Raw genomic sequence first — 110,894 nt, forward strand, 5'->3', positions numbered from 1 at the left:
AATTATTGAAGTCAATTCAGATGTCTCGCTTATAATTAACTCCTTGAGTTCAGTAAGCAGTTGAACACGGTTTTCAACAACCTGCAGACACAATGGCAATAATCCAAGCATGCATCAGGCACTGCCTTATGAGACTTATCATTTGAATCATCAAGTCATGATGCAGAATGGAAGAAAAATTGGCAAGAAGCACAGCATCAGCAAGCACAATTGACAAAACAATATGGAAAAACATCCATGATTTTCAGAAAGTTAGTAGAGGAGAAGACAACCACCAAGCTGCTTACTGAGATAAGTATATATCCTTTGGACAAGACCAATAAGTGCTGTTGAGCATATTACCCATTTTTCTATAAGGTTTAGCAACTAATTTTATCAACAACACACAGTAAATAGCCAAATGTGCAAGAAAAATAGCTGAAACAGACAAAAGTAGAATACTGTCAATGCAGGGCACAGCATGTGAACCCATTCACGGCTGCTAGTTGACCCATAGAAAGCTGCTAGTGGAATGCAGAATACACGTCGCTTCATATCCCAGGAGTATCAGCTGATGCTTAATTACTTATCATGTATCCATACAGCACAGGCAACACAAATCCACAATGCGAGTGTACCTTTTTTGACAGTCATTTGACGAAGAAGAGACAAAGTAAATCTTCCAAAAAGAAACAATGTTCAATCATCTGTTCCTGATGTATCGAATTAGCTGGTTTTTAATAATTCTTGTTCTAATCACATTCTAGATTCAAACTCAAAAAATCAGTATTTTCTTATATTGTTACTTGCTGTCCACAATCGTGCAGGCTAACTTGACCTTCTCAAGGATATTATTTTCTGCTATAAAGCGTGTGCAATCTTATCCCTAAGCTCAGAAATCACAACCATAATCTCAACAAACCATGGGATTCTTTTTCATTGTTTTAAAGGAATAACAGACAAAATGTCATTAATTCACCTGAATGCCTCCCTGTCCCCACAAATGAAAATTCTCTAAATCAACTGAAATTTCATTAAATTTCTTAAGCATCTAAGAAATTGAAGCTCAACAGATGAAAAGCTTGAGGTCAAACATAGAATTTAGTGACAATTATTAACCACCTAATAATGCATATATAACCGTAATCTAACACTAATAAACGGGAACTTAGAGAAATCAAACAAGAAATTCAACAAATTTAGTAGCTTAACTTCATTAAAACTTTAATTAGGAGAGAAAACAGAATTTAAATCGGAAGTTCGTAAAAATTGAACGAAACGAAATGCACAAAAGAATAAATTCTAGAGTCGAAATGAAATCTGCAAGACTTATTTTACCGATTCAAAAATCGAAACAGAAAGCTTACATCAGAAGCTTTGATGGCGTCGAGCAAGCTCTGTAGATCTCTGGTTGAGCTCGATTCCTTCATTTTTGTCTCTCTCTCTAGAACAAACACCCGAAACACGCACCAGCTACGTGTATTTTTGGTTTCTCTCTTTGTTTTCCCGCCTTTTAAGAAAAGTAGTAGAGGGAAAATTTTACACTTGAACAAAATTTCATATATGCCCTTGTAATTTGGTTTGCATTGGAAAACCACCCAACTAAATTGTGTCTTCTCTTTTTCTCCTTTTTTTCTTCTTTCTCTATCTCTTTTTTTCCTTTTCTGTTTTCACTTACTTGTCTGTTTTGTTACTTGTTGATGCGGACGAGACCCATGGTGTTCAAATAGACCCTGTAAAGGTGCCCCAAGGGCCAGTGACACGAGCACGATCCAAGAGATTCAATGAGTCGCTTCAAGCCCTGGTTTATGCCATCCAAACCCAAGAGAAACCGCCCATTGAAGGGATTGAGTTTGAAGATCCTGGCGAGACTACCAAAGTATTGCTTACGCTGAGCTGTACGGGGGTAGCCTTAAGTCATGTTTTACATACAGTTTTGGCGATATTATTAACAAACCTTCAGAATTTCGTCTTGCATTAAGGCAAATTCCTTTAACTTGTGAAAGCTAAGTTGAACATCCTAGCGTGGCTCCTAAGTTGTTTATTGACTTATCAATCAAGCGATCACACTTGATTGTGGTGTCCTCCACCGTTGAATTCGTTCTTGAGTGGTCCAAGTTGGATTCAACTCCATCAATTCGCAACGTGTACTCTAAGATCCAATCTTTGCTTCCGCGTCTCACATCACTTGTTGTTAGTGTTTTATGACTCTGGGAAATGGCTTAATGTACTGTTTCTGCTTTATGATGCTCATAAGTGATCGACTATCAAAAGTTAAAGAAATTTCGCATTTTTACAATGAATTTGATGATATACATTCAATTTGATTTGTAGTATCTAGAGTAAGTAGAGTTATAAGATAAACTACAACATCATAATCAATTTGGTATGATGAGTCTTGAAGGAGACTAGAAAGTTGAGCCCTTTATTATCGAGCAAGACCTTGTTACAAAGTAAAATCTTAAGCGGCTTAAAATGTAGCCATGATCAACATGTTAGAGGATTAAGAATTAAAGCATGTCAAACTTGAAGAAATACAATAAGACTTTCTTTAGAACAGCACAAACCACTTCAACTTGTAAAGGCTTTGATGGAAAACATCAAACACTGTAGCTCGCATATACAAATACAATTACTAGAATTGTAAATACGCATGTATGCGCTCGCGCGCGCGCACACATCTATATATTTATATTCATTCTGCATTATCTGCAAAAAGATGATTTTGTACTCCTATTTCAGAATATCTAACGAATTTAGTACATGATGGCATAACGTGATTCTCATGAAAGTGAATTTAAGTCATCCGCAACTTTACTTGTGATGCCTTTGTGCCAAATTAACTTGCCATTACATTTAAAGCATATCTATATGCAATGTGTGATCCCTGTATTTGCTGTCGGATATCTCCTCTGGTTTCATTATTCAAGAGCATCTGGTATGGAAATGTTTATAAAGTCTTGAATCTAGGAGACATGTAGTATTGTCACTTAGTCCTTAGCAATTTCCTCTCTAATCTTCCATATAACGAATTTCGCATGTCCAATTCCGTAGGACACATAAGATAGCAAAATTTTCACTACCTATAAAAACATTGGAATGAAAACAAAGAACTGACCGAGGAGAGTTTGATTCATGAAAAGTTCCTTATGCTTGCCTTCAGGAGGAATTGAATCATTGACGCTAATGTTAGAAGCATGCTTTTCAGAAACATTTTGACTATCATATATTAATCTATGATCGTTTAAAAGAATAAAAGAAACAATTCTCCATGTAAAATATATGCTATTGTGTTTTTTATGTACTAAATTTGTTCTACGAATCAAAATGCCATGCTTCGTTAATCATTGTGTTGAAGTTTCCACTATTAGAACTTCACTTTCTCAAACAAAGTGTTGATCAAGAAATAGCCTTTCTGCTGTAAGATAGTACTGTAGGCGTCGGATGGTAAGGACAGTTCAAAAAGAATAGAACAGAAAACCTGGACTTAAACAAGTTCACTAAATTAGGAAATTCAAGAGGATTACAATGACTTCAAAACAAGCTGAGAAAGACAGCCTATGCAGATTGCATGTTACAAATGACATCCAAGAAACACTAAAACAGTACTTGTTGAACTCAAAGAAAGCCCTAACATTGCAAGATCAGAAGTAAAATAGCAACCTAGACTCATCTCATTTAGGGAATAATTTTACCACCTCCAATGCCACCACCAACTCCGACTCCTCCCACTCCTCCTGCACCGCCTACTCCACCAACACCGCCAACACCACCTGCACCGCCTCCACCACCAACGCCACCTAGGCCACCAACTCCGCCGAGGCCGCCAAGTCCCCCAACACCACCAAGTCCCCCAACCCCACCACCAGCTCCACCAACCCCACCACCAACTCCACCAATGCCACCAAGTGTTGGAATCAAGCCAGCATATCCAACTCCAGCCCATCCCCCAATGCCACCATAGGTGATGAAGTTCTTCTTGTCCTTAACGCCAGCACCACTTGGAGATGGAGCTGCAGCAGTTCTCACATTCAGTGTATTTTCAGTTTGAGTTTCGTTAGGCTTCGCTGTTGTAGCGATAGGAGTACTAGGAATGTTTCTTGCAGCTGCTGCATGCACAAATATTACTGCAGCAAGTACAACCATCACGTACACCATCAACCTAGCCATGACTAGCCCTTTTCCTCCCTCTCTCCCTCACACAAAACCTAACAGAAAAAAGCAGAAAATAAAGGGATGTTATAATCAGGAAGTGGGGTGTTTGTCAATGTGGACAAGAAGGCCTATTTATATTTGGAGAGATTGAGAAACGCAATCCAATTAGCTAAGGTGTAAAAAATAAAAAGAAAACAAAATTAAAGGAATACGGTTAGATAGGGGATATTTAAAGAGAATAATAAATGAGGGTTGCATTAAAATTTGCATGCAGAATCTCGAGAGGAGTAGCGGTATATCTATAAGGGGGCAGAGTTAGGTGAATCGAAAGAAGAGAGCATTTAGTTAGACATGTCAACCCCTCCAGTAAACACTAAAGCCAAACCACAATTGCCTAGTACGCACTACGCAGTAGTAATGTTTATCACGCATTCATCACACACACACACACACACAGATGCTACTACAGCCAGATTTCTTGTGTCTTGGATTTTTCTAGGTCATGTACTGTAGTTTTGGGCATTTAAGGTTAAATGGACATAAAGATAAGATTTTAAATCACTTCTAAAGCTAAAAGTTGTGAATATTATGTAGCTTTAGAAGTAAACGTATGATGTAAACTTTATGTAAAGTTTATGTGAATATTATGTGAAAATATTACTTTATGTAAACGTGAACAATGTCTAGAATCAATATTTCGTATGATGTAAATGTATCTATGTGTACAAATATTCAACATCTGGAGAAAAAAGTTTAATAGCGGTGACGAGTCTAAAACTCATGTTACAAACCCCAAAAAAGAACAGAAATTAAAAAAAATCTTAGATGATATACAAACAGATTTTGAGAGTCATATGTTGTTTCCAGATGTTTGTTTCCTCATTGGTACCTGTGTTCAGATTATAGTACACCTCAATTTGGATGGCCCTTTTCAATTTTTGACTTATACAACATATTAATTGAGCATTGGGAAGTGGGAACCGAAGATGCCTAAGCTCTGTATCATCTATCCTTCATCATTATCAGGTCTATGAATTGACTATGAAGAAGATTGAAGAAGGGAGAAGAAAAGAAAAAAAAACTAAAAGTAGATATGAAGAGTAAAGACTACAAAAGTAGTCTGCAACTGTATACATTGACTCGAAAACTATCGAAGAATTTAAGTCTTGGCCCCTGCATGCTTCACAACTGTATTCTGGGGCAGCTCAAACAATTAACAGATTTATTATGAAGAGTATAACACGCGTAATTGTATATAGATGGGCTTTAATTAATGAAAGGGGAGGTGGTATAGGTTAATCCGCCTTTAGCAAGCCCCTAGAATGTAGGATTGGGCAATACCATCTTGAATTTTGATCATTTGAGTCAATTCCATTTGCCAAGGCTTTGATTTTTGAAAAAGAATACTATATGAGAAATTGCCCTTGCTCCATTAAAAGGACTGAAGGCGTGAACCGAGATAGGAAAGATCGTAACCCATCGGAGGAAGGCGTGGTTAATTATCACCTTTTAAAGTTGGAGAAGACGTGATTGCTGCTGTTTAAAATACCACGACTTTAGAGGCCTAATGAGAGGTCTCAAGAAATTCTACATATGTATTGAAAAAATTTTGCTGTTGAGTTCAATTTCAATGGCAATGGCGTGATTTGGAACGAACCTTCCAAGTCTAAAGGACTGGAGTCTTGAGAGCAAACTTGCAGGCGTGGTAAATGCACAGATAGAGCTTCATCTTTTCGAACTGAAGAAGGCGTGATTGTTGTTGTTTGAATTTGAACTACCGTGATTTTAAGTGGCCTAATGGAGGTCACAAGAAGTTCTACATGCATGGATGTCAAAAATACATGATTCTCAGTATGATATCTGCAAATGACTTTGCTTTTGAATTTAGCTATTCCAATCCTTTGATGGATTTTATTCCTTTACTTCTTTAATTTCCCCCTTATGGCCCTTTTAAGTAAACTCTGTAAATTCTTGAGACTATTAAAGATCATGCTCTGAAAGAAAACTATATAATGTGTATCAAAAGTATACAGCATTTGAGAGAAAGACACGGGAGGATGGATCAAAAAGCTTTCCCACGAAATTCTTGCAATCTGGATTACTTCCACATTTTGCTGCGATCCTCTAAGATTGGCTTGAAGAAATAGCACGGATTTGAAGGTCTCGTATGTTTTTCAGAAGAATAATAATGCTCAGACAGCTTAGCATGATTCAACCAAAGTAGTAATTTCACTGGTGAGGGCTCAAAATAAATGACTATTTTGTTGTCCTTTAAGAAGTTATCAGCAACTTGCAAGAAAGTGTGATGGATCTCAGAAATTAGCAAACTGGTGGAGATTGTCACTTGTAAATGAAGAATTTGAGGGAATGACAGAGAAAAACAAAGGAAACGAAAATTGGTCACTGTATTTTGAGAAAAAGAATTCAAGAATGCTGGAGCAATATTGCAGAGCTACACAGCCAGTCAATCTCTGGAAATGGCCCATTGGTGCTAGTAACACTGAAAAGAAATGCTGCAGAAAACATCCAACTTTATTCACACACTTGATTTCATTTTCCCCTTCTGCAAAAAAAGAAATGTCAATGAAAAAAAAAAAACACAATAGCTAGTAAGTTTACCAAAAGAAATATGAGTATCAGTTCCATTGGCAGCGTTAAACATATGCTAGAAAAGAGGAAAGCATAGACTTTCGCAATGCCCACGAATCAATTTTCTATTAAGCTGATTAATGATGAAAGAACCAAAAACACAGAAATAATTGGAGGTTTATAAATTTAAATAGCTGCTAAGTCATCCACTCAACTCAGAGGGATTTGAGAGAATTTCAAATATCTCGTCAAACCCTTCAATCCAAATGCAGTCAGAAAGAATCAAGTTACTTATTGATAGCAAAATGCAGTGTAAGAATGAAAGCAAGAACAGTGGTGGAACCACGTCAAAATCAAAGGGAAAATTTGAGGGAGACTTGAAAAAAGGAGAAGTTTCTTTGTTAAAAGAATGTAAGGTGCCTGATTGCATAATTGCCCGTTAAGTGAAACAAACGATCAATTTAGCCGTGCTGAATCACCTTATCAAAATGGACGGCACATGGCATACTTTGTAGAAATCCCCTCCTTCTTGACCATCTATAACTCGAACCCTGTTGTTGAATGTGTCTCGCATTCCCTGAATTACAATTTCTTTCAATGTTGAAATAAACTTCAGACCATCAGGAATCATTTTCAACGCCCTGCATTTTCTGATTCTAAGATGAGAAAGGTTCGGCATGGCACCTTCCTCCACCCTCCAATCTTCTAACCTGTGCATAACATCTAGCCCAAGAAACCTCAGTCGAGGAAATCCCAACGAATGACAAGCCATCTCTGTACCGAAGGATACATCAATCAGCCAGAGCTTTTGCAAATTGGGTAGCTTTTCTAGTGTTGCCATTGGGTCTCTTTGGATACTTGAGCGACGAAGCAACAGTTCATTGAGGTTTTTAAAGAAGTGGAGTTTGTAATCAGGCAAGACGCCTCTGCAACCATGAAGAGTCAGATGATGGAGATTGCTTTCAAACAACTTTTCTAAAAGATTTGAGCTTTTTTCTGGGGTGAGAGAACGATGCAGGATAAATATGACGGTTGCCTCCTTCAAGTGCTGTAAACTTGAGATACACTTCATGATTTCTTCACCATCATTCTCGTCATTAACAATTGCTTTTAGCACCTGAAGACTAGTTAATTGTTGCAAGTCTCTAACATCACAATTAGATGCACTAAAGTTCTCCAATATCTCCAGTTTAATCAAACCCGCCAAACGTAACTTCCACTTGCGATTTAGAAACGCCGATTCTGCAGGATTGGGAAGATATAGATGTCTTAGTCGTCTCAACTTCCACAGAACATTGGCAATCCAAAATACGTGAAAACCATGGAGATCAAGGGTTTCCAGGTGGTCCAATTTTCCTATAGATGATTGAAGGATAATAGCATCCGAATTTCTCAGACTTAGGTATCGCAAGTGGATATGGCCCCCTATTGGTAATTTGAAAAAATCAAAAAGCATGCTAGTGACATCCTTGCAGCTATCTACACTATAAGGACGTAGGCGTTCAATATTCAATACTCTTAACTTCCTGAAGTTACTAAACCTTGTCCTTGCCAATCGATGATAGTAAGGATGGTCCCTTATGCAAAATGTAAGTGATCGGACATGCCTGATTGTTTTTTTCTTGTGGGGAACATACTTCGGGATTTCAACACTGCTCAAAGAAATCACAAGCCTATCAGATTTACTTCCAGAAGATGTTTATTCTATTAACTCTAGATTATCATTGTGACGATAATCATTAACCTTCAAAAAATTTTCATCTCTTCCCTTGGCCAAGCATAGATCTCTCATAAGGTCATGAAGGCGACAAGACTTAAATTTTCTGTACCCAGGTTCGTCCTTTAACTTCACTTGGACCATGCACCGTTTCACAAATTCCCCTAAATAACGTTCTGCAACGTCCATCATTGATTCTCCTTCTATTTGATCTTCTTTGGATACCATTCCCTCAGCCATCCATATCTGATACAGACTATCGGTTCTGATGCCATGATCTTCAGGGTATATGCCAAGGTAAAGGAAACAGGGCTTCAATTGGTATGGCAAGTCATAATAGCTCAAAGCTAATATTCTTTGTATTTCTCCTTCTCTTTGCCCAATCCTCTCACCCCTACCAAGATAAAACTTAATATGCTGGTATACAAATTCCCACTCCGAAAAATGGTGCTTTGTTGAAAGAATTCCACCAAGAACAACTACAGCCAGTGGAAGACCGCCACAATGTTTAACCATTTCCATCCCTAACTCTTCTAATTTGACGATATCTTCATGACCTATAAATGAAGCAACAAAATGAGAAAGGTTTGTCCGTTTTATAGACTACTATTACTGCATTCGTCACAGGCACAAAATGTTTGTGCTCTATAAGGCAACTTGCAAGGAGTTTTTCAGTTTGTTTTAATGGAAGAAGTTTCACGAGTAGATTTAATTTCAAAAAATAAATAAATAAAAAGAAGAAAGAATACGTAACAAGGTTCCAGTTACGTCCTAAGTTCCTTTAAGTAGAGAACTGAACATGCATATTTTTGGCATCTAGCATTGTTTGAAAGTGTTCCTCCTTTCTTATGTTCTTCATTTGTTTGTAAGTTTTCCTTGTTCCTCATGTTTTTCTATATCTTGAATTTAATATTAGATTCCCAGATACCAGTTCCCTAAAATCCTCAGGCGGAGTTGTTACATTTCGTTATTGAGATCTTCTCTAACATTCACAGGTTTAAATGGATCTCAAAATGTCATATCTAAGATAAAGAAGCCGCTAGATCAATTTTCGTTCTTCTCTCTTTGGTTTTTAACAGACAATATCAAAGGATAACTACTGAAAAGCATATATTGCATACAAGAGAAAGCATATGCATCTTATGGAATGATAAATGATGAATAAAAGCTATTATACAACTAGATAAAAAGGCATATCAAAATTTGTTTGTAAAATCACGTACCATGATTATATCTTTCTCTTAATGCTTTCTTTCGAAGCAGTTCCCAGCTCTCATCATTGGACAAAAGTCGAGGCTCATGGTGAAAACCATTAGGACCTATGTGTGTCGCCACATTTTGATTACGAGTGGTAACCAATATTTTGCTTCCCTTCTCTCTAGTTGGGAAGGCATTTTTTATGCATTCCCAAGCATCAGTGGACCATATGTCATCAAGAACAATCAGGCATCTTTTATTCTGCTGGATGTTGTAAAGTTGCCTGACCAGTTTGTCATCATTCCAGGATCTCACAATCTCCTCTTTCGTTTCAGGAATAAGTTTAACCAAGATCCCTTGCAAAATCTCTTTTGTTTGCCATTGTTGCGATATGCAAAGCCAGGCAAAGCTATCAAAATGACGCCTCACATTTGGGTGGTTATACACTTTCCTGGCAATAGTTGTCTTCCCCAGACCCCCCATCCCACAAAGAGAAACAACTCTATAGTGGCTTGTCCCATTTTCACTTACCAGGTTCTGAACCAGCATTTTGACATCGCTTTCCAAGCCAACAAAATCGTCCTCCTCAACATGGGAATAAGTCCTCCTGATCGATTGTAGTTGCCTCGAACTTGGACCTTCCTTCTCCATTATTGTTCTTATCCCATAATCTCGAAAACGTTTAGTGAGTTTAGCGACTCGAGTGTTGAGGCCCTGAATATCTACTCCAACTCTGTGCCTCATGTAGCACTCTTTGAAGATGCAAGTGTATCGTTTAAGGACATTTACAACACCACCTCTCCTTCTGGATCCAACTTTGAATGCAAATGTTTCGATCAAGTCTTCTGCTTCATATGCGAGATCTTTGCTTTGTGAAATCCACTCACGAATTACAGCATCATCATGTTGCTTTGCATCAGCATCTTTTAACAGGGCTTGCATCAGCTTCAACTCTGTCTGAAGTTGCTCAGCTTGATCGCTCACTCCACGTAGAAACTTGCCTTCCTCAATCAATAGATTACTGAGCCTTTCTAAGATAAAAGACACGACAGGCTCTGCCAATTCGGCCATTAATTTGGACGGTACAAGTACAACTATTGATGAGATATGTAGTTTATCAATTCAGGTTGCAACTACTAAGTGCTGTGATATGTAGTTTCTTCTATATTCATGTAGATCTTTGTATACGTTGCTTACAGAAGCAGCAAGGCATTTTACTTTCAATGAACTTTTGGCTTTTCCAACTGCTCCTACAATCACTTTATTCTGTTTTTTTTTTCCCGGTCATCAACATTTGGCCATTATGTCCTAGTTAAAGATAATAAGCCTTCAATCTTCTTCTTTTTCTTAGTATCAAGCCAAGAATATCTTCCTAACGTGCTTTAGTGAATTATCAGACCTAGTGTTACATAAGATCCAAGTCCTGGATCTCTTAAAGTACTGAATAGAGTGTTCTGTTTGAAAGCGCTTATATCTTTTTTCATCAATGCCTGAATGAACTTATTCACTCTAAATAAGACTAAGAGTTCTGTTCCTATTGCAATTTCTTTTTTTCTTTTCTTGAAAGGGGCTTTTGCATTTTCTAGATATCCTTTATCTTAGAATCAACTTTAATAGTATAATAATGATGGTTATGTTAACTAAGGAAATCTTTTCTTTGGAAAAAGTAGTTTTTTTTTTTTTTTTTTGGGCTTGGAAGCATAGATGGGCAAAGTCTTAAAAGTTTTTTTTTTTTTTTTATCAAAACTGATTTACCCCAATTTTGTGTTTCTCTTAAGATAACCACTTGGTCTATACATTTCTACTTTCTTCTAAAAATTTAGGGAAAAAAAAAAGACTAAATAAGGAAGGAGAAATTCTTGACTATTGCTCTATTTCCAATTTTCATTCACACTTTTACTTGTGCACCTATTTTATCCCTATTAAGTGAAACCTTATATCAGAAAAATAAAAACATTCTTTTCGTAATTGCACTTTTATTTTTGCACCTATTTGGCAGATTAAAGTGACTTCTTCACCATCAAAAGCTTTCCCATGAGAAATCCTTTCCTTGTGCATCTCCATAATTGCTTCCAATAAATATATATATATATATATATATATATATATATGAGCCCCTTATTTTTCATAGATTACTACATTGCTTCAAGGAAACTCTTCATTGAGGAAATTTCAATAACTTCCACTTTCCTTCTACTGAAGGCCGAGGAGTAAAGAAGAATTAAGGAAAAGTATAAACCTCCCTCAACAGGAAAAAGTGAAAACTGGTGCAATGAAACTGAAGATTTTAGGCCCTTCCTGGGTAGCTCAGCCGGTGACCACATGCGATAGTATCCCGTAGGTCACCGGTTCGAGTCCCGGTAACGAAAATGGGGTAACCCAACAACCCGAATAAGGGTTGGGGCCTGAAGTAGGGCCAGTTTTCACTTTTTTTTGACAAAAAAAAAAAAAAGAAACTGAAGATTTTAGTTTAAGCATATATACCTTGCTTTTTATGTTGTGGAACCATACACTTCCTCTTGGCAGGATGACTTGAAGGTTTAGACCTCTATACAATCCTCTTTCATTTGCTTCCAAATCACATTTTCTTGATCTTGATCCCTTCAATAGATTGAGAATTCATCTGAAAAGATGAGGCCCCATGCATGCATATTGGTCATGATTGAACTGTCCTCCCTTGATCATCTCTAGTTCAACTTTCAGCAGCCACTGTCAGAAGAGATAATTTTGAAACATCAGAGCTTAGAATCAAATCACCTATTGCTATCAAAAGCAGAAAATCAACCAGAGTTGCAATTAGTTGCCACAACCGAGTGGTTTATGCACAAAAAGATCATGGATGCAAATCTTTACAAATTGATCGCTTTGGTTACTTTAAAATTTTGAAAATTCTCACCTTTGATAACTAAATTAAGAATCAATTTCGTTTTTCAGTATAAGAAGTAGATGACTCTACTAGCAATTTTTCCCTCTTGTTTTATTTGAGAAAGAAACCAAAAAAAAAATTGGAAATGGAGCAAGCAAAATGTTAATCATTTCTTTTATCGTTTGAGCGCGGAGCACAGATTTGGGCTAGTAAAGCACCTGTAAATATGGTGGTTGACACATAAACGTGGTTGACACAAAAATTGAATTCTCATACAATTTTTAGTGCTCTCATTCTCAAATTCAGTAATATCCAAACCAAGATTGGCCTAACGTGTATTCTTCTAATCCATCTATCTATGTATTTTTTTAAAAATTAATCAATGTTTTCCTTAATTATACACCTTTAAAATTTCAAGTCAGCCAAAAATTCTGCAGGTTTGCAAAAATTACTCAGCAGATGACGTGTGGCCACTTCTCTTGCTAGATTACATAACCAACAACAAAGATCAAGATCTAGGACAGTTTCATTCCTTGTTTAGAATTAGACTAAGAAACCTTCAATCAATTTTTCTTTTTTTTGTCAAAAAGAAACCTTCAATTAAAAGAGCTGATTTCTGTACAAAAATTGTTAAGGCAAACATGGCAACCTCAAGACTAGCAGCCCAGATGTCGAAATGCGTTTCTTCAAGAGGAATAAAGCCCGGAAGTACGTGGATTCTTAAGGCTTTTATCAGCTCCACAGGGCCTACTGAAAAAGTACGTTCCATAGATTCATTCATATTCTCAGCCTTTTTAAGACAATAGGGATGTGCTAGATATTTAGGTGCTTTTGTTTATTTGGTACTTGTGATGTGTTATTCATGCTGTGTTCTTCTTCCAAGATTTTTTTTCGCAGTCTTAACTGAAAGAGAGTGAAATCCCATCTTTCGGATTTACATTTTGGTTTGATTTGAATGAAGTCAGAAAGAATGAAGGTGCAAATTAGTGGTTTAGCAATTGCCATTTTCTACTTTGGGTGGGGTGGGATATTGGCTACGTGAATGAAGCATAACATAGACATAGTGGCAGTTTGTAGTTGGGAGCTGTTATGGCTATCGTTTGCTTTTTCTTTTTGATTTTACAGAAATCAAATGAATGAACGAATACTTCTTTTTTTTTCTTAATTGAATGAATACTTGCTGTGCTTTTCGTTTATAAAATTCGAATTTTGGTTGAAATTTGTGAACCGAATTAAAGTCTGTATTTGACAATAAAAGACATGGGCCTGTTCTCAATTGATTCAGATTTTTTGTAAACGCTGATGTTAAAAAGCTAAAATCAGAATCCAAAAAATAGGTAATTTAGCCACTTCTCATTTTAATTGAGGTATAGCAATGACAGTGTTCTTGTAATCATTGTTAGCTAGCTGATTTAGGCACACAATGATAGAATTTGAGAATAATATCCTTCTTATATATATATATAGATACGCGCGCACACACACACACAACCCCCTTTGCCTTGTCTCAGTCTCCAAGAAGCTTGTTAAACTTTGTAGTAAAATTAATTGTATGATATTACTGGTTTGACTTTTATTGAGGATTACAGCAATATTTGGATAAAGAGGCGTGCCAAAAGCTAAAGGAAGCAGCAGAAGCCATCACAGAAGGAATCAAAGAAACCAGGCAAACTGGTCAATTTATTAAAGAAACAGTTTCTTCTAATGCTGGAACAGTAAACTCCTTAGCCATTTTGTTCAATTTTCGTCTTATGTTCTATCCCTCTATTCGTTAGTTTACTTTAGTAAAATACTACTAAAATAGTAAGTAGTAAATGCATGGCTTTAGGAACTTGGAATTTTTTTTTTATTTTTTCATGTGTTAACCTTTTTAATGTTGTGGTTGCTTAGGTAATCTCTGAGATGGCCAAAAAGGCACTTGAAAAGGCAGTAGATGCTTCGGAAGATGAGAAGGAAAAAAGCGCATGGGAAAAGGTCAAGGAAGCTGTGAAGGGGAAAAAATAGTTAAAATGACAATTGAAACATTTTGAAATTAAGCCTTCTATAGAGTCCATTGTTTGATTCGTAGCAATCTTTGGTTGTTCTCTTTGAATCCCTTTTGTTGATTTATGGTACTCACACAAAAGGGTTTTCTCCTCAACTTTCATCTTTTGTTTAGTAAGCAGTTTCATCTCATACCATAAGATGGCTTGAAAGTTGAAACTAAGCAATTCTTATTAGTATTTGAGGTTAAAATAACTTCTCTGATGAGTAATTCGAGAATCATTGATTTCTAATTTCTTTGTGTAACTAGTTTTTCTTCATCTTTTGAAAAATAAACACATTAATTTTATCCAAATATCACTTTAAAAGAACTTTATTTGATATTAGATAACTGCGTAAAAAAAAAAAGTTATATTCAGACGCGAGTCAATGAATTGTATATAGCATTAATTACATATATTCTTACTCTTAAAACTTATACAATATGTGGATTTAGAATGAACATGTGTCAATTTAGCTCCCCCACTTTATCCATTGTTACAATATCTTTTCTTCTTTTTCCTTTCTTTGGAAATTGTTACAGTAGCTTTATCAGGGGATGAAAACTATTTAGTATCAAGTTAAAGCAGTCTAGCTGCTGTTAAAGGACACAGCCTTACTAATTCATGCCGAGGTATTGAACTGTCTTCTCAACAACGGACTAAAACATTTCATCATTACGATTCCAAATATGGATCTAAGGCTATTAAAACCTGCAGGGTCTTCATCAAAGTCATGTTCTTTTGAGAAAGAGTTGTCTTATGTAAATAGCAAAAAAGGAAGGAATAAAACTTTGGAAATTGAACTCATACTAGCCAGGAATGAAACTGTTGCATGCTTGATTACCAAATAAGGAAAGAATCAGTAAAAGGCTGAAACATTAAACAGCCTAAATCATATAGGACCACATGCATGTCACAGGCCTCACTTATATGGTCTTGTCTGAAGAACCTCAAGGTGGGCTCTGTACATCATGGATCATGATTCTCCATGTCTTGTATGAAATGGACGAATTGATTTGAAATCTCTGCCTGGAAAATTTTCTGTACATTTCTACAATTTCATGCAAGGTTAAAGAATAAAGCTAGGTTGGCTTTGGAGTGACCATTAGTTTTTCAGTCGAAGAACTTTTGGCAATTGTCTTCTGATTCATAAGGAACAATTTTGAAACAGCAAAAACAGGACCTAGCTAGGAAGTTTTTGAAACAGAAATTCTTAGAGGTGAATCAGGTTTTGATGGGAGTCCACTGGGCCAGGAAAGTAATGGAAATTTGTTGTATGCGTGACTTTTTACACCATTTTCAGAAGTCAAAAACATTTTTTTGTTTCGTCATGGCTATCCAAATTTCCTCATTTTCTTGGACATGTCTTTGGTGAGTCCCACAATATTTGTTTGCACTTTGCAAGCTGTAATTGAACCTTAAAACCTGGGGATAAAAGTTGATAGGTTGACCATTGCATGTAGTTCATCAGTGACAAAAAGCCAAATTTGCAAACGTTGGCTTCTTTCTTCACTCCTGCATACATTTGTAACTGTAATAGCTATCTTCTCCTTCTTTACATCAGACTAAAGAACAAACAAAACCGCAAAAAATAGATAGTAAATAGACAAGCATCTTCAATGCCACCTCTCTAGTTCTAACCACCCATTTATGATCACTACAATCACATTTTGACATTAGAGGATGATGAATATAGTAATGAGGAAGCTGAGAAACTTGTGTTATTGCTTTTGGGAAACAAGTTTCGATTTGCCTGTGCCGAAGAAGAAGTTGCTTGGACATTACTTGGCTTCTTAGTTCCTTGATCACCTGCTGCTGGAGAGCCCTTGATTAGAACATCAACTTTTGCATAGTCCTCTCTTTCATTCTTGATTTCCTTGAGCATTGCTGCCACATCTTTCATTGTAGGCCTTTCTTCAGGGGATGCGTTTACGCATAATAAGGCTATGCCTAATGTTTGTGTCATTTCATCAATCTCTGATTCAGGCCTGGATAGTAAGCTTGGATCATGGATTTCCAAACATCCATTTTTCTGTCTCACCCAATCTGCTATGTGGACTCCATCTGGAATTGTTGGATCAATTGGTTGTTTCCCAGTCAAGACCTCTAACATGACCACACCATAGCTATAAACATCGGTCTTTTCTGTGATCTTCATCATGTAGCCATATTCTACAACAAAATCGCATGAATTAGTTTAGTATGGCCGATGATAATGCAGCCGAAACAGATTTCAGTACATAAGCAATGGAGGTCAAATATTCATTTAGCAGAAAATTCACAGATGTATCTGTATATCAAGTGAATTTACATAAAGTGTATTAAACATGAAATGTGACATACATTTTATTTACTACAACAAGAAAGAAAGAAAATTACCTGGAGCAATATAGCCATAGGAACCTGCAACTGTATTGGATGAGCGAGCAAAATCGCTATCTTCAACAAGCTTTGCAAGGCCAAAATCAGCGATATAAGGCTCAAATTCAAGACCAATGAGAATGTTATTGGCCTTAATGTCTCGATGAACAATTGGAGGGACACAATCATGGTGTAAATAAGCCAGTCCTTCTGCAGCTCCTAAAAGAATTTGATATCTCAGTTCCCATTCCAGAGGACTTCCATTTCTCTCATGAAGAAGGCTGCCTAAGCTCCCATTAGGCATATAATCATACATGAGCAATCTAGTGCTTCGATTCCAACAATAGCCTAGGAATCTTACAATGTTCTTATGCCTGATTGCGCCAAGTGTTTTTATTTCTGCTGAGAAGGAATCACGAACACTACACTTCTCTTCACTGCATCCGTTGGTTGAGCCCATTGAAGATGGCCACAGCTTCTTTACCGCAATAACCTCACCGTTATCCATATCTGCCCTGTAGACAACTCCAGAACAACCTTTTCCAACCACATTTGACTCCACCAGGCATTTTAACACCTGATCAACAGAGAAATTTAGTTTCTGGAATGGAATGAATTGCCAAGGCCATGACTCTCCCATTTCTGAATCATCACCACCTTTCAAACTCCTACGTGCTCGGACAACTGCAAATGTTCCCATGACCACCATTGCAATTGTCAGAGTGACAAGCAATGCAATTGCCACTTTGAGTCTCCTTGACCTCCTCATATTATTCTCATTTTTGGCTACTTCAATGCCAGCCACATTGCCCTGGAAGCAGGAGTCCTGCCCAAAGGAGCACAGGCCTTGATTCCCTGCCAGGTCCGATACAGATAACTGCCGAAAGAACTTGTTGTCAGGAAGATAACCAGACAAATTATTGAATGACACATTCAGAGAGACGAGATTATCCAGCATTGCTAGTGGGGTCAAGTTTCCTTCAAGGTTATTGTGTGAAAGGTCTAGTATGGAAAGCTTGAAAAGTGAAGATATCTGAGCAGGAATTGGCCCAGCGAGCCCATTGCAGCTCAGGTTGAGAGTAATTTCAAGGGATTCAAGTTTGCTCAGCTCCAAAGGGATCGGACCAGAGAGCTTGTTGCTACTAAGATCTAGAAACTGAAGGCTTGAACAGAGGCCTAGTGAAGGAGGTATTGATCCAGAGAACTGATTTTCACTCAAGACTAGCTTGTTTAGAGAAGCAAGACGACCAAAGCTCGCTGGTATAGGACCAGAAAATTGGTTCACTGAAACATCCAAGACTTGAAGCCCAGACAGAGATGACAATGCATTAGTCAGGGGACCTTCGAGCGTATTGTTGCTGAGGTCTACCATCTGTAGCTCTGTGCAACTTCCAATCTCATCAGGTACTGATCCAGAAAGGCGATTACCAGACAACTCAAGAAAGTTCAAGATTTTAAGGCCCCCAATTTCTTTAGGAATTTGACCTGTAATCCTGTTGCTTCCAAGCCTCAACCTTAGCAGAGAACTAGAATTTCCTATTTCGGGAGGTAATGTGCCCGAAATGTCATTAGAAACCAATAGAAGCTTTGTAAGGTTTTGCAATTGGAACAAGCCCGGAGGAATACTACCAGTGAGTGAATTGTGAGATAAATCTAGAGCCTGTAGGCTAGCACAACCAGTCAAACTTGCAGGTATGCTTCCTTCAAGCTGGTTTTCCCAAGCAAAAAACACTATGAGGTTAGATAACTTTCCCAGCTCAGGTGGTATCAAACCTGATATCTGGTTAGTATCAAGCTGCAACTGCATGAGATTTGTCGCATTTGACAGAACCGAAGGAATTGATCCAGACACATTATTGTCACTAATCATAAATTCTTCAAGCTCAACAAGGCCACCAATAGACCATGGTATAGTCCCGGACAAAGAGTTCAAAGATAAATCAATCATTGTCAATTTACTACAATTCCCAATCTCCTGTTGAATAACCCCAACTAGATTATTCTGCCACAACAACAATTTGTCTAGATTTTTGAGCTTGCCAAGCTCTGGTGGAATTGAACCAGAAAGGCTATTTTCATACAAGTACAAGTTGACAAGCTCGGAACAATTCCCTATTTCAGGAGGGATCTCTCCAGAAACCATTGTAGTATAAATAGACAACGTCTTCAATTTGGTAAGCTTACCTAATGAAGCAGGCAGAGAACCGGAAATCCTGGTGTCTGCGAGGCCTAAATTAGTCATGTTACCACAGTTTCCAAGCTCATCAGGGATTTTTCCAGCGATGTCCTTATTGCCACCTGCTCTCAGAATTTCAAGATTTGGTAACAGACCTAATTCAGCAGGTATGCTCCCACCCAGACGGTTGTCAAACAGATAAAGGTTCTTCAGGCTTTGACAATTGCTTAACTCAGCTGGGATTTTCCCTGTCAGCTGATTAGAGTTCAAGAGCAAATCTTGGAGATTCTGAAGCTTGGCAATGCTTGTTGGGATGCTCCCCACAAGGGTATTTGAATTCAAGTCTATAGCTGTAAGTGCAGCACAATCCCCTAGTTCAGAGGGGATAGTTCCAGTAACATTTGCATCAGATATCACAAGCTTTTGGAGGTAAATGAATGAAGAAATATTTGAAGGCAAGGGAAGCTGAAGAGGGATGGATTGTATATTAATTTCAGAAACAAGTCCTTGTGAATTGCATGTTATGAAAGCCCATTTGCATGGATTTGAGTCACGCAAATTCCAGCTTGAAAAGCCCTGAGGTGGTGAAGGAGAGGAATGCAGCCATGAGTACAGAGCTAAACCTTCATGATTGATGGCTAAAGCAGTTGGTGTAAGGAGATTGATCAAAAGGGCTGAAAGAATAGTGAAAGAAAGGAAGAATGGTGATAAACAGGTAGTAAAGAATGAAGGGAAGAAGTTGTTTTGGCTGAGGTTGTAGGAGTAGTAGTGCAGCTGCTGCCTCGAGCTGGGCATCGACATTTGCCTCAATTTCCAAACCTTTCTTCTCGGGTTTGCACCATTTAGGTTTTGCTGTTCCTCTCTCTATCTCTGTGTTGTCTTGCAACAACAACGTCTTTTTCTGGTTTTTGCTTCTTTCAAACTCAAACTCTTAAACAGAAAGTGTGAGGTTTTAACACTTACCTAATTCCTTCACATAAACAAACCACGAAAGTAACCATTAAACAAAAGAGTTTTGTCAAACCCAAGATAATAAAAAAGTTGATTAAAGAAATAAAGGGCTGTAAAGCTAGCTAGCTACTACTATACTAAAGAAAAACAAAGACGAATAATGAAATCAAGAAGCAAGGAATACCTAGAGATTAGCAAGTTTCTGCAGAAGCACCACCACCCCCACTTCAACATGACTGACCATTTCTTTCGGTTTTTTAACTTCACCTAGGATCCCACTCCCTACTAGTGTGTGTTTGTGAGTGTGAACAAGTGTGTGAAAGATTTAGCAATTGTTTTTGTGGTGCTATGCAATATATTAATGCAGAAGGCTGGTCAGATAAGTGATGCATGGATTTGGTCACGCGCAGGTGCTAAGCAACAGCTGTCCCGTGACTTGATTTTTTCTGTTAATGAAATTGTTGATTTCTTGATTGTATAGCAGATTTCTCTATTGAGTTTTGCCTCTAGTATACATGATTCAGCACAGCTGTATAGGCTGAAATGAGTGTAAAAGGGCAGATATATAGCTTCATCCAGTTGAGAATTAATGCAGAGGTTGTCTTCTTTCTCCGTTTCTGTCTTCTCCCCAACTCCTTTTTCAGCCTGTTCATGGCACCATAATCGACCCTGAAACTGATTTTCAATTTTCTTTAGTAGCAGTAACACATGCCGACTCTGAATACACAAAAAATGATGATATGCATACAACGAAAGATACTCATCATGATGGGGTGAAATAGTCTGAATTTTATATGTTTCTGTACTATATCCACATCTCCTAGGAATCAAATCAACAAAAATGGCAAGTTTTATTTTAATTTTTACTCCTAGTGGTAGTGAAATTCGAAAGCAATTTAGAGTTGAATAATGGTAGTGAATCTTTATGGATGGATGCACAATGATGAATTACCATAACTGAGAATAGTCCATTTTCTGTTGGGGGGAAAAAACAAAGTGTAGGCCATTTTCTTTTTTTATGTTTAATATATGTTGGAATTGTCAGGATTGAATCTCTGCAGGAAGATAAGGCTAAAATTCATTTCATCATAATCGTTTTACAATTAATCCATCAAACTTTTCCTCTTCTTCAAAAAAGAAATCCTTTTTATTCCAACAAAAACAAGAGTCAAATGGATCCATGTGATGATGAAAAGCTCTTCTTATCTTAGAATTCAGTTTTGACTTGTCATCTTCATCCTCCCCTCTTAAACAAATGAAAGAACAAAACAAATTAGTAGTGATAGACAATTTAAGAATTTATATATATATATAGGCACACACTTTTATTGGTCTAATTTTCATGGAAAAAAAATGTGATTATCCTACTAATCTACTTTTTTATTTATTTACCATCAAGTGTCAAGGAAGATGATTGAAGATTGCTAATGCCGCAAGCCTGCTAAACCCAAGGGGAAGGCCATGCGTAAAAGCATGATTTGCATGATAATGTAGATTAATTTTGTAAAACAATCATTTTTCTTAGGAAATGTCAAAATTAATTCATTAAATATTTAGTTAATTATTTATGCACTTTAAAGCGCGTCGACTGCACGTGTCATTACTGCTGGTGAAAGGGATGAAACTATCCCTAAACATTTTGAGCTGACAAAACACAACGGAGAGTACATAGGAATTAGCAATGGCCATTAGATCCGATGAAATTTGTGTTTTTTATTATGCATTAGGAGACAATTCTGAATACAATTAATTTAAATCTACTTATTTTAATTTCCGTGGCTCAGAGTAAGTATGACCTTTTTTTTTTTAATGAGCAAGTAAGGAGAGTCACCTTACTCACTATATATTTTTTTTTACATAAAATAGAATAAATCTGCAATGGCATAAAGAGCAAATATCTTGCTTGAATTGCTATTTTTTGAAGTTTTTGTAGAAAAATATACTAAATGAGATAAAAAGGTGATTGGAAAATGTAGAACTTTTTTAGGAAAAAATGGCTTTCCAAATGAGGCCTAACATAGGGGGCTCACAAAAATATAAATATTTATCCAAATCTATGTGTAGTAGCAGAACTGCTTATTAATAATACATTTTTTTAGCAAATTTCAGAGACGTACTTTGAATTACAGTCTCTTCTCTCTCTCTCTCTCTCTCCCTCACACACATAAAAATTTTGTGTCACTGAATGCTAATTCATTAGTAGATATACTAATTAAATGACTTTAAATTTCTTTGTTCAACTCTCAAGCATTTTTCTTTTTCTATTCTCGCTTGTAAGATTTATAGTTTCTCTTGAATTGGAACATGTATCAACACACAAGACTTGATAACCAAAAAAAATGTAAATTTTATATACACTGATAGTATATATATTATCATCGATAATTTTCTGATACGTGTGTTAATGTTGAATTTTAAATTCAAATTTGTATAATTATTATTTATCTAAAATTGACTGACAGTATATATGTTGCGAGTATAAGAAAAATTAATCCAAAAAAATGAAGGAAATGAAAAGTTCAAATTGCCCCTTGAAACAAAATCTTAGAAATAAGAAGCATACAAGAAAATCTGTAGGTCCACACGTGTTGACAATGATGGTAATTGGTAGATTGTAGTCAGGAAGGTCTTGTTGGCGAATCAAAACCCCAAAGGGTGGGACCATACGAAAGTGGGCTCAATCACCATTCTAAAATCCTAAAAAGAAGTACTAAAAGAATTTGGGCCCCAAAAAAACAAAAAAGTTGTCCAAAATTTGGAGTTAAGTGGATTGGGTGGACTGGATACTGATACCTTTTACTTACAACATATTCCAGAGTTTGAGGCCATATCACGTGAATGGAGGAATCAAATCTATATATATATATATAGTTTTGCCCACTAATCGTTGACTAACCCAAATCCCTTTTCAACATCATTATTGATCATGCCATTTGTGAATTTATCCTATCATTCCTTGTCAAAATAATTGCACGAACATGTATAGATTTGGAATAGCAAACCTACTTCAAATGGTTATTACCACCTGCTAAACTCCTACTATCATTCAACATCTTTTATTGACAACATTTACATAACGAGTACCTTTAAGGGAATCAGTTAAATGAGATTACAAGTGTTAAATTTTATGGATTTTTATAATCAGTGTTTTGAAGTATTCGTTGAAGGGCTTTTCTAATTGGTGTCAATCATTAATATACCTAAAATTTACCTAATCTATCGTATATATATACATAGACTAATTATTACCTGCCCTTACATTTATGTGACTTCTCTGTTTAATCTTACCTACTCTCTTTTGTATTTATTTATTTTTTCTAATTAATTTTATATTTTAAAAAATATGACACCTGAATTATATTATAACGAGTGCCCAATGAACATTCGTTAGACATACCCTTCATTAAAATTCTTAAATTGTACTTGTGAATGTTACACAATTATATTTATTAGTGCCTTTTATTTTCTCAAATTGGTCTTGCTCTTATCAAATAATTTACATTTGAATCTATCTGCGGGCACTGGTTAATCAAACCCAATTTCTAGATAAATTTTTTAAATTTTATCATTGGAAGGGATATTGCATAAAAGTATTTGTACGGTGTTTCAAAAAGTAAGTCCTAATAATCTTGATATAACTAAGAAAAATATAGGCACTCGTGGGTTTTATGTGGAAATTTTCCTTTTATTCATGATCTAGGCATAGGTAGCAACCCATCCTATAATTCTTCTCGTTGCCTCTAGTGAGAAAGTTATCCCATTAAAAAAATGAATTGTACAATACAAAATAACATAAAAACACACATATTAAAAAATTTAACCTTTCCTTTCTTCCAATTCTCCCTTTAAGTCTATATGGTGAGAGTTTCGTTACAATATACATATATAATGTATGTATATTTATGTATAATGTATGTATGTATATAGTGCATTATTTGTGTGGTAGAGAACAAAAATATTCTTATAATTGTGGGATTAAAAATGTAGATGGTAAAGTCCCACTGAAAAATGTGGGACTATGGTCTATGGATGATTCTATGGTCCAAAAATATAAAGCTAAACGGCGCAGCTCGCAGCCCCTATATTTAGGGTTATGACCTTGGGAACCTCCCCAATGGATCTAGCCACCTTGTTCTTCTGTCACCACCCTCACCTGCCCAACTAAAACCCTGATTTTATTTTTTCCATTTTTGACAGGACTGAGAAAATACCCTGAAATTTCTTCTTCAGTTGGGCAGTGCAAATTATTTAGTTATAATAGCCATGAACTGCTCATATAAGAGAACTGCAGGTATGATTTCGATTGTTGATTTGGAGGCAAAAAATGTAGGGTAAGAAAATATAAGAAAGATATCTAAATCCTGACTAAACCTAAACTAAGTACGTGAGAATTATCCAAAAGATGGTGCAAGCATTGCTTGAAGTTTGATGCATCATAGTCCATTTCTTGAAAATTAAACTCAAGACTGTTTTTTCTCAGCATCTTCACACAAATCTTCTCGTAACCATTAAACTGACTTTAAGAGCTCTTCCTGATTATTGGATCGACAAGTTTTGCAATAAGCTTCTATTGCCTATATAGTGCCTTCTGTCTCTTTCTTTATATTAGGTCCTTTCTCAATTCTACAAGTATTACAGAAGAATCTGCAGATTTTTCAAAAAGTTGAAAAGTTTTATTGTGTCGTGTAAAGAAACTGCACTAAATTTTCTGAAACAGCTCTAAGATTACATTGAGCCCATAAATAGTTGGGTCAAAACTATCATTGATTGATTCTGCCCAACTCCAAAAAGAAAAAAAACGAGGTACAAGATAATGAAAAAGGGTTAACACTAATAGCAAAAACATGGTTGAAGTTGATTGAGTTACATTTTGCGTTCTATAACAATCTCCATACACTACTTTGCAATGATTTCCTAGTCAAAAAGAAACAGCCTAACATGGTTCATAGGACACCCTAGGTGTGGAAAATGCTTAGGGGAAAATGTGTGACAACTCATAAAGGACCAAATAGGACTAGTTCAACTCCCAAATATGATCACATCCAAACAGGAAAAAATGAAAGAAAATGGAACTCTGTCGTATTATAGTGAACTTGCCATGCATTTTCATGATTACATGTGATTATTAGCTGACTTTATAGGTACTTGAATATGAGAGTTTGTTGTAACTGAGAGGGAGGCAAGAAGGGTCGTAAATTCGTAATGAAGAGAAGCTGCTTGCTAACAAACATGGTAGAATAATTATGAAATTCTCGTACCTAAACTGGTAGCATCTTCAGAAGTTAGCGAAGCAAATAAATTTCAGTCAACAATAACTTCATTGTTGAAGTTAGCAAGATCGAACCTTGTCTTTTTTGCATGATGTCCACACCACTTGGGAGTCCGCTAGTGTTGGAATAGTCAAAAACAAAAAAAAAAACCTAAAAACCAAAAAAAAAAAAAGATAATTTACCATATCAAAGCAATTTGGGCAATCATGTGTGAAGCCAATAATTACGTGCTTTACAAAAATTCTTTGGAGTAAAATATTGACTGTCTTGTCTAGGTGTGTTTAGTTTTTCACTTTTTTCCTTCAAATGGTTTTATTTATGAATCGAGCCTCGGAAATGAAATTGTGGACAGATTGGTATTACCTAGGTCTGCAAACGAGCCGAGCCGAGTCGAGTTTTGAGCTAATCGAGCCGAGTCTCGACTAAATTTTACCAAACTCGAGCTCGAGTTCGAGCTCGACGAGCTGGCAATTTTCGAGCTCGAGCTCGACTCGAATCAAGTCGAGCCGAGCTCGAAAAAAATAAAAAAAAAATATTTTATTTTTAAAAAAATAAATAAAATAATATTTTTTCTGCATAAATAATAAAATATTAAGGATATATACGTAATTTCACTATGAAAATAAAAAATAAAAATATATATATAATATACGTAATTTTATTATTAAATAAAAATAAAAATATATATATATATATATACTCAAGCTCGCGAGCCCGCTCGCGAGCTAACGAGCTTAATATTCTGAGCTCGAGCTCAACTCGAGCTCGATTAATATCGAGCTCAACTCGAGCTCGATTAATATCGAGCTCAACTCGAGCCGCTCGTGAGCGGCTCGATTCGTTTGCAGCCCTAGTATTACCTGCCACGCACATCGTTTGGATTGAAGGAAAGGGACGAAAAAGAAAGGAGAGGATTCCGGTGAAAAGAAAAGGAAAAGAAAGTAGAGGAAAATGAAATCCATCGATCTTGTTTGTATTAAATATAAAAGGAAAATAAATGAAACCTTACTAATTTTTTATTTATTAGTATGAAATACCTATTTCTTCCTTGTTTAAAGTTATATAAAGTATAAATTTGTATTTCTTAAACTCAATTAGGCTCGATTGAGTTCGAATTAAGTTTGATTGAACTTGATTTACACAAGCTCAAACTCAAGTTCAAATAAGGCAAAAAAAAAATCGAGTTCAAACTTGAACTCTGACTTTCAAGAGCTCGAGTTTTAACTCAAATTGAGCTCAAGTAGCGAGTAATGCGTTACTCGAGTTTGACTCGATTCGATTACACCCCTACTCTTTATCCTTTCTGTCCCTCCCCAAAAACCTCCAAACATTAAGAATCTTATCTAGGGCTGCAAATGAGTCGAGTTTTGAGCTAATCGAGTCGAGTCTCGACTAAATTTTACCAAACTCGAGCTCGACGAGCCGGCGAATTTCGAGCTCGAGCTCGACTCGAATCAAGTCGAGCCGAGCTCGAACTCGAGCTCAAGCTCGAAAAAAAATAAAAAATAATTATTTTATTTTAAAAAAAAATAAAATAATATTTTTTTCTTAATAAATAATAAAATATTAAGGATATATACGTAATTTTACTATGAAAATAAAAAATAAAAAATATATATATAATATACGTAATTTTATTATTAAATAAAAATAATATATATATATATACCCAAGCTCGCAAACGAGCTTAATATTTTGAGCTCGACTCGAGCCGGCTCGAGCTCGACTCGAGCTTGACTCGAGCTGCTCGTAAGTAGCTCGATTCGTTTGCAGCCCTAATCTTTTCCCTCCATTTTCTTTCTTTTCCATTACCTCCCATTCCCCCAAACACAAACTAAGCTTAAATGAATGAAATGATAACCCCAGCATCCGTAGAATGACCCAAGCTTAGCCCAAGGGAAGTTTGGGCTGGTTCACTTCAAAATTGTCTGCTTTTGAGACCGTATAAGTAAACTTTGATTGATTCTGGGCTCCCTGGTACGGCCTTCTGTTAGAAAGGCATTCTTACAACGTTGATTTAGATTACCAAACCCATGACCATCGGTCCATCACAACAAAAACCCACCCAAAAAAAAAAAGAGAGAGAGAAAACCGCGGGAAAATGTCTGCAGCGACGGCTGTGGTGAAGGGATTGGTGCTGTCCCGGCCAGTGACTTTTGTCACCGGCAACGCCAAGAAGCTCGAGGAAGTTCGTGCTATTCTGGGCAACTCGATTCCCTTTCAATCGCTCAAACTTGACTGTATGTAATTGTTTTACAACATATATATTAGCACTTAATTCTTTGTTTCGCTATTTGATCTTTCTTTTTCCTTCGGTTTTTTGGGTTTATGGTGGCTGTGCAGTGCCGGAGCTACAAGGTGAGCCGGAGGATATCTCCAAGGAAAAGGCTAAGATTGCTGCCAAAGAGGTATGTGCGTACAACTATCGATGCATAAAGTACTACTCTTGCTCCATGCCGTACAACACTTTTTGCGTTGATGCTCTGTCACTGGTTTGTTCCTATATATCAGCTTGTGTTACTGTTTTGTGTGCTTTATTTGAATTTTTTGTTTGTTAAATCAAATGGAAACCCTTGAGTGCAAGATTCGAAGCATGGGGTGCAAGTATTTCTGCACGGAGTACAGGTTTTAGTCCATGCTTCGTCGGTAATTGTTGTGTTTAAGTTATTGTATTGAAAAGAATATGCTCTGCCATTGATGCTCTGTCTCATAACACTATCTGTGTAGTGTATGCGTCTTTGTTTGTGCGTTGTTTTTATGCTTGGTGTTGAGTTTCATTGTTTTTAAATGGAATTGGAAGGTGAATGGACCGGTGCTGGTGGAAGATACTTGCCTCTGTTTCAATGCCCTCAAGGGTCTGCCAGGTAATTCCCTTAAAAGATGGAATTTTAGGTCTTCTTTTTTCGTTTCTTCTTTTTTAATTTATCAACATGTTGTGAGCAGTGTTTGCTAATTTTATGATTTTTGTTGAAATGATTTTGCAGGGCCTTATATGTAAGTTTTTCTACTTCAAGCTTCCATGAGGTTAAGTTTATTTTTCTGCTTTACTTGCATTTTCTTAGACATACCATTACGTTCTTTAGCTGACTTGTTAATGGCGCAAAAAATCAGGGTTCTTCTTTGTTATCTCTGGTGAAGAAACAGCGGTCGGAAGTGAATGAATTTTGAGCCTGAAGCATGTTGTTAGGCCTTGGATCAAAATTAACACTTCATAAGGTTGAAAAACAAATAGTCCAGTCTAGTTTCTAATGTGAAGAATGATTCGTCTCCAAATTGCTGGATATGTTAAGGGCTTTTTCTTGTTCATAGGGGGTGGCGTTTAGTACTACAACTTGAGTTTCATATAATAATAAGATTTACTGTCTTGTGATTTCGGAAAGAATGTGTAAAGAAAGAGAAAGCTGAAAAACATCTTGCATAAGCTCTGGTTACAGAAAAAGCAACTATGGCTGGACTCTTTGAACTTCACGAGAGGTTTTATCATGTAACTGCTGGAATGCATTTTACCACACCATAAAGTTCTCTCTTTTTACAAGCACATTATGTGCTTCTTTGGTAAATCGATTTATTATAGCTCTTGAAATGTCATTTTGGATTACTCAAGTACTGCTCTTCATTTCAATTATGTGTGCCTGATTTTCTTTTGCTTTTTTATGGCAATCACAAACTAAATCTCTAGCAAGTGGTTTTTGCAGAAGATTGGGCATGAAGGTATATTTTCTCTGTTGTTATGTTTCTTTTGATTCTTTGATATGCAATTATAAGAACTTCTTTTGGTCCTTCCAGTCATTTTCTTGTTTGTTAAGCTTGTTCTGCTATTGTAGGTCTGAACAACTTACTGATGGCATATGAAGATAAATCAGCCTATGCTCTTTGTATATTTTCTCTTGCTCTTGGGCCAAATATGGAGCCAATAACTTTTCTAGGAAAAACTGCGGTATGTCTTATTAACTGAATCAAATCAAGTATTATGTGTTTTTGCTTGTCAGTTTCATAGTCTGTAGCATTCATTTTTGCAAGCATGTATAAAGCTTTTGCTATTGGATAGAAGTCTTCAAGCTTTCCTACATACATTAATCTTTTGATTTTCAAGTTGTGCTGAGTTAGAAAACTGGCTAGAGAATGCTGGCCATCCTTTGTTTCTGAGATACATTACTTCTTTTTTGGGTTACTTATTTGTGATTGTTTTCCATTTTATAAACATGGAAGGAGTTTGAATGAAGTTGGAGAGGCAATAATGGATTTGATAAATACCGTTATCTAATTGGTGCATTGGATGACTTCTCTTCTAAACTAATATTAACAGATTCCTTAATGGAACTAATATTAACAGATTCCTTAATGGATTTGCGTTAGCAATATCTCTCAAGAAAAGTCTTTTCGAAAGGAAAAAATTATTTAACTCCTTGCATACATCTGAAAGTTGTAGTTTCTCCAAAGCTAATTTTGTGCGTCCTCATTCCCTTCTCTCCAAGAAAGTAGTAGGATTTTTTGGAGTAAATGTTTCACTTCATCTTTTTGCACTATTTTTGTTTTATCTTAATGGTAATCTCCCGCACCCGGTCATCTATGAGGGAGGAGGAAGGAGTAACCAATTGACTCTCGAATTTTTTGACATTTCAGGGCAAAATTGTTCCTGCCAAAGGACCCAATGACTTTGGATGGGATCCCGTCTTTCAACCTGATGGATATAATGAGACGTAATACCCATTCTCTACCTTGAGCAGCTCCTTTTTTAGTTTCAGATTTATCATTTTCTTTTACACGAAAGCCTTCCAGATAATTGACATGTTCTTGCTGCAGGTATGCTGAGATGCCGAAGGAAGAAAAGAACAAGATCTCCCACCGCTCCAAAGCTCTTTCCCTGGTGAAATCCCATTTTGCTGAGGCTGGATATACATTTCAAACTGACACGACAATCGCAGAGTAAGCTATGAGGTCTTATTGATCCAAAAGTTTTAGGCAATTGCAAATCACAACCTCTTGAAGACATGAATAGGACTGCAAAGAAACGATTATTATTCTGTTTATGATCGCAGATTAGATCACGGAAATCCGATTTAGTGCTGTCAGCTAAATCTGTATCTTTCACTCATCATACTGCACACACTGGAGTTGACTTGTAAAAGGAGATTATACGACTAAAGTTTCTAAAAAACAACGTGAACTATCCAAAACTTTGCTAGATACACTGCTTTTGGTTGTTCCATCTAGCTGATAGTTCACAGGACGGACAAACTGCATTATTCGGTTTGGATAGAATTTCTGCTCTCATTAACTTTTGTAGCTGAAATACAATGTACTGTTTAACTTGAGAATGGCTGTTCATATGGTGTTAATGTTAGTTTCTTGACGGATCAGAGCTTGATGTATACTAATGAAGAGTAATTATGCAAGAAATTATTTGCTTAACGAAACAAAAAGCCATTCGATTACTCTAAGCTAGCCAATTATCTCTCATCATTAGCGGATCTTGAAAAGATTAAACCCAAATCCAAGTGGAGGCTTACATGCATCAAAAGCAATTTATTGTGCTTGTTCTGTTAAGGAAGATATAGATGTCTTTTCCGCAATCCAGTCCATGAATAGTCATTCTGCCAGTCGTCTTAACACTCAAAAATTGCCAATCGTCTTACGCTGAAGTTATTAAACAAAAAAAAAAAAAAAAAAAAAGAATCTAATTCTTCACTAAGAACGTAAACTTTCACTTCTTGTGATTCTTTTTTCTTTCAACCAAATACCTTTTTGTTTCTTATCCACTTTGAATCTGCAAATATTTTTTCTCGTCTTAAATTACGACTATTATTACGTTTGTGGCCTAAAAGTTTCATTTTATTTTCTGGGCATATGATCATTGCTTGATCGAATTCTTTCTCAAGAAATTATGCACATCCATTGTCAACCCAAGAAATGAATCTTTAACTGCTGTAGGTAGGGTCGGGTCACAATTTGCTGCAAACTACTACACGAAATGAAAATCGAGTTCTCTTTGGATTATTGCTGATACACACAATAATTACATAACTAGTAAAAGAAGCTAGATCCAAAGCCATGGCTAATTCTGCCCAGCTGTCGTATACTATCATCATTATCTAGTTATAATTAACTCCCAAGCACAATTCTTAGGTTAACCAATCAGTAAATCATGTCTGAGATCCACCAGCCATGCATGTCGCCAATAAGAGTAGTAGAATCTGCCCTGTGTGAAATTTGGAATCGGAATCATTGAATCACGAGAGCAGCCTCCTATTCCATTAATTCAAGTGTAAAAGAAAAACATGAAAGGCAACTGAGACATAATAAGACGAGAAGAGACCCTGACGAGTAAAGACCCCATTTACTCTGCTGCTGCGCCTCTGGATATTGATGAGAGGGAGGGATGTAGCAACAATCAAAGGGAAAGTGAATGATAGCGAATATGAATTTTGTTGCAAATTAGGCTTGTTTGGTTTGGAAAGTGACGGGTCTAGTTAGGGTAATGTTTTGCTATGCAACATGCTAATACATGTGCCGTTGGCTGGTGGGCGAACAAGGCCCCAACCCCAAGTGTCCATTTGGGCTGGCTTCACATGCCCCCTTGGACGATGGACCCAACCTCACATGCAGAGCTCTGTGGCTTTAGGCTTCTTGCACGTGGCTTAGATAGAGCATGGGATTCACTTTCCGATTATGAGTCGCGACCGATCTTCTTCTGTCCTACTTTTCTATTATATTGGTATTTTTTTTTATAAATATCGTATTTTAATTTTTTTTAAAAATGTAACCGTTATTAACTGAGTAATATACAAAATTTAACAAATTCAAAAAATTAAAATACACAAAAAATGAGATTTTCTGCTATATTTTTAATTTTCTATTGTATGAGGGAGAAATATCAATACAATAAAAAGTGGAACAGAGAACGGTAAGTAAGTGGGAGAAAAGATTCGTTGCAATTTTTAGCATTAGTAGTCCATTGCTTAGGGGTTCATGCACACCTAAAGCTACCTACATTTTCTAAAATTGACCGGAGAAGAAGTTACTAAATTGGAATTTAGCTTTACTTCAAGTTACAGATTCTATTGATGATGAGTATTTGGTGGAATGGAGATAACCCATTCTAGTAATTTGATTTTAATTTCATTTGCTTATGTTAATCGCGAATGAATTTGTTTTATTTAAAAGAAAAGTTGCATTAATTGAAAGCAAAGAGGGGAGGGACCTAAGTGAATGTTGTTGTGGTATGGTAGGTGTACTGTAAACCATAGAGGACGAAACTCATGAAAGTGAGAACAAACTACTTTAGACTAACAGCAGCACCCAACGTTGAAACAAACTAATATTTATTAGCATGCTGGACCTTAGATGCTTACATGTGAATCGTTCGACAAAGAAAAGGAGGCTACCTTCTCATCAAAGTACATGTGCACTTTTCTTAAATGGTTCTTTTGATTTTAAGATCAATGTATTTAGAAGGTGGGGAGGGAGGGAGGGGAATGCAAAGTCAAGAGCAGAAGCAAATGAGGTGAAATTTCCACTTCGTATTGGTATGGACGAATTCCCATTCTCATGCAGTCAGTCATATACTAATTGTTTAGGTGTTCTGTTGCATTCCATGGCTTTCTACAATTGCATCGATCACTTAATTTTCAACAAGAATGGTGAAATACCCATGAGAAAGTAACTAGTGAAAGTAAAAAGAGTGCTCGATGCCCATGAGCCCATCCATCCTGATCCTGCTAATTGGAAATCATATGGATTTGGAGAATTTACGGTGGTGGACTCTTTGCACAGTGGTGAAACAAGATTCCTCTCAAAGTTGAGACCACTTGGTTTCTTTTGTGTATACAAACATCATCATCATCATCCAGTAAAGTTGGTGCAAGATGTAAATCCGTCAAGATCATAGTCACAACAGGAAAAGTCGATAGTAATGTAACTAATCTCTTAGATGATAGGGGATAATCATTGATCGTTAGTGTATGTAAACACGGCAATCTTCACCCATGTGCACATGGAATAATCATTGCAACCACCGGCAAGTAAAAGTAAGCAAACGGTGGATTAATATGATTGATAGCATAAAGTGGTAGTGATAATAATGAACAATCAAGAGACCAAAAAGACTCTGCTTCCATTGACAAGGCAAAGCAAGAAAAAAAAAAAAAAAGGAATAAAGGTAAAGAACCTTGTTGTTGCTATGCAATCGTCCATTACAAAAGCTTCGCTTTTTTGTTTTTCCCTTTTCCATCACTCAGGGGATTGACATTCACACACTGTGGTATACGACTCCAAAAGGCTAAAAAGAAAAGGCAAGAAAAAAGAAATTACAAAAATCATTTAGTTCCTATAAACCGGACACTTAGTGGATGGATAAAATGATGGTTAGAACAATGGACAGAAGACGACTGAGGAGGAAAAAGAAGATTTAAGAATATGAACAACGCTTCTGCGCCTGCTTCTGGAATGGGCGGTGGTGGTTTCTTTCAATTGAAGCAGGCCGAGGTTGCCAATAACAATGGAGGTTGCCAATAACAATGAGAATATGGATGAGGATGAATGATTGACACGTGCAAAAAATGTACACTTGCCAATTGAAGTAAATGGATGGGTGGATGGATGACTCACAAACAATGGCAGTAATATCGTGGAGAAAGGAAAAAAAAAAAAAAAAAACAGAAAAAGACTCTCTTTCATATTTGTGCAATTGGCACCAGCTGCTAACAAGTGCGGCCCCTGCGGCAATCAAGGACACCAGCACCAGAAGTCATTGATGCGACCATGGAAGACGACTTGGCACCTAAACTTGAAGCTCTGGCATAGCTGGCCGAGGCCCCTGCTCCAGATGGAGTGAAATAGGCACCATTAAGCATCAGGTCGCCCTCTGATCTCCAGTTCCAACCCTTCCACTGGGATTCAGCAGTTTCCACCCTCTTTGTTACCTGTCAAAACCAGTCCATTTACATAAAAGGGGATCAGTTCAATGAGGTCATGGTTAATAAAATGTCATCACCACGTAGATGTTGAATGCTGGTAAAACTGTATATTACCTCCTTTGCAAAAGGGTTGAGCGGGGCGAGGTAACGATTTCCCTGGCTATTAATTGTGGGACTAGCACTTCCACCTATGGCATACATCTCCCAATGAGTGTAGTCATTGTTAACCACATGGAAGTACCCGTGTCTGCACCTGCAATTTTGCAAATTGTCTCTGTTTTAGGTTTCCTAAACAGAATGCTTGAACCCGAAGGCCTTTGAGTGGAAGAATGTTTAAAAGATAATTCAGCTATTGAGTGTTTTGTGTTGCTGGATTTTCATGTTAGATACAATTTGCAATAAAATTACCTTGGCATTCTCTGAATGAGACCCTCTCCAAAGTGGTTGTAGGCAATTGTCACTTGCATTTGCTTGTCTCTCACGTAGGAATCACTGTGACCCAAGAGCATTACCTGTTTCCAAAAACATGAGACTTGATTAATTGGACACCATAAAAACAGAGGCTTAAGTTGGAGCGAGTTTATAAATAGGGATTTCAAATTCCAGACCTCATTGTGGTGGGTAAAATAGTTGTTGGAAATGGTAATAGCAGTCGAGCCCATGACAGCATCAACAAGGCCATCAGCACAGTTAGAGAGGGAATTGTGGTCTACCCAGATATGGCTCGAACCGAAGATGGAGATGGCATCACCATCAGCCATTGTCCTCCAGCCATAATGTGATGGAGAGCTTCTAACCATGGCATTCCCAGTGGGTTTACAATCATGGATGTGCAGTCCATGAATTATGATATTGGTAACAAATTGGATTGTGATGCACGCACGATTAGCAATGTGGACATTCACTCCACGGGCATCAATTGTTTTAAAGCTGTTCATGATTAATTCCTGCTTCAGTGTGATGACCATATCACGCTTAAACACAATCCAAAGGGGCTGATCCTGGATAACAGCATGGCGCAGGGTACCAGGCCGGGGGTTAACAGGGTCATCATCACTAGAGTCAGTCACAACATAATACCGGCCGTCACGGCCGCCAATGGCATTGCGTCCAAAACCAATTCCACAATCAGCAAGGCGCTTGCGGTTCTTTTGCCAATTCGGATCACAGCGCCAGCAGTCATCAATAGGATTACCAGTTCCACATGAGAAAAATCCAAGTTTTCTCCTCTCAGTGCTGTTATTGATGCTCCTGTTAATCCCAAAGAAAAAAAAAAACAAAATTGCTTAGGACTCCAGATTGTAATCATTGAGTAAGAATTAATTTCATCAGACAATAACCATGGGTAAAGCAAGCAACCCAAGGTGTCACATGTCCCTGTCTGATATTTTCTTGTCCCAATTATTACTATTCTCAGTAATTCTAGGGATGCAAGAAAATGTAAGACTTTTTGCCAAATGATGTGTCGGTGGAGGTAACCATGCTCAGTCATTGACCTTTTGAAGTCATCTCTTTCTTTAACAGCCACATCTGGGCTTGTTTTGTTCTACAAAAAGGTGAAGACAGACTGTCACTTGACATTAGGTCCTTCGCTTCAAGTCTAAATTGTGCATCAAATCTACCGTAACTTTTTTCCGTTCATGTGCCACAAATGGATGATACAGGCACGTGAAAAAGATAGGACAGAAAATGGAATGAAAGATTACGTGCACAAGAGGATTCCTTATCTGAACAGGCTTAATCTATCTTACATTACAGGCATGCACCAACCAGTGGATTAGTCATATGTCTCGCGCACCTTTTCCAGCATGCACATGCACTGATGCACATGGAATTCAATAGACATATGTATGTGACAGCAGACAGCAGTCAAATGATTACTTTACAGTTCGTAACTAAACGGATCAACAAGATAATAAAGAAATCTGCTGAATTTGGCACTGCTTTTAATGTAGTATTATCTCATATGGTAGCATAAATTAGCCAATGAAATGAAACAGAATTAATCAATTCAGTTTCCCATAATGCACCATAATCGACATGTACGGGCACTTGTCTATTTGAGATACGTGTCCATATCTGAATCTAACCGAATTAAAAAAAAAAAAAAAGAACAAGATCAGAGAATTAAATAGCGTAAGACACGGATCTAACTAGAGTCCCATGTGCACAAACTGAAGTGCAGATAAGAACATGGGTTCTATGGATCCAAGCAATCTCCATAATGTGAGTCCCGATGGCACATAATCACCAGCAATATACAAGTAACAATAGTGTAGAGCAAGAAGTGTTAGAACTCAAAGGTAGTTGCTAGATTCACCAAGAAACCAGCAAAATAATTGAATCATTAGCTAGAGAAAATTTGTTGCTAGATAAGGAGGACTAAAATGTGGGTTGGGTAGGTCTGCTATGTATCAATGCCATACCAATGAGGAGCACTTTCAATTGAAGGACCACGTGATAAGCCAAACCGCAATAACCAAAACACCATGTTGAGTAAATGCAAGTGAAAACATTTATTACAATGACAGGGACCAAAACAGAGAATAACAGTTAAGGTAGTAACCTACATTGCCACCATTGAAGCAATCTCTTCGGGGTCATCAACTGCGTTCTCAGCCAAAGCAGCCTCGACCTCTTCCAACCTGAAACATCCCAAAATACCCATTACCATTATTATCACATTCTCTACCATTTTTTTGGCCAGTATTTAATTTTCAACTGCAGACATCATACACATCAACCAAATTAATCCAATTTAAAGTCCCTTTTCGTTTAATTGATTAATCTGTGAAATTCATGTCTCCTTTTCAGCACTGAGGTCATTTTGGTAATTTTCACGTGGAATAGATCACCGACATCTACTGCAGGAATTCACGCATCAAAAAGAAAAAAAAAAAGTGGCCGCGAGCGGCACACTGCTGCCAAAGAAAAAGGAACTGCCCCACTACACACACTACACCTTCACTGTGCGCAAAAATTTAAGTGCAAATTTCTGTACATTTTTTTCCTAATGTCAGTTGGGCGGTGGAGGTGGAGGCATCACGCAGACCGTTAAAACCGTCAAAAAGGTTGCCCTGCCCGCCCTATGCCTAGAGAGAGAAAGTAGCAATAGTGGTAACTGAAAACTGCAGTGTAGAGTGTAATGACTATAATACCCATGACGTTGATGATTATGAAAGGTTTGTTGACCGGGGTAGTTGTGGAAAGTGGGAGGAAAAAAAAAAAAAAGGAAAGAAGCGGTTGGAGCCTTGAATGAACCAATGAGGATTTGGTGAATGAGGATTTGGTGAAATAGACAGACTCAGAAAAAGAACAGAGGAATCCAAAGGGAAGGGAATGTTAACGGAATAAACGGTTGAGATTTAAGGTTTAGCGAAGGATCTCAACGGCTGAGATTTGCTCCGGTCGGGTTGAGACGGCGAGGTGGAATTGATAATCTTACGGTGGAAAGTCGTTGAGTTTGATCTTGGAGGGAGAAGTTGACGGTTAAGATTGGACGGAAATGTAAAATTAAAAAAAAAAAACAATACTGAGTCGACTCGGTCATTTTCAGAGAAAAGTAAAAGGAAAAAGCTGAGTTAAATCACTGAATTGGACTGAACAACTGACCTTGCCGCCATTGTCGAGTTGTGTAAGCTCTGCAGCTTCTCCAGTTCAGCATCGCTGCTTATACAAGAAAAGGCAAAAATGTAAAGGCATTTTTTAGAGCTTCTGAACGTCAAAAAAAACGACGCCGTAGTTGACAAATTTCCAACTCCTTTTGTTTCAGACTAAAAATGAAGAGGAAAGGAAAAGGAAGAAACTAAAAGAAAAATAAAACCTCCAATTCTGGAAGAAAAGTAGCGAAAATGTAGACAAAATAAAGAGGAAAAATAATCTCCTACTTCCGAAAAATAAGAAAATGCTGATGAATTTTGCCGAGCAAACCAGAAATTGTACTCCAGAATTCAAGGAAACACATTTGTAGTTAAGTAAAAACGTGCAAATTTTGGAGGAACTACGGTGGTATCTAAGGCGCTCCAATGGCGGAAAACAGAACACGAATTGGAAGGTGAATGTGCGTGTTTTCTCTGCGTGTGTGAGAGAGAAGAGAGAAAGAGAAAGAAAGCTTCAAACCTCAGGTTTGAAGCTTCAAATTTCCGAACAGAAGCTACAACTCCGACGATGATAACAACCGCAAGCAGCATTATGGAGCAAACAGAAACCACCCATTTCTTCGCAGAAGGAGAAGAAGCCATAGTTTGCTTCCTACCTCCAAACCCTTCTCTCTCCAACTCTCGAAAGTTCTTCTTCGCTTTCTCTCGCTATACAATTTAGCTCTCTCTCTCTCTCTCGCACTAGAATTGACCAAAGAAAAGGGCAAAAAGAGAAAAAGCAGGGGAGAGCAGAGAAGAACAGAGAGAAGAGAGCCTGAGAAGAAGAAGAAGAGTGAGAAGGGCACTCAGCACTACCCCCAACATAACGGCCTCCGCTTTTTATAGACTGTCCCCTTCCTAACTTAACGTTCTCCTTTTCACGGCCGTTTATTATTCCCCGCACTTTTACTTATTGTTTTATCCATTACTGTTTTGATTCACCTAGTTAGACAATAGTAATAGTTGTACCTATTCTTGAGTCTAATGTATTTATTTATTAATTAATTACATAAATAAACATATCCTAATATAGTAATATGTACACTCTTGAAGTTTTTTTCTATTCGGATTGATTTAGAAGATTTTTTTGTGTTATTTACCATAATATTTTTGTGATATAGTAGATGCCATAAAAACATTGGAAAATGTGTTATCAAGTAATAGAAAAAAATTTGAGAAATTAAATATCCAAACAGAGTTTTTTACGAGACCTAATTTTACAAAGATTTCAAGTTGAAGTCATTTACTGATATCTTCTTCTTCTTTTATTTCTGCTTCTCAAATAAAACTGTATTCTCCGTTTAGTAGGTGTTGGACGTAAACATTGGAAAATGCGTTATCAAGTAATAGAAAAAATTTTGAGAAATTAGATATCCAAACAAAGGTTTTTTACGAGACCTACAAATAAAACTGTATCTTCAAATAAAACTGATAACACATTTATTGATATCTTCTTCTTCTTTTATTTTTTGCTTTTCAAATAAAATTGTATTTAGCAGGTGTTGGTCGTAAACTATATTGTAATTGAACTTTATATTTTTGAACATATATATATATATATTGTCAATATTGCATATTTAGAAATTTGAAGCTTCAAAAAAATGTATAAAAATAAAACTCTAAAATTGAAACAATTTTACATTGTGTTTTTGGTTTTTAGGATAATAGACAGTAGTAGTAGAAACGAGGATGTCTGTAAACTGTAAAGAGCATATGTATTTTCCTTCGAGAAGGTAGAAAGAGAGAATAAAATTTTCTTTTGCTTGCCCTTAAAATGATTCCTTTTCTGTTAAATGGCATCAGATTTCAGGAGTTAACCATTCCATAACTAACTGCCACTAACCGCCATCACTTTTCTTTGTCTCGCACCGACGCTAACCCACGTGTCACGTGATCCTAGTCTGCCTCTCACGTGCCTTGTACTCTGTCCCTTATGGTATGTCTTTTTTAGCTACTTGGTCTTTTTTTTTTTTTTTTATATCGTTTATATCGTTTTTGTCCAAAAAAAGTATATATATAGGATGTGATACTTTTCAATATCAAATGAGAAAATAAGGATTTCAAGGGGTAAATTTATTGGTACCTTTTTTATGCTAATTTTATTTTCTCAAATTAAATGTTTCGATCTAGTTGTTATTCATTAGTGAAACTAATTATTTGTTTAATCGGTGTAGCTACATTTAAAGCTGGAAAACAGCAATGGAGAGTGTCTTTCCTTTGTTTTTTAAGGGAGAGAGAGCGGAAATCAAATAGAGTGTGAAATTTCTTGATTTTTATCATATAAAGAAAATTGTATTAGCTCCATCATTTGCCCATGTGATCATTCATAGAAGAAATTTGCATAATGGTTAAATTTTAGGAGAGATAAGATTTGTAGTAGTAGCATTTTCCAATTTGGTGTATAATCCTTCTTCATTTATTTTAAAAGGCAGAATTATTGACAGTTAATTGCTAATAGCGCAAGAATTTAACGTAGATTGATTCAAGTTTCAAAATTTATGAAAGAAGAAAAGAAATTTTTGTGAGCAATTTGACCAGCCAATATTTAATTTTTGATTTGTTGGGTGTTGATAGGGTTTGACCAATTTCCTTCCTTTTTTTTTTTTGAGTTGAGTGTTTGGCCTATTTACTAGCTTAACTAGTTATCAGTATTCTAATTAATGTATGTCTCAAATTTTATACATACTCGTGAGTCCAAAACAATATACTATTAGCCATTTTCTTCCAAAAGAAAGTTACAAAAATCTCCCATTTTGGTTGCTATTTTTAGAAATTTTTGTGAAAAAAAAGTACTGCAATAATTTGATGTATATGATGTAAAAAGTTGATTGAAAAATGCATTTACGAAAGTCATAAAATTTTTCTTTAAAAAAAATGCAATCCCAACAAGGCCAGATAATAAACCTAAAAATACTTTTTCGGTTGCTTACTTCCATTAATTTCATTTGATGACAACTTAAGCAGTCGTTCATTTCCAAACCTAAAACCCTATTATAGTACGTACGGTTCATTAACCAGTTAAGTGATACTGACAATTAGTTCCATAATGAAGTATTTAATATTAGTGGTAAGTACTTTTGTTAGTGTGTACTTGTCCAAAAAGCAAATGTAGCATAGTCATTTTCGTCCGAACATTTATTAACGGTTTAACTAACGGTAGTAAATGTTGGGCGAGGCGGGTAATACTCGTGATGTTAACTGCAGCAGGGCCACGTAGGAAAACTCCGTTATATTACGACGTTTGCGGGGCCCCACAAACGTTGTAATGGATATGGCCACATGGGAATGGGGGATGGGAAAGAAGTTACGGTGGCCGTACGAACATTCCATGGGTGGGGTGCCGAAGGAAAGAAAACAGAACAGATTTCACGGGGCATTCTCGCTTTTTAGAAGGCTGATTCCGCGGAATTGAATTTCTCCACCACAAACAATTAAAAAGGAGGAATTCTTGGAATTTGATTTCCTCCATGGATTTAGGAAGTGTAAGCGAGTTTGAAACCTCCCACTTATATCAGAACAAGAAAATTTTTATAAAATTTTCTTTTTTTCTAAACAAAGAAGGGATGAGATTTACAGAAACGGAGACGGGGATAGAAAATTTGTAATTCAGAACTACTTGTCCAAGGCTTTTTCTTCTTTTTTTTTCTTCGAATAAAATTCAAGACAAGTTGATGATTAAATCTCTTTAAAATTATTCTTAAAAATATAGATTAACAGTTTAAACTCTGCACACACACCCAGAAGTTTAAAAATTCCAAACTCTATAATTAAGAAAAATCTAGCCCTTTCTAATTAACTTAATTAGGTTCATTCTTCTTGTTAAGGTAGGATAATATAGGTGTGACCATTTGTTAAGTAAAAAAAATTGTTCCTTTATATCTTTATTTTATTTTATTCTGTTTTTGATGTGTTGGTTGGGTGGAAAATGATTTCCTTTGCCGGGAGTCTCGGCAGAAGTCATTGGGAGTTGGGTCCAGACTGGATTTCAAATTTGGGGGGTGGAAATTGGGAGAAAAAGAAAGAGGGAGGGAAATGGGATGGATGGGAAACTTCATTTTTTTTTTTTTGCTTTTTTGGTTACTTTGTGATGTTCGAAGTGTGTAGTTTAAGAAAGATGCACTGTTTTTAGTTTTGGGGGTTGGGAGTTGAGGAGAGTTGTCTCTTTCGCTTTTTGGGATAACATGCAACTATGTTTTAGGTTGACGTTGGAATTTTGTTTAACTTTTAGGAGTAACTTGTCTCGTCCTACTAATATTTATTGGGTTTACTATTACTCCTTTTTATTCAAATAAAATTGCTATCGTATCTTTTTTTTTTTTTTCGGTAAGTGAGAGGTCTTGAATTCAAGACTCTCTATTTACAATTATTCCACCTTACCATCCGATCCGACACTCTCCAAAATTGCTGATCTTGAATACCTTAAAAAGTGCAAGAATTCGTATTTCACTAATGACTAGCAATCTAACCATCATTATTGCATTTCGATATCAAATCATATTGTTTTAGTATTAAACAAAAAAAATTTGCTATTTGATTACAACATAAACAGTTCAAATTTTGGACCTTTTACAAGTTAATGGCCAATAACATATTTGTTTTCTTGCATTTAAGTGTGAGAGTTCTACTAGGCATGAGTCCTTAAATCACTTACCAAGACAACCCCTTTTTGTTTTCCAAATTATATGCTATAATTGGATACTCTAGGCAGGAACTATCTTTTTGAATTACAAGTGGAAACTTCAGTAGACGAATTCAATGCACACGTATTTAGGAGTATTTACTACTACTTTTCTTGTTTTGGACGAAGTTGCAGCTTTGGTTCAAAGTAATTTCCATTGAGATAAATATGCTTTTTTTAGGTGCTATGTGATTTTCCTTCTTTATATAGTGAATTATAGCAGAAAAAATATGCTTTTCTTTAGGGACTATGTGATCTTCCATTTTTTTTTTATACAGTGAATGATAGCAGAAAAATGTATTCATAGATGTCTTGCTTTTCACTTTGTCATACACTCTAATTAAAGATCTATGGGTGAAAATGTTCCTCATTTTAGCTCAAAATCATGTAGTTAGAAGTATTGAATCATAATTAACCTCTTGCTCCTACTGCCTAAATTACACTTAATCAGATCATACTAACTCAAATTCCATCATTTAAGCATGCAAGCTAATTCTCAAGTAGAAATGTTCAATGAGTACAAGATACTTGCAATTACAAGGATGACTACAACTATTCAAGTTTTAATTAGAACATTTCTACAGACAATTCATAGGGATTTAGTGAAAAGTTCTCCTTCATCTGGTCGAGAAAATTTTCTCTCAGGTCATTTAATTTCACCTTTTCCTTCTTTCTAAACCTCCTTGGCTGATAAGAATATGTTGCCAGTCAAAACACCGAAACAACAATTTTTAATAATTAGAGAATTTAAAGAGAATTATCTCTTTTCATCATTATAATTTTTAGGATTATTTTGCAAGTACAACATTTTTTCCCTTCTTCTTTCTTTTAGGATTGATGCCCTTTATCCATATAGATGCATTATAGTATTTTTTTTTCCGTATAGGTTTTTTCTTAATAACTATTCAATTTTTCTAACAGATGCTTAGTGGGTACTCGTTAGCACATCAAAAATGATGCGTAACATACCATATGAATACACATACTAATAATTATTACTTAACCTTGGATTTGTATGCTCTTCCTATTTAACTTTGTTTTTTTCTAAAATATTAATTTTTAAACTCCATCCTAACGAGTGTCTTGTGGGTACTCTTTAATTGCATAACTATTAATTACTCCCTTTTTTTTTTACAACATCTCGCTCTATAGCTCCGTGCAACTTTGGTTAATATAATTTTCCTTAGGAGTAGTGCGCAAAAACATTAGAATTGAAGAACATGTTTCCTTTCAAATCGCGTTGCTTCAAATTGCTCTTAAGGTGTTAATTAAGTTTTTTGAGCCCTTCCTTATTTACACTTTTTTAAGGGGCCACTATTATGTTTCCGTGCAACAACCAAGTGGCTCCCATCATAAGAAGATTTCACGCCTGTAACAAAAAGCATCTTCCAAAGTTTTACCTCAATTCCCAGCCCATGCCAAACAAGTTCAAAAGGTTAGCTACACAAGTATAATGATAGAGATGTACCCTTGGGGAACCACATAATCAATTGCATGGAGCCCTGGACCAATCCTCTCAGATCTTATAATCCACAGAATAATCAATTTATACTTGTTACATCCTAACAAACATCTGGTAATTATTCATTAACTAACTTGGTCATTTCATCCCTATTGTCTATGATTATTGGTGGTTAATTAGGTTAATACCTTTAAGGTAGTGACATTTCAACAAATATACTCGTTCATGACTTCAACAACTTGTATCACTTCCATTTAGATTGGAAGTTTTAAAGAACCAAATTAAGACTGACAAAGAAAGAAATATTAGGCTAAGTCCCCATAGAAAAAAAGGTCTAGAATTATGTTACCTATGTGGAATATACGCTTTTTTTCACCTAAGAAAGTGTGGGTAAATATTATAAATATGTTAATATAAGTCTAACCACCATATTATTTGAATCAAAACTCGTTGTTATAGTAGAAAAAGAAGTTTTTCCTCCAACATTTTGCATTACAATTTCCATTTCAACCAGTAGAACTTTGCTTTGAGGTTTCTTTAATTTATGGTAACTTTAGTATTACAATATGAGTAAATCATATATATACTCATAGGGTATACACTTTCATCATTTGATCCGTGGCACATATGCAAAAGTTGGAGTTTAAATTCAAAATTTGCATAGTTATTATTCATCCAATGCTGACAATATATACATTATCAGTGTAAGAAAAATTAAGTCTTACAATATTCAAGTCCTTCCTTATTTTCGAGGAGGTGCATGTCCCGCTTCTTTTATACTTATCTCAATTTAAGTACAGGGTGTTTGCCAACCAAAAGAAAAAAAAAATGGTCCTTAAAAAGAGGACCACAAGGTTATAAAGCCTTCATCATTTGCATTCCTTGACCTAGAAGCAAGAAGAAATCATCTGCCTCATAGAGAGAAAGTGTAAAAGAAATTTTTTTTAAGTTTTTATTTTCCTTAGTTGTGGCTGAAGGGAGGTGTTTTATTACATCTTTTACATAATGAAAAGTGAAAGCTAGATTTTGTAGGCCCTGTTTGGCATCGAAATTTGGCGGGTCTTAGCTCATGGACTTTTCCTAGCATTTCTTCCAAAGTGCACTGCAGTGTGTCAGTCAAGATCCTACCTGTCTCATTTGAAGTTTGAACCACAAATTTTGGTAAAGGTGAAAACTTCTTTGAATTTTTACTGACAAGTCGGAATGGCCTTCAAGTTTGCTGATATATAATTTTTTTGTTTCTTCTGTTGTAGTTTTCTTTTTATTGGTGTAATTTTGAAAGAGATCAGAAAAGCTTTTTGACGGGTCTGAATATGAATAATGCCAAGATTATTGCATATTATACCAAATGGTTTCTTTTAGAGTAGTACTATGAGCGCTTTTCAATTGATGAGTATGTAGAAATATAATTATTTTATTTATATCATACACACGTTTTTTAATTATCTTTTTATCTCACATATATCACATTACAAAAACCTTAACTGCTTTATGAGTATAAAACTTAAGATACTCACATTTACTATATATTTCGATTGCACCAAAGCTTCACTTTAAATTCAAATTCACATGTTCAATTTTTTTCCCACGTATTCAACACGAGTACGTTTACAATCTCTTACTTTTGTCTTTAAATTTAGAGTCACTAAACTGTACAGGTATTTAATTTGAGGATTAATCTTTTTTATACTGTCAGTGCAAAAGTTTTTATACATTAACAGGTTTGGATTTATGACACTAATTTTGATTCAATATTCAAATTCTTTTTTTTGGACACGTGACTAAAAAATTCTTTACACTAACAGTGCAAAAAATATTAATCTAGCATTTAACAAATGCTATAAACCTTCAATTACAAGTATCATTTTCGACTATAAAAGGCAACTAGCTAATAGTAATAGTTTGTAATACAATATTATGCTTTTTCGTAATTTTCTTTTTCTTCCCGTTTAGTTGTCTGGTAGATTCCGGTTTGGACGTCCATAGGGCAACGACTATGCATATAGGCTGACCCATTTGGTCAAATTTGCTTTTGGTCAAGATTTGCATATATGCCCGTTTGGATGTCCGTATGCCGCCCAATGACCCGTTAGATGTTTAATTAATCACGTTTTCACCCCTGAAGTCTTTCCTTATTTGTGGAGCCGTTAACAAAATGACAACAAACTGGCAAATCACATCACATGCTAGAAAGGTTTTTTGTACATATTTTTCTGTATTGTCCTTGTAAATAAATGTCAAAATATTACCTAGCTGCATCATCGTTTTTATTAGGACCACACAGAAATTTGTCCAACGAGTCCCTGTAATTGTGGTTTCATTTAACTACTGCTCGCGGTGGTTGGGACTTGGGAAAAGGGAAAGGGAAAGGGTTCAGTGGAACAAAAGCAACATATATTATTGTGTCACAACATTCCAAAATTGGAATGTCTTGATTTAGAATATTATTTTAAAAATGTTCCCATTTGGATTGTGATTTTTCATAAAATAATTTTTATATTTTCTGCGAACACGTTTTTCCAATCACCTTTTTATTTCACATACATCAAATCGCTGCAGCACATTTTTTTTTTACAAAAACTCCTAAAAATAGCATTTCAAATGGTTATGACTTGAGAAAAGTCAGAAATTTAATTGTTGATAATTTAGTAGTTCATTTATGCTACATATGAAAATTCTCCCTACAATTTTTAGGACTTAAACAAAAAGTACTTGGATTAACTAAATATACCCAAGAGATTAAAGAATCTATTATTTTTCACCTTTTATTTTTCTTCCAATTTGAATAGACTGATAGTGTACATGATGATGATAATGGAAAAGAAAAGGAATTCAATTTTCTTAAAAGCAAATGAATTCTTGGATTCAGTTAAGGGTCATCTCATTCGCAGCTGTTCCTAATGCACTGAAAAGGGTTTCGAAAAAGGGTTTAAAAATTGTGACTACTCAGTCTTCATCTTACTACAAAACCAGAGACACGCAAGAACACATGGAAGTTGCTTTCAGAATTCATGGTCGTCAATAGGCCTCAGAAAAGAAACTTTTCGAAATTGTTAAGTGCTGGATGTTCCTGGGATAAAGACATTTATAAATAATGTTATGAACAATGGGGTAGTAAAACCAAATGCATTTATGGAATCAATAACCCCAGATATTATGACAATATGAAGCTAGTTACTATGATTAGTTGGATCTCGTTGAGCAACAATTGATGGAGACCCAAAAAAGTTTGAAAGCTGCATTCCAACTAAATTTAAACTAGATTTTTTCTAATTTTTGTTATTAGGGTCACATTTTCTTTTATGGTATCTAGTCTATTATTGTCTACTGCAAAGCAATTTTTTTTTTCTTTTGAGTGGAAAGTTTTGAATTCAAAATCTGCCACTTAAAAAATAATTCCTCCTACTTTACTGTCCAATCCAACCCAACCTTCTCTCTATTGTCAACTACTGTGCATTAATACTTCATATACGTTAAAAAGACCCCTTAAAATCTTGCCCGTATGTATATGTTGCAAAACTTTGATGCAAATGAAAAATAAAAATGTTAGTGATGAAATTACTATTAGTCAATAATTTGAAGATTGGTATATGTATTGAGATCAAGAACTTGCTTTGCATAAAGTAAATCCACGTATGAATCTGTAAGTTGTTTCCATTTTCAGTGAAACATATGGGGCATCTTGTTTTTGACAAGATTTAGGTATACCTCTGCACGTGCCAGAGCCTCCATGGGACATTCGTTCCGCTAGATCTACAAGTAATCAAATCAAACTATCCTAATTACCAAAAACATTGATATGTTTATGACGTAATGGAGGGGCAACCATGCCTTATGAGCTAGCTAGTTCAAAAAAGCTTAATACCAAGAAAAAGTTGATTCCTGTTTTTGGGTATTTGGCATTTGTTGCTATACTCTAATTTAGTTTACCTGTTGGAACATAATGAGAAGTTTTGATAAACTAGGGCTCTTGCTTTCGAAATTCTCTTTTATAAAAGTTAATTCTTGCATTAGTCAATGACACTAATATGTGCTATATTTTGCCCAACCAAAAAAGAGATTCATAGATAAAAGATGATAAAAGAGAAAGGCTGTCCAAGTCTTTATTTTTCTTTCAAGGTCCAAACTACATTTGCATTGGAGACTTGTCACTAGACCCCATGTCCCCCTACCATACAATTTGTGCACATGGAATTTAATTTGCACCATCCAAATGATGCATCACCCTTCCAACTACAATTTGGTCATCAATGAACAATGCCACATTGTTGGCTATAAATCTAAACCCTAATACAATCCACTTTTGACACGCAATGTATTTGATCCAATCTAAGATCCCGTTTAGCAAGTGAGTTTTTTTGGGTATTTGTTTAAAATTTTACTGTAACTTACTGTAGAAGTTGTAAAAAAAATTTAAATTTTTGAATATTTTGAAGTGTATAGTTTAAAAATTTTGAAAAGTTTTTTGAGATTACTGTAACTAAAATTGTTAAAAAACTTATAGCAGACAAACTTGATCAAAAACTTGCTTGCCAAACAAGGCCTAAAATCCCCCTGCATGCATGAAAAACACAGAGAGATCCACAAGTTTGAGTAATCATGCAAGCATAATCGACCTTGCATAACCACTGGGCCATTGGCTCAGTGGCTACCAGGAAGGGATTTAAGTCCCTCCTTGGATTGTTGGTGAGGGTTCCAACGTCACCAGCAGTGAAAAAAATCTAAGAATTATGCCATATCACTCCCTTAGTTTAGTTGGGTCTGTCTACCCACTAGTCCCTTTCACAGCCTTCTTAGGCTCCCCTCCCCCTAGATTAGGATAGAGTAGGTTATACAAATGTATCGTTGCTGATAAAAAAAAAAAAAAATCGACCTTGCATGTGTATACCATGTGCAAATGTGGTACACAACGGCCACTACAGCCACAGGAATAAGCCATCGATCACGTCAATTTTTTCTAGTTTCTGTTGTCCATCAACTTCATTAGAGAAAAACCCCTTTTCACATATTAATGTTTTCGCCCCCTCATTTATTGTTTGGAGTAAATAGATATACATGCCTGCCCTTCTCAACATGCATGATTTGCTGCTGAAATGTTCTTTTCAATATCTCGCCATATGTTTTTGTCTTATGATTTATTCAAGTGTTTGACAACAACCATTGTCTTCCATTTGCTGGATAAGTGGGGCTTTTTTGTTTTGATTCAGCTTCCTCAGGCTGTCCTTACAATCATCTGGTTTCTGTACGCATAATATCTATGCTTTTATTTTACGAAATCAGAGTAGAAGACAGATGATATCCGTTTATGTTGTGATTTGGTTGGATTATATTGGTACATTCTCACTTGCTACAAGACTTAGATGTGATAATTTGGGGTTAATAGATAATTTAGGTTTTATAAAAGTGACAAAGTGATTATTAATTACTTCTTAGTTTTTTAACGAGAATATTTAGTCCCTTTACCTTTTTTTGTTGTTGGATAAATGATTATTCGGAAAAAAAAATTTGGTCGCGTCATGAATTTGTTTTCTAATAAAATTTTATTATATATACATCACATTATAAAAAGTGATAAAACTTCTGGAGAGTGTGCCGTACTAGAAATAATTAGTTTCAGTCCGTTCCAAATATTAGTACTTTGATTTCAGTCAAAAATAGAAGCCCATAACTGAATACATACTAAATTAAGCGTATAATTAATACATAGACTGGAAAATTAAAACATAAAAATATAAAAAAGAGTAAGTACGTAGAACAACTAATTATTGCTAATATAAAAAAAAAAAAGAACTTATGAAGAAGCGTACACATGCATGAATTGACGGTTTGATTAGCCGTTTAGAGCTTTAATCTTGAACAGATAGGTTCTTTCAACATTTGATTGGCGCCTTGCGCCTGGATTATTCTCTGCCCTTTTCAGTTTTACTCCTTAAAACAAGAAGATTCATTTGTCATTTGTCAATTCAGAATCTGAGGAATAATTCGATTAGCAAATATTTTTTAATCATTGACCCTAATAGTATTATATCCTTATCACTTTCTTGAGGGTTATTTATACATTTATCACTTTCTTGTGGGTTCCAATTCAAGATCCTTTACTTGACCCTTTAACTTACCAGCTATCAACTCCACAGGTCAGAAACAAAGAGACAACCTTCAACCTGGGAACTTCACACATACTATTACCTTTCTTTCTTGAGCTGATGAATTGACATTTCTTAGATGGATATATCATTTCTTTCCTTTTTTACCTTATCCAGTTGAAGATATATATATATTTTTTTTTGAAAAAAGGGTTATCCAATTCAAGAATAGGACTCTTTAGCTAAGCTAGAAAACTTAAATTCATTTCAATAAAAAGTTAAATAATTAACAAAAAAATTAAAAATACAAAAAATTATCAAAATATATATCCATCTTTTGATGCCTAGAGATTTCATACAAAATGGAAAAAGACAAATCAGTTTAATTTTGAGTGAAGCAACTTAAATAATTTTGACAATCTAAATTCAATTACATCTTCTACCGACACAGCATTAATGTATTTGTCGTTACTCTTTTGATGTACTCGCATTGTTCTTTTCTCCTTTTTTTTTTCTTTTTCCTTTTTGTTGTCTTGGAATAGACTAATGTCGAGTTAAGTAACATTTTGATCTTATGAATAATACGTGACTCGCATTATTCTTTCCTCTTTCTCTTTTTTCTTTTCCCTTTTGTTGTCTTATACTCCCTCCGTCCCACTTTGATAGTCTTGTTTTCCTTTTTCGTCTGTCCCAAATTGTAGTCCACTTTCTCATTAAGAAATGTAGTAATCTTTCAAATTATCTAAAATACCCTTATTAAATATCTTGTTATTAATACATTGTTATTAAATACTAATCCACTACATTGAATACATTGAGCTTTTCCAATACTAACCCATTAGCTGTAACTGATATTAATTGGCACTCTTCGTGATTAGCGTAAGGGTATTTTAGGAAATTATTAATCTAAATTTATGTTTCCAACCAAATTAATTACACTTTCTTAATCTGTGTGAAAAAAAAATCAAGACTAACAAAACGGGACGGAGGGAGTAAAAGACTATTGTCGAGTTAAGCAATATTTTAATTTTATGAATAATACATGAATTTTTTTTTTCTTTTCTCCTTTTGGCTTTCTTGTAAAAGACTAATGTCAAGTAACATGTTGATGTCATGGATAAAGTGATGTAGCTACTACAAGTTTATTTCTATAGGAACAAGATGAATTAATTAATATTTGGATTTGGATGGTTTACATCAAGTCAACTCCTCAAGTTGTCAAAAACCAAAATGAGGAGAAGAAAAAAAAATAAATATAAGAAAAAGAAGAGAAAAATGTCAAAGGGGCTAATTTTTACCAATTTACCTATAGTACCATATATTCTACACATTTCTAATTTGAATATCAATAAACTCTTTTGTAGTAGTAGTAGTAGTCGTAGTTCTTTCAACTACTTTATTGAACATTAAATAATTGGTGTAAATAATTGGTGAAGAATAAGGCAATTGGAAATTTAGAGAATACGCCAAAGTGGATGGATTGACCAAAACCGTTTACTCGTTGAGTTGGGTCCTAGCCGTGATCCAAAACCAAAATCGATCAGGCCGGATGGACTTGTGGGCTCCATCCGCCATCACGGTTCGACCACCCAGGCACACGAAACCAGGTCACATGGGCACTCTCCGGTTATCAAGGAACGCCACCTCAACTTCACTTGGCCGACTTTTTAATTTTTTATATTAGTATATAATTCATTTCTCTTCTTCCCCCCTCTCTCTCTCTCTATATGTATATCGTTATTATATATTTTAGGTGTTAAATTTTTAGAAATATAAAATTAATCAAAAAAAATAAATAAATATAAGGGAGAATAAGTAAAATTAAATAGAAAAAGTATATAAATGCAAGAAAAAATAATAATTATTAATATATATATTTATGTATGTGTGTGTATATATATATAATAGGTTAAATAAATATTACGTGTGTTAACGAGTGCCATAAGAGCACCTATTAGAAAAACCCTTTGTGTGTGTATATAAATACTACATGTATTAACGAGTACCATAAGAGCACCTGTTAGAAAAATTCTCTCTGTGTGTGTGTACATATATATATATATATACAAACTTTCTTGTGATAGACGATTATAGTCTTTGCTTACGGAGTGATTGGCGGTATTTTCTCTTTGATATCTCTTGAGCCTCCAACCCCTTGATTTGACTGCTGCTATCAACAGCATGGTTTAGTGCATGAAAAACAGGACAAGAAAAACATGTACGTAACTACTAATTTAGGTATTAGATGAGTAACTAACAAATATTGAGTGTGAAACACACTAACATGAATATTTATATAGCGTATATTAAGGAAAATTTTTAAGAAGAAATGTGTGTTTATCAACATTCGTTTACATGTATTAACAATTTTGTTAGAGCAAATTTCTGATTTTTTTAACCCTCATGATTTGAAGTTTGAGCAAAGAAACTTAAAATTTTCTGATTAATGCATCTTCAAGTTACTACTATTGTTTTGATAAGACATTGGTTTTATCGTCAAATTTTAAACTAAAGAAATTGTGAGCCTGTTTTCACTAGATGTTAGTTTTCATCTTGTTATTATTAGTTTTAATTTTGTTTTGTTGAGTTATCATCCTTATATATTGATCCTGCCATTTAGGTTAACTATAATCACCCCCTCCCCCCCCCCCCCCCCCCCCCCAAAACAAAAACAAAAAAAGTTACTATCGTTGAGAGTAATTAAAATTTTACTACTGTTGCATAACTTTTGGACCTACTAAAAAAATTTCTCATATCTTGAAACAGACCATTATAGATTTTCTTTTTCAAATTGACAATTTAGATAAAGACGTTTCAACATATATTCCACCAATTTTTCTCAATTTTGTCTAACTCAACCAACTAGATTGCCAGAATTCTGTTTGTTGGAGACTTTTCAAGTGAGTAACTACTAACTACTGAAGAACTGTTAGATTTCTCCAAAAATGATAGTGGTGATTGAATATGTTAACAACCCTCTTAAGGGGTCAGTGGATTATTGGTTTAACTCTATCCTAATTAAGACCTACACAATTTTCACTACCCAAAGAAGAAACCAGAAATCAAGAGAGTTAATTATTGTATTTCTTTTCCAAAAGTATTACATTATCTTCTTGAAGGGAGAAAAACTGAAAAGAAAAGGAAAACTCTCCGCGTAATGGTAATTAGGTCAGGTTGGTGCCAACAAATGTAGAAAGAAGAAAGGCCTATAGAACCCTAAATTGGAAAAAGAGTGATCCGCAATCAATGGATAAAATTGAAGACAGAGTAGGAGAAAGAGAAGAGGGTTTACAAGTAAACACATATAATGGCATATGTATGTCCCTAGCTACTTTTAAGCAGATTTCTGTTAGGTGGGAATCAAAGAATAATTCTAGAGAAAGAAAAATAAATAAGGTTGGCCTTTATCAATTATTCAATGTTCCAGCTGTGCCTTTATGTGATACTTTTAATTCATCAACCATGATCTCCACTGCATTGCAGCTCATCAATATATCGACAATGTTTTTATTTGCGCTATGGAGAATTCTGGATGATGTCTTGGCATGAAATTTGCCTTTTATTCTTACTCTAGAAAGAAAGATCATCAAGTCGATAACTCTTTTAACTATATGATCTGAGGAAATTTACAAGAAAATGCAGGACTGATAATGTTCCTCTTGAAGCAAATTAAATGTTCTTATGATGCTAAGTTACTCAACAAGAAAACAAATCTATTCTTTAAACATGATTGCTTTTAAAAAGGGATGAATGATGCTGAGATTAGTAAATTATTACAATTTGGAAACACAAGTCAACGGCAGCCTGCATGAGGGTACAATTCTGTTTTTTTTTTTTTTTTTTTTTTTTACTTCTAAGGCAAGCAAGTTGAAAATTATTGAACATGCATGAATGATAGAAGCAAGTGCATGAAATCCAAAAGAAAAAAAAAAATACAAGATTGATTGTTTTGATAATTGCATGGTTGAATTGTCTTTTCTTATTCTTTTAGGTTATGTGTTGATTTGAGACTCCTGTATATGAAGATCAATAAGTGCCTTTATTCTTGGGGGATAATGTGGATACTTTTTGGAGCGTATGACTAAGTGCCATGCATGATTTTATCCGAAAGAACAAAAGGAGATAAATTAACTAAATGCATGTTGACTATTGCCCCATCCCATGTTAGATTTTATATATTAACCAAGCAAATGTTGATTGAACGTTTAAGATTCCAATTTACTAAACCAAAAAATTTGTCCTTTTCTGATAATCTCTAGCAGCTAATCAACTTAGCTTAGCAAGTTGCCTTGATCTATTCTCCGCATTATTTCCTTGAATTACTAAAATATTTTCATGGTCTAAGACTCTAAGTTACACATCTATGGAAAAAGCCAAAAAAAAAAATGATAACATCAAAGGTGCCAAATAGCATACAGCCAATAATGTCTTGAAATACCACTTCTCTAACTTTTAAGTTGAATCTCTTTCTTTCAGAGACGACTTCTGCAAAGTTGTTATTATTATGATTATTTTTCTAAAGGATTCCCATTCCACGCCTTCTCAATAAAAGAAAATGAAAGAGCAAAATGCAGAGGAGTTGGTAAAGAGCAATTCGGCGAGTTCAAAATTCAATGCTCAATTATCCTTAATTAAATCAAAACTCAAATGTGATTTTTTTTTGGTAACTGGCCAAAAAATAAGGGAAAATTTTTTTTCAAGGACAATATTTATAGAGTAAATCTTATATACACTGATAGTATATATATTATCACGATCGGATGCATGACACTTTTATAAAATCTGGGTTTCAAATTCAAATTCGAATTATACATTATGTGTCTAATAGTAAAAATGTATACACGGTCAGAAGATCAATCCATAGTATTGATACTATCCCACTTTCTGAAAAATTGAACCCAAATAGTTATATATTGGGAACCCAAATAGAGGGAATATATATTATATATATGGGTGCAACTACACCACCTCCGCAGTCAAACCCTAACCGGCAGCTCAAATAGAAATTTTACGTGTGGTCCAATTGAGGGTACAAATTCATGTCCCCTTGGCTTTTGAAGGAGATCAATTAATTTGGACCAATCCCGTTGAAAAATGAAATTGATTGGTTGAAACGCAGACTTTCTTGTTTCTGGTATGGAACTTGAAAGACTATACGAGGAATACATTAAAGAAGTTTCATGGCTGCAAAGTGCAGACTGCAAAGCCGTGATGTACGAAACAGATTGGCAAAGTAACGCAAACCTACCCATCATTACATTCTAGATTCTTGACATTTTACTCAACTCTTCAACATTTGCAGCTGTAAAATTCAGTCTTTAATTAGTTAGCTTAGGTCAAACTACTTAGACAACTTAGTAGCCACAACCACTAAGAAAAGTTGTCTGTTAGTGTTAACCAGTCATAATCGAATGGCATGAACTTTTTGGATTGTAAAATTTTTGCTTTAACATTCTAATTAGCTGTGGCAAATCCAACTGCCAGCTTACATGCATTACCTTAAAAAGTTGCTTTTACAAAAATTTTAGGAACAAATATAGAAAAGCTTTTACGTGTGGATTGTGACGCATCAAATAGGGTTGACATTTTAACTTTGAAATAGTTGGGAGAAAAAAAAAAGAATGGAATAACGCGTAGTGACCGCATCAACATTCTTGAGATGCAAAGTCCTAATCACTCAAATCACTTAGTACATAGTTTTGTCTCCAAAACTAGGCTTTGCTAACTAGGGCTGATCTTGTCAAGCAATGGGATTAGTGGCTAACAAGTCAGCTAATTACTAAAGTATTTCCATACAGACTATTTCCGTCTAGTGAAAATGACAATATGAAATATATGCTTCGCTGCGCTTTACTCTATTCGGATCCGGGGTCTCTCTAGTTGAATTTTGTTCGTTCGGTTGATGTAATTCGTTACAGCTTTCAGTGTAAACTGATGCAATTTTGGTGTAATAGTAAAATTTGTCAACTAATTGGTGCAAAATTTACAATTATACCAAAATCGTCCGATTTTACGTCAAATATTATAAGAATTACATCAATCAAAGAGAGCTGAACAAAACTCAAGTAAAGAGGCATTGTTTCCTACTCTTAAGTTATTCCAAGCCCTTCTTTTTTTTTTTTTGGTTGAAGAAATGTTTTCAATTATTTAAGAAAGCAAAGTTTTACTGTAGCTAAAAGTACTTGGCCCACGATAGACTGGCTCTGCAAAACAGATGGTTCCAGCAGTAAGTGGGCCGACTTGAAAAGCAAAAGCAGCGGCGTTGTTTAACGAAGCACTGCACCTGCTATCTTAGCTGAAATTCGCTTGGGCTCTGAGTTTCTTACAGAAATCCAAAAATGCAAAGGCTGTTAAGCTTTATGCCCCCATTTAACCCACCAACAAAAAAAAAAAAAGAGAAAAAGAAAGCAATGAAAAGCCATTTAGTAAAAATTGAAATGGTACAAGTATTATATAAGGATATCAAAATTATTATCATATTAAACTTGATTCTAAATTGACTAGGGTTGAAAGATGAATCAAACTGCTCGATCTTCGAAGCGAGCTTAGCTTGATAAGAGCTCGTTCAAGCTATATTGCCTAATTAGTCAAGTCAAATTTGAATAGTATTTTATACTTGATAACAGTTAAACTCGATTTAAAAAAAAAGGCTCGTTCAATCTCGGTTCGATAAAATTTCAAACTCGTTAAAATAATCAAACAGTCTTGAACACTAGGTTGTTCAGTTTGATCAGGTTCATTTACGCCCCTAAAAGTGACATGCCATGAGTATTTTTGGGACCAATATTGGACAATTTTCCCGACTTATGCAAGGATTGTTGGCCATTGGACCACAATAATCCATCAACTTTGTGTACATGTGCACCCTTGAAGAGGGCTAAATTAAATCATATCACTTCTTTTGTATTTCGTGGATTGATTGCTGTATCCTGCAGAAGAGCAGGCAGGAGGCATGAATAGCTTCCATCATGCACAAGACCACCAGCGCATGTCTGGGAAGGTGTACAATCCAGACACTCGTCCATCATCATGCACTGTTATGGGACTTAGTAGTTGCACTTTGCTCTGCTGTGGATTGGTATTCTTGCCCAAGCCATTAAGGGTCTGTTTGTTTCGGGTGAAAATATTTTTCAGGAAAATATTTTCCTAATTTCCCGTGTTTGGTTGCACAAAAGTTACTGAAAATATTTTCCTATGTAAAATATTTTCACTCATCTTATGGAAAACAACTTCCCTTCCAAACTTACTGAAGTTGTTTTCCGAAATGCATGCATCCCGCTTGTAGTATATTCCAAACTTACTGAAAACATCTTGTAGTATGTTCTTTTTTTTTTTAGTGTAAATAGGAGGATTCGAACCCAAAACCTCCTCCTTACACTCCCTCCCCCGTACCACCCAACCCAACCCTCCCCCTAGTATATTCAAAATAAAAAAAAAACCTCATCCTACTCATCCTATGCTAGTAATTAATTATGTATAATAGGGATATTCTTTTCTAGAGAAATTTTCAGCATTGAAAGTGCAAGATATATGTCACAATAAGCATTGCATGTGATTGATATTTGACACTAAATGACCAGCAATTTGTTTATTGCTTAAGGAGATATTTTTTATTCATATATACATTTCTCCAAGATTTTTTAAATTTAAACAATGAGATAAATTTTCTTATTTTGCATGAGAAGAAGTACGTAGTTATAATGTGTAGAAAGTAAAAATAGAGATAAAGTGAAAATATTTCAAAAGTTAAACAAACACCAGAAAAATGAAGTAAGAAAATATTTTCAATAAGCTAACCAAACACCTGAAAATGATGAAAGGGAAATGATTTTCATGGAAAATTACTTCCACGGAAAATATTTTCCCAAGGAAAACATTTTACTTCCAACCAAACAGACCCTAAGTCTGGTCTATTTCCATGCAAGAGAAAGTACCAATGTACAGCAAAATTGGACGGTGATATTTGTAAATGTGTAATGCTACAAATATTGATGTGAGCAAAATTGAAGTTGAATTTATTTTCTCTGGAACTAGAGAGAGGCGGGGAGGGGCCGACACCCCCCCCCCCCCCCCGCAAGTTTTTAAAAATTAGGTTTTCCTTCCTTAACAATTGAAGAATTTTCAAATAGGTTTTCTTTTTTGTGAATTCAAATTTTTTTCCTTGCAAAAATTTGAAAATACTATAGAGATATATATATATATATGTATATAACTTTAGATATGTTAAAACTCACCCCTTCTAACTAAATTTTCTGATTTTTGTCTGTGCTGTGCTTTATATATATTGGGCATCAAGGGGAAGTGAAAGTATGACACAAGCAATTACCTTGACAAATAATGGTGATTGGTGAAAAGATGCTGAATCTTGGTTGTCACAGATGTAAAGTTGAATTTTTGCATTTTTTGGATTCTAAATTTTAGCCTTTTGGGTTTTCATTTTTTTTTTTTTTTACATTGGCAACACTTCTCAAGCGCATGTGACCCAATGAAAGAGGAAAATCATTCAATTTTGTTGAGAAGGTAAAAAACGTACAATTTTTTTTTTTTTACTATTTAGAGAATAGAACATGGCAAGAGAATAAAAAAAGATTAATTTTTTGTACACTGATAGTATACACTTTTACCATTAGATACATGACACATAATCTAAATTTGAATTTGAAACTCAAATTTTGCATATGTATCGTATATCCAACAGTGATAGCGTATGCACCATCGGTGTATATAAGATTTACTCACAAATATTTTTTTTAATCAAATATCATTGCTTAAGATATTAGGAAACCACTAATATCATGTTGAAATCTATTATATATGGGACCTTTTTCAATTAGGAGTCCTACTATTTCAGCAAGTCCAAGTCCCAGATAATTTCCATATCGAAAAGTAGTTGCAGGCAATTTGAAGTTCGAAGTTGATTTGAACACTCCATTAAGTCAGGCTTCAAGCTACTAAGGTAGGCCTCTAATTTCTTTGTAGCAATTTTATCAATTTCGCCATGATTATCTATCTTGCTTATAATTTGATTGAGATTTGTATCTATGAAATCGTAAAATGAATTTTTTTTTAAAAATTATTATCTACTATTTTGTGCATATTTTCCTTCAAAAGATTAATGGTATTGACTTCATATGTCATTTTTTTTTTTTTTTGTTGTTAAGATTTGATAAAGAACAATCACAAAATCCAACATGAAGGGTTACTTTAGGCAAAAGAAGAAGACAAGCATCACAAAATATAAGTCAAAATCCTCACAAGCTTCTAAGAAGAAATCAACCAAATCTGCTGCTGTTCCTCAAGGTTGAAGCCTCTTATGCCCCTTAATCAACCCTTTTTTTTTTGGGCTACTCTTATTGAATGATGGATAATTGCTTAACCCACAAGTGGCCTGGCCTTTATATTCAGATGATTATGATGCAAATGAGCAATTATTAAGGCAATTTGACATGAATATGGCATATGGACCATGCACTGGGCTTAGCAGACTTGAGCGCTGGCAAAGAGCTGAAGCCTGGGGATTGAAACCCCCTAAAGAAATTGAAAATCTGCTGAAATCAGGGGTGGCTAGCCCGAATTTCCTGTGGAATGCCCGCCTGTAACTCTGGGCTTGTTTTTTTTTTTTTTTTTTTTCGAAGACGATAAACCTAATCTATCCTATACTAAGGGAAAGAGAGCTTGTTCTCAATTCATTAGATTCTGATTTTTGAATTAATTATAGATTTTGAATCAATTTTTGTGATGTTCTCGGTCCTCTCGATTGTCGTTTGTTTTTGTATTTTAATTATAAATTTTTTAGTCACTAACAAAGCTAAAATCTATACGATTACGATTACCATTATTTTTGTATTTTTTTTTACTGATTACGATTATTTTTCAATAATCGTTCTAATTATTCTCAATAATTCATTTCTGTAATCAGATTTTGTAAAATCTAAAGTAACCAAGAACAAGGCATCTGCTCGATATAGTTATATCATCTGATTGCTTGTCAATTCCCCCATTGTTTATGTTTGATGGGGCTGATATAGATTTTATTTGACAGCCATATCTTTTCTTTTATTTATTCCAGTCATGTTTAAATGTTAGGTTTGTTAATTTTAGTCATTAGCCTTGCATAATCATGTTTTCTTGAATTTTACTTTTTCCATATCATAGTTGCAACAGCCTTTTATGTTTCTTGTTTCTTCGATCTTTTTGGGCATTGGTTGAACGTTTCAGTCAAAAGCCAACAAAGGAACTTAACTGCTTACGAAATAACATGAGAAAAACTTTGTAGTTTACATCGCCATGGACATAAAAAGAAAAAGGGTTCAAGAATTTTGAAGTCACATCATAGTGGAATGACAATCTAGTTTGAAAATTAAACAGCATTTAACATCATAATCCAGTATGTGTACACATTGCTAAAAAAAAAAAAATTTATTTCATTGGTATAAAAAACATACAGCATTTTAAACGATGCTGGCAAAATCAATTCTTTTAGGTTGCGTTTGGATTGAGAGATTTGACGAAGGATTTGAAATTCTGTCAAATTATTCTATTTGTTTAGACAAATTATTGTAGTGTTTAAAAAGTATTTAATCATTAATGCATTACAAATCCAAAATTGCTCTTAAGAAATCCAAACAACTAGAGGAATTTGATAAGGGATTTAAAATCCCTTATCAAATTTCTCAATTCAAATGAAGCCTTACAGTATTCCTATGTTTTACTTAATTTGTTGTCTGATTGGCTGCATGAAAACTCACACACTTCTAGTTTTCACAATGCTCGTGTTTCATCTTCATGTCTAGCTAAGATGCTTTGATTAACCAAAACCTTGTCTCACTTTCCACAATTTCTTTTTTTTTTTTTTTTACATGAACCAAAAGCAACAAAATAGTAGTGTTCTTTGAAAGCAAAATCAAATATTATAACCAAATTTTGTTAACCAGTTTTTATTCTGTCATTTATTTTCTAGTATAAAAAGTCAACCTGTTACATCATATTGAATGAATTATTGGTAGCTTCTTAGCGACAGCAACAGAATATTCCAGTTTCCACCTACAACTTTGCTGATTTTGCTTCTGAACCATACCTTCCCCATACTTATCGAGTCCTAACTTTCCAGTGCGATAGAAGCACCAATTGTACCAAAAGAAAAGGAAATTTGATCAAACACTGGGCTAAACCTTTAGCCATGTTTGTACAATCTTGACTCCATTTTCACCAAGAAAAGAATAAGGGAAACACTTATGAGTAACAGAACCTCATGGGGAAGATCAAGATTAGTGCTGGTTTTCGCATTATTCTATTTGTACTAGGATTCATTTTGGTGGCTGCTCAAAAAATTCCGACAACTTTAGATGGTCCTTTTCAGCCTGTGACTCAAAGGTTTGATTCATCACTACGTTTAGGCAGTGATGACTTGCCTATGGATCATCCAAGGCTCAAAAGGAACGTTACAGGAATGTTTCCAGAACAGATTGCTCTTGCATTATCTACTCCAACTTCAATGTGGATTTCTTGGATAACTGGTAAGTTATGCACTGTGCTGTAAATTTAACTAGTAACTTGATTTTTTCCCGTTTGAATTGTGTGTCTGAATAGGCTGATTTTCTTGTGATGGATTTTAGGGGATGCCCAGATTGGTTTAAATGTAGCTGCACTTGATCCATCAACGGTGGCCAGTGAGGTGTGGTATGGGAAGGAAAGTGGAAAATATACAATGAACAAAACTGGGGTCTCACTGGTTTATAATCAGTTGTATCCGTACGAGGGTCTGTGGAATTATACCTCCGGCATTATACATCATGTGAGAATTGAGGGTAACAATTAATGCTCCAACTTTCCTTTTTCTTTAATACTATATCTATATTTTGAGACACCTGGTTTACTTCTGGGATGATGCAAACTGCCAGTCATCTGATCCATCAATTATGGTCAAATGGAAGCGGTAAAGAATTAAATCTTTTAACATTAGAAACATATAATCTGATATTGATATCTTCAACTTAAAGTCTGGTTTCACGGATCAGATGATAGGGCTCTTGTCCAAATGTTAGGTATCAAGATTTGGCTTCCATGTACTTGTGAAATCTTGTATTACTTTTTCACTAATGTACATCATGCCATCTTACTTTTTCATATATCCCCAGTTAATCCTGCATTGAAGAAAAATTAGTGGTCATGGGTTATACCTCCTTTCCTCCTCATGTTATACATCAAACTGTCCATGGAAAAGTTAGTCCTCTGGCTAACAGATATCTCAACCTCTAGCTATGTTCAGCAGAGGGAAGTAACTTGCTTTTAATAACTTCTTCATGAAGTATGGCCTATAAATTCTGCACAACAATCTTTTATAAGATATATATATGCCATATATTTAGTTCTTGTTTTTCAATTACAGACCAGTTTAACAAAACAGAACAATCAAGTTCAAATTCAATATGGTCGATACAGGCTTCTGATGATCTTGATGCCTTTACTGTTGCACATTGTATCACAAGGTTTGGAGTACTCAGGTTTTGGTCTTTCATGAACATTGTCCTGAGGGATATGATATTGAAAATCCTAAAACATCGGAATGATTTTTGAGGTGCATCATTTCTTTTTCTATCATCTTGAGGTAGTATTCTTATCAAGAGGAAAGTCATAGATCTTTTCAGTTTAAGTTAAAGGAGCCCTGGCTTTCCTGCAGGTCTTGAACCTGAGACAAAGTATTACTACAAGTGTGGTGATAGTTCTTTAGCAGCTGCGAGTGAGGAGTTTGTGTTTGAGACCTTACCATTGCCCAGCCCAAACAATTATCCTCCTCGAATTGCCGTTGTTGGAGATTTAGGCCTCACAAGCAATTCATCAACAACCATCGATCATCTCACAAGCAATGATCCATCAATAATTTTGATGGTTGGTGACTTAACTTATGCAAACCAGTATCTTACAACAGGGGGTAAAGGAGCTTCATGCTTTTCTTGTCAGTTTCCAGATGCACCTATAAGAGAGACGTACCAGCCTCGCTGGGATGGCTGGAGAAGGTAAAATAGTCCTATTATGTAACAGATTACTCATTGCAATCTTTCATGCTTTCTTCTTCTTCTTCTTCTCCTTTTTCGAAACATAAATATGTCTATTAGGATGAATGGAGTGGACGATTTATCCAAATATCAGGTTTTTAGTGCTATCATAACCTAGATTTTCCTATTCCTTTGTCTCATTGAGGTGATTTAGATGGCCAGGTTTATGGAGCCCCTCATTTCTAGAGTCCCCATGATGGTTGTAGAAGGGAACCATGAGATTGAGCCTCAAGCAGCTGGAGTAACATTCAAGTCGTATCTATCAAGGTTCTCTGTTCCTTCGAACGAATCAGGCTCTAACAGTAATTTTTACTATTCCTTTGATGCTGGAGGGGCACATTTTATCATGTTAGGAGCTTATACTGACTACAATCAGACTGGTAAATAGTTCATGAGCTTCTTGTAATATACTTCATTCTAGTTTATACTCACTTTTCAGTAACCAAAGCCTTGCTGATATTCTGAAAATGTTATAGGCATTCAGTATGCTTGGCTCAAGGATGACCTGCACAAGATAGATCGCAGCGTGACCCCTTGGGTTGTTGCTGCATGGCATCCTCCTTGGTATAATAGCTACTCATCTCACTATCAGGAATTTGAGTGTATGAGGCTGCAAATGGAAGAACTTCTATACCAATATGGCATTGACATCGTCTTTTCTGGTCATGTAAGCTGAAGTATGCTGAACTTTGAGCACATATTCCATTTCTCTTGCTGCTCTTATTGTTTGATTTTTAAACCCTGGGTAGAAATTCCTGCATATAGTGTTAATAGAAGAAAGATGCATGTGTCCTTGGTCAACAATTTGTTCTAATGTGATGATTAAAAAGTTCATAATGATGAAGTTGCATTTGGACATTTTGATTAGACATAGTTTTCTATGGCAGGTGCATGCGTATGAGCGGATGAATCGAGTTTACAATCACACATTGGATCCTTGTGGCCCAGTCTACATAACAGTCGGAGATGGTGGTAATATTGAGAAGGTTGAGGTTGATCATGCAGATGAACCTGGGAAATGTCCTTCACCTGGAGACAATGTGCCAGAATTTGGAGGTGTATGTCATTTGAATTTCTCCTCTGGACCTGCAAAAGGCCAGTTTTGCTGGGACAGACAGCCCGAGTGGAGTGCATACAGGGAGAGTAGCTTTGGACATGGAATTCTTGAGGTAAATCTGATTCTGAGCCACCTCCATATCAACTACTCAGCAGTCTGCACTGCATCACTGATTGATTCCTTCATGATTACATAGAAACTTCTTGTGTCACTGCCTCCTCAGGTTGTAAATTCGACACATGCATTGTGGACATGGCACAGGAATCAGGAAATTTATGGGTTAAATACCCCTGGTGATCAAATCTACATTGTTCGACAACCTCAGCTGTGTTCTTCTGCTTCTAAGGTAAGATTCTGCTGTCTTTTCTCTTTAGCCTGCTAGAAAATTGCCCGATACTAGTTAGACAACTTTTTCAAATCCATCACAACTCCAGAATATTCGGCATCATAGTGAAAGCATTTTGCTTTAATGGATCACCATTTTCACACCAGCAATTATTAATGGATCATCATAATGAAAGCATTACGCATGGCATTCTCCATTCTGATTTCTGAGTGTTTTATATAAGCGGCATTCTTGAGACTACAAAAGCACTGGAAATGGACATCAATCTTGAAATACATTATCGTATTGCAGCATTCTCAAATTATGATTTGTGTTCATCGTATTGCAGCATTCTCAAATAACTCCATCACCATCTCCAAAAGATGCTGCAACTCAAGTGCAAGCCTCTTTGTCCCCTGGATTCATGTTTTCTTTGTTTTCCTTGATTTGTTTTTCCCTTCAATGGTTGTTGACTTGAGAAGTTGATGAAGGATCAGGTCCATTATCCAGTCAATCTCTATCGTTTCGGAAAAAATAAAATAAAATAAAAGCGCACCGTCCAATCGCTTTTTGTAGGCGGATTCTTTGCAACGTACGTGTCATCACGATTGAAATGTAAACATTGAAACAATTGAAATGGTACTAAAGGGATATTATGTTTTCAAAATCTGAACTCTAAATAAACACACAAGTGATTTGGGATAAGGTAACGTTTTTATAGAGGTTAATGGTAACTGAATTATGATTTGAGTTTGGTATATCCTAAAACATCTTTCCAATTCATTTCGCTATGGGCAAATCTTCTGCTCATTCTACATGGGGGACAAGAAGGGCTCGCTCGATTGAGTTATAGAACACAATTAGATATTGCAATTGAAGAGGTCCTTCCTTGATCTGGATTGATTATGCTACCATAAGAAAGGAAGTGATTTTAGAAGAGCATCGCTAAATCCTTTAACCAAGATAATAATATATCAATTTGTAGCTTTTGCCCAAAAATCTTGATAAAGGAATTTGTCTAAAACTTTCTTCTGTGAAAACAATTTTTTTTTTTTTTTTAAGGGGAAGGGCGAATAAATGTAATGATATCAACTATAGATAATTCTCCTAAATGTAAAATATTAGCAAATCCCAATTGTTTTTCACGCTACATTTTAGGTATATCTATCCCCAATGTTTATCACACTCAAATGATTAGCTAGAATCTTCAAATGAAGTGTAAACATGTTTTACAAACTCAAAATTAACTGTACTGTCAAATGGAAAGACTACTGATTTCAAAAATTGTTTAGCAAAATACTACTGATTTCAAACTTCTTGAACACTCTCAGGCATTCTTGATCGAAAAAGATACATTTTTTTTTTTATCACTTGATCAACCAATTGTTTAGCAAAATACTACTGATTTCAAACTTCTTAGACACTCTCAAACATTCTTGGTCAAAAGTTGAAACAAACCAATCAAAAAAGAAGTTGTCAACTTCCAAAAATGACAACCAACGCCAAAGACTTTTAAGTTTTAATGGAATAAGCGGTCAAAATTTCAAATATTACCTTTAAATCTTGGTAAGATGAAAAATCAAAAATTTAAATCTTATTTTCTATCAATATGTCACTATATGTGATTTTTCCTGAGACCATGTATCGAGTTTCCATCGATTTTTTTAGATCGAATTTGCTTGACTAGCTATTGACCTGTGATAAAAAAAAAAAAAAAATTTCAAAAATGACAAGTGTCACTTGTTCTTGATTGCAGTTTTCTTCCTAAAGATGGCTTCTTCAACTCTTTAAATTCCATTCCACATTTCCACCCCGACAGTAGTCTTACAGCCTCAGGCACGCTCAAGGTCCAGCCATTTCCACCTCCTCCTCCGTACTCCTTATCTCACGCGCAACGCACGCAGTAGAAAACCCGCAGAAAAGCCCAGAAAAATCCTTCCAAGATATCCAAGATGCAGTACAAAAACTTGGGTAGATCGGGGTTGAAGGTCTCCCAGCTTTCTTACGGGGCCTGGGTAACCTTCGGGAATCAATTGGACGTGAAAGAAGCCAAGAGTCTGCTCCAATGCTGCAGGGATCACGGGGTGAATTTCTTCGACAACGCCGAGGTTTACGCCAACGGCCGGGCGGAGGAAATCATGGGACAGGCGATTCGGGAGCTGGGATGGAAGAGAAGCGACGTCGTAATCTCCACCAAGATTTTCTGGGGCGGGTCTGGTCCGAACGATAAAGGGTTGTCGAGGAAACACGTAATTGAAGGGACCAAAGCTTCGTTGAAGAGATTGGATATGGACTATGTTGACGTCATCTACTGCCACAGGCCCGACGTCAGCACCCCGATTGAGGAGACTGTGAGGGCGATGAACTATGTGATCGATAAGGGGTGGGCTTATTATTGGGGGACCAGTGAATGGTCTGCTCAGCAGATCACCGAAGCTTGGTCTGTTGCTCTGAGGTTGGATCTTGTGGGTCCCATTGTTGAACAGCCTGAGTATAATCTGCTCTCCAGGCACAAGGTTTGTGAAGTTTATTCATGGAATAAAGTTTGTGTTTTTACTTGGGATTTCTGTTTTGAAAAATTAAAAGTTATATGATGGTTTCTTGAGATAGTATGTTGTTGTTTAGTTACGAGTTAATGCTGGTGTTTAAATTCATAGATTGAATTTGAAATATCATTTCTTGAGATTGGTATGCTTCTTGGGGATTTATAGGCACCATTTGTGGAGTTGATGGCCATTATTGATCGATTGGATTTTTTATTTTATGGTAGTCTTCTATTTGTTTGTTCGGGAAATGTCCTTGGAACTCATCAAAACCAGTTATTTTATAGAAGCTGGACCATTTGGTCGTTGAGATCCATATCGTTTTAGTTTCATGGTCCTTGTTAGGAAGCTAATTATGGACGTCTAGTAGATTGCTGGAAGGGATTGTTAAAGGCCGGATCTAAGTTTAGCTTTCTATCATCGTCTACTGTAATGCCGTTCTTGTGATAATGGAGACTGTTTTGCTTAGATTTTTACCAGTTACTTGTAGAGACGATGGTTATTTCACTTATCTGTTTGTTTCATTGTTGTTCCCTGTGATAATCAAAATTTTCACGTGTCTGATTTGCTATGATATGCTGCAGGTAGAGTCGGAGTATCTCCCTCTCTATAGTAACTATGGTATTGGTCTTACCACATGGAGTCCACTTGCGTCTGGTGTTCTGAGCGGAAAGTACTCATTGGGTTCTCCTCCTCCATCTGACACTCGGTTTGCACTGGATAATTACAAGGTAAAATGGTCACGGAGTTGGTACACAGGCTACTGTAAATCTTTAATACAAATTCCACAAAATTCATCTACGTCCTAGTCTAGTCATAGTTGCTCTACTCAGCCTCCTCTGAGAATTTCAGTTGTGGTGTCAGTCAGCATACAATCTATCGACAACAGGCTTGAGTGATTTAGCCAAGAGGCTTCTCTTTGGGGTTTTGTTCTTTTTTTTTTGTGGGGGTGGGGGGGGGGGTTTGTTGATGGGTGTCAGAGTTGTGGTTTTATCCATCATACAATCTACTGAATACTGATGACAGGCCTTGAGTGCTTCAGCCTAAGGGCTTCTCTTTGCTTTTTTTTTTTTGGGGTTTTTTGGGGGGGGGGGGGTGGGTAGGTGTTGGAGACATGACACTTATAAGTAAATCTGGTGAAAACTACTACTTTGGACATAATCAGCTTGTTGCAGGACCTCTACTTGTCAGCACTGAGTCTATGTTAATCATCAGTTTGCGAAATTAAGTTTATGACTAGGAAGCCACTATGATCGTGGAGTAGTACTACGAGACTTAAAGCTGCTGATTTGGTGTGAAAACAGTGACTACTTGGAGGGATTGGGATAGTTGTCTGTTCTAGATATGGACTTGACGGACAGGAAAAAGTGTAGGAAATTAGAATAATTGAGGGGAGATATCTTAAGCCACATTGGTGATACAAGACAGCTATACATTTTATTTTATGTGACAACTATTCTTAGAGACCAAGATTTAATCAATCTACAAGTGTATTGCTGCTCAAGATAAGTAATTATATGGCTGCTTTTAGAACAGTGTTGGTCAATGACATCATATCGCTACTAAATAAATGATTACTGCAGCAGCCCACCTGCAACTCCTATGGACAAATAACTTACTACTTTAAGCACCAACATACTTCAAACAACATAATAAATTAAGTTAAAATCCTGCTGAATGACGAGATTTTCTTTTGAAATCTGGTTTTTCTGTCTCCTCATTTCATATTTTATTTGCGTCACTTTTTTGTTTTTTGGGTAAAGTTTCTGATTTTCTTGAATTTACTGTATGCCTCTCATGGTAATTTCAACATCATACTGCTTGGCAATTGTTACATTGATTTTCTATACCTTCTGAATCTGCATGGCTTGTAGTTCAATTTTTTGCCCTTCTTTGAATGACATTTAGAATTTGTCAAAGAGGAAGTACTAGAAAATTTGCTTTCTTTCTCCCTTGATAAGGAGATTGGTTATAGTTCGTAGTCTGTTTAACTGTTTTGACTGATATTGATGTCATCAAGAAGTTCGTTCCAAAAATTTTTTCAAATCAATGAATGGCATTGTGTGAAATTTGTGGGATATGCTCATCCTCTTTGTTCGCAAACTGTCGCTGCTTTTTCGTTAAATTGATGCATGATTGGATGATATTAGAGTAGCTCTTTTAACTGTTGTGATTAAAATATTTTGATACTTGTTCTGAATAGGGGCTGAGGGTAGTTGGGGTGTTTATATACTTGGTTAATTCTATTTTTACTGAAGCTTTGTGGCTGCATCTCTCGTTGCTTGACATACATCTTTGTACAGTTTTAGTTCTATCTTGGTACATTGTGCCTGTTTGGCTATTAATACTGCACTTTGAACAGTCAATTCTATTTTTGCTGAAGCTTTGTGGCTGCATCTCTCGTTGCTTGACATACATCTTTGTACAGTCTTAGTTCTATCTTGGTACATTGTGCCTGCTTGGCTATTAATATTGCCCATTGGTCCCTGTCCTATCAATAAACTAATGTTTGATGCATGCTTTGTAGAATCTTGCAAGCAGATCATTGGTAGAAGACGTCTTGAGGAAGGTTGATGGACTGAAACCCATTGCTAAGGAGTTGGATGTTTCTTTGCCTCAACTTGCAATTGCTTGGTGTGCTGCAAATCCTAATGTCTCATCGGTTATTACTGGTGCGACCAAAGAATCTCAGGTCAGTTTGATTTAAGGTGGCTTATTCCTCTGCTTTCTATTCTAGGAAAGTTGTGCCTTGCTGATTTCTTACGTTTCTTTTAAATTTTTTATCTGCTTTAAAGTTTTTGGCTTTTCAGAGATATGCAAGCCTCTAAGTTGTATGCTGTTTAGACTTCTTTCATAAGAATGGATTAATTCTTTGACTAATTCCATGTGCTTTTCCATAGAGTTGATTAATTTGTATGCTATCGTATTAGAATTTTACCACTTATCCTCTCCCTGCCAATCTTAGTAATGATCTTAATAACGCTGGAATAAGTAAATGAACTTGGTTTACATTATATCTTATATTGGAAAGAAGCTTCAAAAATATTAAAATGAAGCACAATAAAATAATAAAAGCCAGGGCAGAAATTCGCTGGAATTTTTGAATTCACACAGTCGTTTATGATGTGTTAGTCTTTGTTTCATCTGATCTGCTCAACGCAGATATGGATAATCTTTTTGAGACTGCAATCATGGGAGATGATTTATTTGTTTTCTTCTCCTGCTGGAAGTGGTTCTTTGCAAGCAACAAGTGTTATGTTGATTAATGTATATGTTGCAGAATCAAGTCTTGCATGTCCTGCCAAATCAAAAAATTTTGAGAATTTACTCTGCTCCTTTGTTTTTTTGTGCGCGCGCGCATCTCTGTCTTTGCTTTTCACAGTTGAATTTGCCTTTCTGCTTTATAGTGGCAATCGTGATTCTACTTATCATACCAAATTTGATACCTCTGCCCATTGATGTAAGGTTCTGATTTAGCAAAATGCATGTCTCAGACTACTGCTATTTAGATCTTGTATATTTAATAGTAACCAAGTTTTTTAATGTATCAATAGCATTTTTTGGCCAAATCTATACGGTACTCTGGTTTGACAACATCCTACTATTTTGAAGCTGTTCGTCAAATAATTATGCTTTTCTCACTGGATATTTAATCAATATTGCATATGCACTGCTTGAAAACAAAAACTTCTGAATTTCAGATTAAAGAGAACATGAAAGCTATAGATGTCATTCCAAAGCTGACACCCCTTGTGATGGAGAAGATCGAGGCTGTAGTTCAGACTAAACCAAAGCGGCCAGATTCATACCGGTAGACGGGGTAGAGGATCGAAGGGTGTGGATTCTGTGCACAATCATTGATTCTTGAGCCAACTTTCTTCCATGCTTGATGATGTTATTCGGAGGAAAGCTCTTGCAGTAGTCAAATATGGGCTCTATTTCATGTGCTGTAATTTTACATGATACGTAGTGTTTTCATGGTATTTGCTATCTATAAGGATTTCCTTTTCTCGTACTTGAGAAAAAATCGAAAATAATGGAAACACACTCAGCAGACGTGCGCAATGTTGTCTTTGGGTTTGGGACTTGATTTGTTTGATATTTCTGTTGCTGAGATACACTGCTTTTTCCCCATCCCCTTTGCGTATATGCGTGCCTGTTTATTTGGCACAAGGGGCCTCAATTCCTTTGATTGCTTAGGTACACAAATCTGCGACAGTACAGGTTCTTGAAGTCCCAAGATACCTATACAAAACGTGTCAATTCCTATGAGAGTTAAATGAACCCAGTGCAGTTTTCTGTAGAATATGTCATCTTTGAAGATCTCCAAGTGCAATTTAGTAGATTCACCGGGTAGCATCTTCATTTCGGCCATCCGTGACTAGGAAAAGAAGAGCAGGAAACAGAGTTTAAGTAGGACTTTTTGTTGGTCGAGGAGGGATGTTTTGCCTTGGGCGCTACCTGAAACTGTAAGTCCTCGCTTTGACCTGCTAAAATTCGATTTGGAAAGCCAGCAGGAATGTGGGCTGATTACAAAGGAGATGAAGTCCCAAAAATGATTTCTTGTGAGTATAAAGGTCCTAGGTTCAATTTTGATACGTGCAGTAGGAAATAAGGAAACGCAGCCATAGACCATCATTTCTTGCGATAAAGGAGAAATTTTTTTTTCTTCGACGAAAACTTCAAGCTGTGCAAGAGAAAGGGAGGAAAAGAGAGGATTTGGGAGTCTTTTCATAGCCACTTGACTGTTGACAGAAAGTGAAAATCTTAGTTAATGAAACAGGAAGGATGGATATTCGTATTTGAGGGAAAATACACTACTGTGAAATGTGAGGATGGAAATTGATTACCCTCCGCTTTTAATTGATTAAGTATTGAGCGATGAAAATATTTTCAACTTAATTTAAATTTAACTTACATGTCACATCCATTACAAAAGATACCATTTTGTACAAATAGCATCTTCTTGTACAAGAATATCGTAGTAATTTTTGATGGTATATTCTATTTTTCACCAAAGATGAACAATATAGTTCCCCGTAATTTCTTCAAATTATGCAATACTTTTGCCTTAAACATGCAAATATTTTCTAGAAAAAGAAAACCTTGATGAGAAATGGAGTGCGTAAAGATTCGAGTTAACGAAATTTAGATGGGATCGGCTCCGATCATCACCACATATCAAATTATGCCTCCAAAACTATACAAGTTTACGAGAGTTTTTATGTATTTCTCACCGACGCAATTCTATTCTTAGTTCGATAATGAAATTCGAAGACAGGATCTTACTAACATGGCTCTCACGTCGACGACGGCAAAATTTTAACATACAACTTTTTGTAAATAAGTCGGCATCTAGTGGTGGCAAGTGCGCAAAGATTCAAGACTAACATAGTAGTACATGGTAGGTCTAGGAATGTTGAAAAATTAGTTAAACAGTTAAAAGGACCCCACCACACGCTGGGATGTTGCCGCGTTAACGTAAGTGCTAACCGATAATAACACAGTGCTCTCACACTCCTCCCCCTCTTTGAAAACGCCGAGACCCATGCAACGCCCTCTGTCTCTTTCTCTGTCTGTCTCTCTCTCTCTCTCTCTCTCTCTCTCTCTCTCTCTCTTCTTCCCTACCTCAAAAAAATTAAATAAAATCAAAACGCCATTTCTTCAATTTTTGTTCCTTTCTTGGAACCCTTTAACCTTAATTTCGCCGTCATCATCCCAAATGTCACCCTGAAATTATCATAAAATTTTGATCACAACACAAATTACAAACAGGTATGTCATTGTTCAATGAGCTTGCTAGAAATAATTTGGTTTTATTCATTTTATTCTAATTTTATCAAGAAACCTTGAAATTCATGATCATTTCTTACGTAATGATGAAAACAAGAATTGTAATTGTGTACAGGGAAAAGAATAGGATGCATTCACTTTGGGATCATTGATCATAAAATGTGTTAGCGTTTTTTCAGCTTATGCCTTTATTAAATAATGCCCTCATGATTGATTGCTTCCGTTTTCGTTTTCTTGCTCTTTTGGTAGGTTGATACAGTTGAATTCCTGATTTGAGTGGACAGCAACAGGAATTTTTTAAGGGAAGTTCGTCAATCTGAGAAAATAATGGATAACTGTACATCGATTTAGTCTGGCTTATTGGTGTAGTTTGGGCCAATTAGAGGAGATTCTGGATGCATATGCTAAGCATTTGTGGGTAGCTGGGAGAGGGAGCAAGTTGCAGAATCTTCCGGATTTAGTTTGTGCATACTTGAGGTTTAGAAAGAGTTGATTCCCAAGATTTTGTGAAGATCTTGTCGGGGGGTTTTTGTGTTTGTATAGGTTTTAAGGATCTTGGGTTGCTTCTGGAATCATGAGGGGTGAAACTCCTGTTACTTCGGGCCAGCTGTTCAATGTTCAGCCAATTAATGTTGTTCCAAGTGATGAAAACTGTAGACATAATAGTGGACTTAATGTTTCTTTGCAGACGGGTGAGGAATTTTCTGAAGAATTCCTTAGGGAACGTCTTACACCTAGAAGACCAGTAATAATTGATGCATTTCAGCAACAGCAGAATAGAATGGGCATAAATATTGCTCAGAGTCGCCCTCTTGTGTATGAGGATCTTACTGGCCTTCTTGGCCTACAGAGAAAAGACTCTGAAAGTGGTACAGAGCTATCTGAGTTTTCTCCTCAGGGAGGAGGATATGCATTAGATGCTGAGAACCGGGAAAGCTTTGGTGGTGCAAACAGATATCGTATGGAGTATACTACCACCGATGGACAGCAACAAGGAAGATTATCTGATGGAAGTAATATCGATAGAACTCTTTCTGGTCTATCTATATATCCTTCAGATTCCCCATATGCATACCAGCCTCACAACTCTGGCTTGGGATACACAGATGGTTCTTTTCCTGGAAAGATGAAGTTTCTCTGCAGCTTTGGAGGAAGAATTTTGCCAAGGCCAAAAGATGGGAAGCTTAGATATGTCGGCGGGGAGACGAGAATTATGTCAATTAGGAAAAATTTAACTTACAGCGAACTTGTCAGGAAGACAGCTGCAATCTGTAATCAGCCTCACACAATAAAATATCAGCTCCCAGGAGAGGACCTTGATGCACTTATATCTGTCTCTTCTGATGAAGATCTCCATCATATGATAGAGGAATATCATGATTTGGAAAGAACTTCTCAGAGGTTGCGGATATTCCTTATTTCTTCGAATGATCCTGAAAGCCCATGTTCTTTTGAAGCAAGGACTGGACCACAGGGTGATGCTGACTACCAATATGTTGTTGCAGTTAATGGCATGCTGGACCCAAGTCCTTGGAGGAGCTCTAGCAGGGAGAGTCTAGGAAGCCAGATGGGGAATGCCTTGGATAGTAGTCCTGTTCAAAGAGACTCTCCGATTTCCTTTCATCCATTGGAGGTACCAGATGGGGGCAGTTCCTTGAATAGAATGAGTAATCCAAGCTCCAAAGTTCAGGTTTTTAATACCCCACAGTACCCTTCTAAGTCAATTCTTTCTTCTTCTGTGTCTCCGGTGCCTGTTCAAATCAATGATCCTAGGAGTTGCTACACAAAGTTGTATGAGGATATGACACGGTCTAATGCTTATGAATTTAACAGTCCAAATGCTGCCGAGCAACCATCATATGACAAGTATCAATATTTCAACAACACAAGCTACTATCATCATCAACCACCAGAAGCAGTCCAATTGAGAAATTACTTTCACCCTGTCAGCCACTGTATGGACTCCAACCAGATTCCTGAACTGGATCCCCATATTCATAGCACTGGTAAGAGTGTTGTGGCTTCACCATCTTGTGGTCAACTTCAAATGGACAAAGAAAGGCATATGGTAAATGAGATTGCAATGCAGTCTGAAAATTTATCTTTCCCTCAAGACACAGCTGGTGTGTTTCCTGGTATTGGTACTTCATTTAAAACTCACAACAGAATGGTTCATGCAGTATCTCAACCACAGTTGCGACAAAAAGAGGAAGTTAAAGTCACAGTTGAAGAAAGGAACCCATTCCCATCAAATTATGTAGTAGAAAAATCACCTTCATATGGTGATTCGTCACAAAAATGGCTGGTTCAACAACTGGAGAGCTCAGAGAAATACCAAAATGCTAGGGATGAGAATCTGTCAACACCAGATTTGAACAAGGAATTCATGTGGACAGAGAATGAAGGCACAAATTTTAACCAAGATAGGACACATAATATGTTTACTGATAGAAATACATCTAATTCCACTCCGGTAGAAGATAACATTAATCTTCATGAAATTGTAAGACCTGTTGATCAAATGCTCATTGACTGTCCGTTGCCAGTAGAGCCGGAAGGCAACACAAGCAGAAACTCCACATCGCATTCATTGACATCCGAGAACTCCCAACCACGAGGTCATCAATCAGGACCTAATGAATCTGAGTATCTCATCAGAAGCCAAAAAGAGAGTGAGACTAGGGCTAAAGCATTTAGCAGGGATGCCATTAACAACTCTTGTGGACTAAAATCATCTACACATCAGGGAATGGACAGACCAGTGGATGAATCCTGCCTGCTCTTGGACTTGAATTATCCTCTTAGTAATGATCTTTCATTTCCTAATCCAGCTGATAGTGCTAAACAAGTTGGGTTGGATACCGTCCACAAGGAATCTGTGCATGATCCTGAATTCGAAATGGTGAAAGGTCCTCATAAGAGCGTGAAAAAGGAGAGTCTGAAGGAAGATTCTTCTGAGACATCCTGTTTTCCAGATCAGATGTCTGTCTCTCATCCTTCAACTGATCAGCATGATGGTATTCGACCAGAATCAACTGTTGTTGTAGAGGATGTAACTGATAGCATTCCGCCAGATATTCCGTCCTCCCTGGTGGTTATCCCACTAGTGCAAGATGAGCCAAGTGATGGGACAGAGACTGAATCTGTTGCCATAGAGTCTGACCACGAGGTGTTATTTTTTTCTCTTTTTGCCCTTACTGAATCATTATTTACTCATGTTCTGAAATCTGACAAATCAATGTGCAATCTGTAGGAAGGGAATGTTGATCATGATGGTAATGTTGACCCCCTTGGTGATGCTGCTTTGATTGAAATTGAAGCTGGAATCTATGGCTTACAGGTTTAAAATATTTAGTTACTTCTGAGTTACAAGTGAAAGTGTTCTAAGGGTACTTAGAAGTGCCTTCTCTTCTTGTCTATGCATTTCCTGAATTGCCATAATTTTTTGAGCTTAGAGAAAGAAATGTCCCTCATTCACATAAATTATGATACTACATATGGATGAAAACTTGGTGCAAAGTTGTGGTTCATATATTGTTACCTTGCTGGAGTTCATAAGTTCGGCGGAAAATCTAGCCTTTTTACTCGCTAGATAAGGCTAATTATGTCCAGAGTTACAGCAATAATCTGCAATGGGTTTGGCCATCTGATATATTAACTACTAATGTAAATCTCTTAGTGTTGATATCATACTTGATGAAGTCAGTGTTACATTTGCCAGGAAAAAGCTATCTGTTTATCATTTTATGCATGATATACCATCTTATATTCTTAGTTTTCAAACTTAGTAAGACCAAAAATGAAATATTAGATCCCGAAAGATGGTTTGTTCAGATTTTTGAGTTTGAAAAATCTATACAGATAATGAAATATGTTGAACCTAAGCATCAAATGTAACTTTGTATTAGTTAATTGTCAAAAGCTTTTTCATAGAAACTCTTATACACTGAGTTGTTATAAAATGTCGAAACTTAAAGTCAAAATAAGCCAGAGGTCAGTAAAGAAGTTGCCGAGCAGGGCTGTCACAATTTTCCTGTCTTCTGATTGTCCCATGATAACCAAGCTAATAAACCATTTGGTTTATGCAAAAAATATGAGATATTGCAAAGAAACGGGGATTAAGAGAGAGAAAGAGAAGGCAGGGCTTCATAACTTGACAGTGAACTGGATTCAATCTAGAAAACTATTAATTAGCGAGCACATCATACCTTGATGGTGACTCATGTTCCATTGCCTCAATATATAATTGTTTTTACCTCTAATGTTGCTACTCCAGAAGTTTATCATAATTATAACATTATATTAGGATCCTCATTTAGTAGGGCTGCTGTAGGAATATGATTGTGAAAACTTTCAATGATCAGGATCTAACATAGGCATGCAAACTATCTTAGATGCTGTTTTAGCTTTTCCTTTGCCATGTATGCTGACATTCTTGGATTGTTGCTTGAAGAACTTTGGACATTTGGATAAATCATGCTGTAGAGAGACTAGATTGTAGTATTGCTTTCTAAACATTTGAGATGTATACCGTGAAGACTAGAAAATATGAATTTTTTGTCCATACTAACTAGATAAAATGGTTGAATTACTATTTCTCTTTTATATTTATATTTCTTGTAAAAGAACAAAATGAATGGCTGAGATAATATTTGAATGCTCATAATGAGCTTTTTCTCTTCACATTTAGTGATAATTTTATTTGACTTTGATCAATTTGTTCATAAACTATTTGCAGATAATAAAATATGCTGATCTTGAAGAACTGCAAGAGTTAGGATCTGGTACATTTGGAACTGTTTACCATGGAAAGTGGAGGGGAACAGATGTTGCTATCAAGAGAATTAAAAAGAGCTGTTTTGCTGGGAGAAATTCAGAGCAAGAGCGATTGGTGGGTTCTTTTCTCTCTACTATGATGAAGAAATAATCTGTCCCGCATACAATTTTACACCTGAAGTAATTTGAAGTTATTAAATTTCCTTCAAAAGAGAAAAGGAAATGAATATCCATTTTAGGTTGATGATATTTCATGCTCGATGTAACTTCAAGATATAAAACAGGACCTTTTCTATGCTTGCAGACTAAAGAGTTTTGGAGAGAGGCTCAGATCCTCTCTAAGCTACACCATCCCAATATTGTGGCATTCTATGGGGTCGTTCCTGATGGACCTGGGGGAACATTGGCAACTGTAACTGAATATATGGTTGATGGGTCGTTAAAACATGCACTCTTAAGGAAGGGGTAATTCAAGTTCTTTCTTTATCCATTCAATGAAGATCGAAGAAAAAACTGATTCCTGAACTTGGTACTTTGTTTTCAGAGCACTTGATCGGCGTAAAAAGCTTATGATTGCACTTGATACTGCTTTTGGCATGGAGTATCTGCATTTGAAGAATATAGTTCATTTTGATTTAAAATGTGACAACTTGCTAGTTAACTTGGGAGATCCTCAAAGGCCAGTGTGCAAGGTACTTATGCTAATGAACTCAATGCGGAACCAAGTAATCCAGAAAATTGGTTTAAATTTCAATTGGATACATCCATTTGGGTTTGTTTTGAAATTCACTTGTAAGTCTTAATGACTCAAGTATTAGGCCTTCTTTAGTAAACTGAAAGGTCCTTGTTCAAGATGCTTTATTCAGTCAGACATGATTCCAACATGGTTTTATTCAATGAATTGATTGGTACCTCAAATATGAAAATGATTGCCATGGTTTTCAGGTTGGTGATTTTGGACTGTCAAGAATTAAGCGAAATACACTTGTTTCGGGTGGTGTGCGAGGAACACTTCCCTGGATGGCTCCAGAGCTATTGCATGGAAGTAGTAATCGAGTTTCTGAAAAAGTTAGTTCTCTATTCCCAGAGTTTCTGATTTTGGAGAGCAAATAATCAGGAAGACTGGAATACAAACCTTACACATTGTCCATTCAGTCTCATATTCACCTTCTATGGGTTTTGACAGGTCGATGTATTCTCATTTGGCATCACAATGTGGGAGATCCAAACAGGAGAGGAGCCCTATGCCAACTTGCACTGTGGCGCCATCATAGGTAAGATTTGTGGTTACTTTGGCAATGGATCTATAAAAGAAATATCTTCTTCCTGATATAGGCTCCATAATATTTGTTTTGGAACTTTAATACTTGAAGTAACAATTATGCTTGGACAAAAATTCACCATATGTTTAATCAACTTTGAGATTTAATGCTTCCTATGATTATATTAAGCGGTAGGCTTTTATGATGAAATGCCATTTCATCATAATTATTACATAAATAACTATGCTCGGAACTGCGACCACAGAGCTGCAACTTGGTTTTGCAAAAGCATCTAAGGATCTCCTCATGTATACTATGTGCTTGATTGAGTCTTAACTTCTTTTATTGAAGCTAGTTTAGAACTGGAGTACAGGAATTCTGTATTAAAATTTCTTTGTTCATCTGTTGTCTGGAGAAAGAGCACAAGCAGAAGAAGAAACAACGAAGAAAAGGCACCTCAGCTGTGAAATTCTGCATTTCATTGGGACACCATTATATGCATATTTGAAGACAGTTAAGACGTTCCTTAGTAGCTTCTGTACAAGAAACAAATGAGGGCAACTAGGTTCTCCAACTAAACTCTTCAAAAAAACTGGAAAGTTAAACTTACTTTTCACTCTTGGCTACTGGTTATATGTTTCTGATGCATTGTCAGAAAGCGGATAGAACTTGAAAGAGAAACTAAAATGCAACTCAGATGGTTCATGTGCAGCTACCTGAATGGAATCAATTTGAAGGTTGATATTGAAGTTCGTAACATGTACAGTATCTCATCAATCAACATAGGCCTTGCTTTTTTATTTTCCTTTTATTTCAACAAAATCAAATGCTGTGGGGTTTTAGCTCCTGTAATTTCTTAAAATGATTCATCTAATGCAGTTATGAGTTAAGTCTCCTAATCTGGCTTGCAGAAGTTCTTGTTGAGGTTTACTTTAAAAGTTTGTATTTTGACCAGCTTATACGATTTTTCAATTTTTTTTAATATTTATTATTATTAGTACTTTTTTGGTATATAACCAAGAGATTTTTCAATGCTTGTTGGATAAAGGATTTGGGGTTATTTACCCAAATATTTTGGAAATCATAAAAACATTATTGGGTTTAATAGCTGTTCTAAGATATATAAGTCTGACTTCTAAGCAGTGATGGGAAGCAGGAAATCTGTGGACAATAAAGTTGAGTTTCTTATGTTTCGGGAACAAACAATATTTGTGTAATTTCTGATAAAAAAAAAAGGTTGCATTTGGATAAGTAACCCTTGAGTTTTATGAAGTAATTCTTAATAGGCAAGAATAATGGTTTTACCATATTTAGAAACATTCAGTAGAGTGATACTGTATGTTCTATAGACGACAAAAGTTATAAGATTCCATTGAGGTGGTAAGTGTTAATTGATAATATATTATTTTCTGTTTAATAATCAGCTGGTGCTTAAGGGAGAATTTGTTCAATCACATTGACTGCCTCATTGCATCATCAAGTGTATGATCAGTGATGAGCAGTCCTGTTCTGATTTCTGCACTTAGCAGCTTGGTCCTAAACATAATGTTCTACTGTTCATTTTCTGTTCATTATCCCTCAAAATGCAGTATATCATAATTTAGTTTAAGGTTTGTTTTCTTGACTCTTTTTTTAGGTGGGATTGTAAATAACACTCTCAGGCCTAGCATCCCTGATCGTTGTGATCCTGAGTGGAGAAAGTTGATGGAAGAATGTTGGTCACCAGATCCAGCTGCAAGGCCATCATTCACACAAATAACAAACAGGCTGCGTATCATGTCAAAGGCACTGCAGCCAACAAGACAGATTCGAGCTAGAAGATAAAACTTAAATCTTATGTAAGTCAAAAAGACAGATTTTGTAAGAAGAACAAAATATACATACAAAGACAGAGAGAGAGAGAGAGAGAGAGTAGAGAACCCCATTCTAGCCTGCTGTAGTCATTTGTACAGTACGGAAATTTAGTTAATGGAGAAACCGACTAAAATTAAAATTCATGTTCTCAACTGTGCATTCATGTGTTTACTTTCTAACATTTGTGTTGCTAATTCAGTGTGAGAATAATATATGTTGACACCTGATTTTATTTTGCTTTTCTAATTCTCATTCTCCATCTCTTGATGGGATGGTGAAGTTTTTAGTTTCCTGTCAAAAAGTTATAGGGAAAGTCTTGGTATACCATCTTCCACTGACATTTTCCTTGCCAAACATACTGGATGTAACAATGTGCTCTGAGACTTATAGCCTTCTATAGTAACAGTAATGAATCCTCTAAATCTTGAATTTTACATTTGCCATGTGAAAAATGTATGGTTTATATTCCTGCTCTATACCAAGTTCCTTGCCACTTAACAAGAAATGTGAATATGAAGTCGCACAGTTGATCATGCAGCGACAACTTATACAACAGCATTAATATGAACATGGCTTTCTTATTCCTATACATGAAGTACTTTTAGTGTCTAGTACTGTAATAGGTCAAAAGAGTACAGATAATTTCAGTATTTTCTCTTAACCTTTATTATAGAGAATGCAGATAGAAATTATAAGAATGCAGAGAGAAATAGGTTAGACAAGTCTTCTGGTGCTGCAGTTCTTCGACAGCAAGAGCATTGGCATCATGCTCGTCTAGGACATGGGAGGTAAAAAGTTCTTTACAGCTAATTGATTTTGACATAAATGTTAGTATAAAGATTCTTTTTTATCAGCTTATGGACACCTTTAATGGTTAACATTTTATTTGAAACATATTTGCTACCATACAAATTTATCGCAGTTTATGGTTTTTACATAAAGCTTACTGTATTGCCATTTTGTCACACCTAAAAACAAAGAACGGAAAGCTAATGGAAAGGACTTTTGGGTTGAGTTTATCTTCATTTAGAATATTGTACTTAATTTTAGCTACTTCCTTGATGACGCTTAAGTTTGAAATACCAGCTGGAATATGGCATGTATAAGAGATCTTCCCCTGAAAAAACAATAATAAGTAGGATTCAGGCATCTGTTCATTTCTTGGTAAATAACAGTATGATGTAACATGTCATATATTATGGAGTAAACTTTGTTTTGCAAGGTGGCAAAAGGAGAATATGCAATGTTCTTCTTTGTAGAAATATCTCCATAAGACATTTAGGGACCAATAGATGACATACTCAATGATTTGCAAAAAATGGCCAGCATACTATTAGGTGACAGTTAAAGCAAGTTATTCACTCCAGTGTAGCTCTTTTGGGAATGTTAGCTGGTAATCAAGTGCAATGTGGCCTTTTCAGAGAATAGGTGATTGATATTCCTGTTTCTGTGACCTAAAACGCATATTGCTTTTGAATGTCTCCTAATTCATGCGCTGCTCCAAGATGTTAATGCGCTTCTCCAAGATGTTAATGCGCTTCTCCAAGATGTTAATGCGCTTGCATCCACTTATGGTTTAATCCTTAATTACCATCCGGGAGATACAGTCTGCTTCACCATTAATGACTTGACAGACCTAGTATGCTGTTAACTATATCAGCTGGTACACTTCCCTAGCTGGGTAAACATTATATTTTGGTGATCATGTTGTTTTACTGGTGTATCTAGCTTCTGTTTCCATGAAAGGAGGAATTTGTAAAAAGGTAAGATATCTCTAGAATTTCTATCTTCTGGTACAAATTCTTCTTTTCCAATGTGTATCCGTCATATTGATGTTTTTACATACAGTGCATAGTGGAATAAGGGAATAGGGATGATCAAGATCACACTGTAGTTCTAAGGGGAGGAACAAAGACCCTTAACCATGCCATTTCTGACTGTCTAAGCTGCTGATAGTTTAGTACTTTCATTTGACTTCTTGATAACAATTACTTCAAACCACCAAAATTTATCATGATAAATATTCCTCTGAAGTAAAGCTGTTTGACATCTATGTTTTATAAACTTCACCCATAAATTGGTATCTTTGGAACTCATGGGGAAGTAGCCTCCCACCCTTTGATGTTTCAGTTCTGATTCTTTGTTTCATCTTCTGGCACAAGATTACACTTGAGTAAAGATATCGGAGCAAAATTGAGTAGGTTAGCAGAAAGAGATTTTCTTTGTGGTGGAAAGTTTCTTAATTTCTTCACTTTGCTGCATTTGATTGTTAGGTCATTTGTTCTGGATGCTTGTTCTCTCGTTGTTCTCTTGCAATTCACATGGGGCTGGTCCACCTCCCACCCCACCCCAGCATCCTGCATAAAGTGTCCCATATCTTCCTGAAAACTGAATAGCAACTCACTATATTTGTTTCTTATTTGTCAGTGCAAGGGACCTATCATATCATATCAACCTCCAAATTGACTAAAACTCATTTCCTTGAAACACTCCTGTACACTAAAATGGCTTCAACTGTTTAGTGAACTTGTGCCTGGTTGGATGTTTATTACCAAAATGTTACATCATTGCTTTGCCATATTCCTCTAGGATGGTGTTCATTATTCTTTTCTTAATCAACTCCAATAAATGTAATATAATAACCTTTAAGAAAATGTTTAAATACTGCATCCCTTTAATCAACTTCAGATTAATTTTTGTTAATTCGACCATATCCCAGCAGTAACAGGAAAAAAGAGACCATATCTAGTCTATCTAGTCTTATAGCACATCACTAAGTAGATTGATTAGACATTGACACTTTACGGCTAGAGGTCAACTTAAACAAAGTCATCTCTCTAATTGCCTTGGACATGTAGGCCAATTTGAAACTAAAAAGATCCAGGGAAAGAGAAAAGATGATGATAATTATCACTAAGTTCTAGTCTGAAACACAAATAAGGAAGGAGCCCACTTAAATCAAATTTCTTCTCCAACCCAAACACAAGAAAATTGGAATATTCATATCTTTTCTCTTTCTTAGCACTAAATCAAGAAAAAGGTGAGATTTGGTTCATGTTTTCTGCTATGGTCGTACACTCCTAAGTTGTTGCAGCAACCCTCCTGCTGCTCTGAACTTGGCTATTCCGCTAATGCAGCAGAACATGAGGTGACAAAATGCATAACTTAATGCATAAAAATTGCAGTTATTATGCTGTTCTTTTGGCAAAATTTAAGACCTTGGGTATCTAGCAACAGGGAATCGAACTCTAGCATTGTTGCAACGTTGTCTTAGTGCCTTCCAAAGGGGAAAATAATGCAAGTCTGATGAGTGATCACATTTTTTAAAGCACCATAGAATTGGATGTGACTACAAGATTGGACCATAAATTTGTTACATGTGTTACATGGAACAGTTACAAGAACTACAGGATTGGACATCAGCACAAGATCAGATGATAGTGATTGGACATTTTATTCCTTCCAAAGAAAAGAAAAAGGATTGGACATTTTATCTCTCAAATATCTAGCAATGGAGAATCTAACTTTTGCATCACAGTAAAATTGTCATTGATCCTTCTAATGGAATATACTACACGACAATAGTTACTCGTGCTTCTGTTGTTCCCTCCTGGTGTCAAATATTGTTTCATCCAATGGAAATGCGAAAACTGGGTGCAACGAAATAAAGTTGCCTATCTGATATGATCTAGAGTACTCCTTTGTTTCCAAAGAGTACCATAAAATTATCCCAACTTTTCTGTCCTACTTTTTCTTTTCCTCCTCACCACTTGAATTGTTTTTTTTTTTTTGTTTTTGTTTTTGCACCCCATTCGATCATCTTAATGAAATATATTTCTCACTTGATGAATATCAATGCTCAGAAAGCTTAGCCTAAACCCGTAAAGCATGATAAATACATGATCAAACAGACAAGAAGCAGATGTTTTGCTGTCTGACCTTGTGATGTCGTATGTTCAATTGACCAACTAGATGCACTATGTGTTTGAAATAGTTGGTTCAACTTCAAGAAAATAATCATGAAGGAACCAATTTCAAAACATCCATTCATTTAGCACTAAACACGTATACTTATGGCTTTAATTGCATGACATAAAAAGCAGTTTAAGATGCTATTTTGTGCTGAAGCACTATCATTATATCCCTGCATTATGGGATGAAAAGCTTTGACTTGTAGCCAAGTATTCTTTTGAGCTTGCCTTTTCTTACCACCGACAATGTGGAAATGTAAAGGTCATTATCTCTAAAAAGATCAATGTCCATGAAAAGACCCTCCCAAGCTACACACCAACCTCTCTATCTTTTTAAGCCACCAAGAGAAAGAGAAACAGAAAAAGATGCAAAGATTGGTTATCCTCATCCAACGTTGCAGCACTGAGAGTACTTTCAGTGCTGGATACCAAATAAATGGTATTGGTAACCGTATGTACAATATAGGTGGGATTTGTTTGGAGCTAAAAATTGTAGTTTCATGCTCAAGCAAATTTACTTTTGCCATGCATGGGACTTAATTGGGAAAGGACTAACATAGATTAACTCAAATGGTCCTATCATAGCCCTTTGTATTCCTTATTTTATGCAATTACCACCATAGGTCATTTGATGCAGTCTAATCTCAATGTTAATAATACTCCTATCTGCCATCCCCCTCTTGATCTTTACTTCTAGTAAGTGACATAAAGTTACACGGGGTGATCGAGGCAAAGCAATAACAGTTCCTTTTACCGGTCCAAATCTATAACGGACTTTGTATAAGAACAAGAATCTCTGGCTTTTTCATGTTTTACTCACTGCTAATATACTGTTTGTTTTTCTTTAAGTGAGAGGTTTTGAATCTAAAACTTTCTTTCGGTTTCTTTTTCATGCTTTACTCACTACTAGTATACTGTTCTTTCGGTTTCTTTTTCATGCTTTACTCACTACTAATATACAGTTTTTTTTTTTAAGTGGGAGGTCTTAAATCCAAAACATTCTATCGGTTATCAATTCACTAATCGACAAAAACAGCCAATCCAAACGGAATGTTTGTTAGAGAAACATCTATATATATTTTAGTGATCCAAAGATAAGCATCTACATTGTGTACAACTAAAAAGTTATTATCAACAAGATTTTTGCTTGGTTAAATCTTCTGAAGTAACAAATGTGCCATGAAAACCGTATGGCACCCGGGAGGGCAATTTGACTAATGCTACTTGCTTCATAGTTGAAGCTTTAACCACTACTAATTCAGACATTCCATTTTTTTCATCTCTAACAAAACTCACAAGGTATCCATCATCTTCCTCCTTTTCTGTCTCCCCAGGTACGAAATATGGCTCGCCACCAAATCTTTCATCTCCATACATAAATTTTGTAACATTCCCCCCGACCAAATCAACCTTTGCGATCCCACTACATTTAGGCCATGGCTCAGCTATAGCCAAATAGGCAAATTGCGTTTTATTGCCAAGTTTCTTCTTGTTCACCTGTCCAGCCTCTAGGTTCAACCCGGACACAATGACTTTTCGGGTTGATTCACCCGTGGTTAAATCTAATCGGATCTCGGATAATTCGGAGCAGAATTCCTCGTCACTTTCGCTACTAAAAATTGAGTCAGGTGGTGTCATGCAAGATCCAATTACTGCAATGACCTTATCACCACTCTCACTGATTTCCTCCCATGCATTCCATAGATGGAAGCAAAAACAATTTGGGACTTCAATCCATTGGATTCTTGATTCATCAAAGTCATCCTTCGCCAATACTCCAAAACGGGAAATCTTTTCCGGGTCATGGACCACGGGTGACCCGCCCCGCAACAACTCGGATAGCTTGAATACCACTTGGTGATCCGGGATGATCACGTGATTTTCCGTGATGGCAAAGTCATGCATCATGGTAGGCTGTTTGAGGGAGATCGAAATGTCACGTGACTTGTGGCCCCACTTGTCGAATTTGAAGGCCCTAAGGTGAGGCCTTCTGGCAACGTTGTAGCTCAGGGTGAAGAGCTCTCCTGTGGTGGGGTCCAGTTTTGGATGGGCAATCACGGGAACATCAAGCTCCCCGTCAAAGTCGAACCGTCCGACCGTTTCGAGATCACCATCTTCGGTAATGCGGACGCTGTAGGGAAGATCATCCTCCGACATGGCTAAGAGCCGCCCGTTGAAGTAAGCTAAGCCAGCGTTGGCTAGTCCCATACCCAGCGAAGCATCCACCAAGCCCAGTCCGATTCGAGCCGACAAGAATGCAAGACGAGCCAAGCCCAAGTAGCCATGCAGCTCCCCAATTGGCTTGGGAAAAATCGGTTTTCCTAGCGCGGCTTCTTGGACCAACCGGTTCGTCCGAGTGAACCGGCATGCATAGCTAGCACTATTCGTCTCCGGCTGCAACTTCACCGCATGAATCATGCCGTCGCCGTCGAAGAGGTGGTGACCGTTGATCGGAGCGAATAAAGGGTTGGCTCCATTTCTTAGGTAGACTCCTTCTAGGCATGAAGGAATCCGACCGACCACCTCGAGGCCGTGCCTAACCGGGCACTCCTGAACCGGTGCGAAATTTCCCTCTAGCTGAACCGCCGGGTCGACTTTCCGGTTCAGCTTGTGATTCGTTTCCCATTTGGTTATGACTGAATTTTCGAGCATGTCTAGCGCTCCAGCTGCAAATTTTTGGAATGGGTTCAGTTTAGGAGGGCCATCTAGTGGCGGTGGAAAAGTTATGGGCGGTGGCTGCAGCGGCGGTGAAAGAAGCGGAGGCGGTGGTGGAGGAGGTGATTTTAACCTCTGAGGAAGCGTTTTCTTGGATGGATTGATTAGAATTTTGCATGAAACCGTTGCTTGGACAGGATGTACAGATTTTTGTGGGCTAACAGGTTTAGAGGGTACTGGTGGTGAAAGGTGGTGGTGGTGGTAAGCTTGCATGCTTAGTAATTGGGAATTTTAATGTCAGAAAAGAGTTAGAAAGTATAAATGTGAGAAGTAAGAGGAGAACAGCGCCTAAGAGTTTGACTAGCACAAAAGATCACTGAGATCGATCCCTTGTGGAGTATATATATAGGCCGAAAAGCGCATGCAAGTCCAGCCAGGTGGAAGGAAGAACAGGACACGCGTAATTTGTAACGTATGCAACAAAAAAGAAAATGTTGATTTTCTTAGAAGGAAACAAACAAATGAATAATCTTGCCTAAAAGAAAATTGAATAATCTCAAAGGTAATAACATGTGATGATATAAGCAGAATATATTTTTCAAGGTTGATCATCTAGGAATTATCGACGGCACGACTTCCTTGAAATGGCAGTAAATCCTAACATTTGACCTGCCCATTAGATATACCAAAAAATTAAAAATGAAAAATGTCGATTGATTTTCAAAACTTCCATTTTATCAAAGCTAAATCTACAAATATGGCTTTGTAAATTTTATAATGGACTAACTCCACTTTGCACTTCCAAATTTGGGCTAACTCCGTTTTGTGCTTTCAAACTTGTACCACTTTTTCATTTTACATCATAAACACTTTGCATCTTAAATTCTCGATTCTGGACACTTTGTACTATATGAACTTTTAAATTTATCTCACTCATATCTAATCAATGACAACATAGCGAAATTAATGAGATAAAGGATGGTGTCAATTATTTTGTTCTACCTACAATATCTTGATTCCTTTTGACACATATTTTCATTGATTTGTATGATTTTCATCATTAATATTGTTAGCAAAATTAATGAGACAAAGATGGTGCAAATCAATGGTAATGTATTTTTTTTTCTAATTACAATCTCTTGGCTTGGCTAATTTTGACAACTTTTTTTTCTAATTATTTTTTTTAAGCCAAACCACTTTAAACGTACGTAAACACGTTACTAAAAACTTTTTTTTTTTATTTTTTTGGTGGGCTTAACACTGGCTACTCGACCTTTTGGTACTTAGAAACACCAAAATATCCTTCCTTTTTTTTTTTTGTCGACACAGGGGTGTCCGGGTCAATTCTTACGGGGCCCGACTAATCCCCTGCGATCCGGGCCCGGCGCCCCAACTCGGCCCAAACACGTTAAGTGCGCGGAGGAATCCCGCGGAGCGGAGACTCGAACTTGTGACCTCAAGATTCACTGGTGAGAGGCGCTGCCGCTGGACCATTCACGCGGGGCAAAATATCCTTCCTTGCATGTCCAAATCTTAAGTTGCGACAAAGAGATCTTCCTCGTCCATATCTGATGTCACCGTCCATCTTTTCTGAAAGGAAAACATAATAACACTTGTTTCACCCATAATGCACTCCCAAACTTCAAAGAAACTCCCATCCCAGCACAATTTCTCTCTCTTCTCTCTTAAAAAAATTCTCTAGCCAAAATATTCTCTTAAAATTTTCTGATCTTTCCTGTGGGAGGAATCTGTCTCTAGTTTATTTTTATTTGTATGAATTGAGTTTCTTTTAGGATTTTCTAGTGAGAACTTTTTTGTTTAGCCAGAGTTTTTCCTCTTATAGACTTTTATAGTAAAAATTTTCTTCTCTTCTAAGATTCATTTTAGGTAGGTTTTTTTTTTTCATTTTTTCTATTACTATTAGATATGAAGTTTTTCAGAATTTGATTGTCAAATCTGAAATATTTTGGCTCGATTCAATAGATCTCATCATAATCTAGATTTAAAGCAATTAATCGACAGATCTCATCATAATCTAGATTTAAAGCAATTAATCAGCAGATCTGACAATTAGATGCTTGCAGAAGTGCTCTTGGATTTACAGCTATTTATCTTAAATTTTATTTAATCTTGACATAGTAGACGCGTTTCTGTGCATTTGGCACACCATACAACTTATATTTCTTCTTAATGTCCCATTTCTTTAAGTTTGACAAAAATTATCCACAATCTCCTGAGAAAATTATAAGACACTACTCATGCTATAAAGAACTATATATGTGACATAGGACTAGTCTTTCTGGTCTCTCAAGTCAAGACTTTAATACTATTTATTATAGAAGTTTAGCCAAAACAGGAAAAACTTTAGAGAAGATCTTTCTTCTTATTGCTTAATTAGAGCATCTCCAACTCAAGTGTAATGTCTGACATTACATCAGGGGTATTACACGGCCACCCATTGTGGCCGTGTAATATCCATTACACGCATCATGCTGATGATGCGTATAATGGGTGACCCCCACTACAAAATTTAAGAGCCTGACTCTAATTATGGCCAGCAACGTTCATTTTTCATTTGGACAGCAACGTTCATTTTGTTATTATTTGTATTTTATTTGATTTAAATTATGTAATATTATATATGTTATGGAGTTCAACTAATTACATTCCGAATTATTAATTAAGTATGGATTATTATGATATCTTCACATTTGAGGTATCAAATATTTGTTTAATTTTCTGCATAATTATTTTTGAAAAAATAACAATATATTTTTTTTGAGAGACAGAAAAAGATATATTATTCAAACTTAAAAATTAATAATATCATTTGTAGAAAATAAAAAATTCAAAAGGTAAAAAATTTAATGAAAGTTAGTACTTTATTTTTTAAAAATAACAAAATTATTTTTAAAAATTACTTTATTTATTTATGGGATATGCGTTATGCAGTATTAAAATAAATATTTGATTTAATTGTGGACTCATGCTATTACACCTTGTGGAGTATAATCCATTGTGAGTGAAAGTGTAATAAAAGAGGAGAAAATGGAATACTGACGTGGCATGTGGATTATATACTCTTTAGAATGTAAACCATTGTGGATGCCCTTAGGAACATCCTTCCAGCCGCCAATTCAACTTAAGGTCTCTCAGTTGGCTGATTAGGCTATTGCTTTTATAAAATTAGCCTTCTACTTCACTCGACCATTTTTGCTTCCGAATATACAACTACTGATCTTATTCTGAAATAATGGAAACGTACGTCCCCCTTGTCTTTTGAGTTAAATTAAACTTTTCATTTATTGATCAACTATGAAAGCTTTACAAAAGAGGGAGAATACATTTCACTGTCAGAAAAGGTTAGTGAAGAAACAAAACGAGCAGTACATATCAAGGATAACCGAAATGTTAACATCCGAAATCTAAGACACAGATTCGGGGAAGTCATTTTCTAAGCTTTTCTCCTGGTTTCTCTACTTCACATCTTGGCATTTTTTTTCACCAGTAGGCTAGAAAACATGGGGCTGGATCTTGTCGTGTACCCTCTCCTCCAATAAAGAGTCAGGACTCCACTCTCAGTCTCAGGTGCATGCATGCAGTTAGCCCAGTTAAGCCAACAGCATTGGACCTCCTTGTACAAAACATGCATGCATGCGTGCTTGCTTATGCTAATTACTCCATGTTCCTTCAGGTCAAATCAAAGTTGCAGTACTAGTCCAAATCCAAAGGATCAAATCCCTCCTCCCGTACCAAGCAACCACCAACACACACACTCATTAAATACAACATGTATCTGGATTCTTCTTTGTCACATAAATTATTGTCTCATATTCATGGTTCAAAGTCGCAGTCGCGGTCGAGGCTTGGACCGTTCCACATCGGTCTCGGCATATCGGTCGCGGTTTCGGCGAGACGCGAATTTTTAAAATATTTAATATTCTAAAAATTATAAAAAATATGATAAATAAAAATAATTAAAGATTAGTAAAAATAATAAAAATTCAAGTTGACTCGGGATGACTCGATGTGACTCGACCGTTTCAACCCTTTACGGTGACGCCTCGGTCTGTCACGTATCTCGGAAACGTTTCGTCGCGGTCTCGTCTCGGGCTAGGCCAAGACGGAGACGACTCGGCCGAAACGTCTCGGTCTCGGCCGAGTCTTCGAACGTCTCGGACGAGACTTCGAACCATGCTCATATCCTAAGGATTTGTTCTTGTTTGATCATTTTATTTGGTTATGGATTTTGATTTTTTTTAGATAGCGTTTGTTTGCGGGGAAAAGTATGACATGCATGTATGGTTGGCAAGAATGTTGAAAAATTTTCTTGCATTTTGTATCCTGCAAAATTTGCAGGATTTTGAAGGAAAATAGCTAGTTACTCACAGGATTTTCATTAACTACTACTAACTGTCTTATATTCTCTCAATATTTTTCGTAGTAACCAAACGTGTTGGAAAATATATTTTCGTTTTCCTTTACCTTACTTTCCTTTACTTGACTTTCCCATATAACTTTCCTTCTATTCAAACACAGTATGTTTTCATTTGCTCTCAATAAGCATTTTGTATTTTGTAATAGTCGAAAAAAGTCAAAATAAAAATAGCTTTAACTGATTCTGATTATTGTAAATAATTGTTTCTGCGACAATCTATGCAATATCTACAACAATCGAAAACTCTAACTGATTCCAACTGTTTCTAAATAGACACCTTCTAGGGTTAACCTATGCAAAATCTAAAACAATCTAGAGCCTTATTCCATTGGCCTAACTTCAATTACAATCCAATAAAATCCTTGTTCCCCTTTTTCTGGTTGCCGCCCAAATGGGGAGAAGATCGAACGAAGGACGGGTGTAAAATGTAGACAAAGGGCCTTTTAACAAACATACTTCATAGAGGATTTGTAGTTTTGTATTTGTACCATGAATTTGTCATGATTTAAGCTTACCATATACGGGATTCAGATTCTTGGGAACAGACTCTGATGTCTTCAAATCTTATAATAAGCTGCTAGATACCAAGTACCAAATTTTGAGTTCCAAAAAATGGGGGAAAATGCAGTAGGAAATTTTAGTCAAAGTCAACATGAACTCGAGGATAGCGTACGGGCCTGCACGTGGTCAAGCATATGGGGTTTCTTTAGCTTAGGCCATGGAATTTCGCAACAGATCTTCTGTCTCACGTCCTGTATCACTCTCTGTCCTATTTTTTATTATATTGCTATTTTTCTATATAAACATCATGTTTTAATTCTTTTTTGTTTCATTAAGATTCAATGACTATTAATTGAGTAAAAAACAAAATTTAACAAACTCAAAAAATCAAAATGCATAAAAATGAGATTTTTTATGAATTTTCTACTGTATTTTTTAATTTTCTATTATATATTGCTTTTTTGAAGGTATTGTATTTATTTTTTACTCAATTAATAGTTATTGAATCTTAAAGAAATAAAAAAGAATTAAAACATAATATTTATATAGAAAAAATAGTAACATAATAAAAATAATAAAAAATATAGGACAGAAGATCCGTTGCAATTTTATATCGCCCACGTTTCAACCGAGGGTGCATTACGCAGCCCGTGTAGAGTTGGCCCTACATGTTTAAAACATCAACCAACCCTTCCCCTCCCTCGTCGCTTGAAGCTTTGATACACTTCACGCGGGTATAAACCTCAAATAGTTAGACACGTGTTCTTCACCATATATGTTTTTGAGCACGTGGCAGCATGATAATCCAAAACCCTGGGGCTAATGACCAGATGCATGATTGGGCTCCAGACAATTTTGTTGATGTTTTAAACATGTAGGGCCCATTTTACACGTGTCTGACTATTTGAGGTTTATACCCACGCGAAGTATATCAAAGTACGCGAGCTTTACAGCTTGGAGGAAGGGCAAGGATTGGTTTATGTGATAAGACGGGAGAAATTATAAGCACGAAATCTTAGATTTAAAATTTCGCACTTATTGGGGAAAAAAAAAGGATACAAGCTTCAGTTAATGCTTAATAGAATTTGACTAAATTAGATAGTACGGTGAATAGAATTATAAGTTATTAAAAAACTTGTTTTCAATTCAAAACTTTTCAATTATCAGAAAAAATACAGAAGCTTTAGTTGATAGCATTTGGTTGGAATTTTGAGAAACGAAATAGCATATGGTTTTGTATTTCGTTACTGTGAATGGATTGCTTGGAGTTGGATGTGTTAAGACTATTGAAGAAAATGTGACGGTGGATTGCTTGGATGTATTTGTTACTGGGGAGTGCTTCGATGTATTAGGCCACACTACTAGTTGAAGAAAAAGGATAACCAAGTCGACCAAAAATACTGGTAAATCCTAAAAGGGTGATATATCAAAGCTAATTTTGCCACTATATGTGGCTTACCAGTTAAGTAGGTTAAATTTATATGGGTGTATAGTGCATCTGTCTAATCCGATGATGGTTCAGTTGTCGTTGATTTTTTCATTGATCCAATTGGGTCCTCTCCCTAAAATGGACTAGAGTAGGAGTAAGAATAGGTGTAAAGTAGACTAATGCCAATTGTTAGGGAAAAAAAAAACTAAGAGCATATGGTTTGTCTTTTTGTTACTGTGGATTGCTTGGATGTAGAAGACTACACTACTAGTTGAATTAAAGGACAACCGAGTCGAGCCAAAATACTAGTAAATCCTAAAAGGGTAATATATGAAAGCTAATTTTAATTCATATAATTAAACTAAGATTATATACAAGAATGTGATGTTTAATCTATAGCTCCAAATACGTGGAAGAGCAACTGAAAGCAGCAAGGACCAAAAAGCACGTAGCAACCGAAATATCTTCATGATCATCAACTATCTTCTATGAAATAATTACATGTATCAAATGGATAACTGAACTCTTAACATCATATCCTCTTGGTTTTTTTTGGTAGTTAGAAACGAAAACTGAAAAGTCGCTTATCACTGGGGCCGCAAATTTTGTGGAATTAATCTGTGTATTACATGGTAACTTGTCACTTCATATGAAGTTTAGGTAACTCTAATTTTCTTTCTGAGGTAGAAAGAAGTTTGACTGAATTCGATTTCGCTCATCATCATGAGTTATAACGTGCCCTTAAAATGGTAGATAGCTTATAGGAGTTTTTACAAATCGCTCACTAACACAGTTTTTATATCAATAACAGAATTCAAATACACGATCTTTTGTGAGAAAGTAGTCCATCCTTATCAACAGAATCAATTTGTGTTGTTGGCAGATAACTTTAATCTAATTTCTAGCCCCTAAAGGTTTTTGTTTGCATAGAAGTGTGGAGAATTTGTAGAATTGTAGGGGCGATTGTCCGCAACTTCATCCTCAATGGTTTATGAGAATGTTGAGTTCACTCGAACTGACTATACACATGCTAAAGTTGACGACCAAAACTGAAGAAAAAAGGTGGGGTTGAAAAATAACAAGACGAGATATTGTCAGTGCAGTCATTCTATGATAGTGTAAAATGCATTTAACAGGTATATATCATTGTTGTAAATCATTTCAAACAACATGCATATTTTGCTAATTTGCTATACGAGACTCATACATAACAATAAAAATATTGACAGAAGCACAAGTTGAGATTTTGGGGGTTCGAAACTAGTAAAGATGTACACTTAGAAGGTGTACTTTTACATTTTCATAAAATATTTAAGGGGTAAAGTCTAATTTTTTAAGGATATATGTGATAATATTTAATCTTTGAAGGGGATGCATAAGGATATTAAAATTTTAGGGGGGACAAATTCTAATTTCTACATAGACAAAAATGAAGACTTGCAAAAATTTTAAGAGGCTACAAGAAGATTTATAAAATTTTGCGAAATATGACCGTATCAGGAAGTAATTTTTTCTTTTTTTTTTTTGAGTAAAACATTTTTACAACTATTCCTAGACTAGGGGGTGAAGGTATGGAAATGGACTCAACTAAGCTATTAATAATTTGGAGGGAACTAAACTATCTCAGAAAATATATAAAGGAAATCCTGACTGGGAAATTAGAGGTGTCAAAATGGGTGACTTGGGCGAGTTTGAGTTGGGTAAAATGGGTAATGGGTATAAGTGAGTCAACTCATTTATACCCATTTAATTAGATGGGTATAAATGAGTAAGTCAAAAAATGAATTGGGTAACACAATTACCCATTGATAACTCATTTATTTTAACTTTTTGCAAACTCATTTAAATTCATTTTTGCAAACTAAGTTATCAATTTATACCACTCTTTATACCCATCATTAGTTTTAAATATTTACTTATAATGTTCAATAAACTTAATTACCAATTTTTTTCATTTATACTCTATGTCACAAAATTACCTATTATTTAATAATTGAATAATACGAATATAAAAATTTGAATTAAGTACTATAAAAATTAATATAAAAACTTAATCCAAAAATTTTGAACCCCTAACATTTTTTTCATATATAAATTTAAAATTTCATTTTATAAAGATAAGAAAATAGGCTAAAACTTATCATAAATTGGTAATGCTAAAAAATGAGTAAGTTAACAAACTAAGAAAAAATAAAATAATAAGATAAAACCAACAAATAATAATAATAATAATAATGTTAATATCATGACAAAATGAAAAATTTGAAAAAAAAAAGGCGGGGGAAAAGAAGAGACTTGGGGGGAAGAGAATTTTAAATGGGTTAATTGAGTTTGATGGGTTATCCAATAATACCCATTTAATAAATGGGTATTATTGGGTAACCCATTTAAACCCATATACAAAAATTTAAGATACCCATATCCATCTATTCATGGACGGGTATGGGTAAATTTAGTTAAATGGGTTGATTTGCCACCTCTATGGGAAATGCGGAAATAAGTTATAACTTTAGCACTTTCTACCGTTAGCCACGTCGTGCATAAGTCATCACCTCATATTTCTGTGTCCAGAAGTTAATTTATGGTACTGGATAGCTTAGACCCTGCCTGTGTAGGTAGCTTAATTACCCCTGCTTTAGCTCAATCGAATATGTTTGATTAATTCTTTGTAAAATTTTTTATTAAAATTTTTTTAATAACTCATGTGCAATTATACAAACCAAACACTTAAACTAGTATTCAAATAATAAAAACAAATTAGCTAGGTTTAAATGGGAGTAGCGATTCCATCAATCAAAAAAGACTAATAACTAAAAACCAAAATTTTTTGTAAATATATAAAACTAAAAGTAAAAATTAAATAATACTAACAATATTTGATTAGGCTCAATTAGGCTTGTGAGTATAGTATTTTAAAGTTCGAATTCGACTCAATTTACTACTCAACCTTGAACTCGAATTTAATAAATTGAGTCAGATAGTTTTTTTTTTTTTTAATAGGGATGCCATCCCTTAATTTATTTATATCCGAAAAAAGTACAACGAATTAGAGGGGGGTCAAACCTGACATCTTTTAAAGTAAAAGGGACAGCTAAGGATCAACAATAATTCGTACATATGTAATAAAGACTTGGATAGTGACTTTCTCTAATCAGAATGTCAAACTGTCACGAGTAGCTTGACTCACTTACCTCCTTACTCCTTCCCCCCTCCCCCCAAAACAGCGCTGCCGGACAAGCTGTATGTATTTCTACAACGAGAAATATTCTACCTAAACGAGTTAACGAAGTAGCACTTAGAAAGACAGTGGCAGCCGCCCGGTGCATGGGAAGTAATAGTATGCCTAGAATTGTTAGGTATTTTTTTCAGTAAAGTACTAAGCAAGTGGTCGTGGTATCACTGTTATGTATTTATAAATTCGATAACAGGGTATTTGCTTGTGTTACAATGAAAGAAATACTCCGTCTTTGATAGCAGAAGGATGAAGATCAGATAAAAGTACGTATAATAAATTGGCGTATCCCTTGTTTATGCCAATTGGATATCATTTTGTCTTTTTAGTCTCCAAAAAAGATATATTGCAAAGGCAATCATTTTCTTTTTTCCGTGATTTAGATTGGTGAACAAAATATGATTATCTAATCCAGGGACTTACTGGATTTCACATTAATCAATGGGGGTTAGTTTCTCAAGGTTCTTTCATGAACTTTTCTAGTTCGAGCGATGGATCAAGGTAGATACCATATATATATAGATGTATGTGTATGTCCTCCTTTCCTGCTTTAGCAAGGCTTTTCTTATTTGGAAATTCCAAAAGCTTTAATTTCTTTGTCTAAGTTCTTATGATCCCAATAGTTGTTTAATTTATTTATGGGATATTTAGATTTGTAAATTAACAATTATTTTGGTATATAAAATGCATTTATATATCTGATGAATTACAAATTCAAATATTTTTTTTAAATAATCTAAACAATCAGAGCAATTTATGTGGATTTCACATCTTTCATCGAATTTCTCAATTCAAATGAAGACTCTAAATCCAGTAGCTTGAAGATGCGGTGATTGCCTCTAGAATTCAGTATATACTATAACAGCGTAGCAGTGACAATAAGTGGTGAATTTCGTTATTAGCATTACATGAACAAACATAATAACTCAGCAAATGGTCTGGTTTTATTTTGGTTAATTAACGACATAAATACATAAAATTCGTGCATACTAAATTGGAAATGCATTACTGGAAACCCTAGTACACAAGGTACTTGAGCAGTTCGAGGTATGCACAATCTAACCCTTTTAAAAGCCCTTGAGAGACTTACCAACCAAAATTATCAATAACTATTAGTAAAAATAGTACCTTACTTATGTGTAAATGTTATAACAGATGCAGCGGAACAGAAGAACAAACAAGAGCAGACAAGAACAACTTGGGGGAAATCAGATTTTATTAGGGTTGTAATCGGAATAGTTTACAAACTAAAATAAGGTGTATATATATACAACCAAACAGACTAGACCCAAAAATAGATCCAAAACAAGACCCGAAGTTCGAAAGTCGAAGATTGAGACCCCCGTACAGCTCAGCGAAGGTCGAAGATTTAATTCAAGGCATTTCAACAGTAAATACTAAAAAAAAAAGATAGAGCTTAAAGATTAAATCTTCTAAGGAAAAAAAAAGAAATAGAAGTTTTATTTAGCTATTATTTTTTATTTTTTTACAAAAAAAAAACTGGGGTTTGGAAGTTACGTGAAATAAAGTATAAGTAGTAGTTATTTTATTTTTTGCATGGATAGGCTCTAATTGACATTTTGCAACATTTAGCTATTACTATTTGAATAAATTTTATATATACTATCAGTATTAAATTCATGATACATATCTAAAAGTTAAATTTTAAATTCATATTTTATATAATTATAATTCATCTAAAGCTGATAATGTATGTATTATTATTAGTGTATAAAAGATTAATTGTTTCCCTTTTTTTCACCTTAATTTTTCGACCCACAGAGATGGAAATTCAAGGAGCAATGTATCTAGTCCTACGTACCATGTAAACATGCCACGTACTTGTGGAAACTGTATTCGTGGTCGCACCATCCTATCTCACCACCGTTAATGGCCTCTGTCTCCCTTTGTCTCCCTCTTTCCTGCCAATGAGTGTGGCATGGACTCATGGGTGATGTCTTTTCTCCATATCTCTCTCTAACACTACCGTCACGTTAAATTGCAAAACAGTTGGGCTTTTCATCTAGATTTTTTTTTTCTGACGGAATGGGTGTTCGAGTCAATTCTTACGAGACCCGATTAATTTCATTTCGGTCCGAATAGAGAGGCCCCATCCGCCGAACACGTTAACAGCGGGACTCTGCCACACTGTTTTCTAGATACTCTGTCACATTTGCACTGTTTTCTAGTTTCATAGTATTGTGTTTTTCAAGCCTGAGCATTTTTGGCTTGTTTTACTCGTGTTAAATTCATTCTCTCCTACTCAACATCTCCCTTTTCATATTTTAGGTCGTATTTAGATCAAAGGATTTAAGATTTGATGGATTTCAAATCCTTCTAATTGTTTTAGAAAGGACTTGTATGCTGAAAAATAGTCTACAATAAGTTTACAAATTTCAAATCTTTCGTTAAATTCTTTGATCCAAATGAAGCTTTAAAGAATTTATGCTCAACGAGTTGATACTCTGATCAAATTTAAGCCTAATTGGCATCATTCTTTTTCTGTTTTTTCGCGAATAGGAGACTAGCATCTTTAAACATGTGGTAAATACATTTTAGGTACTAAATTATAATTCATTTAAGCCCTTAAAAGAGAACTTTGCTCCACGACCATCAACAACTTGTTGTGCAAAATCTTTTCCTATACTATGTTAGAATAATAATCAGCGATTGGGAGAGATAATGTACATTGATAAAGTGGTGTCCCAGTATATTAGCATAAATGGTCTATATTTATAGGCACATATTGATTTAGTAATCAAGAAACAATATAAAAGAAAACGTGTACAATCATCTGAGGATATACAAGTTAGTATACACACATCTTAAGATCATTAATATACAATTAGGACTATTAATAGGGTCAAGCAGGCTTTAATTTAGATTGTTTGACATTAAAAGCCAACTAGTATTATGCCATCCTTGAAAAGTGTTAATGATCACTGAAGCTATATGCATTCAATGCTAACCACTATTCAGGTAATGCATGACCGACCACACAATCAATTGAACACTGCAAACACAAATTGATTCAATTGACAATAATACGTGATTTTCTCACAAAAAAATCATGTGTTCAAATTCTACTATCGATGTAAGAGATGAGTTAGTAGGCAATCTGTAAAAATTTTTGTGAATAATCAATGGTTTCATAGGCATGTTCTGACCCACAATAATGATCGGAGTCGAACCTAACCAAACTTTTCTCTTAGCAAAAAATTTTAAAAAAAAAAAAATTGAACACCGTCGTGGATTGCTTGGATGCAGTTCGAACAACGTGCATCATATTTCTTGGCTGTGAAAACGATTGCACAAATTAAATGTGCTTCTTATCTAATTTTTGGAATAATTTTAGAAACCTCCCTTGAGATTTCTGACAACTTTACTTAACTCCCCCTAGGTTTAAGTAATTATACTTGTCTCTTTTGACATAATAAAGTACCTATAATGCCTCCACTTGGTAGACAATTCACAGTCTAAGGCAATAGATCTACATGATCCAAGAAAAACAAAATCCTATTTCTCTATCTCGCGCCTATTTCCGTTCATCTCTTTTCTAGATATTATACTGCTATACCATTTTTCTATTGTTTTCAGTTTTCTGGATATTAATAAATTTAAATTGCAAAATCAACAAAAATAGCAGATTATTTGAACTGAGAGGAAATGAAAAGGCTTGAAGTGATAAACAAATAAATAATGAAATTTATGATTGAAATAGGAAGAATAACAAAAAAATATAGAATTTGTCTTATTTTATTTGTTGTCAAGAAAAATTATTGTAAAATGTCAATAATTTGCATAAGAATTTCTTTCGTTGAATTAATAATTGTTGGTTATGATTTTATTTTTAGAGGTAGAATTTATTCTCTACTTCTTAGATGTTAATATTTTAAAAAACATGGAACTGCTATAATGGTGATTTTAGACTAGATTAGCTTATATTTGAAAGGTATTTGGATATTGTGATTTAATTTTGGGGTATAAAATTGGTTGTCAATAGGGAGTGTATGCATGTGTGTGTGTGTGTTTTTTTTTTTTTTTTTTTGCTCCTTTTTTTTTTTTGCATGGCAAGCATTTTGTTGTTGTATAGCAATTTGAGATCTTTTGGATGGCTATTTGCATTTGAAATTGGAATTTATATTTGGATGGTTGTTAAGGGCTAGGATAATTGATTGATACAAAGTGTGGAAGAAAGTGATTTTTTTAGTTTTGTGCAAAATAGCAATTTAGGATTTTTGAGAGACAATTTAAATTGTTGGGTCTACATTGCTACATAAATAATAAAAGTAGGGGAGGTATATGTAATTTTTAAAATCTGAGAAGAGATCTCTATCATTGTTAAATCCCTCAGGGGAGGTTTGCGAAATTATTCCCTAATTTTTTAAACACCGTATTCTGGACCCTGCATGAACCAAGTGCACAATATTTCATTGTCACTCAAAGTTTGGTACATGCTTAGGTTAAAAAACAAAAGTCTGGAACATGCATCTAAAATTATATGATTCATGCTAACTTGGCGCTCTAAAATATCCTAAATGTTTCAATTTGGCCCTCCAAACTTAAAAAGCTCAATAAGGTGCATCCTAAAAGCTACATTTCTAGATATGAACTTTTATACTTCTAGTTTCTTTAACTTTTCAATTGTTTTTCCTCTTGTGTATATTCTTTTTCTCCCTTAAAAAGAATCACATCAACAAGAATAAGCACTTTTTTTCATTGTTTTGTTATTACGATTTGATTATGTAACGTGTCATTAAAGATGGCTTTTGGTTATTTTTACCTCATTTTGATCGGTCTTTTGTACTTTGTTTAACTGAATTACATTTTACTTGAAAAATCAAATTCAAAAATATGTAATTTGTTAGAAGTTCATCACATGATTGAATTGCGGCTAAAATGTCACAAGTCAATCGCCTGTCTTGTTAGCAACAATCTCACTTTTTCTTGTTACTCTTCTTAGGGTAGAAAGAGAGGAAAAAAAAGGAACAGAGACGTTTGAGACGATAGAATTATAAAAATTATTCATACATATGTTTTAATCGGTATGTAGGTTCCTTATTGACTAATTAAACATATGAATTTGAATAAAGTTGGAAAGGCCATGTTAGACTGAAGTTTTCAGTTTAGAGGACCAAATTAAAACTTTTCATAGTTTAAAAAGGCCAAATTGAGATTTTAACCTAGTTTGGAGGATTAATTGGCATTAATCCCTAAATCTATACGAACATACGCGCTGTCAGCTGAAAAGACGTCTTTTCAAATTGCCTTGCCCAAGATTTTCCAGTCTTGGTACAAACGTCATGCAAAATCCAAAACATGGGCATACATTGTCGTTATTTTCGACTTTTTGCATGTGTTTTAGGCTATGTTTTCGTACTTGAACAGGAATCGACTCGAGTTCAAGGGTCAGGACCAATGTGTTCGATTGGAATCGATAAAAGGTCGAATTGGATAAATACGTCATATATATATATATATATAAATATTCCTACAAATTAAATTTATAAAATATAATCAAAGAATCTAATTATCCAAATTTATATCCAATTCATCAAATTTATCAAACTCACAAAATTTATAAAATAAAACTCCCACAAATGTTTAATCTTTGACAAATAGCAATCCAAATAAGGCAACAAGTTCATGTTCAATCCTTGATAAATGTCAATCCAAATAAACCAACATGTTCAATTTCTAAACCCAAGAACTATCTAAGCGACTCTTCATCTTCATCTTCATCTTCATCATCCTTATCTTCAATTTCATAACTTTCCAAATCGATATCATCAATATCATCCTCATCATCAAGTTGCACAATATTTATGTCTTTCTTACCTAAAAATCATTTAAATAGTCACAAATAAAAATATTCAAAAATAGACAAGAACTATAAGAAACTTAAATAAAGTTAACAAACATAATCTTACGTGATTGAGAGGCATTCAAAGTTTAAGTAATTGATATTAATTACATTTTAAAAGAATATAATAATTTGCTTGACTATCATTTTAAAACAAGTGCCCAAACTCCATTTATTAGTCATACGAGTTTTCCCATCTTCTAATCTACTATTTTCACATATAGGTTGAGCCTATCTTTCGGATTTTCATGAATACAATGACCTAAAATCATAGCATCCCAGGAAACTAAGCTCTTCATCGGCATCCTATCAAAAACTAATCGAGCATTATCCACCCTTTCACATCTACTATACATATCAATTAAGGATGTATTAACAATCACACTCAAATTGCTAGATTCTCTAATAAGAGTTCCATGAACTGATTTTCCTTCTTGCAATATAGCAGACCTACCACAAAGCAGTAAGCACGTTCACTATACTTGTTTCATTGCCTTTAAATCCTAGCTTCATCATTTCCCTAAATAACTTTAACCCATTTCCGGGATTCCCCAAATCCAAATACCCTGTCATCATTATATTCCACGAAAAAACATTCCTTTGGGCATTGGTATTAATTCGTTTTCTCTAAATCAATAGATACCATTTTTTTTTCTATTGTCATATTTGAGTTTATTAACAACTTGTCTCTTTAAATAAAGAAATTAAAAACACCACTACCAACTAAACAACTTTATTCGCACCCATAATATCCAAATCCCAAATACCCAGCATAATGAATAAAAAAAACTTAAATTCCATTCACAAATCAACTTTTTCATAATGAATCAGCTATAATAGCCTTTGCAACTGTGTCAGATTTTAAAAATTACCAGATTCAGCTTTGGTTCACCTCACATGTTGATTACTTGATTGAGCCTTGAAATCTGAAGAAACCGGTGGTATTGCGGCGGTGGAGGCTAGAGGTTGAAGGACAGATGACCCTGCGGCAATCATGATTAGGAAACGATCGGTAAAGCTCAAGAGACGGTAGTGGAGGCCTTTAGGGTTATCGGAGCTGAAGAAAGGAAGAAAACTAGAGAAAGAGAAACAGAGTAGCAGACTAGCAGAGTTTTGTCAATTTCGTTTGATTTTTTTCAGTCGTTTTTCTTAGCTTTTTTAGTTGGTCAGTCACAGTGTCAAACATTTGACTGAAAAAAAAGGGCAGAAAAAGGGAAAAAAAATCAGGGTTAATCGGATTATTGGTTCACCGGTCAAACCTGAGTTCTGACCAAGTTTGACCGATTTTTTAATATTCAAGTTTTTTAGCTAGCTCGGACCGAATGCTTAGCCAGTTCCTGGTTCAAGCGGTTTGATCAGCCGGCCCGTCCGAGTCTGAAAACACAGGTTTTAGGTGGAAAATATAGGTGAAAGAAAAATGTCCTCACAACTTTAACCTTTAGTTGTGGGATCCAAGTTTAAAAAAGGGCAAAAAAAAACTATTTCATGCGCCTGCTGTTGAATATAATCGTACCTTTCGTTAAAAAACAAAAAACCAAATTATGTACACAACACACAACCAAAAAGGGAAGAGAAAAAGATAATCGATGCTAGGTGTGTTTCTGGCCTGTTTTAGAAATACAAAATATGCTTAAAGTACTGTCTACAATAACATTCAAAAACAGGCATCCAAAGAACTGTAAAAACACTAGCACAAAAATATGTTAGAGAGGGTACTAGTAGTGAGTGACAGATAATTGAATTCTGAGAAGGGTTCATCTTGGAAAAACATTAGTGTTTCAGGCGAACACCAGTATTATATATAAAATAATTAAAGCAAATTATAATAAAAATTTAACTAAATATCCAGAAAACACACCACCCAAACGAACAACACTTTTAGATCTCTGCACAGCGTTCTTCGCGTCCATAGCGTTCGTACTCCAGTTTCTTAAGCGTAGATGATAGTTTCAAGGGCAGGATAATGTACCATATTAGTTCAAGCTGTATAGATCTTGTTCATGGATCAACGAATATAGGATCCTTTCCTGTTCCTTCTACGTCGCAGCAGCGCTGATAGATCGACGCAAGATGTGATAAAACTTCAAAGAATTTTTGTGAGCTTTCGAATTTTATGCATGTATCAGTGTCAATAAAACTAATCGTTGTCACTCTCCAAATTGTTTACATTCGTCAGTCTGTAAAGACGTTCTTCTTGGACAGAGTTTGACCATCTTACTTCTGCTGGAGTGTTGGTGCATAACTTTTGTATCTGGGCTGTCCATGTTGATCTGTTCTATGTTTAGGTAAACAGGGAAATTATATTCAAAAAAATTTGGGCAAAAAATAATTGGCCCTGTAAAGACACTGGGTTGTTTTGGGTAAAGCCTAAACAAGTCATAATTGGGTAATTAATGTATGCCCACAGTAGTTTCGGTTTCAGTAGTTTCAAAGTAATGGGAAACAATTGCCCAAAATCAAATGGTGTTCCAACTGAAGCCCAATACATAAAGGTAAATACATAAGAGCAGTTTGCCAACTTCAGGGTGTAAACTACTCTAGGTTTGAATAGAGAAAGGAAAAAAAATAACAAAAAAGGTATAATCTACTGCATTTTTTTTTGTTGGTTGGAGGGTGGTATAATCCACTTTCAAATGAAGTACTCAAGTTCTCAACTTCTACACATATTCTGTTTTTTGGAATTAGTATTATTACCTTTTTTTTTATTTTGTGGCCATGTAGCATCTAAACCGTCTATATACGATTTATAATTGTACAAGAAGTGCACTTTAATATTAACTCTTGGTCAATTGGAACTACAATATGTTCCTATTTATCATTTAGAATTATAATATATATTAGCCTTCCTTACAGAACAGTGTTCGAGAAGTACATTTTAATAGGAACTACAATGTGTTCCTATTTGTCATTTAGGACTACAATATATGGATATACGTTGATAGCGACTAATCTGATTTTGAATTTAAAATTTAAATTATGTACATATGTCATTCATTCAACGGTGATAGTATATACATTATCAGTGTATATATAATTAATCCATAATATATTCTTATAATCACTTCTTTGTCACTTGAGACTATGATATATTCTTTTTTGAAGTAGTTTAAAATTAGGTTTAAATGGGGCGAGACAAGATATTTTCCAACTTCATTACTTTTGGATTGGAAAGATTTAATAAGTTGAGGCCTCCACAACTTTTTCTTTTTTGGAAAAAAGACCTCCCCAAGCTGACAAAAACACAAAGGACTCAAGACTCTGGATGACATTGGTTGTAATTCTGTTGGATCGTCCTTTAGTGTAGGTTAGAATAGAACTAGAAGTAGAGTAAATGTAAATAATAATAATAGACTATATATATATATATATATATAAGGCTCCCCTAAAGGCTAAGGGTCCCCCATGGCCAAAACATAACCAAATGAGAGAACTAGCAGCCTTCTTTCCAAATTCAAACACAGCAATCATCTTTGACAGCACAAGGAAAAAGCTAAAAACTCAGAATTATGATATAAATGGAATACCAAGCAAGCATCCCGTTTACGGATGAACAGCTCTTGTTATTCCAGAACTCTGGGCATCCCTTTGCGAACCCCGCCTTCTTACTCGAAGAGTAAACTGGAAAGCACCAGCCAAGAACTTGATAGCCTGAACAGGGCTCAAAATCTCCACCAATTTCGTCACAGTTGATCCTCGAAGAGCATCAGCATTTTCGATGACCCTCATCATATTTTCCTTAAACTTATCCATAGCTGCATCCAGCTCTGATATTTCGCCATCCACAGTTCTCTCGTGTCTTCTCAGCAAATCAAAGATTGGTGGGGCGGCAATGCTTTCTTGAACTGCAGCCATTGCTTGTTCAACTTCCTTCTCTAGTCTCTTAGTCTCAGCTCTGATCACCTGAATCCTCTCCCGTTGTTCATCAGCCAAATCTTCTCCCAGTGAGTTATCAATCAGAGGAAAAAGAGTGGTCGGTTTGAAGTCAGAAATCCAAAGCAAAGCTCTTTCGTAGGAGCTCAACCATGGTGGAGAAAGCATGAGAAATACATTCTCATTTACAGCTCTAGTTTTCTCTTCATAGTACTGTTGATAGTGAGCTAGAACTTCAGCAAGCAAGTCTTGACATTTGTCATTTTTATCATCAACTAAAGCGTCTAAAGATGAAAAGCTCAAGAGTTTTTCAAGCAAGTTTTGGTGGTTCATCATCCAACCCTCATAAAAGGCAGGGAATGCTTGAGCCATTTTGGAATTCTAGCCTCCAAAGTTGAATTGAAGAAGCAAGACTGTTTTCCAGTAGGAGAATTTATATGGGATGTTTCTAATCTTGTATTTCTTGAAGTAGCAGAAGTACCCGGAATTTTCTTGGCAGGGAAGCTCATAGAAGTTGATGTTGCCGACAACATGGGAAAAATTGATTAAAAAACTGATTGATTTGTGTAGTTCCAATAAATTTCCTTCTTCGATAAGAATAATGAAGTGCGGATGTGACTTGTTCTATCTTCAGGTGGGTGGGTGTGTGCGTGCATTTCTTTGTTTGTATATGTTTAGGTGCTCTTTAAGCTGGGAAAAATGGCGGTGAAGATGATAATGAAGAGAAGCTGGGTCGGTCGGTCCAGTCTTGATGTATGCTACATCTTTTGTTGTTTCCTACTTTTCTTCTGACCCCAATTCTGGTTGATTTTTGTGCTTTATTTGTACAGTGGACTTGATGACAAAAACAAACCTCTCAAGACTTTGACGGTTGAGAAATACTACATAAAGAAATAAATAAAGCAATATAGAAAATAAGGGAAAAAGAAGAGAGGCCTTTCTTCGGTACTGTGCATGAAATTAAATATAAAATTGTTAACTTGACACAGGAATTTTGCGCAGAAGTAAAATAATTTATTTTAGTCCTGATTTTGTTCCATATACAACTATTGAAAATGGCTGGGGAAGTTTGTACCATTAGTCTCCAAGAACAACAAAAGGGACAAAAAAAATGAAAAATTCCAGTAACAGAAGGGCACATATGAGAATAGTAATTCATCAACGTTATGTTACAGCTGAATTGAATGCAATACGCCGCCTATATATTTATAGGAATATGATGCTCATTTCTTTTGAAGTCTACAATGAAATTTCTCTTACACTGACCGTCCTTTCAAATTTTTTTTTTTTCAAGTTATACATGGCTAAAAGGCCTTTTTTCAATACAGTGCAAAATAAGTGATTAACTTTTATGGGAGGCAATTTTGGGGAAGCGGGGATATTTTCAATTTTTATTGGCAGGCCAATGTGGAGATAAGTTTTTTCTTAAGATTATTTTGTGATTCAGAGAATTGAAAGGGTGCGTTTGATGCATGTAGCTCATTCAATGGCAGGCTAGTTTCAGCACCATTCTCTGAATTTATATTCAATGGCTAGTTTTCAAATCCTTCAACAGTATACTTCAAATAATTGCACTTGATACAATCAAAGAGTCACGAACTCCTCTTTTTATCACTCCTGGTGTATTAATTTAAGTACGTGACATGTAAAAGAGAGTAAAATATACTATATGAACTTTTAGAATTCGTAGACTTGATTTAATATGTAAATAACACATCGCTGTCATTGTAATTTACAAGCAGTGATTCTGTTACATATATTTAGTTGTAAAACCTGTAAAGTAAGCTCAATGGCCCTTTTAGCATCAACAATATATACATTGATTGGTGATGGAGTAGGAATGGGAGGATATTGTATGAAGGCATTTTTGCAACCATTAACTCCATCCAAAACTTTTCCAAGAGCCTCCATATAATCTGGATAGTTCGTAGAATTAAGCTCAGACCAAAATAACATTTCTAGCGCCGATTTAGCATCAGTATATTGATCTGAACAAGTCTGAAGAGAGTATTTAAGACGAGAGCTAGGATTGCCCCTGAGAAGATCACCAATTTGTGTTTGAGTTGTGATAATATATGACTTGGCTTTATCTGAGAGAATGCTTAGATGACCAGTTGGAGTTTTCTTTAAATTGGCGGAGCCGGATGCATCAATGATCTCATTGCAGAGACTAGCGAAAGTTGTTCTTTGACAAACCACATGAAAATCAACTGATTGAGAGTGGCCAAAGCGGAATAATGCAACAAAGACGGAAAGAATGAGGCAAAGGTGGACAGTATCAGGCATTGTTTTTGGAGTCTTTGTTTGTTGTGCTAGCTAGAGACCTTGGTTGGGTGCTTCATATGTATATGTATTAGTTCGTTCTTGCTCCTATATTTAGGCAAAGAATACGGAATAGATAAGACTGATAATGCTGGGGTGATGGGTGCCATTAATCTTTGTCGAATGAAACGATTGGATGAAGAATTGCCGAGAAGAGACGTGATGCTAATGTGCGGTGTTAGAAATTTTTCAAAATTTGTATGATGTATATACATATATTGTATTGTGAATGAATTGTACATACATTATAATTAATATATATTCATTCATGTTTTTGATATACATACATGTATAATATTGTGAATGATTCCAAAATGTATATACATTATGTATATTCATTCATGAATGTATTCATGTATGTGGGAATCCTTGAATGCAATGATAGATTCATATCTTTGATCTCAGGATCATGAAATGCACGAATTAAAGTGTATAAATTTATACACAATACCTTGAATTTATTCATACAAATATTTAATAAGTTCTTTTGTTTCTTAAATAATTTCTCCTATATAAAGAGATCAAGTAGCAAGTGATTTGTTGCAGAAAATTACTTTCCTACTATTTTGAATTTTTTCAAAAAGACCTCCTTAATTCAAGAGGGTTTATTTTACTTTGTACAAGAGTCTACGACAAACAAACTTCATCTTGTCCTAAAGGATATTTCCTAAAGGAAAGTGATATTCTATCACGATTTAAAATCAATTCTTGTCACGATATTTTCCAGTTCGTTGTAATATTCCCAACAATCTTTAGCCTTTGTCTTCTACTCTACAATGGCAGGTACCTTGAAATGGTTGGCATTCAACATTGTCAAATTCGAAAGGTTTGATAGAGAAAATTTCATTCATCGGTAAAAAAAGTGTTCATTTTCTTTTCACTGTACTCCAAGTAGTCTATGTTTTGATCGCACCAAAGCCATTGATCATCAATTCCGAGGAAGAAACTCTTGAAGACATTCGAAAACGTCAGAAATAGGAGAACGATGATGAAATATGCCGTGATCACATCCTTAATACCATGAGTGATAGTCTGTTTGATGTCTACCATTTAATTACTATTGCCAAGGAACTTTGGGATAAGTAAGAAGTTTCTTGTCTCATATTTTAATAATTATAAAATGGTAGATAATAGGTCTGTTATGGAGCAATTTAGTGAAATTGAGAGGATTCTTAATCACTTCACACAATATAATCTGCACATGGATGAATCCATTATTGTTTGCTCTATAATAGATAAATTACCGCTTCTTGGAAAGATTCCAAGAGAGACCTCAAACATAAAAAAGAGGATATCTCTCTTGAAACTCTTGCTAAATCTCTTCAAGTAGAAGAGAAAATTCGCATGTAAGAAAAGAAGGATACTCAAATCGTTGAAGAGAACAAAGATTCTACTTCAAAAGTACATGTGATTGAAGAGGGATAAACTAAGAAGTCTCAAGGAAGTAAGAAGGACCAACAACCCAAGATCCAATTTAAGAAAATGAAGAAGGGGCAATGCTTCTATTGCAAGAAAGAGGGACATTACAAGTCCGAATGCAAGATTCTTAAAAACAAGAAGGAGAAGCAAGAGTTTTCCAAAAACACAAGCAAAAATTGTGTGGCAATTATCTCCAAGATCAATATGATTGAAAATGATTTTACTTGGTGGGTTGATTCTGGAGCTACATAACACGTGTGCAATAATAAAATGTTCTTCAGGTCTATGAAACTAGTGGATGAAAGCACCGTTATTTACATGAAAAATTCTGTTACAATTCCAGTTCAAAACATTGGAGAAGTAGAATTAAAATTTATTTCCGACAACGTTGTAATATTGACAAATATATTTTATGTACCGGAAGTTAGGAAGAACTTGGTGTCGATTAGTTTGTTAAATAAATTTGAC

General features: G+C 35.5%; 11 protein-coding genes and 1 long non-coding RNA gene across 18 annotated transcripts; 4 read left to right on the plus strand and 8 right to left on the minus strand.

Moving 5' to 3' along the window:
* Positions 1–3,461: 3,461 nt before the first annotated feature.
* Positions 3,462–4,287, minus strand: LOC113734721 (uncharacterized). The gene has a single exon (XM_027261378.2). The coding sequence runs from the start codon at positions 4,147–4,149 to the stop codon at positions 3,658–3,660; it is 492 nt and encodes a 163-aa protein (XP_027117179.1). The 5' UTR covers positions 4,150–4,287; the 3' UTR covers positions 3,462–3,657.
* Positions 4,288–6,344: 2,057 nt separating this feature from the next.
* On the minus strand, positions 6,345–10,755 carry LOC113734722 (putative disease resistance protein At1g50180). The gene is made up of 3 exons (XM_027261379.2): positions 9,664–10,755; positions 7,203–8,997; positions 6,345–6,697 (listed from the first exon to the last, which is right to left on the minus strand). Exons 1-2 carry the CDS (start codon positions 10,706–10,708, stop codon positions 8,423–8,425), a joined length of 1,620 nt encoding a protein of 539 aa, XP_027117180.2. The 5' UTR covers positions 10,709–10,755; the 3' UTR covers positions 6,345–6,697; positions 7,203–8,422.
* Positions 7,199–8,179, minus strand: LOC140037779 (probable disease resistance RPP8-like protein 2). The gene has a single exon (XM_072082895.1). The coding sequence runs from the start codon at positions 8,177–8,179 to the stop codon at positions 7,199–7,201; it is 981 nt and encodes a 326-aa protein (XP_071938996.1).
* Positions 10,756–15,994: 5,239 nt separating the features above from the next.
* On the minus strand, positions 15,995–20,034 carry LOC113733710 (uncharacterized). The gene is made up of 2 exons (XM_027259900.2): positions 16,907–20,034; positions 15,995–16,699 (listed from the first exon to the last, which is right to left on the minus strand). Exons 1-2 carry the CDS (start codon positions 19,863–19,865, stop codon positions 16,191–16,193), a joined length of 3,468 nt encoding a protein of 1,155 aa, XP_027115701.1. The 5' UTR covers positions 19,866–20,034; the 3' UTR covers positions 15,995–16,190.
* A 7,283-nt stretch (positions 20,035–27,317) lies between these two features.
* LOC113734409 (inosine triphosphate pyrophosphatase) lies at positions 27,318–30,629 on the plus strand. 2 transcript variants are annotated; one of them, XM_072082102.1, is made up of 9 exons: positions 27,318–27,525; positions 27,629–27,777; positions 28,086–28,149; positions 28,270–28,279; positions 28,965–28,996; positions 29,110–29,222; positions 29,909–29,985; positions 30,089–30,211; positions 30,325–30,629. In XM_072082102.1, exons 1-9 carry the CDS (start codon positions 27,387–27,389, stop codon positions 30,347–30,349), a joined length of 732 nt encoding a protein of 243 aa, XP_071938203.1. In that variant the 5' UTR covers positions 27,318–27,386; the 3' UTR covers positions 30,350–30,629. The 2 variants fall into 2 exon arrangements, with proteins under 2 accessions (XP_071938203.1, XP_027116741.1); XM_027260940.2 differs by having other exon boundaries at positions 27,319–27,525; positions 27,629–27,693.
* A 2,750-nt stretch (positions 30,630–33,379) lies between these two features.
* LOC113734410 (probable pectate lyase 8) lies at positions 33,380–38,652 on the minus strand. Its single transcript, XM_027260942.2, has 7 exons — positions 38,320–38,652; positions 37,813–37,866; positions 36,771–36,845; positions 34,809–35,451; positions 34,609–34,712; positions 34,315–34,453; positions 33,380–34,206 (listed from the first exon to the last, which is right to left on the minus strand). Exons 1-7 carry the CDS (start codon positions 38,439–38,441, stop codon positions 33,985–33,987), a joined length of 1,359 nt encoding a protein of 452 aa, XP_027116743.1. The 5' UTR covers positions 38,442–38,652; the 3' UTR covers positions 33,380–33,984.
* Positions 38,653–61,093: 22,441 nt separating this feature from the next.
* LOC113734411 (purple acid phosphatase 23) lies at positions 61,094–66,440 on the plus strand. Of its 4 annotated transcripts, none has more exons than XM_027260943.2 (8): positions 61,096–61,577; positions 61,677–61,868; positions 62,741–63,077; positions 63,279–63,496; positions 63,593–63,783; positions 64,004–64,285; positions 64,397–64,519; positions 64,811–65,073. In XM_027260943.2, exons 1-8 carry the CDS (start codon positions 61,313–61,315, stop codon positions 64,982–64,984), a joined length of 1,782 nt encoding a protein of 593 aa, XP_027116744.1. In that variant the 5' UTR covers positions 61,096–61,312; the 3' UTR covers positions 64,985–65,073. The 4 variants fall into 4 exon arrangements, with proteins under 4 accessions (XP_027116747.1, XP_027116744.1, XP_027116746.1 ...); XM_027260945.2 differs by lacking the exon at positions 64,811–65,073 and adding an exon at positions 66,255–66,440 and having other exon boundaries at positions 61,098–61,577; XM_027260944.2 differs by having other exon boundaries at positions 61,099–61,577; positions 64,848–65,073.
* On the plus strand, positions 66,277–71,157 carry LOC113734412 (probable voltage-gated potassium channel subunit beta). Its single transcript, XM_027260947.2, has 4 exons — positions 66,277–67,014; positions 67,626–67,772; positions 69,569–69,733; positions 70,743–71,157. The coding sequence occupies exons 1-4, from the start codon at positions 66,451–66,453 to the stop codon at positions 70,854–70,856; spliced, it is 990 nt and encodes a 329-aa protein (XP_027116748.1). The 5' UTR covers positions 66,277–66,450; the 3' UTR covers positions 70,857–71,157.
* Positions 71,158–72,579: 1,422 nt separating this feature from the next.
* LOC113734413 (uncharacterized) lies at positions 72,580–80,869 on the plus strand. Of its 3 annotated transcripts, XR_003459289.2 has the most exons (11): positions 72,599–72,816; positions 73,084–76,003; positions 76,088–76,174; positions 77,573–77,725; positions 77,915–78,075; positions 78,155–78,302; positions 78,556–78,678; positions 78,797–78,884; positions 79,292–79,437; positions 79,528–79,632; positions 80,509–80,639. XR_003459289.2 is itself a non-coding variant. In XM_027260948.2 (9 exons), the coding sequence occupies exons 2-9, from the start codon at positions 73,409–73,411 to the stop codon at positions 80,694–80,696; spliced, it is 3,543 nt and encodes a 1,180-aa protein (XP_027116749.1). In that variant the 5' UTR covers positions 72,580–72,816; positions 73,084–73,408; the 3' UTR covers positions 80,697–80,869. The 3 variants fall into 3 exon arrangements, 1 of the variants encoding a protein (XP_027116749.1); XR_003459288.2 differs by having other exon boundaries at positions 79,292–79,632; XM_027260948.2 differs by lacking the exons at positions 79,292–79,437; positions 79,528–79,632 and having other exon boundaries at positions 72,580–72,816; positions 80,509–80,869.
* A 4,868-nt stretch (positions 80,870–85,737) lies between these two features.
* LOC113733730 (9-cis-epoxycarotenoid dioxygenase NCED6, chloroplastic-like) lies at positions 85,738–87,711 on the minus strand. The gene has a single exon (XM_027259917.2). It carries the CDS (start codon positions 87,623–87,625, stop codon positions 85,829–85,831), a length of 1,797 nt encoding a protein of 598 aa, XP_027115718.1. The 5' UTR covers positions 87,626–87,711; the 3' UTR covers positions 85,738–85,828.
* A 14,800-nt stretch (positions 87,712–102,511) lies between these two features.
* LOC140038030 (uncharacterized) lies at positions 102,512–104,054 on the minus strand. The gene is made up of 2 exons (XR_011841842.1): positions 103,688–104,054; positions 102,512–102,790 (listed from the first exon to the last, which is right to left on the minus strand). It is a non-coding gene; the product is annotated as an uncharacterized lncRNA (long non-coding RNA).
* A 2,095-nt stretch (positions 104,055–106,149) lies between these two features.
* LOC140037603 (protein RESPONSE TO ABA AND SALT 1-like) lies at positions 106,150–107,526 on the minus strand. The gene has a single exon (XM_072082103.1). The coding sequence runs from the start codon at positions 107,055–107,057 to the stop codon at positions 106,356–106,358; it is 702 nt and encodes a 233-aa protein (XP_071938204.1). The 5' UTR covers positions 107,058–107,526; the 3' UTR covers positions 106,150–106,355.
* Between the last annotated feature and the right edge of the window lie 3,368 nt (positions 107,527–110,894).

Source organism: Coffea arabica, chromosome 3c (assembly GCF_036785885.1).
Source record: "Coffea arabica cultivar ET-39 chromosome 3c, Coffea Arabica ET-39 HiFi, whole genome shotgun sequence".
Lineage (NCBI taxonomy): Eukaryota > Viridiplantae > Streptophyta > Magnoliopsida > Gentianales > Rubiaceae > Coffea > Coffea arabica.

What these genes read in the sequence shown, in the direction of transcription:
- LOC113733710 (XM_027259900.2), bottom strand. Translation starts at nt 19,865, where the DNA reads ATGTCGATGCCCAGCTCGAGGCAGCAGCTGCACTACTACTCCTACAAC. An exon ending in CTATGGCTATATTGCTCCAG is followed by an intron (nt 16,700 to 16,906) that starts GTAATTTTCTTT and finishes ATTTTGTTGTAG; the next exon opens with AATATGGCTACATGATGAAG.
- LOC140037603 (XM_072082103.1), bottom strand. Translation starts at nt 107,057, where the DNA reads ATGGCTCAAGCATTCCCTGCCTTTTATGAGGGTTGGATGATGAACCAC.
- LOC113734721 (XM_027261378.2), bottom strand. Translation starts at nt 4,149, where the DNA reads ATGGCTAGGTTGATGGTGTACGTGATGGTTGTACTTGCTGCAGTAATA.
- LOC113734412 (XM_027260947.2), top strand. Translation starts at nt 66,451, where the DNA reads ATGCAGTACAAAAACTTGGGTAGATCGGGGTTGAAGGTCTCCCAGCTT. An exon ending in TTGCACTGGATAATTACAAG is followed by an intron (nt 67,773 to 69,568) that starts GTAAAATGGTCA and finishes CATGCTTTGTAG; the next exon opens with AATCTTGCAAGCAGATCATT. An exon ending in GTGCGACCAAAGAATCTCAG is followed by an intron (nt 69,734 to 70,742) that starts GTCAGTTTGATT and finishes TCTGAATTTCAG; the next exon opens with ATTAAAGAGAACATGAAAGC.
- LOC113734409 (XM_072082102.1), top strand. Translation starts at nt 27,387, where the DNA reads ATGTCTGCAGCGACGGCTGTGGTGAAGGGATTGGTGCTGTCCCGGCCA. An exon ending in GCAGAAGATTGGGCATGAAG is followed by an intron (nt 28,997 to 29,109) that starts GTATATTTTCTC and finishes CTGCTATTGTAG; the next exon opens with GTCTGAACAACTTACTGATG. An exon ending in CTTTTCTAGGAAAAACTGCG is followed by an intron (nt 29,223 to 29,908) that starts GTATGTCTTATT and finishes TTGACATTTCAG; the next exon opens with GGCAAAATTGTTCCTGCCAA.
- LOC113733730 (XM_027259917.2), bottom strand. Translation starts at nt 87,625, where the DNA reads ATGCAAGCTTACCACCACCACCACCTTTCACCACCAGTACCCTCTAAA.
- LOC113734722 (XM_027261379.2), bottom strand. Translation starts at nt 10,708, where the DNA reads ATGGCCGAATTGGCAGAGCCTGTCGTGTCTTTTATCTTAGAAAGGCTC. An exon ending in AAGAGAAAGATATAATCATG is followed by an intron (nt 8,998 to 9,663) that starts GTACGTGATTTT and finishes CTTCATTTATAG; the next exon opens with GTCATGAAGATATCGTCAAA.
- LOC140037779 (XM_072082895.1), bottom strand. Translation starts at nt 8,179, where the DNA reads ATGCTTTTTGATTTTTTCAAATTACCAATAGGGGGCCATATCCACTTG.
- LOC113734410 (XM_027260942.2), bottom strand. Translation starts at nt 38,441, where the DNA reads ATGGCTTCTTCTCCTTCTGCGAAGAAATGGGTGGTTTCTGTTTGCTCC. An exon ending in ATTGCTTCAATGGTGGCAAT is followed by an intron (nt 35,452 to 36,770) that starts GTAGGTTACTAC and finishes TGGGATTAACAG; the next exon opens with GAGCATCAATAACAGCACTG. An exon ending in TCAACCCTTTTGCAAAGGAG is followed by an intron (nt 34,207 to 34,314) that starts GTAATATACAGT and finishes TGGTTTTGACAG; the next exon opens with GTAACAAAGAGGGTGGAAAC.
- LOC113734411 (XM_027260943.2), top strand. Translation starts at nt 61,313, where the DNA reads ATGGGGAAGATCAAGATTAGTGCTGGTTTTCGCATTATTCTATTTGTA. An exon ending in GTGGATTTCTTGGATAACTG is followed by an intron (nt 61,578 to 61,676) that starts GTAAGTTATGCA and finishes GATGGATTTTAG; the next exon opens with GGGATGCCCAGATTGGTTTA. An exon ending in TGTGTTCTTCTGCTTCTAAG is followed by an intron (nt 64,520 to 64,810) that starts GTAAGATTCTGC and finishes ATCGTATTGCAG; the next exon opens with CATTCTCAAATTATGATTTG.
- LOC113734413 (XM_027260948.2), top strand. Translation starts at nt 73,409, where the DNA reads ATGAGGGGTGAAACTCCTGTTACTTCGGGCCAGCTGTTCAATGTTCAG. An exon ending in CTGGAATCTATGGCTTACAG is followed by an intron (nt 76,175 to 77,572) that starts GTTTAAAATATT and finishes AACTATTTGCAG; the next exon opens with ATAATAAAATATGCTGATCT. An exon ending in CATGCACTCTTAAGGAAGGG is followed by an intron (nt 78,076 to 78,154) that starts GTAATTCAAGTT and finishes CTTTGTTTTCAG; the next exon opens with AGCACTTGATCGGCGTAAAA.